This window comes from Fistularia commersonii, chromosome 10, assembly GCF_037954325.1.
Source record: "Fistularia commersonii isolate RoL2024-O1a breed Wild chromosome 10, RoL_Fcom_v1.0, whole genome shotgun sequence".
Classification (NCBI taxonomy): Eukaryota; Metazoa; Chordata; class Actinopteri; order Syngnathiformes; family Fistulariidae; genus Fistularia; species Fistularia commersonii.
Window position 1 is genome coordinate 9,112,498 of NC_141293.1, and position 143,420 is coordinate 9,255,917.

General features: G+C 41.9%; 8 protein-coding genes across 11 annotated transcripts; 3 read left to right on the plus strand and 5 right to left on the minus strand.

Annotated features, from left to right (window-relative positions):
- Positions 1-223: 223 nt before the first annotated feature.
- Positions 224-19,492, minus strand: xrcc1 (X-ray repair complementing 1). 2 transcript variants are annotated; one of them, XM_086153647.1, is made up of 17 exons: positions 19,063-19,492; positions 18,865-18,957; positions 18,252-18,359; positions 17,581-17,739; positions 17,152-17,226; positions 16,161-16,281; positions 15,912-16,015; positions 15,416-15,578; positions 15,082-15,319; positions 12,732-12,848; positions 7,834-7,915; positions 7,662-7,749; positions 6,624-6,669; positions 5,274-5,413; positions 4,996-5,086; positions 4,179-4,254; positions 224-1,557 (listed from the first exon to the last, which is right to left on the minus strand). In XM_086153647.1, exons 1-17 carry the CDS (start codon positions 19,111-19,113, stop codon positions 1,450-1,452), a joined length of 1,860 nt encoding a protein of 619 aa, XP_086009773.1. In that variant the 5' UTR covers positions 19,114-19,492; the 3' UTR covers positions 224-1,449. The 2 variants fall into 2 exon arrangements, with proteins under 2 accessions (XP_086009773.1, XP_086009772.1); XM_086153646.1 differs by having other exon boundaries at positions 16,161-16,284.
- A 553-nt stretch (positions 19,493-20,045) lies between these two features.
- LOC147230321 (sialic acid-binding Ig-like lectin 14) lies at positions 20,046-27,185 on the minus strand. The gene is made up of 8 exons (XM_086154423.1): positions 27,143-27,185; positions 26,118-26,519; positions 24,208-24,513; positions 23,533-23,796; positions 22,329-22,601; positions 22,119-22,221; positions 21,325-21,490; positions 20,046-21,245 (listed from the first exon to the last, which is right to left on the minus strand). The coding sequence occupies exons 1-8, from the start codon at positions 27,183-27,185 to the stop codon at positions 21,087-21,089; spliced, it is 1,716 nt and encodes a 571-aa protein (XP_086010549.1). The 3' UTR covers positions 20,046-21,086.
- Positions 27,186-35,266: 8,081 nt separating this feature from the next.
- Positions 35,267-39,907, minus strand: lim2.5 (lens intrinsic membrane protein 2.5). Its single transcript, XM_086153648.1, has 5 exons — positions 39,750-39,907; positions 37,910-38,122; positions 36,892-37,041; positions 36,631-36,765; positions 35,267-35,415 (listed from the first exon to the last, which is right to left on the minus strand). The coding sequence occupies exons 2-5, from the start codon at positions 38,085-38,087 to the stop codon at positions 35,354-35,356; spliced, it is 525 nt and encodes a 174-aa protein (XP_086009774.1). The 5' UTR covers positions 38,088-38,122; positions 39,750-39,907; the 3' UTR covers positions 35,267-35,353.
- Positions 39,908-40,176: 269 nt separating this feature from the next.
- vsig10l (V-set and immunoglobulin domain containing 10 like) lies at positions 40,177-49,216 on the minus strand. 2 transcript variants are annotated; one of them, XM_086154362.1, is made up of 12 exons: positions 49,049-49,216; positions 48,146-48,475; positions 46,134-46,319; positions 45,779-46,045; positions 45,348-45,587; positions 44,964-45,239; positions 44,383-44,475; positions 42,740-42,964; positions 42,546-42,662; positions 42,428-42,468; positions 41,923-42,009; positions 40,177-41,822 (listed from the first exon to the last, which is right to left on the minus strand). In XM_086154362.1, the coding sequence occupies exons 1-12, from the start codon at positions 49,110-49,112 to the stop codon at positions 41,742-41,744; spliced, it is 2,007 nt and encodes a 668-aa protein (XP_086010488.1). In that variant the 5' UTR covers positions 49,113-49,216; the 3' UTR covers positions 40,177-41,741. The 2 variants fall into 2 exon arrangements, with proteins under 2 accessions (XP_086010488.1, XP_086010487.1); XM_086154361.1 differs by having other exon boundaries at positions 46,134-46,406.
- Positions 49,217-49,895: 679 nt separating this feature from the next.
- etfb (electron transfer flavoprotein subunit beta) lies at positions 49,896-58,445 on the minus strand. Its single transcript, XM_086153649.1, has 7 exons — positions 58,304-58,445; positions 55,075-55,233; positions 54,348-54,506; positions 54,203-54,265; positions 52,382-52,540; positions 51,240-51,452; positions 49,896-50,317 (listed from the first exon to the last, which is right to left on the minus strand). The coding sequence occupies exons 1-6, from the start codon at positions 58,355-58,357 to the stop codon at positions 51,282-51,284; spliced, it is 765 nt and encodes a 254-aa protein (XP_086009775.1). The 5' UTR covers positions 58,358-58,445; the 3' UTR covers positions 49,896-50,317; positions 51,240-51,281.
- Positions 58,446-61,190: 2,745 nt separating this feature from the next.
- LOC147230325 (polyubiquitin-like) lies at positions 61,191-62,563 on the plus strand. Its single transcript, XM_086153650.1, is given in 2 exon segments — positions 61,191-62,303; positions 62,306-62,563. Coding segments are annotated over 2 exon segments (1,371 nt in total).
- A 1,934-nt stretch (positions 62,564-64,497) lies between these two features.
- usf2l (upstream transcription factor 2, c-fos interacting-like) lies at positions 64,498-81,028 on the plus strand. Of its 2 annotated transcripts, XM_086153651.1 has the most exons (11): positions 64,499-64,725; positions 65,183-65,223; positions 66,583-66,689; positions 68,129-68,248; positions 70,647-70,800; positions 72,871-72,958; positions 74,626-74,664; positions 77,298-77,356; positions 77,652-77,746; positions 77,822-77,950; positions 78,977-81,028. In XM_086153651.1, the coding sequence occupies exons 1-11, from the start codon at positions 64,691-64,693 to the stop codon at positions 79,064-79,066; spliced, it is 957 nt and encodes a 318-aa protein (XP_086009777.1). In that variant the 5' UTR covers positions 64,499-64,690; the 3' UTR covers positions 79,067-81,028. The 2 variants fall into 2 exon arrangements, with proteins under 2 accessions (XP_086009778.1, XP_086009777.1); XM_086153652.1 differs by lacking the exon at positions 74,626-74,664 and having other exon boundaries at positions 64,498-64,725.
- A 12,494-nt stretch (positions 81,029-93,522) lies between these two features.
- On the plus strand, positions 93,523-94,497 carry hamp (hepcidin antimicrobial peptide). The gene is made up of 3 exons (XM_086153653.1): positions 93,523-93,834; positions 93,937-94,014; positions 94,174-94,497. The coding sequence occupies exons 1-3, from the start codon at positions 93,748-93,750 to the stop codon at positions 94,276-94,278; spliced, it is 270 nt and encodes an 89-aa protein (XP_086009779.1). The 5' UTR covers positions 93,523-93,747; the 3' UTR covers positions 94,279-94,497.
- Positions 94,498-143,420: the final 48,923 nt, after the last annotated feature.

Here is a 143,420-nt window from a genome sequence, read left to right on the forward strand (position 1 = left end):
GGGGGGTCTCCACTCCACATTCCATCTTTCTAATCCCCTTGACTGAAGAGGTGGCGACCCGCTGGCTCCAGGGCACCGAACACGAGCACGGCGAAATTAGAATGGTGAGAGAGCTTGAGATGAGAGACGGAATGGAGGAAGGGCGAAGAGGCTCTCAAGCTTCGGAGAGGAAGACAGGAGAGCGGATGAGAACAGCTTGATGAATAAAAATGAGAAGAGCACCTTTATTGCAAAATCTATCCTTTTTTTTTATTTAGATAGAAATAATTAATTCATATAAGAAAGACAGACGTTCTGGATGACGCCCCGGAAGTCCACTCACTTCCCCGAACACCAACGACACAAATTTGAAACACGAGCCGATCGAATCAACGCGACTGACATCTGGGGAAACAGTCAATATCAATAAATTGCCCAATGCAGCTGTTCCAACTGCTGCTGAGCAACTTCGAAATGTGGCTCTGTCGGCCAGTAATAATTCAGTTCCACTTTGGCCACTGGTCAGTTTGAGTTGGTCAACTTTAACTGACAACTTATCGATTTAACACAAGAAATAATGTCATAATAGAAGGAAGACGGTCTAATGTCACGGGTCTACTTACCATCATAAAATAAAGTAAAATTTGTGCCAGAAACTTATTTAGCCAATTTAGTTGGAAATAAAATTCAAAAGCGAACGTAAAATCCAGTGTTTGAGCATAAAAACTACAGAAAATGAGATTTAAAAGTACTAGAATTTTTTTCTAAGTGTTCCAGTAACATCAGTGGAGATCAAATGGCTTCATGAGACATCTCAAGATCAAGATCACAACCGACACCCCGCCAAATATCAAGGTCTAAGCAAAGCTGGGAAAGTGGAAAGATCCAAATGATCTAACCCCGTAAATATCAAAACACTGTCATGGAAACATCAGCCGATGAACTGACAAACAGATGTCTGTCGGGCTCTAAGGATTTATCAAACATCAACAAAGTTAAGAAAAACTACATGAAAAACCTAAACTGCCCCCAGATTTGCATTTTATCCGGGAACACATTTGGATTTTGGGATTATTCGCGTCTGTGGCCGTCACTGGCTGCTGCTGTCACATGGCTTTGGGTTGCTCTCCTAACGGTCCACATGCTTCGCACCCGCAGGTTAGGCCTTCCTGATAGCACCTTCACCAGCCCCAGACAAGAGAGAGAACAAGGAGCTTCGCAAAAGTCGCCCAGCTGAAAAAAAACTAAACAAAACTTGAGCATCGAGCAGCTGAGAATGTCCGTGGTGAAAAGACAAAAAGTCATTTCACGTAAAGCATCGCAAGGCCTCGATGTGCGCAAATCTGCTTATTGCTTCTTTTCAGTAAAGTCGGATAAAAAAAATATATAAATTAATGAAAAAACAAAAAACAAAACTGGTTTTGTTTCCCCTGTGGCTTCTTCTTCTTCTTCTTAACATGCTTTTGTGGCTCAGGGGACAACTGAGTAAGGTTGGTAGGGCAGCATCTTCTGCCGATCATTAATGGCATAAATCCAAGTGGGTTTGACAAAGTTCAGATTGTTGTTCTCCATCAATGCCTGTTAGAGGTGGGGGGCGGGGGTTCAGGGATCGGTGTGAGAGAGAGAGAGAGAGCAAGAGAAATTAATTCTTAAATGAGAATTCATTCTCCCATGCAATTTTCAACATTCACTACAAACAACATATTTTCAATACAACAGCTTTTTCTATCGTCAAAAACATGGATGTACAGTAAACCCTTGTTTTTCGCGGGGGTAACGTTCCAAAAAGAACCCGTGATAGGCAAAATCCGTGAAGTAGAAACCTTTTTTTTTTTTTTTTTACTATTATTATACAATTAAATACTCTATTATACATTGCTGCTGTCGTCCATATGTTTTTTCTTCCTTCTTTATGGAACGAACGGAAGATTCATTAATTCCGTAATGCCGCCCTACAGCCGCATAGCTTTTACCTTCCCTTAGCATGTCCAGAAGTTTGACTTTATCTGCGATAGATAGCATCTTCCGCTGGCTTGTGGGCCCTGCCGCAGAGCGTTTTATTAACATTATGGGTTTTAGAGAAACTCAAAATTGCAAGAGAATTTGCACGTACGTAATGTCAATTTGGCAAGCTGTTTTACGTACGTGTACATATTAAACTGCAACGTTATTGACGCACAGGTAGAGAAGAAGCGGAGTGACTTTTTAGCCGATCAGAACGCAGAACACAATGCACGATGCAAATCCGTGAAAAGTAAAGCGTGTTATAGCGAGGGATCACTGTACCATGAGCTTGCCCGTACCCCCCACAGTAGGAAACTTATACATGGAGGAGTTTGAGAAGAAGGCCATCACCTCCTTCAGGGGCACACTGCTAAGCCATTGGTTCAGTTATGTGGATGACACGTGGGTAAAGATTACGAAGAAAGAGGTGGAAGCATTGATTACACAACTCAACATGATCCACACCCACATCAAATTCGCTTGGTAGGATGCCACTGATGACAAACTTCTCTCCTTGGACTCTTGTGTTCATATTGAACAGAACAAGAGCCTGGATATCAAGATATACTAGAAATTGACACATACTGATACATTTGCTCTTAGACACAGCCCTTATTTAGCCCTTAAGCCCTTAAATCCTGTGGCTATACGAATTGGGCCTTTGTCAAATCTGAAACCACCAGATGGCGGTTTCAGATTTCAGATTTCAGAAGGACATCATCATACCATATGTTGCAGGATTTCAGGAAAAACTCAAAAAGGTCTTTAACAAGCACCAAATACCAGTACATTTCAAACCCCTCAATACCCTGAGGCACCCCAGGGACAAAGTACCCAAGATCAAAATGCAGTCTATGCTGTCACCTGCACTGAGCATTGTCATGATGTATACATCGGGGAGAGAAGGTAACCTCTGCACAAACTGATTGCCCAACACAGGAGAGCAACTTCAGGACAGGTCTCTGACATCCATCTTGGGGTACACTAGTCTTTGAGGGAATCATGGGGTTTGAAGTGTACTGGTATTTGATGCTTGTTAAAGAAAGTGCTTATTTTTTCCTGAAAAGCCAGCAACATATGGTATGATGGCGTCCTTCTGTTTGCTACTGGTGTCCTTCTGTTCTGCTCTCTCACTTCTGGTTGCATATTTGGCTGTGGCCCAATTCGAGTAGCCACAGGATTCAAGGACTTTCCTAAAATATCAGCTTTTCTGCCTTTGCAGTTGATGGGATGTTTTGGGCCCAGCGGTGAAGAGTTCTTATTACCCCTAGTTTGTGATGGGGTGATGTGAGTCAAAGAGCAATTGTTGGTTGGTATGTGTCGGTTTCCGGTAAATTTTGATATCTATGCTCCTGTCCGAACAGAGGAGGGGGCCTTAGGCACAACCTTTCGCCCACATACAACACCTTCCTGGGAGCCATCCAAAGACAGATTAGCTCACACAAACCGGGCGTTTCTGCTCCCTAACCAGAAAGATCCACCAGCAGAACCGAACCCCCGGGAATTACCGCCAGAGCCTCGGTCCAACAGGTTTCTCTCCTTTGTTTCATATTCTGAAAATTTTGGCAACAGCTTTCAAATTTTAATCCAGATAAATCCCCCAAAGTTGCACCTTTGTTCCCGCCAAAAACACCCCCATTAATATAACAACACCCTTCAACCTAGTTTCTGCAAAAGAATTCTTCAAATTATGTAACAAGCAATTGCAACTTAAGACTGCCCCCTCAAACTTGGTGGATATATTCGGAAACTCCCTACAGTCCATGTGAACTGAAGAAGCCTCTCAGATGAGAGGTGAAATGTCTGCAAGGGAAGAGAATCAAGTCCAGTTGCTACATGAAGAAGACTTTGACAAGAATTAACCATGACCAGGATGACGGGGAACCCCTACAGACATGAAACAGCTAGTTTCTACATGTTCTCATTTGAAATGCAAACTGGATGGGGACTCTAATTTCTAATTTGCTTTTTCCCCTTAATTACACCTTGAAAAGTGTGAATGTGCATTTGGAACCGGAAAAAAAGGCCTGAAGCTTCTGGTAGTTACGCGAAGAATATGTTTGGATGTGTTTTGATTCAGTTGCTGTTCCTAAATAGCTGTGTGGCGCAGCGTTATTAGTGGATCCCATCCACTGACACGTAAGACTGTTTTTGGCCTTCTTAAGCTGTGACACCGAAAGGTAACTAAAACTCACGTCTTCAAAAGACTCGTGCCATCCCTCGCTGGTCACCACAAACTGCACCTTCTCCGTCATGTAGTCCTCCATTACCCTGCAGCACAGACACAAGTTAACATTTGTAAAAAAAAAAAAAAAAAATTCTTTGGACAGGAAAACCAAAACAATGCTAGAGATTTAGGTTTGACATCAATCTTTCCTCTCACTACAAAATGATGAGAAAGATGTCCCCAAAAATGCCCCATACACCATTCCGACATTAGCTTTCCTATCCTTATCGTAACTCTACACCACTCACCCCATTTTTCTTGAGTTTAGGTCATTTATTGCCAATTTTGAGATTATTATAATATGATTTGTTTCTAGTTAACATAATTTCCAACTTTAAAAACATTATCAATACTTTTCAGCTACTTTTCGGGTCACTGCTTGCAAAAGTAGCGCAGCTAGAAGGTCCCGGGTTTGATTCCCGGGCCTGACAGGGCCTTTCTGTGTAGAATTTGCATGTTCTCCCCGTGTCTGTATAGGTTTCCTCCGGTTACTCCGGTTTCCCCTTCCACTAAAAGCATGTACAATAGGTCAGGATGAATGAGAGTGTGTTTGTGAGCGCAACTGAGGGACGACGGATGCAAATTAGCCCATGGCTACAATCCGGAATGGTGTGTTTACATGCGTGTCTCATGTGTGTTCATTAACATGCACTGTTCCAACCAAATAAACAAATAAAAAAGAAAAAAAATTGATGTTCTAAAGCATTGTCCATCCTTTTTTGTACTCGGGCTATTCAGGATCCCAAATCTGAGTGTGGGGTATAGGAGTTATCAGTCTTTCTCACCCGTTGAAGGCGATAATGTAGCGCATCAAGAGCCGTTTTTCATTGTTGGGAAATTTTCCATACAGGAAGAAGTGTTTTCCGGTCAGGAAGTCTAGAAGACACAAGGACAGACGCAGAGAAAGGAGGTGGAATCGGCAACGGAAACATAAAATACCAAACTTGACAGAAAAACAGAGCTGACGGCAATCCAATTACTTTTCTGGGTGTTTGCGGTGTCGGACAAAAGAGAGAAGATCAGTTCCTGTGACAGGGACTTAGAGGGACAGAGAGAGATGTACCTGGAAGCTCGGGGATGGGATGATCCACTTCAGCCTCCGCGTCCGAGTTCTCATCCGTCGACCCCCCGTAAGGATCCTCCTCTTCTTCCACCTGACGCTCTGCAGCTGCTGCTTTCTTCTGCCTGCTCCCGCTCTCCACCCTGTGAAAATGATAGAACATAGCTTTTCTTCCTCATGTTGGATGCTTTTTCCACGCCCAGGTTACCTGTCCGGTGCTTCTTTTAGTGCCCGGCACAGAGCAATAAATATGCAATGGAACAGACTTGAATAAATTGACCTGAATCTTCAGCTAGGTCTGTAGACCAAATGAATATTTGTTGAATGATTATCTGCCGGGAGCTTCGTGCAAACCAAGATTCTTATCTGCTAAAAAAACGCCATTTTGAGTATTAGAAGGGGCTGAAGGCCGGTCGCTGCTCTCAGACAATTCAACAGCTTCACCTTGTTGTCGGTTGTGATTAAATCAGACACACAAGCTGATTGAAGGAAAAACATATAAACGAAAGGTACTGTATGAAAATGAGGCAAGGGTACTACGGACCGCAACAATCCAGATGAACTTACCGCCCCCCCTGTGACGTGTGTGTGTTTCAACGCACAACAGGATGGATATTTTCTACCTGCCCCTTTCCATCAGTGGAGGGAAAAGAGAGGCAACGTCATCCTCTCCAGCAGTGGGATGTGTGGGGACATAATGCCTTTCCACAGCTCTGGTGAGCTGATGGTCTGGCCGGCTCCGAGTGCGATGGTGTTACTCTAAGACTATAGTAGACTACACATTACTTTTCCAGCGCAAGCAACAAATAAATAAATTCCTTAATTATAATTAAAAATTCATGTCCTCATACATTTGACGAACTGGGAAAAAAAGGGATGACGTCTGGCAGGGTGCAAGGGCGAGATCTCTTTTAGTCACGCAGAAAGAAGTAAAAGACATGTGCCACTTATTGAAATTATGAAGTACATAAAAGGAAGAATTTTTAAATCTTCCAATTATAGAGAAAAAAAAAAGATATTGTTAGCTGCTAAATGTCGCTGTCTGTTCACCACCCGGTCTTCTTAAAAGGCCATTGAACTAAAGGCGAGAAGAGCCATGAGCAAGATGATTAAAAACAAAAAGGAAACTTTTTCTCACAGCTGAAAGAGTAGAAATATAAACCACATGTATTTTTGCTTTACTGAAAGCAATGTTTAATGCACGGCTCTTGCAAGAAGGTCGTAAAACAAGGGTCATGTTAATTTTATCAGTCTAGATGGAGTCTCTAGTAATAAAACAACAGAGAGGGAGTCAATCACCGTAGAGGACGCCAGATATGTTTCATTAAAATTAAAATGATCTGACGGGTTTACCTCTGCAGCTCGTCCTCTGTGTCCACCGCGGAATCATTGTCTCCTCCTGTGAAAGCAAGGTATTTTATTTCAAATAATTATCAACAAAAAAGGTCTTTCAAGACATTGAGGTGTTATGTGTATAGCTCATACATAGGTCGCTATTCTGTGGATATTAAAGAGTGAGTAGACAAACATCGGTTTTACCCAATCCCACTCTGAGCCTTACTGCACCTCTGCCCCGAATTGCGACACAATCTCTTCTGTCAAAACTATACTTGTTCATTTTCTAGTTAAACTGAGGTATTATAAGCAAGGACTCCACTTCATGACACACAGCAAAGCGCATTAAAAAGCATGGGAATCTGCATTTCAGAAACACATCGGCAGCTGCAAGCTCCGACCTCACTGGTACCATTTCATCCCTGGACCCTCTGTTGTGTAAGTGTGGGCTCTGGTGGGGGTCTACTGATTAAAACGTTGTCTATCTGTACGTGTCGACTATGTTCAGTGTTCGTAGCGTCCCCGCACTTTACTGCTGGCCTCGAATTAGCATAGAAATGAGAAACATGCACAAGTCTCTCCACAGTTATTACACCTCCATATTAAGTTTCTCTTGTTTTTTTGTATAATTTCTTCATTCTTCCAAGTCTGCATTATCAACTCATTCGTTAGACACATTGGTCCTTCCTCAATTCTTCAGGGTGCTCTCTAGCGGAGGTACCCCCCCCCCCACACACACACACAACTCTTCACCCCCTGCTCCAGTTATTTGAGACGATGACACTTAACTATATACTGAGCCATTAAGTATTCAGCTCTTGGCTGCTTTCTTGACACAGTTACACCATAGTTGAACAGAAAAAAGTCCCTTTTATTTATCCAAGTTACCAAAGTAAGTTGCTTTTAAATGTCTCATTTATCAGGCATATTTTGGTTCCTATTATGTCAAAACTACTGTCATACAATTGCCATATCTGCTGTGTACAGCCCCGAGACGGTGCAAAGTTTTATCAATTTCTTTCTATAAATTAGCAGTTCAGGCAGTTTAATACAAACCAGCTTCATCAGCATCTGTGGATCCACCGTACTCGTCTTCATCCTTCTTTTCTGGTGTTTTTTTAGGGGTGGCTTGTCGCTGTTGCTTCTGTGGGTCCGTTAGTAGAGATAATTAACTCTCATAAGTGGAATTAAAAAATATATATACAGTATTTCTTCCACATGGCGTTACCTTTGTTTTCACATCCTCGTCGCTGTGGTCGTCATCCTCCATTTCGCTCTCTGAGCTGGACTCTGCTCCATCCATCAAATAACTATTGAAAAGAGAAAATCGTTCGACATAACATATTAGGATGATTGAAGTTGAGATTCAAGATTCCTCATTGTTACATAAAAAGTGCTGAAATGTTAAATGACAATATTTCTGGCTGCAGATCAGCTGTACTCGTGCTGTTTAAACACCTGCTGGATTGTTCTCTGCTGGTTCCCAATCATCTGCTTCATTGATATTACACCAGTATTGTACATTTAGAACTGGATATCATAAGTGTGCATGGCATCAGAACACCATAGGATCAATAATCAGCCTTAAAGTCATATCATGGGATCTGCAGCTGCATGTCTCTGGGACTTGGGTGGAGACAGGAGCAAGAGTGGTCCACTGATCACCCCTTGGTGAGGAGTTGGATCAGGGGGTCAGGGACATTTGGTGGTAAAGCCAAACGGTTACTTCGGTTGAACTGGAAAAGTTTGGTGGAGGGCGATCTCTGCCCACCAGAGTAATTTCTCCAACATGCCAGGGAAGGCCAAGGACAAATGATCCAAATGGTCCATGATCAGGGCCTCCATTGGGTAAGTGGCTTCCTGGAGGTATGGTCAGATGGTCATTAGTGCCTGTCGAGGAAGCAACCTGAGAAACATTTGGTGGGCGCCAGCAGCAAAAGAGGCTGTCAAACAGGAGGAGGTCTTTAGGGTATGGCTGGGCTGTGTGTCTCCTAAAACTGTAGACAAACACCAGAGGCCTGTAGCCTCAATGATTTCCATGGCAATGTCACAGATATGGGAGGAGTTCAGGGAGGGGATGGGGAAGGTGTTCCGGTTAGCTCGAAGGACTTTTAGCAAACTACGCCAAGGGAATAAACCAAGGATAGGTTAAACAGGGACCAAAACAGTTTAAAAACTGAGAGGAAACCCATCGCCCTTGACAGAGGATATTGTGAGGTGGTGAAAAAGTACTTTAAGAAACTTCTTGACCCAAATGATATGCCCACTTTGGAGAAGACAAAGCTACAAGACTATGGCCCTCCCAGACGAGGTTACTGGGGTAGTCTAGAAGCCGTTTTAAAGCCTCACAACACTGTGGGACTAGCTTGACTTAGTTCTTTTCAGTGTTGCTTTTCAAAGTCAAATAGATCAGCAGTAATGCGTCATTTGCAATGTCTGCTGGACCTTCACTCCATTTTTTCTATTGGCAAGGTTTCACCTATGGTCATGTTCAGTTCATGTCCAACAGTGTAGCTTTCCTGCAACCAGGAAAGCACTCAGAAGAGACACCATCATATGATGAAACTTTTGCACTTAATGACTTTTACAGACGAAACAGTCGAGCTTTAATATTTTGATCAGACGGTATGAGCTGTTACACAGGAAATACATCCCAACGCCGCGCTGAGTTCACACCGCGTCCAAATAGACTTATGCTATACCTGAAACCACTTTCCTGGTGATCGTGTTAATGGAAACATTATCACAATCAAAGCTAAACAACTTGCGGGTTGTGCCAGGTTAAGAGAGGTTCAAAAATGAACAGGGGAAGCATAACAAAAAATCCATAAAAGGAAGTTCAAAGTGTACATTTTGCGAGGACGGTTTTTCAGCCAATGTTAAAAATGCAAAGGGAAAATAAAAAGGCAAAATGTCCTAATTAACTGTTGAGAAAAAATGAATAATGACCAGAAAATGGATGCAAGGCTGTAGAGAAGTAGACAAGTGGGAGCTGAAAGGCTGCACTCACACACCAGCAGCAAAGCAGGTACGGCCTGGAAGGTGACTGGCAGAGTGAGAAGGGTAATTTCATGGCTTAATCATTTCCACTCAATCCCCTGTAAGATATCTGACATAGGTTAATTGTTTCATATACATTATTTTGTTCAATTTCCCAAGAAATTTGAAAATGGAAAGAGACCAAAGTGTGTATGTAGCTTCTCCAGCTTAAAAAAAAGGATATCTATAATACATGTATATATTCTCCCCAAGAGCAATACTTTGGTTTCGTGGGCAGTAACAAAAAGATAATGTGATGGGTTACAGCAGGGTTTTGAATTTGAACAGCTGAACAAACTTAAAATGGCATTTAAAAATGTTATTTTAATTAAAAAAAAAAAAAAGAATGCACCAACTATTTTCATTTAGTTTTGTTCAGTCAGTACATTTTTAAGCATGCATCTAGTCAGGTCCAAAGTGTTTTTAACGCATACCTTATAAATGCTTCATAACTTTAAAGAACTTTAAATAGCGGTCATAGGATTGGAGCTGCCAGGCAGGAGGTCTTGAGGAAGACCAAAGAGAAGATAAATGGACTTGGTGAAGGTAGTTGGTGTGAGAGAGGAGAATACAGAGATTAAGGTTAGATGGAGAAGGTTGATTCGCTGTGGCGATCCCTGAAGGGAGAGGCTGAAAGGAGAATAGAATAAATGCTAAAAATCACTTAAAAGTGAAGCCGAGTCAAGAGTGACCTGTTCCAGCTACTTGCAGATATTTTTTAATGTGCACTTTTTTGTGGCTAAGTCATCAATGAAATCTCTGCATTATACACTCGCCAGTCCTTTTGGACATAGTACGGGCAAAAGCATCCCCCGGTGAATATTCAGCTGGCCTTGGCTGTTGGGTTTCCCTATATGATTGCACTTCATGTGCGTCAGTTAATTACTGTGCAATGGACCTGATATTATCTGAAGCCCCCTTGTGATACTGGAGCAGAGTGGTCTTTGTCTTTATTGATTCAGTCCTATTGCGATCGATGTGTAGTTGTTTTTGTGTTTCCTGGTCACCTCCTTTTCTCACTAGTTCGCCATTGATTGGACAATGGCAAATGCGAACAGCAATATCTGGTATTTAACTGGGATCACTATTTCATTAATATCTATAGTGCCTGAATGCCACATCTTCAATGATGCGCTTTTGGTGTATACGTGCATGACGCTGCAACGGTTTGAGTGTGTGAGTGTGCATATCTGTTTAGGCACTTGTCATCAAAGTAAGTGCTTGGTTTAATTACCCATTGCAGATGCAGCTTTTAAATAAAGGACACATCATCAAAGCTACGCACTCCAAGCCCTGCACAATGGCAGTGCTGCATGGGGGAACGGATTATTCTGACAACCAGACTGTGGGGGATATGACACGATCAGTTGTTGAAGGTGGACAACGGCACAGCTTGCACCAAAGTTCTCATTACAATGCAATCACTGCTCTCAACATTATTGGGAAGTATTTGATTTTTTTTTACGAGACCACGGTGCTGCTTTTCATACAGGACAGTTGCCTTTTTGCTCAATATTTCATAGAAAATTAGTGTAGACAGAAATACGTGAGTTCATTCAATTTTTTTGTCCCATGGAATGAATTTGAGCTGTCACAATCGAACAACAGAAAGTGTTTGAAAAGAAGAAATTGCCTTGAAATGAAAATGTAGTCAGGTTCCTCTCCCGTTTTGACAGAAACTACTCCTGTCTCTACTAGCCTGAAGTAGGTAAATCAAATCGGATCACTGATGAATGGATTAGTGACTGACACTTTGCCCAGTACCTTTAGCCTTTTATTTCTTGCCAAGTTTTCAGAAGTAGTCCTGCACTTGTGTAGTAATATCCTGTCCAGAGTCATGCTGAGTTTTATTGTAGTGCTTCTTGAGTCACAAGCATGTAATATAAATTTTAATCTGTGCTTCCTTATTGTTCCCATATCTGATCAAATTCAAATTTAAAAGTTTATTTGTCCCCTGGGGGCAATTATAAATAACTAGTAATAATAATGATGACTAATTACTTTTCGCCGTGTCTTCTACCTTTTCATGTTGGTTCGCCTCACAGTAAAGTTCACCTGAGCTTGCTTTGGTCTTGTTTTTTTATACTTTCAACTTCTCTGTGCTGTTTCAAAATCTGCAGAGCAGCTTGAATCTATGTATAAGACACAGAAACTTGTCTTTCCTTTTTCTTGAAATATATATACTCTTTCAAAAATTATATTAACGAAGACAAGGTCAGTCTGAACATTAAAAGTGTTAGAAATACTGATTCTGGTAAGGGTGAGAAGGGATTCGCACCTGACTGCCCGAGCTGTCTGATATGATTAAGGTTTTGGAGCAGGTACCACATCATTATAACCACATAACTGTTAAAAGTATCTGAATTCAATAGAAGGTCTGTAAAAAAAAAAAAAAAAGAAAAAGTTAGGCAGGGCTTGGATAACAGGGCCACGCGGGAGCTTGGTCATAAATTGATTCATCTCAAAGCTTGACACATTTATTATACAACAGCAAGTATGGAGAAATTCCAACCAAAAAAATCCTTAATAAAGTGAAGGCTCATAAGTGTAAAAACCCAAGTATAGTAGTATTTGGCTTCATGTGAATCCTTCGCTACATTATTTAGAGCACAGTGATCTTTGGTGGCGCTAACAGGAGACCTTGATGTTCCCAAAGCTATCCCTTTGATAAGGCATATAATGAGAGCGGCCGGGGTTGGATTTGTGATCGCAGCGGGCACCAGCTGCCCAAGGTTAGGGCACACTCTCCAGCGTGTGGGCACAGCAGCGGCGAGCGCCGTGCTTTTGGCCGCTTCAATCAGCCAGAGTACTGTGCACAGATTATGACGTGCCTGGGTGCAGATGTGGCAAAAAGATAAACTATTAATCAGACGTGGATTTATCTGAGTAATCCACTCCAAAAACGAGGCTGTTACCTCGCAAAGTGTCCTTTAACAAGACACTAAATCCCAGGGAAGCAGCTGCTCCAGCAATCAAGTTGGAGTTTACTGAAGGCTGAATTTTGTAAAGCTCTTTACCTCATTATCATTATTATGAAATAATAATTTACTTTTTTTTTTTCAAAGCCTACCATCCCAACTTCCTTACCGTTTATAGGAGAGCTTCTGTTTCCTCTTATGGCAGTCAATCACCCATTCCTTCCGCACGATGATGCCCCCTGCTGACTGCACCTGGCTGTACTTGGGGGTGTTTGCGAAGGCACAGCTGGAGATTTAATTGTGCAGCAACATGCGTGTGCACACACGCACACAGAAACACACAGGGAAAAAAAAAAAAAAAGCTTAGAGGACCAACGGCCAACTCTGATAGCTGACATCTTGTTGCAATCAAGCTGAGTTACTGTGAACCCGCAGGGCCGTTCACTCAATATAAAATTCATCAGGGGAGGGAACTCCCCAGAACAATTAGGAGATAACGGTTTCAGACACATTTGTTTCACTTTCAATTATATGGTTATTTATTGAGGCGATGCGGGCTGTTGTCGCCGACACTTCATATTGAGACAGAATACCTTCAATTTATATACTGCTTAGAACAGTGTGCCATTGAGTCCCCCGTTCCCCCCCAATAGGCTATAGCTGTTGATGGCTGACAAATCAAAATGAATTAAATTGTTGGAGAAACAAGTGGAACGCTCTGATCTTTCCAGTCAGCTGATCAATTAAACACCTGTGGAAGTATCAGGTAGACATGTTAGACATGCCTTTTTTTCAAATAACAGTGAAGCTGCTCCAGTGGATCCCCTGGGAGAAACTACATCCCGCACATGTCTTAAATTAAAAATTAAAATAGATATGGTTTAAAATGCAAAAACGTTTACACAAGGGAAATATTTCCACACATGTAGGAAACACTTCCACTTTTTCAGTTTAATGAGTATGTTGACAATCACCCACAATAAAAAAAATAAAATAAAAAATAAATAGACACCAAACATTTTTTTTTAATTTGAAGTTTGGCATATAGAAATTCAAGGCACAAGTTTACGGTCCTTGAAAGCACCACATTTGGTTTCCTTCTTTTTTGATACTTTATTAATTCCCTGCAGAAAATTGTTCATTCAACCCATAATGGATGAACCATGAGCACAGCCACTTGAGTGTCGCCCATTGTCTTGCTAAGCAACACTTCAGGCCAAAGCAACCTCCAGTTCATCCATCCTAAACTCTCTGAGGTATATTGGAGCTGAAAGAGCAGGGGGAGATCCCGGGGGGGGTCTACCCTCGAGAGACAAACACTAATGCAAAGTAGTATTTCTGTGATTGGCCTCTCTGGATAGAGTACACTGAACATGTACCGTATTTTCCGGACTATAAGTCGCATTTTTTTTCATAGTTTGGTGGGGGGTGCGACATATACTCTGGAGCGACTTATGTGTGAAATTTTTAACACATTATTACCGGTACTGGTATATAATTTCACATGTTATTTTCACATTGAACCGCAAGAGGGCGCTATAGGCCTGTAATAATAATTTCAACATTAGCGAAGAACTTAACAAAAACGGCACCGAAAAGGAAATCGTATTCTGCTGATTACAAGCTGCAAGTAGTAAAATATGCAGCCGAAAACAGTAATCGAGCTGCAGAGAGAAAGTTTGGAGTTAGCGAGAAGCTTGTAAGAGACTGGCGAAAAGCGGAGGTATCTCTAACTGAAATGAAGACAACAAAAAAAGCCAATCGCGGGCTAAAAGCTAGGTGGCCACAGCTAGGGAAACGAATGCGCGGTGCAACTTTCGTGGAAGTTATTGAATGGATTGAAAAAACATGGGCTTCGGTGACAACCGAAACCATTCTGGCAGGATTCAGAAAGGCTGGAATAGTTGGAACTGGAAGTGACGATGAGTCTGACGTAAGTGACGTAGAAGAGGAAGCGCCGCATCTTCTACCTCCGGAGTAAGCGGAGTTGATGAGAAGTGACACCGAGGATGAAGATTTCATGGGATTTTAGTTACCGGGTATTTGGAGTGACACGGATGGTTTTGGTAAACTTCTTATCATGTTATTTATGCTAGAGTTATCGGAATAACTGTTAGTATGTTATATTAACATACCACGCACTTTCTCAGTTGTGTCATGTAATGTAAGCATATCGTTCAGCCTGTTGTTGCCTCTATTCTATTTTTATTTTAAATTGTTCGTCATTAAAATTTTAAATGACATGTCTGTTCTTGTTGTATTTTATTAAATAAATCCCCCCCCCCAAAGTGCGACTTATACTCCAGTGCGACTTATGTATGTTTTTTTCGTTCTTTATTATGCATTTTTGGCTGGTGCGACGTATAATCCGGAGCGACGTATAGTCCGAAAAATACGGTATCATATATTTCCATTCAGTGTATTCTATGTAATTTGTGTTTTTGCCACTTTAATTGAAAAAATAATGGCAGCTGTTCTTCATCAACACGGACACAGACAAGAGGAGTCCAGCCACTTACATGAGGTGCGTCGAGTCTGGGGTCCAGTCGGGCCGGTACTTTGCCCCCATCTCCAGAGCCTTTTCTCTCAGCTCCCCTCTGAAGGGATTCTGGAAGCCGCTGAGGACAAAAACCACACCCTCCATGATCCGCTTGAAGGGAACCTCCTGTAAAGCCTGTGCTTTGGGTTTCTGCTGTTTGACTTTGGGCTCTGGTTTGGATGGTCTTTTCCGGTCAGCTGATGTTGGTGCTGGTGAGGCTGGAAGAAATCAAACGCAAAAGAGGGTCACGGATAGGAAATTACACAGGAACTACGATTAAGAATCGAAGATGAGCGCAAGTTTGTCATATTCACTTTTTGAGGTGCCAGGGCTTGACATGCTTGCCGGGCTGGGCTTGGTTTTGGGGGTCCGCGATTTGTTTTCAGGGGAGGTCCCTGGGCTGGTTTTCTTTGTCGGAGGAGCATTGGAGGATGACTGGCGGTCTTGGCTGAACTCAAACTTCCTTTTTGCTGGTGGCTTTGAAGAAAAATCCCAAGTCAGCAATTTAAAACTGCAGGTTTTCAAAGCTTAGCAACTAATATTGAAAAAAAAGCAGGATCTTAATGAAAACACAAAGCTTGGACAAGAAACAGTAAGTCAGTCTAATCACATTTCAAACTGGCTATTTTTTCCGGTGGAATTTTAGATTTTGGCCCAAATACAGCAACTCTGACAGCTTAGTGGTTGCATAATGTTCAAAAGACTTTAGCATTTAAAGGAAAAAACAACCAATTGGAGCTTCTCGAGCGAAATATGAAAATGAAAACAGGAATGCAACTGGTCACAGAGTCAGACAATGGTGTTCCGTACCTGTGGTGATGCTGAACTGGTGGGGGAGGCTTTTGCAGAGTTGGGGCCACCGCCAGCCTGCAGGGCCGCTGCCGCGTAACTCAGCTTCTCATTGGGAGGAGACACTAAAGAGCAATAATGTGGAGGTGGTTGACAACCATTCCAATAAAGTGCCTCCACAACAGCAAATTGCTCCCATTTATTATTAGTCTACTGCTACAGAGAATTCAAAGAACTGATTGGGCAGTAAACTGAATTCAAAGGACAAACCTTTAAGTGAAGCGCTGGATTTGGCTGCGGTGTCTCGGTTGAAAAACAGACTGCCGGGTTGGAGGCTGGAACCCAATGAAGGGGAGTCGTCTTTGACTCTGAACTGTCCTAGCTTGGTCAGCTTCTGAGGGGAAGGAGGAAGAAAAGGTGAACATTCTAGCTCTGGGCGAATAAATAGGTGAGGTTTTAAATTTACATAAACTGTTTTGGAGGACGGGTGGAAAGAATTTGGTCCTAAATTTAAGGGTAAATATGCTACTTCTACAAACACAGCTTTTATTTCATTTTAAGTCTGAATAATTATCTTGATGTGCTTAAACTCTTGTAAGATATGAAGGTAGTTGGTGTGAGAGAGGAGGGTACAGAGAATAGGGTTAGATGGAGAAAGTTGACTCGCTGTGGCGACCCCTGACGGGAAAAGCCAAAAGAAGAAGAAGAATGTGCTTAAACTCTTGTGGTCTGGTGTCAGATCAAAAATAAACAGCTTAATTATCTTGATGTGCAAATTTGATATAGCGGGGTGAAGAATTTGGTAACACGTAAAGAATTAAAAACTGGGAAAGTGTTTCATTTCATGGGCCTCTCACTCTATCTTTTAAAAAATCTTGCAAGAAACCTTGAGGGTTTTTTTTGGAAACGTTAGATAGTTTAGACTTCTATGTTTGCAAGAGAAGGATGTATCGGTAAAAAGCAAAATGATGATAGTGCGTTGGCTAGTAAGACGTTGCTCACACATGGATAGGGAAAATAATTATCTACTGAGATGGTAAATTTATATTATCTTGCAGGTAAGGTAGGGGGCTTTTGAGGAATTGGTTTTCATGTTTAATAAATGAGTAAGTAAAAGAAAAGGAGCAGTCTATGGACTGCTTCTGACTAAGAGCAATTTCTGTCAGAACAAACAACATCCTTGTGGTCTCATGGGGAAAGATTTTAGGGCAGGCAGAGAAAACAAAAATCCAATGCCACCAGGAGACAGTGAACTACTCACGGGGGAGGTTGCAGGAGGATCATTTTTGTCAGGGGGAGAGTGAAACTTGATGAAGGCCACTCCATACGCAATGTTCTAAATACAAACACACAGTGACGTCAAACCTCAAGATGTACTGTTGATTTTCCTCATCGATACTAACTGCCAAACACAATCTTCAGTGGAAAAATGCAAGAATTCGTTTTTATCTTACTTGCGGTCTCTATGCTCTCTATGTTCTCTATGCTACATCGAAGGAAAATCAATACTTTTATCAAAATCTGAAATTTTAAGCATATTCAACTGCATATTTACGGATTAAAATAAAAAAAAATTCAGCCCAGGATGTCCTAATGTGTTGAACAGAGGCTTGCACGTTTGCAGAGATGAAAAGCCAAAGGTAATGTCTACTTTAATTGCCCCCACCGATAAGAGGACAGCTGCCCTCACCTTGTTGTACGGTTGGCTGCACACAATTTTCACCCGGTCCCACTTCTCCTGCGCCGAGCTCTTCTGCAGCTGGCTCTGACTGAAGAAACGTACCCTGTTCATGTTGGTGCTGTTGCGGCTCTCAGTGGGCGACATGAAGGATGATGTGACCAGCAGTACCTGAAACACGGAGTAATAAATGAAATATCACTGCGTCTCTAAACCCATCACACTGAAGTTTTATTATACTGATAACTATGGGTCATAATTTTACTCTTAACAGAAAGAAAAAGATCCGTAAAAAATGGTCTTTTGAGGTAAGGGCAACTTAAGTAAGTCAATGTCTTCATAGTTTTTCCTCTATACTCAAATTCACATGATAATTTTCAAAATCATGGAAAAAAAGGCCGTAATAAGTAAGTGGTGATGTCTTGAAAATGATAGTTTATGAATTCGTTGTTTGTGAGAAAATGTGTTTTTATAATGTAGCTTATTGCTCAGCAATTTTCAAGGTTACAACATTTTGGAAAACAGGCCCAACTAATCAAGCAAAGTAATAGGAGATTATTAAGTAGCTACAGGTTATCAACTAATAAAATACCCGAAAGAAACTAATGAATAGATGCAGTGCCTGAGATGTTATATTTAAATTTAAGTCCTGGGAGGTTAAAGGGGATTCCTTCTAATAATACCTCATAGTCTTGGTCTCTGACAGCTGAGGAGTTTCCAACCAGCACCTCGATGAATGCAGAACCTTCATTACCAATATCAATGCTGTGAATCTGCTCCTCCTTCTCGAACTGAGAATGAGAAATGGGATAAATTATTTATTTTGTATTTAAAATGCAAAACCGCCAAAAAACATTGTTCCAGACAGAGTTCTAGACTATATATATATATATATATATATATATATATATATATATATGTATATATATACGCACGCACACATGCATGCCCACACACACACACACACACACACACACACACACACACACATATATATAAAGTGACATAACCCATAACAGTGACAATAACTGAAAGACAGGGGGCAGAGCTAGAGGTTGCAGAGATGAAGATGCTGAGGTTCTCTTTGGGAGTGGCCAGGATGGATAGAATCAGGAATTTCTGTCCCATATAACACAACTGAAAAAATAGCCCAGCATAAATCCTTTGTAAAATATCTGCGGTGAGAAAACTTAATTTTAGAGAAAAGCCGAAAGGCTGAAGGCGTGTCTGCTATGAAAGTTGGTGAATTAAGTCTGACTCGATCAGCGGAGGTTCGTCGTGGGGCGGCAGAAATACCTGGAGGATCACTGACGTCTGTTTCTCTCCGGGTCTCGCCGCTTTCCATTTCCTATAGGTGTCTGAGCTCACCAGGTTGTCCGCTTTATGAGTCTGACATTAGCAAACAGAGAAGGAGTCAATCCAGTTGAACTCCTTCATGTATTGAAAATCAAAACAGTCGAGCAAAACCTGACAGGTATTGACGAGTGAACTTACAGGGTCCTCGGTGGTGCAAGAAACAACGTGCAGGAGTTTGATTTCTGGCATTTTGATGGTAATTTACCACCTGAACAGTAAAAGGAACCGTCCAAGCTGCCACGTATACTCTTAACAAACTAGTAAGGCATATACGAGAGAAACAACTTTTACAACAGTGAAATACAGCAGTCTCCTGCTTGCCAACGTCTAACAAATGCCCGGCCAACGTGTTAGCACGCTAGCAAACAATGGAAATAGTGAACTTTTCCTGATTAGCTATTTAATTATAAATGAAAGCTACAAGTAAACTTAACAAAACATTCTACGGGAGTTCCGTTTCCGGTTACATTCCCTCTATCGTGAACATAAGACGTAATTCATGCTTTTCATTTTAGTATAATGATGTGTGGAGTAGAATTCATTTCCCACCGAAAACCTTTTTTGCAACGTTCCAGTTATGTCACTTCCGGTCGTTTCATCCAATGAGAGCCCACTTTATTCTTCTGTGATAATGTTATTACGAAGCCGGAGCGACACTGCCGCCCATTGTTCAATAGGTGGTATTGCGAGACGTAGTCCGTCCTAGAATACTGCGAGTCACGACTGTTTCTGTCATTCTGGGGTTGCTGGGAATTATGTGTGTGTGATTTAGGGTGCAATGATTTTTGTTTTTTGTTTTTGTTGACCTGGAATTGAGCGGGAACAGTTAGTTGTATTGCATGCTCGTACTGCGTGGCTGTGGCCCACAGTAGCTATTAGTCATTAAACATGTTTACCGTCACCTGGGTGTTTCCCTGACTAAAAAACGCTTCAAAAGAAAACGTTTTGAGTACTTTTTGATAAATGTTGAGATAAATACTTTCCTTCTTGGTCCACAGTGCAGATGTCAAATGCCAGATGATTTAATAATGGTAAAATTAACACACACACACACTGAGGGAGAGAGACAGAGGACAAAAAAACCCAAGCGCCAACAAGCAAAGAAAGAAAATCTTTATTCAAAATTAAGCTATATACAGTGGGATATTATTTATCTACAATAAATCCAAATCAGCAAATGTACAATAATCTTTGATATAAAGTTTCATCTGCTTTTTATAGCTTTCATTGACTCGTTTAACTAATGTACTTATTATTTTTTCAACAGTATTTTAGCGAGTCAGGGATGTTAGGGTTTATGTTGATACTTGTTTCCTTTGTGATTTTGGGGTTGCTGGGAATTATGTGGGTGTAGTTTGGGATGCAAGGAATTCTGTTTGTTTTCTTTTTTTACCTGATATTGAGGGGGAATAGTTTGTTGTATTGCAGGCTCTAAGGCGCAGCTGTGGCCAACAACAGCTATTGCTCATTAAACAGACGTTTACAGTATCATATGTACATATTGCTCGTAATCCTGGTATTTTTCTTCCACATTAATTCAAAGTTGTTACAGGAGGATGGGTGGAATATGGTCATTGTTTTTTTTATATAGATACATTAATTTTCTTTGAGCAAGTTTGCAAAAATGGCATGGCATCAGGTTGAATAAACTTCCTCACGACCAATTCCTTTCAAGAGACAAGGACTAATTTACAGCAACATCTTTCTACGTGTCATTATCGCAATTTACAGTCAAAGTGAATGCACATACACACAAGACTCATGGATATTTTTCTAATATTCGCACACATTCGGTCAGACTGGACTTGTCTGACGGGAGAGACCCTCAAAAATTGTAGCATCCAAGCTGAAGAAAAAGAATAACCTGGGAACTGTGAGAGAAACAACAGAAATATTTTTCCAAAAGACGTCTGTGGAGGTTCTCAGTCATCCAGGTCATGGTGAATTCTTGTCAAAATCTTCAGTTCAGAACTGAAGATGCCTCCCGGATGAGGGGTGAAATGTCATAAAGGGAAGAAATTCAAGTCGAATTGCCATGACAAGAAGATTTTGACAAGAACTTTCTGACAGATGGTTTAAAACACACTAATATGAATGTAAAACTGTTCATTCATTGTTAAATTGAGCGTTAGAGGTGATCATATGAATTCCAAGGGGTGAACTCAAAAGACCTCTAGGTAAATTCCTATCTCAGTCTCAGTTGCGGTCGTTTCTTGCACCTCCCTGATGCGTTGGACTTGTCTGTTTAAACCTCCACCCTCACCTCCTCTTCTTCTCCCCCGCAATCGTCTTTCACCACCTCGTCTGCCTACCGGACGAATCTGAAGGAGACATAAGAATGAGAGACCCGGAGATAGTTTTATGCACCGAAAAACATCCTTCCTCTTTGTGATTAAACACCTGTTTATGTCGAACAAAAAACGGAGTGCAGTTCTGGTAAACCAGCTGGTAGCTGCCGTTGGCATAAACGTGGGTCACTTCTGTGCAGTTGATGTAAAGCGGCATCCGTTCCTGGTAGATTCCCATTCTCTCGGGGTAAACAGCTGGACGTCTGGTCAGGACAAGTCTGTCAGGAGAGGACAAAAGCAAAGTATGAAGCAGAGTCACATCAAACCCAACGTGAGACGCTGGGTAATGAAGCCACACAATAAAAAGCAAATAATCACCATTATAGGTCATCAAATGGTCATTATCATCAAATTCATTGATTGTTTTCAAAGTCATTTAAAAAGTCCTCTAATGTCTGAAGTTCAGTAAGGCATCTTTAGAAATATTAATGATATTTAATATTTCCTGGAGGGAGAAATTAATGGGCAGCTAAAACTAGTTGATTTGAACAGTGTGCAGTCTTTTTGTGTTCCCAAGTTGGGCTAATTTGTTGGAAATAGCTACTATTGTGGTTGTGTTGTTGCATGTTATTACAACATATACCAAACAAAGATATTTCCAACACTAAGGAACCTGTAATGCTCAAGCTGCATGAAATCCAAAGAGCTTGTTCCATGGAACTGTAAAGTAGCACATATTAATGGGCAGCATGACTTACTGGACCCACAGTCCCAGAATCGTTGTCCTGAACCTATTCTGTGTGGATTTACAGTTGATTAAAATTGAACTCCACTATCTGCTTATGAGAACCATAGCAAACATGCATGCAATGATTTCAGTCTGGATAATTCATTTGTTTTACATACTTTTGGGATCTTTTTCGCCAGCAGCAGAAAATCATCGTGAAAAGGAGCAAAAGCACACAGATGATCAGACCCAGAGCCACCAACCACCACAGAAGTTCTGACTCTGTAATTGGACAAATTGATTGGGTTTAATTAAAAAGAAAAATGATCTATTCAAAAGGGCCTTTCCTTAATTAAAACTCTACAAACAGTTTATGCATTGAACATCACCTTCTCCCTCCAGGAACAGAGTAACTGAGTCGTTCCCCAGTGAGTTTGAAGCGAAACAGGTGACCGTCTCAGGTCGGTTCATGTGGCCCCTCAGAGAGATGATCAGGGTGCCGGCCTCTGACTCTACAGATGTGTTATAGCCATCTGGGAGGGCGGTCCCATTGATGTGCCAGCTGACGGAGGGGCTGGGGTTGGAGCTGACTAAACAACGGCAGAAAACCTCCATGTCTTTTAAAACGCACGTGGAGGCAGGCTGGAGGATAGTGGGTTTATCTGCAGGAGAGGAAGAAAAACTTCTGTTGTTTAACACTTTCATAACAGTTTAATATATATATTTTTTTTTTGTTATTTTTTTTTTCTTAAGTTGAGTTCCATACTAAGTACATACTTATACTTGGCAGCACTTCATAGGTAATTTGGTTTTCAGGAAATGCCTAGCAGCCTTACAGTGCGTTTATGAATGTTGATAACATGGCTGTAATATATTGTAGTAGGTCCCAAATGTTGAGCTTTATGTCGATGCTTGTTTTCTGTGTGATTTTGGGGTTGCCAGGAATTATGTGGATAGGGTTTGGGATGCAATGAATTCTGTTTCTTTTATTTTTTTACCTGGAATTGAGGGGGAATAGTTCGTTGTATTGGAGGTTCTAAGGCGCAGCTGTGGCCAACATCAGCTATTGCTCATTAAAGACATTAACCATCATCCGCATATTTCCCTGACTAAAATGTTACAATATGTTCTCACATGTCTAATTTCTGTATATTTGTGTATATTTCTGTATAAAATGTAATTTCAGTACATTTTCAATGTTCAACCTTTGCATCTATATATTCATCAATATTTGTTCATATTATTTACATTCTCCTTTGGTTGTTGTGTCAATTCTACTGAAGGATTATCTCATCTCATCTCATCTCATCTCATCTCATCTTATCTTATCTTATCTTATCTTATCTTATCTTATCTTATCTTATCTTATCTTATCTTATCTTATCTTATCTTATCACAACAGATGACAGTCTGAGAACGCATAGTTCAAATAAAAGGTGAGGATTTATAAAGGTGTAAATGTATTTTCTACATTGGACGAACATTATTGGGACATTAAAAAAAAAAAAAAAAGTTTTCTTCTCTAAAAGTCAACAAAAGTGAGAACCAAACAGGAGCAGTTGAAGGATCAAAACAATGTTAAGCACGTTTTACATTCAATGTTGAGGAGCATCGGCTGAGATTCCCCTCGCCCAATCTGGTTCTGAGCTGAGCAGGTGACACTCATGTCTCGGGTGATGTTGTGCAGCTGCACACTATACGTGCGCTGGTAGATGTGCACAATTTGGCCATGTTGGCTGTAGGACCAGCGGTACCCCATCACCGGTGGGTCAGCTTTGCAGGAGCAGACCAACAGAGCGGTGCCACCCTCCTGCATTGTCCGGGTCAGCACGTGAACCTTCACATCTCTGGGTGGAACTGAAGTTTGAAAAATCAACAGGAAAAGGTAAGAATGAAGACAAAGACAAAAAAAAGGACAGTCTCCAGCCAGTGTCACAACTGCTCTCAAATTCAACCAATCAATGAAGAAGAACACAACGCGCAATCACCAGTCATAATAATTAATAATTATACTTTATCCTTCATTAATCCCCGTTGGTTTAAATTCATTCTCTGCAATGAACCCATCGTGGTTGAACCATGAGCAGTAGGCTGCCGTCCACCAGCACCAGGGGATCAGTTACATTACATTGCCATTCAAGAAAAAGCCAACAGACATAAGATGTAAGGCAATGAGCTGTATGAGTGTTTTAATCAGTGAACTGTTGGACACTAGATATGTTTAGTATCCAGGTTACAAAGATAAATAAGAAACGTGATAAGACCTACATGTGACATGCAGATCCTTCAAGGCCACCACTGTCTCATCCCCAGGAAAAGTGGCCGCACATCTCAGGGTTGCTTTCACCTGCTGCAGCACCGTGAAGGTCAGAGAGGCCTGTAACACCAGTCTGTGGGCTTCGGGACGAAAAGTGTGTTCTTGCTGCGGACTACTCGGCCGAATGCTCCTGTCCCACATCCACTGCAGGACAGGGGGTTGGGAGGGGCAGCTGTAGCTGACACTGCAGTTCAGGGTGACGAGCTGCCCCTCTGTGGCCGATGACACTCCGCTGATTACGGGAGCCTCAGGGGTTTCTGTGAGTGAGGAAGATCTATGTTTTTAATCATTGGGACATGTTTATAGCGGGAAGACAGTCAGACACACAGGCTGAAGGGAATGTTTCAGTCAAATAAGGGAATCTGATCTTTATCTGCTCAACCTCCTGCTGATGTAGGGCCAGGTAAATGTCATTCAGCAATAGTGTAGCTGCTTCTCCCAGCAAACTAATACAGAGTATGGTGACTGTTTTCCATTAATTCAATATCTAAGCCACTTCCTCGCGCTCAGAGTTGCAGAGGCCGGAGCTTATCCCAGCTGTTATTGGGAAAGAGATGGGATTCCCCCTGGACAGATTGCTAGACAATCACAGGGCCATAAATACAGACCATTCGCTTCCTCATTCAGATACAACCATTCACTCTCTTAATCTCACATCATTAAGAGATAATCCACCATTTTCTCACTCATTCACACATCTGTGCAATTGGTCTTCAGTGAACCTATTGCATGTATTTGGGCTGTGGGAGGAAGCCGGAGAACCTGGAAGGAACCCACAGAGACACAGGGAGAAGATGCAAACTCCGAACAGAAAGTCCCCTGTTCTTCCTTCAGCTGCAGGGAATCTTCAAATCTTTGCACTTAAGATCTTGAAACACTTTATAGCCTTGACTTTGACACTTGATAGTTTTATTTGTATTCCCCCCCCCCCTTTTTTTTTTACTGTTCACACAATTTCCTACTATTATTTATTATTGTTATGTTTTACGTGAAACTCTGGCACAACAATTTCCTTCGGGATAAAAAAAGTTGTTCTTATTCTTATTCTTATTCTTTATAATTCTACATGCACTGTGGTGCATTCAGAATAAAAAGATTAACTGCTTTTCTGGTTGTGAATTGGCCTCGAAAGAATGGGTTTTAGCAGAAAGGTCCAACATAGCTGTTTAACATGAGACTTGTGCATACTTTCTCAGAAAATAGGTGACTGCCGTTTCTTGATAGAAACATGCAACCCTGTTTTGACTAGGTGAATTATTCCTCTCATGTAATGATGTGGACTGCATACGTGTTCTGGTGCATCGGTAATTCCTTCAAAATCTCAAAGCGTTGTTATAGCAATCACCAGGAATACACATGAAAATGTTGGAAAAAAAAGACAGAAATGTAAAAGGATTAAAAGATTGACCTGCGGTGGATTAATGGCTCAGAAGTTGAAGTGGCTGTTGAATGAATGATACGAATGATACGAATGATACGAACGCCGGAAAATTTGCCAGTGACAATGAGGGAAGGGTTCACCCGACAGTGGATGAATTCAAAAAACATTTTTTCATCAATGTGAAGCTGATGTGGACGTAACATGTGTAAATATTGTTCTACAGATGTTGCGGGCCGTGAATTTGGACTCAAAGTCAAAGTCTCAACTGAGTGATGAGCCATAAAGAAAAAATAACGCTCTTCATTTTGTCATACCCATGTATGAAGGAGTTGGAAGTTCATTTTGAAAAACACATCCTCTGTTATAACATGGTGATACATGGCTAGAATTTTAATGTTTATTCAAAGAGAAGATAGGGCTTCTCTTTACAAGTATCACCATGGCATAATTATCAGTAAACCTCCATTCTTTGCGACTCACCAACAACATCCAGAATGACAGACCTCGACGGCCCCCACGCAGATTGACCTTCAGTCTTCAGAGCAATGTCGAAAACTCGCTGGTCATCCAGAGTTATCATCTCCATCTTCAGAGAACAGTCTCCACTCTCGATTCCACCAATGAGAGACATTCGGCCTTGGAAGTCTCTGTTCACTTGGTCCATGTCCTCGCTGTTAAAAGCAACATGGCGCCAGGAGAACAAGTGCCTGTCTCCTCGAAACTTCACCCGCACGTCCACCCACTTGTTCCATCCCTTGAGCGATTGGGGAGTTGCAGGGGTGAAGGAGCAGGGAATGACCACGCATGAGCCCGCCAGAGCAAGAATGCGTCTGGGGACTGACGGCCGAAGAGGCGAAGAGAGGCTCTCCCTGAACAAGTTTGCTGTTGGGATGGAGAACACGATGTTTGGATAAACAACTGACAGGTTTAAATGAAAAAAAATCATTGCTTACATTAAAATAAAATGATTAAACACACAAGACTGAATTACTGCTAACACAAACAGAAAGAAGCCTTTATCACATGTATTTTACTTGTGAAAAAAATGTGAAGTAATTGTAGCAATAATCAAAGCTGAAATAAATGAAAGAAACGGAATTGTTGATGCTTTATTTTAATTTTTTTTGATCTTTTAAATTTAAATTTTATTTTTTAAATATAATTTAATGACCATCAAAAATGGCACAGGTGTCAAATGCTGTCATTGCAATTCAAGCGAAAAAAAAAAAACAAGATGATTTTTATATACCAGGTGGATTTCAGTATGCAGATTTAACTGCAAAAAAATAATCTCCAAACCGTTGAGTAAAGAAACACAACTCTTATTTTGGATTTTGCTGCAAAGGCATTGTTGCTATATTATTGCAGAAAACATTCACTCGGAAAATTAAAATTTTTACATTCTTACAATAACACAGTTATGATCATGTTAACGATGAAGTTGTGTCAATAAACAATATGTTTCTGGATAGTCGCTGTACAAACAGAAAAGTTATTTTACTCACCGAAAATCAAGGGATACACGAGGAAGGCTGTGCTCACATGCATGACTGCAGCCAAACTCTGCTCCAGATGGCTGGGAGGTGAGAGCAGAGGAAAGCAGAGGGGGAAGTTGGATTGCTGAACTTGACGTCTTAAAACTCCAAATTCATTTATCTTCGTAATGTCATTTTTCACCGTTTATTTCTCACTGAAAAGTCAGAAAATTCAAAAAAAGGAAACCGGCAGTCGTGCAAATGGAAATCGTTTTGTATGGAAAGACAAACCTCAGCAAGTAAGAGGCAACACATGACGGTGACATGAGTCACCGTCATGCTGTTGGCCATTTCCTCAGCGCCTCAGTCGCTTCTGGCCGCATCAAAACACACATGGGGGCTTCAAATGCTGTGGATTAAACTCAAAGAAAATGTTTAATAAATCAGACCTGAGCTTTATATCAAATAAAGTGTAATGCTATGTCTCTTTTGTGAAAAAAAAAGCAATAATCATTCCATTTGTTCATGAATAAATTAATGATATCACTTTATAATAGCTGTCTAATAGATCATTTATTAATCAAACCATATTCCCAGACAAGAAACAAGGTTAAATGGGATCCCAGCTGCACATATGAAAAATAATCCGTCGCTGAATTCTCAGAATCTACTGTCCTTGCCAATGTGTTCAGGTTCCAAATGAATGAAGACATATCATCCATATTCAACACTGATTTAATGTTTACAAATTCTGAAACAACCTTCTGCTGACATTATAGCTTTATATTATTAATCAAGAGGAGTTACCATCTAAAAAAAATGATTTGTGGTGATCCTGAATTGAGGAAAGAGAGTAATTCGGGATCACATTAATGCCACTCTCTACACTACAACATCAGGAAGATTTGCAGATTCCTCACGGTGGATGCAGCGCAGATACTCATCCAGGCTCTGGTCATCTGTGGTCTGGACTTCTGCAACTCCCTCCTTGCCATTGCCCAAGCGGCGACCATCAGGCCTCTGGAGCTCATTCAGAAAGCAGCAGCCCGCCTGGTGTTCAACCGCCCTAAATTCTCCCACACAACTTCCCTTCATACGTCCCAACACTGGTTCCCAGTAGCTGCCCGCATCAAGTTCAAGACCCTGGTGCTCGCTTACCAAGCAGTGAATGTGACAGCCCCGTCTTATCTCCAGGATATGGTCAAGCCACATGTCCCTAGCCGTCCCTTCCGATCTGCCACCTCTCGGCAACTGTCCACCCCATCACTCAGAGCCCCTGGCTGCCGATCGAACCGGTCTCGGTTCTTCTCAGTCTTGGCTCCTCAATGGTGGAAGGAACTCCCAAAAGGGGTCAGAACAGCGGGGTCGCTTCCCATCTTTCGCTATGAGCTGAAAAAACATACCTCTTCACCGAGCACTACCCCACTAATCGCACTTAGCCCCCAACCCCCCCCGGGAAAAAAAAAAAACGAAGAAATGAATCTATGTATGTATATGGTTCTGAGATGGCTATTTGGTAGAGTGGTCACTTCTTATTTCGGACTACTGGTGCTTCGGCTCTTCGGTGACTGAAATGCACTTTTTGTAAGTCGCTTTGGATAAAAGCGTTTGCCAAACATTCCACAACAATGACAGCAGCCGACATGAACACCTGGCAGCAGAGTTGTTTCACCTGCATCCTTGGTTGCTGAGCAACCAAGGATCAGGGTCAGCTGTGGGAGGAGAACATGCACCGCCTCACCAGAGAGCTCAGAATAACAGAGGGTTTCCTAAGCTTATTGAACTTTTGGGGGGAAAAAAAATGATTGTGGTGATTAAGAGCCGTCTGGTGGTTCTGGGCTTTGAGGAAAATCAGTTATTGAAAAACGACAATAAAAGTTGCAGAAAAGGTCTGTTAAAATTCTGGAGCGCCCTCTGTGTCACATGCCCGAAGACTTCACAGAAGAGAAGATAGAGGGGATTTCTTCTCGAACTAACCGTGCAGCAGTGCATCATTTAGCACAGTTTTCTTTACACGGGTTGCAGGAACAGAACTTTTGACATCGAGTGTTGTGCACATCATGAACCATATGTATTCATTTGCTCTCACTCTTCTGGAGAAGTGCCACTGTAAGGTTTTGCAAGAATCAATTGCACAATTATAACCCGGCTTTTAAAAATAGAAGCTATGACTCAAGAACTGTAATGGTGGCTCGGTTATATTGCAGTAATAAGCAGATTGACAGGTTTGTATTTTAAAAAGGGTCTTTATCTAAGAGGTTATCAGAGAGAGGAAGAGAAAATGCTCAACCTCAGCAAAAAAATTTGGTGCGAATGGTGACGGAATGTTACAACACTTCTGTAAATCCTCGCCAAAATAACACCAGTGTTCAGTGGGAAGAGGGTGAGGAGGAGGAGGAAGAGGAAAAAGAGGAGGAGCAATGTGGACCCGGGTTTGTGACAGACAATGGGAATAAGCTTCGGTAACATCCCTACCCACAATGTTCTCATATCTGGGATTTTTACTGGTTTACTCCATCCATTATCCCCTGCTAATCTGGAGTCAGGTCGCGGGGGCAGCAGACCTCCCTCTCCTCCGCCACATGGTCCAGCTCCTCTGGGGGGACCCCAAAGCCAGCCTGGAGACAAAGTCTCCTCTAGCACGTCCTGGGTCTTCCCCGTGGTCTTCTCCCAGATGGACATGCCCAGAATACCTCCCCAGGAGGCGTCCAGGAGGCATCCTGACCAGATGCGCAAGCCATCTCATCTGGCTCCCCTCTGTGCGGAGGAGTAGCAGCTCTATTCCGAGCTCCTCCCAGATGACCAAACCTCTCACCCTATGAGGAAACTCATTACGGCCGCTTTTATCCGCTATCTTTCGGTTACACCTCCTCCCCGACCTGGAGTGGGCTTTCCTCCCGTTTCCGGTTGAGCACCATGGTCTCGGATTTGGAGGTGCTGAATACAATTGGTGACAAAGGGCAGCCTCTCTCATCGGGAACGGGTTCAACAGCCCATATAACGGGGTTCGGTAGCCTATATGCTCGGAGCCCCCCCCCCCCCCCCCCCCCCCCCCCCGCACAGGCCGTTGGACACGGTCGAATGGCCTCTCCAGACCCACGAAACACTTGTTTTGATCCACTTGTTTCCACAAACTAGTAAAATACTCTAAACATGAGTTTTATCAACCTTGACCAGTGCCCCCCCCAACAAGCCCCAGCACTTTGAGACCCCCCCTCCCAAATAAAGGTCTGTGAGAAACACGAGAAATAAAACAGTCCAGTCGCCACGATGAGATTTGACTCCCCCAGACCTGACGCGGAGGACCGAGAGCCTTCACGGACACGTTTTATGAAATTGTTTGAACTGAAGTGGCATAAACTCTCCATCCTCATTCATCTGTGTTAACAAAAACAAAAAGTAAGGTTAGCAGTGTATTTACACATCAATAAAAACCTTCATCGTGTTGGAGAAATCAAGTAACAGATGGAGAAAAATTAAGTGGATTTTGTGTACGAATAGCTCACATGGCTGTCACAATCACAACCACAATCAGTGGCTCTTCTTATTTAATCTTTCATTTTTTTTTTGGCCTGAGATTTAACTCTAACTACTTGTTGAAAAATGTTTACGACAAATGAATATATGAATATTGAATTTTGTCACATGAGTGCATGGAGTGTGTATATACATATATATACTGTAGTCCTTTGCCATATTGAGATTCTCCTTTACAGGTCTCACTGAATGACAGGTTTTTAATTCTTACATATCTCATTTTATATTGCTGATTTGTCACTACACCACGGATTGTTGTAGTATAAATGTATTTCTATACATTTGTTATTTCAATTATTTTTATGGTAAAAACATTTTCTAAGGAAATGACCAAGCAGGGCATGGTGTTCTGTATCCTGAGCTCTTGAGGACCGTCACTGTAGCATCATTCGCTACATCTCCTGCGTACAGAATGCACTCAGCATCTTTTCTTGTCCATTTCACATCGACGTGCGACCAATCCTCATAGTGTTACTCTATGGCATTGCATTTGTCTAAATTAGACAGGAAGTGTTTATAAGGTTATGGGAAAAGTTAAAAAAGGGGTCATATTGCTTTAAAATATATATAATTAAAAAAAAAGTTGCTACTTTGTGGATAAACAAAGTAAAAGAAGGACTACCATACACTGTAAACACATATACATATGTTTAGATAAAGGCCAAAACACAAGTGTGCCTCAGTAACTCCTTGATGGATTTAAACCACAGTAAAACCTCTATAGGAAAGGCCAGAGCAGATTGCACCTGTTGAGGAGATTCAGGCTCTTTGGAGCGCAGAGGGCTATCCTGAGGACCTTCTTCGACACTTCTTTGGGGTGGATGATAACAAAGCTGTGAGCTGTGACTGACTCCCAACCCATGCAGAACATCAGAGCTGCTCCTTGAGCAAAAGAGTCCTTCATCCCAAGTGTGTGAAGAGATTTGGCAGGTCCTTCCAGTTGCTGTTCAGCTGTTTAACATCCAGCTCTGCTCCGAATAGACTTCATTTCATTCATTAATTCATTCATTTAAGCACTTACTTATCCATACACGTACTCATCTGCTTGTTTTTTTTCCAGTTATATATAATCCATATATATATGTATATTTATATCCATTTGTATTTTTCATTTTTTCCATTTTCTAGATTTCACTACAGTTTTAAACTTATGATATTTATAACTCAACTAACTCTACCGCACTGTCCACTTTCTGCTGTGAGAAGTCCCCCATTGTTGGACGATTAAAGCGCATTCTAAAACCTCAGGGGACATTGTCTCACAGATAAATAGGGGAAACACACTCTCAGTGCAAACATGCCGCTGTCTTGGTGTCAATTTCTCAACAATTTCACTTTGAAAATAAATTTTCTCACACATACCTCATAGAGTCTATAAGCCATACATTAAAAAAAAGTACAACATTTATACATCCATGCTAACCCAGTCAATGTGTACCAAGAGAATGCATGGCACTGGCTAAAATGTGTCTGTGATTCCCCTGTTTTTGAGCAAAGGAAATCCCCCAGTTGGGTTGGAGAGACAGGCACATAGAGATAACTGACGACAATGCAGAGCATCACAGACAGCGTGTTTCCCCCCGTGTCAAAACACAACTTCTTCTTTCTCTTTTGTGTCGGATGATGCAACACAGAACCCCTACCTCCCCACGGCGGTCTGCTTTAGAAAATTATCTAATCTGATAACTCAAGTTTGTCAGAGAACGGGCGAAAAACCCATAGGGAATGAAGAGGATTAGAAGAGTCAAATGCAACTTGAAGAAAATAGAACACTACAGGTACATCCCTCGGGATTAGCTTTTCCCAGTGGCTCTTCATCCAATCAGCTAGAGACTTCTATGGCCTTACTGGGTGTCTGTGTGTGTAAAAAAAAAAAAAAAACAACTATGAACTATTAGAGGTGCTTCATCTTCATCTTACTAATGTGCAGGATTCCTCCTTCACTTTAGAATTCACCACTGTTAAGAGGAAATAGTCAGCTTTCATGAATGATTTGAGAGAGAATGCAGAGAAATGGGTGTGCGGTTTAAAAGTCGGATCCAGGAGGAGCATCCCGGGAAAACTGTGAGAATGCAAATATGGCATTGGTTATCGGGCCGAGAGAGATGGAATTCTGAAGACTTAAGAGTTTAGGGAGCTGGCAACCAAAAAAAAGAGTGTGTCTAATCTAGACAAAAGAAAAAAAATACTTTTAATATTTTTCAAGCAGCTGTGTTTAAGCTCTCACAGAAGCCCAGTAGATGATCGAGGAGCGATTAAAGATTTTCCTTCCTTGCTTGTTTGTTAGTTTCTCCTGATTTAAGCTTCTTCCGAACTAATTCATTCACTGCAGAGGACAGCAACTCATTAATAACTCATGAATGCAGACTTCTTCAAAGCTTCAATCCCCTGCCTTCGAGGTATAAAGTTCCGAAATTCCTCAGAAAAGGCAGCAATGGAGTTGTGTTCAAATGCTTGGACCGGGAGACCAACAAGACCGTGGCCATTAAAATAACCATGTTTGGAGACCACGGGCGTGAGGTACGTCACTTTTGTATGTATAGTTTCAGGACAGAATGAATGAAAACTGCTCTCCTCTTTATGGAGATCCAGGGTATTTACAGGATACAGTGCCGTTAAACTGCACAGTTCATCTGCATATATCAGACATATGCACCAAAACATGCTCAAACATAAACTGTCACACATATATATATATATATATACTTAACATGAATATTTCAAAATGCCCTGCGATTGACTGGCAACCATTCCAGGTTGTGCCCCGCCTCTCACCCAATGACAGCTGAGATTTGCTCCAGCATCCTCAGCAACCCTGGGTGCAGGACAAGTGGCAGAAAATGGATGGATGGATAAATATTTCACAATTGTCCATGTACTCTTACTAACTAAAGGAGGTGTGAAAGAGTAGGATACTGAAAATAGGGTTAGATGAAGAAGGTTGATTTGCTGTGGCGACCCCTGAAAGGAAAAACCACAAGATGAAGAAGAGGAAGAAGAACTCTTAGTAACTAAGCCATCTCTTTCTGCAGATAAATATTATATCCATCTCATATTGTATTTATGAAGTTACATATCCATCTCATTCTGCATGTGTCTATATATATATATATATATATATATATATATATATATATATATATATATATAAAACTGTCAGCATTCTCTCATTCTCCTATATGTTTATAAATCCCGTTGTGGCTGAAATCTGGTCATCTGGCAAGTCGACATGTGTTTAACGCAAAGCTTTCTTCCAAACACCAAAGTAGTACAGTGGGATCATGGTCATTAACAAAAAATGATACAAAACCTGTTGGTTGGACAAACTGGTAGGTGGTCCAGTTGCTCGGTAGCCGTAAAAACCACCAACATAATTATTTTTAAATTTGACAGCTGATCCCATTTTATCTGCATTTTTTTAAATCTAAATTAGATGTGTCCGGAGAAAGAAAAGTGGAAGGAATGTATTGACCTGCTGAAGGAGATGCTCAAGTGGGACTGCTACGACAGAAAAACACCCACTCGGATTCTTAGCCATCCCTTTATCACCAAGAAGCATTGCAGCATCTCGGAGCTCAACTCCTGGTCATTGTCCAACAGTATTTGTGTTATTTCAGACTGGAGGTCATTGTAGCGCACATCTTTAGTATTTACTTTGTATTTTCTTTTTTTTTTTTAGCATTCACGAACCTGAAGATAGCTTGATTAGATCTGCGAAACTATAATCCAATATGGCATTCGAGCCCCGTGCACACCTTGCATCTGTGTTAAAGGTGGACGAGGCAACTGAAACCAACATTGTTCAGGCTGCAGAGATAGGAACAGCCCGGACCCAGATAACAGAGATAACTACAGTCAGGACCGTAGTAGATGACTGGTGAGAGCAAAACATCAGCGGGGCAGAAGAGGGTCAGTTTCAAAGTAGCTCACCTGTCTTCATGTATACAAACAGGATAGAAGAGAGTCATGACGATGGGACATTAACCAAGGGCTCCTACTGCATACTATCTCCTGAGCCCTGCAGCATGGTTGACTTTTGCGGAATTGACTCCAAGAACACAAGAAGGAGAAAGAGGAGGACTATTGTGAAACGGCTGTTTCCTTGACTTGAGATACCAAAAATACATAGGTGAAGAGTTTGAAGCTGATCGGCCAACCGTCTTTAGCCTGGTTCTGCTCCCGTGCTATGCTGTCACTCAAATGACAGGAAGCGAGGGCAGAGCAACAGGAGACGGAAAAGTGTGTTTTTGCTTTGCGGAGGATTCATCAGAGATTTTCAGTGCAGGTTTGAAACCCAGACAGAAAGTTAACAACATCATTTCCTGTTTTTCTCACCATCGAATATCATGGAATTGTGAATTTTATCACATACATGAGTGAGGTGAAAAACTAAATGTATCTACTGTCAGATACACAAACAGATTATAAATAGCCTTTTAAAAAAAGTGCTAATTATTTGTGAAACTGATAAGATCAGTAGTTCTCAGGAGGGGCAGAAATTTGATTTTGGACTTAATCTGGGTTTATTGGCCACTGCGCATCAGAATCAACACTATTCTAGTTACCGCAAACAAATGTAGACAAAACACCAGAAAGACGCTATGGCTGTGTCTGCAGTTCAAGATCTTTATTTCTTTAAACCTCTCTACTCCTGAATTACAATCTATACCTTTTGCAACTTTGGCCCATCACTTCCTGTCTATGTTAACGGGGGCCAGCCACTCTCCTGCACTCGTGCATTCTGTAGGCACACATGTAGAATATACCTGCGGGACAAGAATAAAAATAATGTAAAACTCTATGAGGACACCTTTGAATTAATGTTGATACATAGATAATTACACTACAATTACCATTACGTGTAATTAACAGTTACAGTTATGCATTTGAAATTTCACTGGAACGGTATCAAGGGAGATCAGCTTCAAGAACGACTTCGAGTAATAAATTAACTTTCTGATCTGACGGCGTCACACTTGATATGTTTACTGACAGTAAAAACCCTAGTCAGATGATGTTTTTCATATTTTCCTAATATGGTGTTAGCCGGGTGCCGCGTCCAATCAAGACACAGCATCCAGTGTTGATTCGCTACAAAGATGACAACTTCTTGAATTTTAAAAACATTATTTGAATGTTTTCGAGTTGCTGGACAGGCCCCTGACAAAGCCAGGCTAACACGTAGCTTGACTTAGCTTTCGGTGTTCATCTCATTAACTTTAACAGAGATTAGCTTTTGTTTTTTCTTTATTTAGGTTCGGTTCAACTAACGAATATTTTAGAGAAATATTTGTACATTTCGAGGGAGAAAAACTCTTTGTCTTTACAACAGGTCTATTGACTGGGTTATAAAAGCACAGATCCTAGATCAGGGGTGTCAAACTAATTTTAGCTCAGGGGCCACATGGAAGAAAATCTATTCTCAAATGGGTCGGACTGGTAAAATCATGGAATATTAACTACTGTTAATATAACTATTGTTCATTTCACCCCTGAAACCTGGTATCTTTTAGCTTTGCAAGCCAGATTAAACCCATTTGTTGACCTGATCCGGCCCCCCGGGCCTTGAGTTTGACACCCCTGGCCTAGATGTTCACCCATGAGCAGTATATTATGAGAATATCATTATATGTAAAACGTAAAAAAATTGGTGGGGGTTTTGTGTCTTGTGCCATTTGGGATCAGAATCTGCTTGAAGAATCTTCACAGCTTGAACAATTTCTTTTGCAACCACAGACAGGCACAGAAAGTCTAGACACAAATAGGTCATATTTAAATGCAATTCAATATGTTGTCCTCGCCTGAGGACTCCGGCTCTCAGAAGCATAGAAAATAAATTAGAAAATTCATCGCAAATTAACATTGAGTGTGTTTAATAACGGCGCTACATCAAGGATGTAATTTGGGTTTTCTGACATGGACCTTTTACCTGAGTCTAAATTTCAAGAAAATTTAACAGTTTGCAAAAAAAAGGAACCAACCTGCAAAGAAAGTCATGAGCAGCGCAACCCAGCCAAGTATGTAGGACCAGGAGAAGCGCCAGTCACCAAAGCGCTTGCCCAGGAAGTTGACGGTCACACCGGTGTAGATGGCCATTGCAAGAAGAACAAAGAGAGCTGGTGAGGAAGAGATTTACATTTTGCACTTAGAATTAGTTCTCCTGGACTTTTCCCCAACAATTACACTCGTAATGCTTAATCGACGAACAGAAGATTATTATTTTTTTTTCATATCATCCTCACTTGAAACAAAGAACATGATGCCGGCAGCGAATGAGCGGTTGAACCTCTCGAAGGCAGAGAAATGGGCGAACGAGAGAATTCCTGCGATGATGCCGGCGAAGCATGACATGGCGGAGAGGATCATGAAAGCCCGGGTGGCATTCCAGTAGGCTGAGGGCCAGAGATTGTGAAGATAGAAAGAATCAATTCCAACTGAATTCAAACTTTCATCACTTATTCAAAATCTTTGAGAGAATGTCTGCCGGTCGCTCAAATGTGAGATCAGATGACCTTTGACACGACACATTTAAATTGCAAACAATGGCAAATATTGATGATTTAAGAATGAATGTGTCTACAAAGACTTCGAACGTGGTCACATTAAGTGTGTTTATTCAAAGCACACCGAGGTATATATTTTTGGAATTCTTACATTTTGGCTTATTTAACCAAAGTAAAAGTACACCAATGAAGAGTCCTTGCCTTAAACATTACAGATAAAAACTAGATAGATCGACTGATGATTTAAATGACCAAACATATTCATCCAAACATGTTTGTAGGCCTGGAAGACTTAAGAGCATCTCTGATCCGACCAAAACATGTATTTATTTTTTGTTTGATTATGGGGTCGATTGTTGGAATTCATACAGATTTTGATTTGTTCACGGCCTGATACTGCACAATCAGTCTCACATTTGAATTTACACTAGTAATTGAATGAATTACTGTTTGTGTGTTTGTGTGTGTGTGTGTGTGTACGTATAAACATAGGAGGGCGCTGTGGGTTTCTCAGTTGTTCTTACAAAGTTCTTACAAAATGCATGAACACGTGATTAAGTGTGACTGAATTAAACCTAATATCCTCAACAGTAAAACCAAAAATAATAAGTGTCATTTTAAATAGCACAAACCCATTGTGTGCCTCTGCAATAAGAAGCCGTTAATATTCATAGTTTAACTACATTGCATTCTGTCACTCAGTTGGAAATTCATGCTTTTTTTAAATATCTTTGCCCTGTGTTGTTTCCCCTCTTACCGATGCTGTCGGTCTGCATGTAGCACTTTCCAGACATGCAATACCTCCACAGGCCCTGGTGGGCGAAGCTGCCAGACAGACGGTACTGCATCCAGTAGTCGGTTGCTGTGGAGACCACCAACAGGATGTTCCCCACAATGGCACAAAACAGCCCCCCTCCCATGAAGCTGTACATCATGAGTGACCCTATGACAGCGGTTAAGTCTTCAGGCACTGAGAAAAGAGAAAGAAGATGGCAGGAGTCAGAAGAACATGTTAGGATAGCTTCATCATTTCTTGCATAAATCATGGTTATTAATGGAGGAAATTAATGAAGGGAGGGGAGGAGCTGATCAGTGTTTGCAATACTAATATTGATGATTGTCGGAAAAAAATCAATCATCTGCTTTGTCTCAATCTTGCTGAAAAGAAAAATTTTCTTGTGGAGTTTCGTACTGGGATGACATTTATTGTTGATTTTGAAGCAATTATTTCTAATTTTGAGAGCCAGTTTTGGCTTAATTCTCAATCATATTCTCCAACATATAAGTCACTACTTTTTAAGAAAATAGGCTTTTTGTTAGCATTTCAAGGAAATCGGTTTCCTTGATTTTTTATTTTTAATCTCCAATTAATAGACAGATGTAAGAACATACATTAATTTATTTTTTTCAATTTATTTTTTTCCTTATATTTGTTCCATAAGAGGCATCAACTACCTCTTGATATTGAGCATTTAGATAAAATTCTATATTGCCATTACACATGTACAAGTACAATGCAACCAAATGCAGTTTCGCATCCAACCAGAAGCGCAAAACACAGTAAGTGCAGGATGTATACAGGATGAATGATATATAAGACTGTCTACTTACTAGATGGATTGCTATATGCAAATATATGTGTATAATGTATATGATGTTGGTGGAGAGCAAATTTGCAGTGGATAAATAGATAGACAGACAAATTACTTTATTTATCCCCAAGGGGAAATTGCAATGTTACAACAACAATTTAAAAACCAGACAATAATCACACCAGATACATTGTAGTACGAGTAGTAGTAGTAGTAGTACAAGTATGAGGTGTGATGATTGGCTATAGAGTAAAAGGGGTAAAGTTCGACCTCCAACTAGTAGGTCAGTGGGACACATTCATGAGAGCAAATTATAATTTCAGTTTAGAGAGATTTACTAAACAATTTCTGAAACAACCTTTTCCTTTTGTCTCAAGAAGTTTGATTTCCAGCACTAGACCAATACTTTGACCGCATGATCGGACAAAAAAATATTACATGATGTGACCCAGACAGAAGGACAGCTAAGAAATGCATTCAAAAATTAAAAATTTCGATTGTTAAATATGATTGCAATGACAGATACCTGCATGTTGATGGAGAATGATGGATTTTTCACTTTACACAGAAAATGAAGTACTAGCATTAGTAATGTGTATTACCATAGGCATTATCATGCTATCACGCTATGTGAAACTGTATTAGTGGATTTCCTTCTTTCAAAATTATATAACAAACTGACATGTAATGGCCAAAGCACACAATTTTTGCACTGTAAGACAAAACAACACGACGTGATGAAATAAAATTATAATTTTTTAAAATCCAAGGTTTTACACTGGTAATCACATTATTGAATTTATCCGTGAATAATTATTATGACATATGATGGGTTTTAACAAACTGAATAATTTTAGAACAGTGAGAAGCCATCACATGACAACAGCTCACATGGTCCACCTATATGCCACGCAGTCGTAGTGTCCCGCACCCTGAAAAGCATCACATTATGTCATCCTCCTCCTCCTCCTCCTCTTCATTCAGGCAGCGCAAAAGATTTCTTACCTTAATTCCTCAGGATAAAACCAACCCTCTTAAGTATGAGCGTTTCCTCGGGGAATGAGTGAGAGAGGGAGTTCAAGCCGCGAGCGAGCAAAACGTCAGAGAGGAAGCCCAAGGCCAAATTCCAAAAAGTTATCCCCTGCACTTTTCTGTCGATGGAGGCAAAATCCTTTAAAACAATTGGCGCCGAACAAACACACTTCAGCTGATGGGCCAAAACCCACGTGACTCTTTCACTGTGCACTACATGGGTGTATTTTAGGGGGTCAGGGCCACAGGGAGGGGTGACGGTGTTGAGGTTTGGGGGAGGGTCCGGACTATAAGGCTAGTGCAGCACGGTCCTTGTCTGTTGTTCTGGTAGGTATTCTGGAACTGTGGATGTGCAAAGGCTTGCAGTACTGCAGTGGTCAATGGAACATGCTGAAATGCACATTTTCTTTCAGTTTGGCTGGGGAGGGGTCACACATACACACTTAGAACAGACACATTACTAATGAGTTACTTAAATGAAATACATATATATATATATATATATATATATATATAAAAAACTGAATATATATAACACACTGTATGCAGTGGCATACATATTCAGTTTTAATATGTAACAACACTCCTGAAACATAACATTTACTGTCATTTCCACTCAGATCCTCTTCCCCTGACACCCCTGATTTTTATTTTGACAGCCATTTTAATAAGAATCTATACCTAAACAGGGATAAAGAAAAAAAAGGAATCTGTAAAAATAGTATGCAAATTTGATGTCCATATTCAAAGTATAAAAACAGTTTTTGTTTACTGCATAATGATTATACCAAACTATCAATGTGACCACCTCTGACTTCCCGCAAACATACGATGCTCAATAAAACGCAGTCACTTCCTAATTAAAAATGTTGCAACTTCTTAAAATTGCAGTTTGAATTTTAAAATGTTCACACATATAAAACTGTAAGTTAATGTATGGACAATGGTAAACCATAAAGTCACCCACTACTCTCTCCACTTTTAAGAATTGGCTTAAAAAAAAACTCTCTTTTTGAGAAAGCATATTGTCAGGGCTAGGCTAGACCCTAGTTATGCTGCCGTAGGCTGACTGCTGGGATATGCCATGATGCACTTTTCTCATTCCGCTCTCTCCCATCCAGTCTGTACTCACGTCCCTTCATCAATGCATGATGAAAACCTCAAATCTTCGCCCGAGTCCCTGGTCTCTCTAATTTCTAAGGTTCCAAGGGAGCATGTGTTCATCTACTCCAGCCGTCTCGATGGACGTCCTCCATTGTTACTTAATTTACAGATATTAAAGGTATGATTGTATCATGTCAGCTATTTCCATGTAAAGGTCCGTTCTACTGTTCCTCCCAAATCTTATAACCCACTCTATCTCTATTACACTTGCTTTCTATCCCTCTATCGTTCTCTCTCACTCTCTCTCTTTCTAACCCAAATGGTCGAGACAGAAGGCCGTCCAACTTGAGCTCAGATCTACCTGGTAAAAAGCCATGTTTTCTTGCCATGGTCGCCATGCGACAAGAATGTCGGGTTTCTGTAAATGATTTTAAAGATTGTGACTTGCTCTACATTGGAAGTGTCATTAGAAAACTGTGTTGGGATTTGGTGCCATAAGAAAAATTAAAAATTAAAAACACTTAAATCCTAAATTCCTGTTTGTAAAAGCACAAAAGCCTACCCACAAATTCACTTTACTACTAATTTGTTGCTTTTGGGATATTGGATATTGTGTGCAAATATTAAGATTATTAAAATGATCTCTGTAGAAAAATATGAAATGTTTAGGGCCCCCAGGAGGTGGTGGACGTACATCAAATAGTGACAGCGCTGATACCCATTATACAGAAAGTGACTACATGTCTTAGAATCTGATTTAATTGACAGAAATCACGATGACTTATTGCTTGATAGAAATATAGAATGCGATATATTAAAAACACAGCCCATTGAAACGTATGCTTTTCTTTTTAAAGGAGTCTAGACAGTTGTGGCAACTCTGACCGGCTGTGGGGGCGGAGGGACAAACGTGGGGAGGGTCACTGATCTTTCAGAGGGAGCCTGGAGAGAAAAATCACAAACAAATCCATTAGTTTGCTGTTTACTCTGTTGATCAATAACTATATTTCTCCCGGTTACATATTAAAAGCATTAAGTAGACCTGATGCAGTCGATTGTAATCGGGGGGCGTCTTCAGACCCCCCGTCAGCAAATGATGAGGTGTCGTTTCTGCCTGGGTTGTCACTGCCTGTCCGTAATAGGAAAAGAAACATTTTAGGATTCATTGAGTAATTTAGCCATTCTCAGACTCTCATCAATACATCAATAAATAGTCTTTCATAATGAAGATAGAACTGATCGGTATTTTTCATTCAAGGAGATCTGATCAGTAGGTTTTTAGCTGCGGTCTCAAATGAACAGCGGCACAGTCTAAATTGAACTTGCTGATCAACTTTTTTAGATACAGTGGACACTTCCTGCTGTATTTCTAATAAAACCATAAATCCATTAATATCCAAACATCCTTCAGTAATTTTCATTTTAGATGTTCAGTTGACGTGCAGTACGTTGCAGATACTCAACACAATCACTGGTACAAGCTGACCCCTGCAAGAGATGCTCGTTCAATAACATCCTGAAATGTTAGAAAATGGAGTGTTGCCGACCTTCTCCACAGCTCGGGACACCGGGTATCTCGTCTGCCGACCTTCAAAGCCCAGAAAACACTGTTTACGTGACTGTTTACAAGCCCCATGCGTGGTGATTGTCGTAAAAGAGACATACTTCTGTTCTTAGAGCAGAAGACGCAAAGGTAGATGAGGCCGCACAGTAGCAGCAGGAAGAGGAGGCTGCAGGGGATGCCGGCCGCGATGCCTGCGATCGCAGGGCCACTCAGTCCCCCTGTCGCCACAACACACCTAGTCACCTTCCACATCAGGATGATATCTTACACTCCAACGAAGACATTTTAACAGCACCTGGGCCGATTCTGAGGGCCCCGGTTGGCTGGCCCTCGGTCATAAGAGCCTTTGGGATGACTCGGAAGCGGTACGTTGATTTGGGATCGAGGACACTGATGTCAGCGCTGCGGGCCGAGCCAGGTTTCTGCTGGATGGTGCGGTACGCTTTGGAGGCCACTTTGGTTTGGGTGCCAAGGCGACTTTCACTCAGGAGGTCCGGTCCTTTCATTTGGATGTCAAACCCTGGAAAACGTCACACTGATATTAAGTGTTGATAAAGGGAGAGAGATGTCACATTCAGTAGAATATTCCTCATTGTTTAGGTTTGGTAGTCATTTATCCATTTATCCTTCGCCAACTGTCATTAGACTTTATGTGAGTTCCTTCTGTATTTTGATTAAGTGTTGCTAGGCCTTAATAAAGAAAACATACCTCTACTAATCGCACTTAGCCTCCACCCCCCCACCCCACCCCCAGAAAAAAAAAAAAAAAAAAGAACACGATGAAATGAATGCACGTATGAATATTGTTCTGAGGTGGCTATTTGGTTGTGGGGTCACTTCTGACTTCCGACTACTGGTACTTCGGATCTTCAGACACTGAATTGCACTTTTTTTAGTTGCTTTGGATAAAAGCGTCTGCCAAATGACTGTAACGTAATGTAATTTCTTCCCAACTTCAGCCAAAAATACCACAAAAAATTTTGCCTAATTTAGCAGGAATGTCACAGTTTTAGGGTAGATAATTTCCTGTTGGTCTTGAAATAGACTTTAAGGATATTCTAACAATAATAAGAATGATGATGATGGTGGTAATAACAGTAACAATAATAGAAATGATTATATTCATGAAGTATTTCTGTCAAAATGCTGGACAGGTGAGAAGGATGAAGAGTGGGACGCAAATTAACACAGACGCTCATTCAATCAATTCAATCTGCTTGTCCTGCAGTGAGGAGCTCGAGTGGATTAGAAGCTTACATGTCAACATAAATGCTACTGCATGTTTTTGGATTGTGGGAGGAAACCAAATAACCTGAAGCCATTTCAGGAAGTCACAGGAAGAACGTGCAACATGCAAAACATCTTGTAATGTTTGCAGACCTTGAACACTCGTCTCAAGCGGCAATTATCGAGTTGCGATGTCACAGGTGCATGAAATAAAGCCGCTGCATCCTTCAAGTCAAGGCAGGTCTGATCTTACCAATGTTTATAAGATGGAAGTTGACACTGAAGAAGCTGACCTCTTCAAGTAAATTCTATTTTATTTTATTCTAGGTTTATTTCTTCTTAGCCTCATTTCAATATTCATCATTTCAATTTGAGGAAAAAATTGAGAGAACCCACTTTGGATTTCGAAATTAGCAAAACATTTTTCCTCCCAAAACCTGAGATAGTTTTACAAATGTAAATAGTGCCTAGCAACATAATGTAGAGCTCTATGCTGCACATGACTTAAAAAATGCCTTTCTGCTGATGTTTTGTCCAAAACTGCCTTAGCATTCGCAATATTTACACCCCTATCCTTAAAGGAGTGTTTCTGCTGTAAACATGGCGTCAACATTCCTTTCGATGACTTTTGCTGATCCGTCCAAACAAGAACGAGAAGGTCGGGTTGGTGTTTGTGAGAGATCCCCGTGAGAAGAAGAATCACAGCTCTACCTGTCACGATAGAGGTGGGCGGGACCTCCCAAGTCAATGTGACCACGGTTCCGTCAGGATTTGGGAACAAACCAGAGTCGGAGATCGTCGGTCCTGGAAAGATATGCGCGGTCAGTGGTGGGGTGTGTGTTGGGGGGAAGTGGAGGGGGGGAATCCCAAGACTGGAGAGCTTTGTTTAAAGTGAAGTAGCAATATCTGGTGCTACTTAGCTCCCTGACTGAGGCTCCATTGTTACCTTTCATTCAGGTAATGACAGCAACCCAATGCAGCCCAAATACTCACTGCCTTGTGCTCTAATATGGTGCAGTCAGTCTTGACAATCTACAGGAAGTATCTTTAACCAAGTACTTTCAAGTTGCACGAAAGACTTCCATGAATTTTCTGAAACTTACACTTATTTGTAACTAATTTCTAAGAAGGTAAACTTTGTCAAAACAGGTGGACAAGCTGAGTTGCAGTTGAGCTGCTTTGATGGTCTTCAATTCCAACGAGTTCGAATATGGTGGGGCAGCAACAAATATCTTTACTCCTACAATTTTAAAAAGGCCATGCGAACTGGTAGCAAGAAGGCGATGCTTCACCTTGTAGCTGAACCTGCCTGCTCTGGCTGCCCAGCGGGTTGCGGCAGGTGCAGGTGTAGTTTTGCTGGAGGGCGCTGACGTTGTGATCGCGAATCTCGAACTCTGTGGTGTCGCTGCTGATGTGGTACATCGCTCCGCTGCTGACTGCATCGCCGCTGACAAGCCAAGACACCACGGCCCCAGGCAAGGCTTCACTAACGCAGCGGATGCTGACCACTATTTTGCCCTCAGAATCAACCGTGGTTCTCACAATTGGGAGGAACTTCATGGGACTCCCTGCGGGGAAGACAAGGCTTTTATTGGCAATGCCGATTTTTATTCTGACCAACCGAGGAGCATCCGAAAAAAACTCCTAAAGATGCTAAATTTAAAGATGATTCTTACCGGCAGTGATATTGCACTCCCTCTGCAAGAGAGGATGCTCTGCCATACAGGTGACGGTTTTGCTGTTCAGCTCCTCTGAGGCGGCGACAGTCAGGCTGAAGTGCTCTCTTCCGCTACTGGAACTATTTAAGGCGGGGAAGGACAGCACGGCCGTTGGCTTTCCTCCTGGCCACCAACAGAGATACTGCAGGCTGGTGTTTTCTGACTGCACAGAGCAGCTCAGAGCTCCTGATGGCCTCTCTGTCCGACAAAGACAGAATCTTTTAAATGTTCAGCAGGCAGCATTGAGAGTATCATTACCATCAAGCCACATGTACATCAACAACTCCAAATACGACGTTCTTTTATCTGGAGAAGGTTTAGCTAGATTTTACATTAAAACACGACTATTGTCTTTTTCAGGAATATCCCAGGCTCACGTGTCCACTTACCATAAATATCTAAAGTCAAATAATTTTGCTGCCTGACTCCAGTTAGCTCGTTGCGCAAAGTGCAGACATAAATGCCCCCTTGACTGGTCTGCACATTAGTCAGTGTGAGGAGCCCCTCATGGGCCTCGGGGAGGGTCCGGCCTTCAAAGGTCCACTCAGCAGTGGGCCGTGGGAATCCGTCACCCTGGCAGGACAGGTTGAGAGACTCGCCAGAGGCGTAAAACTCCTTGGCTGGACTGACTTTCAGTTGGGGCTCATCTGGTCCGTCTGTGATAAGAGGATGACAGCTGAGCAGACCGACCACACAAGTAGACAGACACACACGCACACACACACACACACCTGTGTGTCTTACAAAGCACGGTGATGTTCTTGTAAGCTGCTACGCTGCCGAAGGGGTTGGTCAGTGAAACCCTGTATTGTCCTGAGTCTCTTCGGGTCGGACGCAGTACCACAAGGCTGTCTTGCTTGACTGAGTAGTGGGAGTCAGTCTCTACCTCTGTGCCGCTGAAGAACCACCACTGCCGCTCCACCGTTCCTTCTAAGATGCTGTATTGCAAGGTGAACTGCTCGGCTCCCTCGATTACAGACACGGGCCGTGACCATAGAGTTACATTCTGTAGGATTTCTGATGAAGACAAGATGAATAAGTGCTCCGTTGCCATTCTTTTCAAATAGTATGCTGTATTTTGTTATCATGCTTTTTTGTTTGTATACAATACAAGCGCTTTTGCCTGCCGGACAATGATTTAAAGCATTAGAACAATCACATCATCAACAAACAGCCAACCCCCCGAGCCTTTGAATCATATGTGCTCAGTGTCTCTGAGATATTTGGGATTTAATCGAATGATTGAAAACAAAGTATTGTCTTTGAGGGTATCGAGGGCAAATAAAGCTAAGATTGTGATAGATTTTACAGTTCCACTGATAAGCCACCGGTGTGTAACAAAATATAGTATAGCAGTAAATATTGCAGCTGTGGATCTAGAAAAGGAATATAACAGAGTGCTGAGAGAGGAGCTGTGTCAGAATATGTGTGTGAATGAGAAGGAACCAAGCTGAACGCTGAGAGGAGATAAAGGATTAACAACAGTCCAGAGCGATGGCGAGGGAGGAAACACGGTTAAGAAACATGTGCAAGCAGGACCAGCTGGAACGGGTGGAGAAAAGTGACAGGTACGATGACTGAAAAAAGAGGATCGGCCTAAATGAAAGGAAAGGTGCAGAAGACGGTGGTGAGACCAGTGATGTTGTCTGGTTTAGAGACAGTGGGATTGAGGAGACGACAGCAAGCAGACCTGCAGGTAGCAAACGAGGAGAAATGATGGGATCAGGAATGAGTCCAACAGAGAGGAAGCACATGTTAGCTGTTTTAGAGATAATGTGAGATGGCGGGGGGTGTTCACGGGCATCCATTGGACGGGGCATTCAATCAGAGAAGGAAATGAGATGTCATTTTAAAAAATTTCACTAGTTAAGTTAGCTTCAAAAGTGAAACGAATTAAAACATATCTGAGGTCTTCTATGTCGCAGGAGTGACTGGGCAACCTGGCTTTTCATAGGCATCGAAAAAGAACTTCTCATCGCTGATGAGAAAGACCTTAATAAATGTGATTGATCTATATTAAAATCAAATAATCTATTTCATGTTTCACCTGTGTTTATATATTCAAAATATTTACATTTCTCATTTGATTCCCCAATATTTCTAAACTGTGAGACGATTAAAGGTCAATTCGATTGACAATTCTCACTATGTTAGGCCTTTTTCTTGAATCTTTGGGGCATACAATGAAGATTTACCATGGGCATCACCAGACCTCTGCACTCCACTGGTTGGAACTACCAGGCAGGAGGCCCAGAGGAAGACAGAAGATGAGATTTATGAATAAAGGGAAAAAGGACACGAAGTTAGTTGGTGTGAGAGAAGAGGTTGCAGAGGAGAGGGATGGATGGAGGAAGATGAAAGGAAAAGAAGAAAGTAAAAGTGAAGATGACAGCTAATGTTCTCAAAAGAACCCCTGCTGATTGGCAGCATCGCAGACCCTTTAATTAATAATTTAGTTTTGAAGGCATTAGCATAACAAACAAACAAACGGTCAAAAACAAATTAAACCAATTACATCCATGAAAGTTGACGAGTTGTGCACTTTGGAAACAACCAGTAGGATGACCAGGCAGGTGGGATGACCCGCCTGTCATCCTGCCTAAGGAGCTACAACTAAAGTTAAAAATAATACATTGTGAGGAGCAAACTCTCCCATCCAAACATGCAGAATATTATTATTCCTGGCATGTATTGGAAACACTGATGATAAAAAAAGATTTCTGAATCAATTTCATCACCCATATTTGATACCTTACCAAACACTCTGAGAGTGAAATTGAGAGAGGTGGTGTCGAGTCCGGATTTGGTCAGAACCACCCTGTAGCTGCCACTGTAGTCGGGAGAGACATCCACAAAGGTCAGAGTCCCATTTAACTCCACCTTCAGCACATCTCTCTTGTCCTCAGGTACGTCGGCGACGCTGCTGGAGCCAATGGTCCAAGTGGCGACAGGTAAATCTCCCATAAACCAGGTAATGGTTGGGTCAGCAGCTCCCCTGAACACGAAGTCCAGAGTCACGGTGCTGCCCGCCGACTTAGTGACCTGAGTCGGACCGGCGGCTTGAATGAGCAGTTCACAGCGGGAACCTGTCGGTGTGGAGCCGGGGGAATGAGGGGGTAACAGGAAACGCATTGTGCACTGTAAATAACAGCACAAGAGCCATGACACTGGACATCCTGTCGCTTCTGGGCCAATTCTATAATTCCATTTATCAAACTTGCAAAATGGCCTTAAAGAACTTAAGGTGTTTTAATTGGCTTCACTTGCTTCGACGCCCCACCACGACTCATCGTTGTCTTTTGAGGATAGATTGAATTGAGAGTGGGAAGTAACTAGAATGGACACGGTTGGCAAACTCACTTACAGATAAGACTTTTTGCCATTTCCTTTCAAACCACAACACATTTAACAGAAAGCTTCAAAGCTGTCCTATACATAAAATTACGATGAATTATAAATATTATGTTCACATTTCATCATTCTAATTTTAAATGTAGGGGTCTGGCATTTAATCAATAATTCACAAATGAGTCTTTTGAAACTTTGAAAAGGTCACATTGAATTATCATTGATTCCGGTGCCATTTTGAGGTTGCAGCTAAAACAAAAAATAAATGCAATTAATCATTCTTGTACAATGAGAAGAAAAACATTAGTTACCTTGCAGGGTGAGGATGAGGAGGGTGAGGAAGTGAAGAGGAGGTCCGCCGGACAATCGTTCCATTGTAGAGGTAAAAACAGACTCCCGGAGGAACCTCGGGTTCCCTTAACTTACGAATTCCAGTCTGCAGAAAATCCGCGACATGTGCGCGCGCAAGACACGCACACGTCCTTGGCCGCCGGTCAGCGGACACTGACTGCACCTGCGCGCCGCCACGGGAACGAGCGCGTCAACTCACCTGTGGTCCTTGCGCATGCGTGGCCGCGCCCCTCATCTCGAACTGTTTTGAGATGCGAGTATTTTCTGCCGAATTTCGGCGGAATAAACTACTCGAAACGACAGGATTTCTTTCGGTAGTGTGACAATGTAGGGGGTGTCTCGGAATAGGAGGAAGAAAACCTGCTGCTCAGAACATACTCTTTCATTCTCATAGAAAAACAAAAAATAACTTAATACATTCATTTGTCTTGTTCGGTTTTTAGGGATACACCCAGAGCCTGCTAGTCTAATAAATACAAATTACAAATGAGACAGCACTTGTATAGTTTTATCTAATTTCACCGTCATGCTTCACAGATGTGAAGTCTATGTGAAGTCTATGTGATGTGAAGTCTTTTTAACAATGGTTTATTTTTCTTATTCCCTGATCATTTCAAACATATCATCACTAATTTAACCTTTAAGTGTGTTTTCAATAAACAAAATCTGCCTATGACCTGCTGAGAAAACAGTTATTGAAATAGGTTCCGGTTGAAGCTCACCTGAAGTCCCATCTGGATCAGTTACACTTCGGACAAGAACCGCATCCAAACAACCAAAAAAAAGCCCCCCACGTGGAGGAGGATATGTAAAACAAAATGGGTACTTTTATTTTCATGTTACTGCTCTGTACAATCAACAGAGAATTGAGGCGCTTGCGGTCAAAGAATGAGACACCCCACCCACCCACCCCGAGAGACGGCTACCCTTGGAGGCAGCCCTGGGACCAGATGTTCAGGCAGTACAAGATGACAATGGGTGTGATAGTGGTGAAGGATTTAAACAGTAGCTCCGTATTTACAAATATCATTTACAAAAGCTGCAGATTTGCAGGATATGAACTGCTGAATCAGAGAACAATGGAGGGATTAGTTGCATGGGTCCTCCAATTCAGGGGGGGGGGTTTCTACTGGGGGCCGAAGGGGGGCTGATACATAGGTGAGATGTCTGTGTGGGGTCTGCTGAAGGACAGCGTTTCTCAGCTCCTCTCTTCTCCAAGCAGAGCACCCCTGTTAAAAGTTAAATGCAAGGATTAGACAGATGAAGTCAAGTCATTTCTTCAGAGGGGCTGTAAGTAAAACTAATGCGGGTCCTGCTCCCATCATTGGGGGGACCGTGAGACTCCTCATAGTCATGCAGTTATTTATAAAAAGACTTAATTAAAAATGTATTAAAAATATTCCAATCAAACAATGTTACTCATCACTGAATTGGCGCACACACACAAGTTGAAACACCGTCATAGAAATCTCGCTAATTTCCAGCGAAAACAGTTTATTTTTTGAAAATTCATATTGTGATATAAAAGACAGTTTGGAGATATATTTCTGTTCATTGCCGGTTACAGTAAAGCATTAAAACATTTTATCTGCTCTCGATTTTTAAGTTTGGAATGATTAGACAAGGACTGGATGAAAACTGACAGTGTCATGGAGCATTCCAACATTTTGTGCAAAGATATATAAAATCAGAATAAGAACAAAATAAAAATAAAAACCACAATAGTTTCAATTAAATTCTGAAGTTATTATCAGTGAATATCTTTCACTTTTCAGGGAGATTTTTGATTTTTCAACTAATTATGGAATTTTGCATTTTTTACTCAACATTATGCAAGTTCTGTTCATATAACTTGGTAAATTTCGTAGGTACTGTTTTTTTTCACATGCAATACTTGATCATTGCAAGTGAATGAAAATCCCTTTTCTGACTATTTCCTGTTAATTCAGAGGAAATTATATGAAAACATATATTCATATCTATACGTCTTTAGATATACTACTTAAATATATAGTGTATATTCAATTTACTATTTGATATAGTGTGTGTATATACATATTTATATGTACATATACATACATAAATTCATCAGTTTGGCGCTAAATATCAAACACCTTTTGGACTTCGTGAACTATTGACTCCGATACTCACACTTGTGAAGAGTTCCGTGCCGGTGCTTCATGCCCCGAGCCTCTATATCCTCCCTGCCTCCTTCAGTTTGCCCACCAGGTCGTCCACGGTCTCCACTTTCACCCCCGCCTCCCTCTGTGGCGGCTCGTCCACTCTCACCACCTCCAGCCGTGAGGTCAGGTCCACTCCCAGGTCTGCGGGCTTCACATTTGCTATTTTCTTCTTCTTGGCTTTCTGATGGTGAGACCCACACAGAAGAGGGCAAAATATTAGTTCTGCCTTTTCTTTTAAAAACAGAGGGGTTTTCCTTTTGGGTATGTGAAGAATTAAACAGATACAACTTCAGTAGCATGAGGCAGATGTTTTTTTTCCTTGAAATCCTGTCATCACCATGAACAATGCAGTTATAGAGCCACCTAGTGTACATGGACAGTACTACAGTGTCATTATGTTAATTTAGAAAATACCCTGCTAGTATGAAAGAGATTTTTCGTTCACTTATAGCTCATTCTAAGATAAATTTCTTAGTACAAATTTTTGGAAGTTTCTTGTCATTTTCAGATATTTTTACACATATTTTCAACAGATATTTTGCAAATGTATTCACCTAAAATGTTGAAACTGATTCCCAATCAGTTTAACTGCACATTAAGCAATGGATTATTTAACTCTCAGTATATTTAAATTTGTCATTTACAACTTCAATATTATCTGGCAAATCCTAATTTATTTGAAAGACATTTCTAATTTATCTGATAATTTTGCCATACTTTCAAATGAAAAGTTTACACTACATGACAATTAAACATTTCTTGGCATTTTTTCCCTATATGTGATTTTGATGAGAGGGAGTTCTGGCAGGTTTGTGTCCTGGCAACGACTCACCCTCAGAAAGAATTTATAGAGCAAGAATGGAAGTACATGTTGACACACGTCCATCACTGCCAAAATCCTTTTCATTGCGTTGTCGAACAGTAAGGGATTAACCTGAGTTTATCTTAAATCAATTCCAATTAACCCAGTAAAATCAATTAAACCACTGAATTCTTCTGTGGAATAATATGAGGATTAAGTTTACTGATGGCTAAAACCAGGCAAATTTAAAAAAAATTCTTTGTGCTTTACAATAATTTGGAGCCCTGCGTCTTTTGTCTATTACCTACCATAATGTTCGGCAGTGTTGCATATCTGGGTGTGTTGAGTCGAAGGTCTGCAGTGACCACTGCGGGTGTGCTGATCCTGATGGTCTCAAGGCCGCCATCAATTTCTCTCACAACTTTGAGCTTGTCTCCCTCCATGGCTACCTCCGATGCAAAGGTACCCTGCAGTTAAAGAGATAGGCCTTTGTGAGATAAACTGTCAAGATCAAGGTTTTAAACCTGAGACTCTTTCGTTTCAACACTTCAGTGTAAGCTGTGAGTGCTATTGGAGCATTTCCAATCATGAGGGAGTCAAAAGTTACTGGTGTAACCATAGAATAATCCAGGGTTTAATACAGAACAGAACGTTGGAAACAAATAAACTTAGCAAAGAAATAACATTACAATCTATACAAGTCAAACTAAACAACGCAGAATGACCTTCTGCCATCTACTAGTTGTCAGAGGTACTACACTCACTGTGCATACACCTTTGACCTGCTTTCACTGAGTCTTTTTGACTTACAGTATAACTTCAACAAGATTGTTATTAGCATTGTTCTCACACACATTAGATCCTTGGAAAGAACACATACAAGCTGAATTTACACAACACTTCCAAGCTGGGATGGGAGGGTAGAAATAAAACCCTATACTGCAGCTGTCTCGGATTTTACATTACAAGTCACAACAAGTTCTATTTCTCCTTCTTTTCCTTTTGGCGTTTCTCTTACGGGGTCGCCACAGCAAATCAACCTTCTCCGTCTAACCATCTTCTCTGTATCCTCCTCTCCCACACCAACTAACTTCATATCTGCTCTCACTACATCCATAAATCTTCTCTTTGGTCTTCCTCTGATAAATAATAAAAGAAGATGCTAAGGTTCTCTTTGTGAGTGACAAGGATGGATAGGATCAGGAATGACAGAGGAACAGCAACTGTAAGATGTTTTGGAGAGAAGGGTAGAGAAGCCAGACTGAGATGTTTCGGTCATATACAGAGGAGGGATAGTGAATACTGTATATTGGTAGACGGATGCTGGAATTGCAGTTGCCAGGCAGGAGGTCGCGAGGAAGACCAAAGAGAAGATTTATGGACGTAGTGAGAGGATATAAAGGTAGTTGGTGTGAGAGAGGAGGAAAGAGAGAATAAGGTTAGATGGAGAAGGTTGATTTGCTGTGGCGACCACTGAAGGGAAAAGCTGAGAGGAGGAGGAAGAGGAAGAGGAGGAGAAGAAAGGCAGAAAAAAACACCTAAAACTAAAAAAAACACTAAAAGAAATTGTCACTGTTAAATAAAAACATAATAATAGTAAATTAGCCATTTAGTTCAGCCACCAGTATCAGAACCTTTACACACATAACAGTATCTGGGGTGCATCCGCAAATGACCTCAGGGGAACCAAAGGTCCAATATCTGTTTAAACAAACAAAATGCTGCCCAGCTTACGATAAGCATCATAATTAGGTGCTCTTTTAGTGGCTGCACTTCACATCTAGGCTCTTTGTATAATTTGATACACTTGGCACCATCTTTTACTCTTTTTCCCCTAATGTAATTCTTTTCCTAAGTTTTTTTTGTATTCGGCACACCACACATGTTTTTTTTTTTTTTTTCCATCACCCCCTTTGCTGGTGGCAACACAACTTTGTGACTTCAGTGTAACTTGCCGCGACTTTACTTGACCTGTATTTAAAACCGTTCAATTCTTTATTGATACTTAACCAAATAATGGAGCATTAAACACAATCTTGTATTTGTAGAAGACAACAGGGATGCTTCAATTGGTTGCTTACTAAGTTGCTAATATATCCTCATTAATTTAGAATTGTGTTGGATCTCACCTGAGGCCAGTCCAGTAAGGCTGCTGTCATCTGTCCAGTCTGATTACAGTCATCATCAATGGCCTGGAGAAAAAACAGATATGTTACCAGAAGAGGATCAGAAGACCTGGTCATGTCAGGAATAGTGATTTGAACATTAACAAACCTGTTTGCCAAGAATGACAAGCTGAGCATCCTCCTTTTTGGCCAGAGCAGCCATGATCTTGGAAACCTGAAGGGGTCCCAGGGTGTCGTAGTCCTTCCCAACCACTTCAACATGGATTCCACGGTCTGCCCCCATGGCCAGGGCAGTGCGAATTGTCTCCTGAGTGAAAGAGATATAAAACAATGAGATAGTCCACACAAAAAATACTTCGATTTTGGCTGGTTTTCATACCCGCTGAAAGGAGTTTGGTCAACACCCTGACAGTGAAAAATATAAATAACTAAACATCAGTCAGAATCATTGTGAAAAAGAAAACGTTTGTCAAAGGGAGTTAGATGTGTATGTATACACACGCATGCACACACGCACACTTCATATCCCTCCTTGACCACATGCTGATAATTTCTAACTTTTTCTGAGTCGCTTTGGATAAAAGCGTCTGTCGAATGACTGTAGTGTAATTTCATTGAAAAAAAAAAAGGCATAAGAAAAAAAAAAGATAAAGTTTAGAGACAAAGAACCAGCAATTGTACAATTATATAATATAACCTAAAATTGTTCCATTTAAACGTAATGGGGTTTTGTTGGTATTCTCACCATTATAATACATCTTGTAGCAGCGGGATTACAATAAACAATAATACAATAATAATAATACTTCAGATGCAAGTACAGGATTAACTGGTAATTGAGTCAGGGGTCCATAGGCTGACAACTCCACACCCACCTGTGCCTGCTGAGGCCCACAGCTGACAGCCACCACTTCTTTAATGAGCTTCTTCTCCTTCAGCTTCACCGCTTCTTCCACAGCGATCTCACAGAAGGGATTCATAGAATGCTTCACGCCATCCGTCACTACGCCGCTGTTGTCAGGCTTCACGCGGATCTAAGGAGAGACAAGATGGCAGAACAGAGGTAATGGAGTGGTGCCAGATAATCAGGTCAAAGACCTTTGATTCCCCAGTAATGTGCGTGATGATTTGGCTGAAAGAGAGGAAGGAGATTAAAGTTGACGGTTGTACCCGTATACTGCTAATAATAAATAACACAACAAATAATCTGCCATGCAATTTAATTGTTGTCTTTTTAACCACTGATATTTTGACTTTTTTTGCAATTAAATATCTTAAAATGAAACCCAAAACCCTGTCTAATCAATAATTTCCTGCAGACTTCAAAATTGTCATCTCACACACACACACACACACACACACATACACACACACACACACACACACACACACACACACACACACACACACACACACACACACACACACACACACACAGTGGGGAGAACAAGTATTTGATGCACTGCTGATTTTTCATCTTTTCCCACTTATAAGGCAGATGTCTCTAATTTTTGGCAAAGGTACTTTTTAACTGTGAGTGACAGAATCTAAAACCAAAATCCAGAAAATCACATTGTATGATTTTTAAGTAATTAATTTGCATTTTATTGCATGACAGAAGTATTTGATACTTCAGAAAAACAGAATTTAATATTTGGTACAGTAACCTTTGTTGGCATGGCAATTACAGAGATCAGATGTTTCCTGTAGCTCTTGACCACCTTTGCACTCACTGCTGCAGGGATTTTGGCCCATTCCTCCATACAGATCTTCTCCAAATCTTTCAGGTTTCAGGGCAGTTGCCAGGCAACATGGACTTTCAGCTCCCTCCAAAGATTTTCCATTGGGTCCAGGTCTGGAGACTGGCTAGGCCACTCCAGGACCTTGAGATGCTTCTTATGGAGCCACTTCTTCGTTGCTCGGCTGTGTGTTTCGGGTTGTAGTCATGCTGGAAAACCCAGCCACAAACCATCTTCAATGCTCTTGAGGTTGTTGGCCAAGATCTTCCTGACATGGTCCCATCCGCCCTCCCCTCAATATGGTGCAGTCCTCCTGTCCTCTTTGCAGAAAAGCGTCCCCAAAGAATCATGTTTCTACCTCCGTACTTCACGGTTGGGATGGTGTTCTTGGGTGGTACTCATCCTTCTTCTCCCTCCAAATATTGCAAGTGGAGTTTAGACCAAAAAGCTCTATTTTTGTTCCATCAGACAACATGCCCTTTGTCCATTCCTACTCTGGATCATCCAGAGAGCTATTTACAAATGTCAGACGGGCCTGGACATGTGCTGGATTGAGCAGGGGGACCTTGCGTGCGCTGCAGGATTTTAATCCAAGATGGCGTAGTATTTTACAAATGGTTTTCTTTGAGACTGTGGTCCCAGCTCTCTTCAGGTCATTGACCAGGTCCAGCCATGTAGTTCTAGGCTGATCCTCATCTTCTTCATGATCATTGATGCTGCGCAATGTGAGATCTTGCATGGAGCCCCAGACCGTCATCTTGAACTTCTTCCATTTTCTAATTGTGCCAACAGTTGTTGCCTTGTCACCAAGCTGCTTGCCTGCTGTCGTCTACCCCATCCCTGCCTTGTGCAGGTCTACAATTTTATCCCTGATGTCTTTACACATCTCTCTGGTCTTGGACATTGTGGAGAGGTTGTAGTTGGCTTGATTGAGTGTGATGACAGGTGTCTTTTCTACAGGTAAGGAGTTCAAACTGGTAATGAGTGGAGAACAGGACAATTTCTTAAAGAAGAAATAATAGGTCTGTATGACCTGAAATTCTTATTTTTTTGTAGGGGATCAAATACTTGTCATGCAATAAAAAGCAAATTAATTATTTGAAAATCAAACAATGTGATTTTCTGGATTTTGGGTTTAGATTTTTGTCACTCACAGTTGAAAAGTACCTATGATAATAAATTACAGACCTCTACATACTTTGTAAGTATGTAGAGAAGAAAAATCAGCAGTGTATCAAATACTTGTTCTCCCCCATATATATATATATATATATATATATATATATATATATGTATTGTACAACCTCTCCTTTCGGCTTTTCACTTCAAGGGTCGCCACAGCTTAACAATCTTCTCCATCTAACCTTAACCCAGACCTCCTATCTGCCAGCTCCAATTCTAGCATCCGTCTCTACCAATACATTCACTATTCCTCCTCTGTACTTGACCGCACCATCTCAGCCTGGCTTCTCTGATCTTCTCTCAAAATCATATGTTACATGTACATTTCTTGCAGCCTGCAAGAAATACTTAATAAGTGCTTCATACACCCTTATTCACAATGGTTGACATTTAACCTTTTTATCATGAGAACCATTGAAGAATGTAGATTTTTGATAAGCATAGACAACAATAGAATATATACCATGTTTCAACTTAACAAAAAAAGACAGGTCCTGAGGCCTTTGAATAATTTTCCATTTCCACTGCAATCACAATTGTATTCTAATATCTATTATTACCCATTGCATGTCCATTTTTTCATTGAAAATGATGCAAGAAAAAACTTTTTGGGATTGTTGACAGTTTAGCAGAGTCATGGAAAGCCTCCATCTATTTATGACTTCAGACAGATAAGAGCAACGCCAGTTTGAAGGGAGAGGGACGGTGTATGTCCTGTTGAGGTCAGCTGAGGCTGGACTGTTTCTGCCGCCGCATGAAACAGCTGGAATCCGATCCCGATTACAGAGTTGGACTTCGGTTTTTTGGGGAAATCCTAAAATCTGCTTAGTATGTAACCCGTGGAACTTACAAGGACTGCATGGCGGCAAGGCAGATTTACGAGCTGAGGACAGGAGGGGGAAATGTCCCTGGACAGTTCATTTAAATTACATACAACTTTAAAACAGCATATAAACCTGAATTATATTCAAGTGACATAAGAAATGAGAGTTTAGCTGATAGAAAAAGGTACCTATTTATCATTAACTAATTCACACGAGATAAACAGTGTGACAGGTTACCTGCCACATACCACACAGCGGGCGATAGCAGGCTTAGGCTAGCTCCGTGTTAGCAAAAGTCAAATGAGTGAAAGTGGCAAACGTTCTTTAAAAGAACACTTGCACCGGTAAAACGCCGTTACCTTCACGGCGTAGTCAATGACTCGCTTTACTCCAACTAGAACACGGCCAGACATTATTGCTGAAATGTTGTGTCAGTGGACGGCAGCCGTAACCCAGTCACCGCGATGAACCTTCAAACCGGGAGAAGCCGGAATTGTTTTAGAGCGATACCAGAGGAGGAAGTCGAGAGTACTCGCCTACCATCCCACCCAATGACAAGCCGCGAAGGTGGCTCCGTTGAAGGATGATTGGCTAACGGCTAACAACCACGTTGTTCAATTAAAATAAAAATATTTAATTGAGGAAAAAAAAAATGTTTGTGACAGTAACATCGTCCCAGCTAAATGCCGTCTCGGTCGTCCTTATGGTCAACTCCTTACAAGAACAGTTACACAGCAAGTACTTGGTAAATGATTGTGGTGTCTCTTTAATTAGTGTCCTACAAAAATCACACGAAGAAAGGTTCCACTTATGTAGGGCAAAGTTCACGACAAGTGAAGGGTGACATAATCAGGGTCATTTTACTTGAGTTTCAAGTATAAAGTCAGGTTGGTGTTCTGTGCATAGCCATGCACTCAGAAATTTTTGTTCCACAAACATTACAATCATCTGTGTTGTATGTTATGAAAACAAACATATTGGGAAAACAGGCCACAAGTATATAGAAGCTCATCAGGCTTGAATTATTTGAGACTTTCAAATAAATTCTCAAATAATTGAATTCCCAGGAGCCTTTATAGAGTGACAACACTATTCACTAATATCATTTACCCATCATTTATGTGTGGCTGTTCACTGAAGAAAATTGTTACCAATAAGATAAAAATAAACAAGCATCATTCTCTTGAATGTTTTGTTTATGCCTGCACCAAATATGTTACATATGGCTGCAATAGGTCCTTCCATCTTTCATATGTATATGAACAACACGATTGTTATTAAACCACAATTGCTATTAAAGCAAAAACATGATACACGCAAGGGAGGATGGAGTGCTTTGAATTCAAAGAAATCTGTTTGTGCATATTTCAGTCGATGTAGCACAGAGGACACGGGAAAAACATAGCTGATATAGTCACACACCACTGAGGGTACAAGGGTTCTGCAAGTAGCCGTCAGGCACAGCCCTTAGCGATGAGACACCTCGTGGACATGTGACGCTACAAGAGAAATAAGTTCCCATGTATACTTTAATGAGACCCTGTAATCAAGTCTGTTGTTCCTACTATTCATGTGGAAAATGACTTTCCCTCCAAATTCCTCTGAATCATTACATATACTTCGCAAAGCCCCTAATTTTCTTTGGCCTCTAATGCTGTGAGGCTTTATTAAAGTCTCCTTCCACAAATTGTACACACACCTACAAATCCTATCCTCTTGTGTTCAATTGTCAAAATGACCTATTGAGTCCAGTTGGTTCTGTTACTCCCACCTTTCCTGTTCTTTCCAAGTCCTTATTGCTTCCAAACCCACTTGTCAAGTCATGGTGTCTTCACTAAGAAAAACAAGTTTCTCACAGCACTGTGACCATACTCTTACCTACCTTTGTTATATGTTGCACATATTATTGCATCTACCTGTTTCATCATGTTTCTCACATACAATTTACATCATGTTTAGGGGATGAATGTGTCCGTTTTCCCACCTTGGTGCAACGATCACAAAGGCTTGATTGTTGCTGCTATTAAAATATGAAAGACGAGGCTGTGATGACTCAAAGGGGAACACAGTATCTGTGATGTCACAGGTAATTTGAAATCAACATGCTTTACTGGGCTTTGCAGGTATGCTATAATTCCTCTTAAACCAAAGCTTTAATATGCTTTTAGGCACTACAATTATGCAACTACCACACATCATCATCTGTATGAAAGGTCATAGATGAATGATGGAACAGATATTTCTACATCTTAGCAAGGGTCAAGTGAAGCAACATAGCTGAACAGCTGTGTGAGTGACAAAAGAAACAACATTATAACAGTTGACTGATGAGTGACACTGTCTTATTTATACATCGTGGTTGTGTGGCAGAAGACTGTAATAGCTGTATTTATTTCCACATTGGGATGGGAATTCACTGGCCTTATGTACTGTAGTTCTAAGTATGTAGAAATAGCGTCAATGAAGGGGGGAGATGTACCTGCGCTGTCACTGAATATCCATGTAACAGGGGCTTTAAGCTACCAACACAATCACAGTTTCCTCTGGATGTGCATTTCTCTAGAGCTATCTTAACATTGATATTTGGCTAGACATCGACAGCAGAAATCAGTGGGATGGTAAATTATCTCCACACGAAGTAAGGACTGCATTCTGAAGACTTACATCTCTTTAAGATAATCACTCTCAGGCCAGCCCACTCTAGTGTGAAGGTGAAAGTTGGAATACCAACAAATGACATTATCTGTGATGTTACTTTGAAAAGGATCTTAGTAAATATAGAAAAATCCCTCAATGTGAGTGTGTGTGTGTGCGTGTGTTTGCGTGCTTAGGATGTATACATACTTTGGAGGGGGATAACATGCTTGTTCACATCCATTCAGTAGTTGGGAGACCTTAGGATGTATACATACTGTGGAAGGGGATCAAATGGTTGTTCCCATCATCTATTCAGGAGTTAGGGGACCTGTGATATAATTGGAGGAGCAGTAATGTAGTATTACATAGTTCAAGGCAGAGCAATGGTTCGTTGGGTATTTTATTTTGAAATGGGATTTGAAACATCACAGTGCATTATCGGTTGCACTATGCCTCGTGCAATTACGTGACATCATCACTCCAATGACATATTAGGGTGCTTGTGTAACTTCTGGTTTAAGTGTGTTAGTTCTCTAACGCAAACTTTGAGCTTTGAGTAGCACAGTCATTCCAACGGGGTAGAAGTAACCTTTCTTCACCCGTGTCCAGATGCAGATCTTTGTGAAGACCCTGACTGGAAAGACCATCACCCTTGAGCTTGAGTCAACTGACACTGTTGAGAATGTTAAGGCTAAGATTCAGGACAAAGAAGGCATCCCCCCTGACCAGCAGCGTCTAATCTTTGCTGGCAAACAGCTGGAAGATGGTCACACAATGTCAGACTACAACATCCAGAAGGAGTCCACACTTCATCTTGTCCTCCGTCTCAGAGGAGGTATGCAGATCTTTGTGAAGACTCTCACTGGAAAGACCATCACCCTAAATGTTGAGCCAAGTGACTCCATTGAAAATGTTAAAACCAAGATCCAGGACATGGAGGGCATCCCTACTGACCAGCAGCGTCTAATCTTTGCGGGTAAACAGCTGGAGGACGGCCACATAATATCGGATTACAACGTCCAGAAAGAGTCCACACTTCATCTTGTTCTACGTCTAACAGGAGGCATGCAGATCTTTGTGAAGACCCTGACAGGCAAAACAATAACAGTCGGACTTGAGCCAAGTGACACTATTGAGAACCTCAAAACAAAGATCCAGGATAAGGAGGGTATCCCTCGAGACCAGCAGAGGTTGATTTTTGCTGGCAAACAGCTTGAAGATGGACGCACATTGTCAGACTACAATATCCAGAAGGAGTCCACGCTTCATTTGGTTTTGCGTTTGAGGGGAGGCATGCAGATTTCTTGGAGGACTCTCACTGGAAAAACCATCACCCTTGAGGTTGATCCAGAAGACACCATTGAAAATGTGAAAGCCAAAATTCAGGATAAGGAAGGAATCCCCCCTGACCAGCAGCGTCTGATCTTTGCTGGTAAACAGCTGAAAGATAGCCAAACATTGGCTGACTATAACATTCAGAAAGAGTCCACACTCCATCTTGTTCTCAATCTGCGAGGAGGCATGCAAATCTTTGTCAAGAACCTGACGGGAAAGACTGTCACACTGGAAGTTGAACCAAGGGATACTATCCAGAATGTCAAAACTAAAATCCAGGATAAGGAGGGCATCCCTCCTGATCAGCAGCGTCTGATCTTTGCTGGCAAACAGCTGGAAGATGGCCACACTATGTCAGACTACAACATTCAGAAGGAGTCAACACTTTTCATCTTGTTCTCTGTCTGAGAGGAGGCGAGCAGATCTTTGTGAAGACCCTAACTGGAAAGACCATTACGCTGGAGGTGGAGGCGAGTGACACTATTAACAATGTCAAGGCCAAGATCCAGGACAAGGACGGCATCCTTCCTGACCACCAGCGTCTGATACTCACTGCTGGTAAACAGCTAGAAGATAGATGTTCGATGTTGGACTACAATATCCAGTCCACACTTCATCTTGTCCTCAGTCTTCGCAGAGGACACTGAGCTGCTTCTGTTTTTAAATACCACCTCCTTGTGGCTTGTGTTGGAAATACTCTCGCAACCTTTCATTCCTTTTTTTAACTTAAAAAAAATGTTATTGTTTCCACTTGTTTGCTTTTGTTTTAGGGTGCCCTTGAAATATGTCCCCTTCATAGAGGCAACAAGGGATATGGAACTAAAAAAATGGGATGCCACATGTTACATCATCCATAGATAAAAATGGCACATATCAGGGGCAGTAGTTTAATAAGCATTCCCAGTTTGGACTGATCTCCACATTAACTCCGGATGTGTATTCTAGTTTTCTCTGCAAACTAGTTCCATCACAAGCTAATCTTTAATTGCAATCTCCAGCCAGATCATTCAAATCAAATTCAGTGAACAATGATTGGATGTTGGCCTATAACATTAGAGCAGGGCAAAAATTATAGGGCCATCCCTTCACAGCCAGCTTAATGACGGTTCAGTTAAATGTTTTGCCATGTGAATAATACCAAAAATTAAGTTTTTCACAACAAAGTCTCAACATTTGCAAATGCAAGATATTGCAATTTTAAGAAAGAGGCTGGGGAGGTGCTTCTAAATCAAAACTCAATCCAAGAACAGTTTCAGAGTTTCCTTCCTCAAGACTGATGTTCTAGTGGTTCAAAATTCCACAGCGTTGTACCATTTGTAGCTCCTGATTTAGTGCATTGTTCTCACGAAAACTAGTTGATTGACGCTTATGAGTAGTCCTACCTCCAAAACCTCACCCTATTACGCTTCAGATGTCTTCAATTATAAATGCCACTGAGACATACAGTGACAGGCAATGGCATAGACTGCCGCAGCGCTGTAACCTCTCACCAATATTGGTATATTACATAGATTTAAATTTAAAAGCAAACATTACAGCTGTAGCAACATAACTTCTCGACATGACTTATGACTATGGCATATTGACATTGGAAACATTTAGAGGATTGAAAAAGTTAATTTACTAGCTTCAAAAGTATTTGGTCAAAGACAAACCCTCACTGCTGCACCTATTTAGATTTTAATTTAGCATTAGATATTCTTTACCGCTGATATATTTTGTGCTTTGTTCCTTAAATTATTAACCAGTTCAAGTTTTTATCTTATTTCTGTTAAGATAATGCCATTGACAAATTTCCAGTCAATGTTCTCTTCAGTGTATCACTGCTTTTCTCCACTTCATGAAATACAAACATGAAAAATAAGTCACTATTATAATGTAAGAGGATATTTTTAATTATGCTCTCCATTGGTGGGTCAATGTGGGCAAAGTTCTAGCCGCACCACTTTATTATGACTGTTACTTCCTCATCTGGACCATTTTTGACCTATATAAAGACAGATTAGCCACATGACAATCAAGATTGGGCCTTAACAATCTAAAATATTCAGGTAAACGAACATCAGATGAAGTCTAGGTTGACAACATCGCTCCCTAAGTGTTCTGACATTGAGTAAACGTCAGAAAAAAAACAAAACTAAACAGGTCTTTTACCCTCACTACGGAAGCTCGCATTGTATTTCCTGGAATTTGACTCTAAAATGTAGAGCAATTTGGACTGAATAAAGACAATCGAAGAAAAGGAGACACCAAACATCAAAACAAGCGCGTTTTAAATTAGGAATCGGATCTTTCTGTGTATATATATATATATAAGAAAAGATACAATAACGTTGCTAATCGCGCTATATTCGATGGAACATTAATGCCCCTATTGCATCAAACAACCGAGTTGTGCGGTTTATCTGACACAACCGGTCTTGTTGCAACCGATCGAATCCTACCCATAAACTCCAAAATCGCAGTATTCCACACACCGGTATACTATAGCCGAAGTCGTAACGGCAGAAGCGTTTTTTTTGTTTTGGAAACGGCGACTTAGCAAGTGTTGCAAGCATCGCGGGGGAGCCGCAAATCCTCCGACGCGACAGCTGATCGAGCGGAGTCACCTCGGATCACCCAGCGGCACCAGCGGCCTCCATTTTAACTCCGGCGCCGAGCTGCACCTCACGTGTCCTGGGCTGTCTCTCTCACATGACCCGAGTGTTTGTTCCCGTGATCAGCACTTCCATCTCCGTCTGTGACACCGAATATCACTTTTTATTTTAACCCTGATGGATATGCTCGAACAGAGTCTGGATAGCGCAAGGTAACTGGGATCGGTCAAAATGGCTAACTGAGACATGCTATTAGCAAGGTGCTATACGGTAGCCGGATTCCAACGCTAACAAAGGGCCTGATCTAAAATGTCAAAAGCAATTTAGTCGAAAGATTCAAAGTGTGTCGGCGAGAAAGGTGAACGACTTTGCAAGTGACATTTTTGTTTATTTATGTTGTCCGAGGCCTGTCCGTTTGTCAAAACAACACGATAACTGCTGGTAAACTTACCTTAAGCTAGCCATAAATTCAAAATAACTGTGTTGTGACCAGAAAACCCGAGTACAAGAACGTTACGATCTTTTTTTTTGCTTATTAATATTTAATAAGTATATTTTCCCTGCATAGTGATGTTATCAATGTTTAGTGGTCTCTTTTACTTTCTCACGATTTACATTTTTAAACAACTTTCGCAGGCGACGTGAAATATGTTTGTTTTTCGTTCGCAGCCAAGAAAAGCAAGAAGAAGAGGTTGTCCAGGCGTCTGACGGTAAGTGTTTTTTACATTTATCAGCCGCTCCTTCTCGCCACGTACTACTCGGGAAACGTCTTTAATAACAGTTATATAATATATCTTGACCTCAATACAATTGACAAGTTAAGTGGCTTTAAACACAACGTTAGCGTTTCGATTCCGACCGCTGTTCTACGTGCAAATCCGTAACAACAACCATCATGTCACGTCTATACAGATCCCTCACGCTAATACACACCAATTCCTATGTCATATGGCCGATCATGTTGAAACTATTGCAATAAAAAATATAGACGAAAACGAAACACTCGATCGTTTTAAACTGCCGGATCTGTTACCCATTGTGCAGACCTGCAGTTCCAGTTTCCGATGTAACCCTGCTAATACACCGAGGAAACAGCAATGAAATCCAAGTTACAGAGTACAATACTTGTGCATTTAGACCTTCTCCAAGTCTGGTGGACTGCCTTTTTAAACTTGCAAATATTGTGAGATATACACAATATTTGGTAGAAGAGATAGTACATAAAATTTCAACACATAAACACACATTTATATTTTAGTTTGCATCACAAACATACACCTTTCACACTGTGTCCCACAGAATTCAAGAAAACATTAGTTTGATCATTTGCCTGCATGGAACACCACAAAATAATCATGTCAATTATCTCCTATAAATAACTGTGAATTCATAATTTAAGAAACAAATTCCATTATATTTTCATTATTGGTAAAAAAAATTGTGTCAAGGGGTTTTTTTCCCCTCAGTGATGCCACACAAATTGAAAGTTAGTGAATTTATATTCACATAAATCATCTCATACGGTGAACTGCACCGTGACCCAACACTACAGGAGAAAATGGCCTGATTCCATTTGGAATTTTCAAATTGACTAGTGCACTTGGAATACTGTATGCATTATGTTATGTTTTAACTAGAGAGGAAAGACGGTGTGTGTCTTTAGTCTTTTTTTCCTGAATGTGAGAGGTGGTAATATTTCTGTGTCCCGTCAATTACAAGATGAAACACTAACATTATAGATGTGATCATGTATACTAAATCATACATTTTACACTGGACTATTTTATAATGATAATTGGCTGCCATCGGAATGTAATTAAACTTGAATTTGACTTGAGTTGACTGGGTGACCATTCATGGCGGCCCAGCCCAACTCGCCATTAGATCTGTATGTGTGTGTGTGTGTTTGTGTGTTTGTGTTTCCTGTCAGGGATGTCCATCTGTGATCATATTACTAAGGACTTGTATTAAAACCAGGTTTTTGTATGAGATTTACTTTGTTTCCTTCACTATGTAACTTTCAGTTTGTGTTTCTTTTTTTTTTTTTTTTTTTGTCAATTTATTTTGAGACGGAACCGGTGACGAGCAGACGGCTGTTACAATAGCCAGTGTTCAGCAGGCTGCAGCATTTGGGGATCATAACATACAGTACCAGTTCCGCACCGAGGGTGGCCAAGTAAGTATGGCCGGAATGTCGACACTATGTATGATACTTGCATTTTACTGGCAAATCACAAAGGCTTAAGTTGTCTGGAACTGCAGGAAAGAGTCAATGCTGTATTTCATTATGAATCATCTAAAAACTAGCAAAACAACTACCAACTGCTTAAGTTCATGTGTGTTTCTCAAAACCGCGAGGGATCATGGTAAGCCCCCCCACGCATTAATAAGATACCTGAACCCCAGCTTGAGTACTGGGTTGATAACATTATTTAAAAAGTGTTATTCCTGTTGCTGTAAATCAAATATTCAGGTCACATGACTGGTACTGAAGCCGTAGCTGCATAGAAACCAATGTGGAAAAGAAAGACTTAGAACAGTGGAATAACTGGATTAAAGTAAACTAACGTTCCTTAATATTCAGGAAGAATGTGATCGCCCTCTTTTCTCTCTCACTAAAAGCCTTGATCCTGTCAATCATCCTGTTTTTTTTCTTTTCAACATACTCTTGTGTGTGCTGCAGCTTTTGCCCCAGTGCTGACTATTTTTTTTCTTTGCTTGTAACAGATTTTAAAAAGTAGGCTATGGACCCTGAGGATGCATATTTTCCACAACAGCCCAGCAATCTTGAATTATTTTAGTTCTCATGTAGAATAAATGACCCAGGTGTGTTGGTCGAAAGACATGTTTAGGAAATGATGGCATCTCATATTGCATATTGCTCGAGTCACATGCTCCATTCAATTGCAGCACGTACGTAATTTTTCAGTGTTAACGTTGTCGTCTTAAATCAGGGAAATAAACAGAGACTGCATGTTATTGTCAGGCTTTTCTCAGGATGCCCTCACTTTCTGCTCTTTCAAAATATGTCCTGAAGGTATGAATGGCTGTTCCTTTTTTTTCAGTCCCATGATTCACTGTTTACATTTGTGAAGCGTGTGCTTGCTGCAACGGTGGTCATTGGTGAACAATAGGCTGGTCACAACAATCAAGTAATGAAGAAAAGTGTCAGAGATTTGACTTCATTTGGATGATTTGCATTGGGTGGCTAATAAGTCAGAGAGCCACATGGCTCATTTGGCGTAAACAGGGAGAGCGTGCGCTTATCATGTGATTCTGGTCTGGTCTGGGATTGGCATGAGGCCGCTGTCACATGTCAGTCAGGAGGGGCGTCACATGATGCGGGGATACAAATACACATTCTTGGAACAAACAAGCTCATTTTCTTGACTTGTTTTCAAAATCGAATCAGGCACATTCTGCAGCGTAAGTGTTTTGTGTGGGATGGTCAGATCAATTCACGACTGCTAGTGTGTTACATACAGGGCTGAAGAAGAAGAAGTAGATATGATAAACAAATCTACGAGTCAGGTAAGGGTTTTAGTTGCAGGGTTTTGATAGCAAGTTTCTTAGGTTGATTTTCCCTCATCTTCTTTTTTCCTCTTCAACCTGCAGGTGACCTATCGCGTTGTTCAGGTGACTGACCAGAACCTTGAGGGTCGAGATGACGGAGGAGGAGCAGTAAGCGTTGTTTCCACGGCTGCTTTCACTGGAGCTCCTCAGGCTGTAGCCCAGGTACCAGAGTGTCTTATCTATTTTTGTAAATTAATTGAAACAAATTGCACTATGCTAAAATAAGGCATGTTGTTTTTTCACCATTTTCTTTTGAAAAAACTTACCCAAAAGTTGCTGTATCCTGCTAACAAGCATAGACTTGAGACGGTGCTGACACTTTTAAACGTTGATGTTGTCCAAGTGCTATTAAAAGCATGTGAAACAGATAGCGCCGTCTGCTTCACGACCATTGCTCTGATCAATGGTCCAGAAGCAGATGACTTCCATTTTGTCATCTCAGCCCGCAGTAACATGACGGTCTCTTAATTATTACAACTGTGAATACACTAACAAACAGCATGGATGGAAACAAACAGATGGTGGGGCATGCAGCACTGCTATAACCTCTAATACATCCCTGTGTGACTGACCCATAGGTTCAACACTGTTACAGAAAAGACGTTTTTAATGACCAGAAGATACACCTTTTGTTTCTTTTTGTTCAGAAATCTGAATCATTTTATGTGAAATTCAAAGAACACCGAAGGGGTTAAAAAACAAACTACAAAGGGCAAAGAGTGTGACTAATATCTCCCATAATTACAGGTGCATTGAAAAAAAACAATAGAATTGCCTTCCTGGTTTGATAAACAGATTGCTGAACTGAGCGGGGTTCTGCCATAGAAAGATACGCTCCCCTGTAATAATCAATTAAACTGCGTCATTCTCTCCATGTAGCAAAGCTGCATGGACAGTGGTGCATATTTGTGAGCCTCTGATTTTCTTTTGTTACTTGTTTGAAATACAGTCGGTGCAGAATTAAGTCCATGTGCTGTGTTGTACGGGCCTTTATCAGCAGAGATTACCATGGCCAACATTTAAACATGTCTTTTTATAATTAGACATCAGTGAGCTTAACAATAACTTAAATATCACCTGCAATGATTAATAAATGAATTTTCAGTTTGAGAAAAACAAACCGTTATGACGAGCAGCTTCAAATCATTTCTTGTATTTTCTCAACTTTAGGCTGTTTTCAGGCTGATCGTAGTAACTCACTCTTAACTTGTCCGTGTGTATGCCTGTGTGTCTTTGCGTGCCCCGATCATACTGGTAGGTGACTCATTTTCTCAATATTACAAAGTGGCACTATTGAAATGTGTATCACACTTTAGAGTCAGTGAAGCTGCTTCCTGTAATTCAACTGCAATAATCAACTATGTTGTCGAAAAAGAAATCCACTTTTGCAGGTCACTGGTAAAATATTGGAATGTGTAGAAGTGAATGCATTAGTTTCACAGTATACTTTCTACATTTCCATGCTGACTGTTAGCTCTTGTTTTGCATTCTAAATATAAAACAAATGATAGCAGGTTGCTGCTACAGCTCCTCACTTAAATGCTTCTCATAAAAAAAGTCTGTGCCTGTAGTTTCCAAGCTTGGAAATGGTTAGGAGTTTTCATATGCATATCACTGATTTAAAATCAAAAAGGGGAAGAACTTGACCAGTGAGAAATCTGAATAAAATACAATGCATAAAATAAAATACAATACATCCAAAAATCAACTTGTGTCTCTTCAAGTTTTGGGTGTGGGAGGGTTGCAGGGACATCAATGATGCGGAAAATGTATGAGACCCTGCATATGGAGAGACATACAACATCAGGGCCCCCCTGACCCGAGGAATAATGTAATACTGTGCTAATATAAACTAATAAAATGTTTGCACTGCCCCTTTTGCTCGCTTTCCTGGTAATTTTCGAATTGGTCGACTGTTCCAACGCGCCACTTCAGCCGGTGTCAGACATTAACAAGACCATATTAAATTCCCGTCCCTAAAGCCTGATTGCATTTCTGCAGCATGCCAAAAGCAAAATTATTGATAGTATTTTTTTCCCCTCAGTCACCCACATTTGATGCTCAAAACAAATCTATCTTACAAATTTGTAAGGAATGTTGCATATGTTTATGATTTCTCTGAAATTTAAAAAATGCAAAAAGACTTTTTGTTGTTTATGGCAATACCTTTTTATCAATATTCTCAGAAATTACCTGACATCCTCCCTGACCCTACCTTCACCAGCTCTTGGACCTTTGGGCTTCCTTAATGTCAAAATATAAATGGACTTGGATTATAAAACAAAAATTTTCCTCACTGCGGCAACAAAATAAATTGTTGAATTTATCAAACACTAAACAGCCCTGCAGGTCTCAGTATAATCTCCACCTGCAAGATCACCACCGCTTTCTTTTCCCTCTCTTCATCCCGGCCATCACACTGCACTGTGGCTTGCTCGGGGGTCCAAGGGGGATAGGTGTATTGAGTGTTGACAGAGACTGAGGTGTGCTTCTACCTGCTGTGACTGCCTCTGCTGCAACTTTCTCAAGCTCTCCTTTGTCTCTTTCTTATCTGTCGCAGGCTGTGATCCAAAACCCTTTCAGTAATGGTGGAAGCCCAGCGGGCGAGGCAGTGGGAGGGGAGACGCGCTTCGCTTACTTCCCCGCCACGGCGGTGAGTGACGGCACTGTGTCTGTGCAGGCCGCCGCGGACCCCACGCTCACACAAGCGGGAGGTGAGCCAGTTCTCACATTTAATTTGTGTAGAAGCTTACCGCAGGCCCGCAGAGGTAATTTAGACATTATTTTCCATGACAAACAAAAAAACACACGCAGAGGAGGCAGACAATGGCTCTTTTTCTGCAGCTTAAATTCAACTGTGATCACCACAAGGTTAGCTGACGTCAGTAGGGAGGAAAAAATAAGAAGTCTTCAGTCATATACTTTACACCGCACAGTGTTTTCAGTTCATGTATATCAAAATTGAATAACGCGTCTTTGAAAGTGACACAAGACAAATTGTGTGTTATCAGAGGCCAAGTGAAAATAACTGCACTTATTATATTTATTTTCTTCATGTCACATGTCCTTTGGCTCGCCACATGCTGTGTGGCTGTCCTCCCTGACCTACGGTTTTATGCCGCTGATCCAGAAGAGGGAAGTCAGAATGTCGAGGATCCAAATGCAACACGTAGTGGTGACCTGACGGAAGTGGCCGCAGCCTCAAGCCCGTCTCAGTCCCAATCGGACATATTTTCTAATTTAGTTTCTCCCTTCCCTTTGCGGAGGTTCTCCCGAAACTTTGCCCGCCAGCAACCGTAAAAACAAATTATCTAAAGAGAATAAAGCACTTCTACCCGTAAAACGAATGTAGCTTATAAGACCTAATAGAGCATTTCACTTTTAATTTCCTCAATGGCAGGACATTCTGCACATTTCAAGCTGGAGCCAGCACATCGCCTTACAGTCCCGCTGCCATTTTTCCACATAATTCGCCATTCTATATTCAAACAAAACAAACAGGCTTTTAAAACCCGTTTCTCTCGTCACCAAAGTTTGCTACTTTTTTAGAAAATAATCACTCGTGGTAGCATAAAAGGTTCAGTGTGGGTCGGCGTGAGGGAGACTGTTTCTGACTGATCCTATTTGCCTCTCACGACACTCAGTGCCACCAACCGCGCTGAGCAGCCGATCCAACTGCATCATTCATCTCTTGTACTGTGAACAAATGACAAATCTTGTGACCCACAGCGGCTGAAAACGATGATGTCTGATCTGGTTAATTTGGCATCAAACACTCGACGAGAAGGCTCAGCGTTTCTCTGCATTTCCCCCCGTGTTTGCCATTGTTTTTTCTTCTAGTGCTGCAGCAGCCGCCGAAGGGAAAACGTTCTTTGGCCATGGTTACTGAAATTCCTCTTAGAATCCCCTGTGCTCTTGGACACGCTGTCTGGAAGCTTGTTGGAGTAGTGGAGCAGTTGCAAGTGGTCCGTGGATGCAGCTTTGTTTTTTTGTTAGGTGTATTCCTTTTTTTACACCGCTTCTGCTGAGAGCGTGTCTGCAAACCAGCCCGTCAGCCAAACAAAGCAGCCAAAAATCTATCCAAGCCCTCAAGAGTGTACTCAGTACACAATTTAATTTCATACAGATCAGGGTAACCAGGATAACAATCATTGCATCAAATATTACCATGTATTACAGACCTGCATTGCACGATAACAAATAATCAATGAAGCTTTCTGAGGTGTTTCTGGCCGGTGGAGATTGAGACTGATTATAATATTCCACCGGAGACGCATTTGACCAAACCAAGCATCGCGTTGACCAGATGTGTTTTAACGTAGACTTGCTGCCATTTCAATATTCGGGTTGTTCTGAGTGAAGGGCCCCTAACTTTTAGCACGGTACAGGATGGAGAGACCTTGTTTTACTTTACCGTTAGTGTAAAGAGTGTAAAGCAAGGCCGTGCAAGAGGGAGATAGCTTCCATCTCCCTCTCATGTTCACCCGGGGGCTATGTAAACCAGCATGACAAGCCAGTTAAGGAGAGCTCTCCAGGGTTTAGGCGGAGCAAGCCTCTCACACCGCCCTCCCCTCGCGATCAAAGGACTGTGTACGTGGCTGCGGTCAGCCTCATCATTTTCATTTTTCATATTTATCATTAGGATTCCTCCATTTTTGAGGCTCCCTTTTTTTTAAAAAATGAAATGTTGTGGATGTCCGTAAGAAATCGACTAGAGGTTAAAAAATATGTGACAAATTGTCCCGAGAAGTGATGACCCAAGACCGCTTGCCCTGCTTCCACAGGTCAGTTCTACGTGATGATGACCCCGCCTGATGTCATCCAAACAGGAACACAGCGGACCATCGCCCCCCGCACACAGTCCTACCCAGCGTGAGTACTATCTCTATCAGATAACCCCCCCTCCCCCTCCCCCAGAGCAGCAACAACAAGTAGAGGTTGGTATTTCTGCTCAGGCGTCATGAGTTACACAAGATTTAATATGAGTGAGCGAAAGGTGGTTAATTTCACTGAAGGACGGAGGAGGCAGGAAGTGAAATATCAGGGATCTTTCGGTTTGTATGGAGAAAATCAGACCAAAACTAATAATATGCTTTACTTTTTTTTGTCCCTTTTCTTTCTCTGATTTTATTTTTTTGTCAGGAGAAGACTGTCTTCTCCTGACATTCTAGTCGGTGGTTTATTCCCTCTGCTCCAATATTTCCCTGTCTTGTTTATCTGCAAAAGTCACCACACACATCATTATAAACTCTGCTTCAAAAGGGATCCATTTTCAACTCTTCTCCAACTAGTAGCCACATGCTGGCTACTGCCGACATTAACATAATCAGCAGGCTCAGCTAAGCAAAGACAGACTGACTTATCATTTTAATTGCAAAATGCTGTCCTGGTTGTGGCCCACAGAGGATATTTATTCTAGAAACTAATGTGGGCACATTCTTGGAGTCTGTTTTTGTACCAGAAACTCCTGTTTGTTTTTTTTTAATTTTCTGTATTTTAAATGTCAAGTAGCAATGTTTTTTTTTTTTTTTCACTTGTTTAGCAAAGCCACAGTCATTTGCTTTTGCTTGTGCAGTTTTCCGAGCACATGACCAGTGGTCAAATTGAATTAGCGCTGTCTTTCTTTTTTCCCCTCTTGAAACCAGGCCTCCACTTCACTCTCCCAACTTGTGAAACCTCCTGCATTACAATTATTGGGCCTCTGGGACTACCAGCTGTTTCTTCTGCTTTGCGGGGTTTTCCTCTTTTCATCCTCCATATGATAAAATTAACAGGAAAGACGCCAGGGTCGTAATTAGACCTCCAGTCCCAAGCAAGCAAACAGTATCATTAAATTTATTAATGTAGACGGTAGACCGTATTATTAATGTATAAAGCCCCGGGGTACAGACTTCCAGAAATTATTTTTCCAAGATCACATCTATATTTCTGTTGAAAAAAAAAAAAACATCAGTAAAAATAATTGAAATAATTTACAGTACAGTATGTACATTTTAAAATAATGTCATTGTCCCTTTTCTCCAAGCATATTAAGTCCAAAATACCAATCTTAATTAAAAGGAATAAAAGGTTACCGGATAATCACCCAAGCAATCACCACAGCAATGAAATGAAATTCTAAATGAATATTGAGAAAGTTTCTGGTGTAAGTTTTGCGGTGTATTTAGGTGCCTGTCACTGCCATCTCTATATTGTGATACACAGCTACTCTTTTAAATAAATATTTACCATGACTGGCCGGTTTCAAGATCCCCTGATTTCTCAAAGGTCTTCGATTCTTGATGACCAGATAGGATTCAAGAACAAACTGTGCTGCAGTATTTGTGTTTGTTGAAATATTGCCTGTTTTGTCTCTTTCTATCTGCAGTGTGTGTTTGTGTATGTGTAAGTGTATGTATGTGTGTGCGCGCGCGTGTGTGTGTGCACGCGCGTGTGTGTGTGTCTGTGTGTGTGTGTGTGCTGTGATGCCCCGCTAGGCGTTGAGTGTGTAACTTATATCCCTGACATGTGAATGAATCAAAACTATTTGCCGTCCGCAGAGATGAAAACCAGGTGCTGCAACATGAAGGTTTAAACTGGTGAGGAACGGCTTCCACATTTTCCCACATTTTGTTTTTTTTTCTTTTGCAGCAAATGAACTAATCAAATTAGATCACAAGAAAGGAAAAGAAAAAAAGCAGCACTCAAACCTCTGCCTTCCTCTCCACTCCTCCCTTCCCGTAACTCCCCTTCGCTGATTCTCCCCCCTTTTGATGTGGGAGGCGCAGATTTAAGGATCCTCCAGCGCCAGCCCCGATCTGCTGTACTTTAGTTGTGCTTGTAACCAAACTGTGTCCGTTAGAATGTAGATGTGGAGTCACCATGGAAACGCATCCTGCGTCTGTGGTTTTGCTCAGACTATTTTTTTTTTCCTTCTCCACAGACTGACATTAGTTTCATTTTAAAAGGCTTCATAATAGGGCTGGGCGATACGTAAAGGAAAACGAGTATCACAATATTCAGCTCAGTTTGACTTATCAGGACGCTGAGGTGGGGAAATGCATGTTCCAATACAAAGGAATTTTTCTTAAAACACATTGTGGCAAAATTTGATCTGACAATCCTCTTTAGGCAGCTACCCACTGATTGTGATCCCATAGCTGATTTTCACCTAATGCCTTGTTTTTCTGTATTTCTGATCGATTTTTTAAACAAAAGAATCCCTTGATGGGTTTTTCTGTAATTTCATGCTTATTTTTGGGTAACTTCCTTCAGCTAGCCCTTTCTTGAGGTGCTATTCCAGCTAATTACTTGCTAACTTTATTAAGGTGATACTGACATTTTAGATAATGTTCTTGATTTCTCCCAGTGGTTAGTCTTTTGATAAATCACTCATGCCTTTTTTTTTTTGTTTAATTATTTAAATTATTTAGTGATGTAGATGAGGAGATGGGAAAATTTGCTAATAGAAAAAAAAAGATTACAGTCACCACCTCAAAACCTAAAACAAATAAAAAATCACAGATCTTGGGTTTCAAAAAAAAAAAAAAAACACCCTCAAAGCTGTAGTATCGCAGAATCATCATTCATATATATATATATATATATATATATATATATATATATATATATATATATATATATATATATATATTTCCCAGCTCTATTGGTCAATGTAGTATGACAGAAATATTTATAGCCAGTGAGAACTGTTGCCAGAGAGATCCACCGTCGTCGATGGTACTCATCCAGAGGAGGAGCAGCTCTTTTTATGTGCTATCTCCATCTATATCGGTCGCTATAAACCTGTGATACCCACATTTGAAATGTTTGGGATAAATCACTTAAGTTGGGGGGTAAGCAACCGGCCAGCTCTCCGGATCCCTCCCCACAAATAACCGGGATGATTTGAGCCGGGGGAAGTTGTGAAAAGGCTTAAACATGTCCCTCAAAAGACTGCACTTTTACTTATTTTACGGTACCTAAGAGCAGCGCCAAAGCCATTATACTGTTTAAATCCCATTAAGATGTGTTGAGATACAAAAGCTACTGCAGCTCGAGTCAAACCAACTTGTCAGCAGGCAGAGTCGTGTTGCCGGGTCACACACAGCGCTGTGGAATTACGATGTGTTGTAGGGACAGACGGGAAGGAACGCAGTTTTTTTCATGTAACTGCTTAACAGTAGCCACGAGTGATGCCCAAATACAAATTCCATTGATCTTTTGAAAGCGAAATTGTTTTACCTTTAAGTATTGTCCATCTCAGGGGGTTGGCGGTATGCGAATTAATATTTGACTGATATTAGATCATCGAATGTCAGCAATTCAAAAATTTGGATTCGCTGATGGAACTGGACTTGAAATCAAACTTAATATGACAGAAAAATGTAAAATAAATGACCTGATATAGACCTCTTTTTAAAAAGTTGACTTTAAACGAATAAAATTAGCAAGTGTAATATTTGTTTTGATTTTGCGCGTGAAAAGGCTTCAGTTGTGTTCAGGACCCTCACACAACCAATCAGGAATCAAAGTAATCGCCCTCTTGAGAGAAACATTGTTAGTTACCATAAGTTTTTATGTCAATGTGCCGTTAATCCTAGTATTGGTAATTGAGATGCTGATTCTCCCCTTCATCAGTCTGAATGGAGACTAGCTGAAATTTAGGCCATTTAATATATGCGAGTGTGTTCATGCAATGGTGGGTGGTTGAGTAATTCTCCCTGCCATGTCTGAGGGACTTAATTAACTGAATACCTCAGGGAAGACACGGGGACAAGAGGCGGTTGTCGCATTAGCCGAAAGCCCAGACTCGAATAGACAGCATCTGCTTTTCCACAGTGCTGTAATTTTTACAGAATAATAATAAGAAGAAGAATTGGTGTGCTCCCCCGGGGGCTACACCTTGTATGGGAAGTACCAAGAAAGGCCAGAATTGGATCTTGGTATTCCTGTCTCGGGGCCGACTGAACTACAGATGTGCGTCCACACAACTTTAGGCTTCTTTTTCTTTTAAAGAAAGAAAAAAAGAAAGAAAGGAAAAAAAAAAAGCAGGCGGCATCCGCTGTCGCCCCACATGCCGCCAATGTAAAGATAGCAACGAAGAGCAGTGTATAATAGGCCCCGGGATTATATGGATTCAGGGACTTGTATTGGATTGGTGCCTGATTGTGTCACAGATGGGAGATGTCGCCACTGCGCATTGAAAACACTTTCCTTTTCTCGTCTGAAGGAAAATGGACGGACCCCGAACACCACGAGATGAAAGGAGGAGAGCGCAGCACAATGAAGGTTTGTAATTAGCCATGATTTTAGGATTCGATTTTTGTCAGCGCAACACAATACGGCGTGGTGCCTAGACATAGTCAGTTTTTGTTGCTTTTGAAAGGACATTCTTCCAGCCTATTGTCAAAAAGGGCCACTAGAGGCTGCTGTTTAGCTGTTAAAGTTGGGCAGAAAGTAGAGGCTGCTTAATTGTAAAGACAAGATATGCTGAAGCAAAACCAGAAGAATCAAAATCCTGGTCTCAGTCGATAGACAATAGGTTTTTGAACTGTCTCATATATATATTTTTTTTTTTTTTTAGTCGAGAGGCGGCGAAGAGACAAAATCAACAACTGGATTGTGACCCTCTCCAAAATCATCCCCGACTGCAGTATGGACAGCACCAAGACCGGAGCAGTAAGCTGACGCTTGTGGACATATCCCCCGACGGTGGCGATTGGCCAGTCTTGACTGAAAAATCTGTCCTTCCAGAGCAAAGGGGGAATCCTGTCCAAGGCGTGCGACTACATTCGCGAGCTGCGGCAAAGCAACCAGCGGCTGCAGGAGAGTCTGAAGGAAGTCGAGAGGATACAGGTGGACAATGAGCTGTGCAGGCAGCAGGTGGGACTATCAGGCAAACATTCCAGCTGACTTATTTCTTTATTTCTACAAAAGTGAAGTTTCCAGAAAAAGCTCACGGACAAAAAAAAAAAGTGCATTATATAGATAAAAGTTTGCTCTCAGAATGCGCCGCGGCATCCTTTTCATTCGAGCGTTAAAATCCAGCCCCCGCTTCGTATGTATCTTCGTTTCTCCAAAACAAATCCGGAGGGATACCCGTCTGCATCGCCCCTCATCACAGCCTGACAAAGAGGATCAAAGGGTTCAGTTACCTGAAATCGACGCTTCGCGAGACTGTGGGAATAAAGATACTCAAGAACAAACTGCATACTAATGGACCCAAAAGTATTGTGAAATCCGGCAGCTCCAAGGCCGCCGTGGCGCCACGTCGAATCTCAAGCCTTCCAGGCATTCGGCGGCATATTCATATTCAGATGTTTGAAAAAGCTCAGTATCGTCATCCCTGGGAGGGCGGCGGGTTTCAGTCACCCACCGGGGAAGTTGAACACCTCAGGATTTGACTATCCCGTTGGCGTTGGAGACTTTGTGAATATCTCTTTAATGCCCCAAGGGACGCCCATTGAGGTTCAACCAGACGTCAATCAATTTAAGGCGCAAGTTTGACCCTGCTGTTTTAACCAACCACTGCTACATATTTGGCAGACATATTCCACGATGTGATGGCTTATGCTACTTTCAAATTATAATTGTTGCCCTCTTCCTGTCTGGTAAAAACCATACATGTCCAGAATCAAGGGCGATCAGTAGAGAGCAATGTAATAGTCATATTGTTTTAAAAGTAACGACTTGAATCGTTTATACAGTCAAAATAACAAACAAAGCATTTGCCCCACTTGAGGATTTCTTTTCCTTAGAAATACTTCATGCTATTAATTTACATTGTTTTTGAACGCAGAGATTTCCACAGTGCTCGGTAACACTGTGCTGACACAACTGGTTTGAGTACGTCTTCAGTGCCGATGTCTTGCCCGATAATTAGTTTGCCTCGTTACTCCTGCTTCCCAGATCGAGGAGCTGAAGAACGAGAACGCCCTGCTCCGAGCGCAGCTACAGCAGCATGGCATCGAGATGGTCGGAGAGACGCCGCCTCAGTGACAGAGAGGGGAGAAAGACGGGCTTGGATGAACGATACTCCAAGACACAGAAGCAACACTGTGGGGGAACGGAGGCGGGGCGAGAGGGCGGCGGCGGAGGCAAACTTGCGAAGAATCAGTCTCTTTACTGAACGTGTCCTTCTCCGGGTTCCAGGAGACAAACCCTTCACCGGCCTACTGCGGCTGCACCTGACTGTTTAATTCCCAATGATAAACTCCCAGTACAACCAAGTAGACACACGGCAGAGAAAAGGTGCTCCTCGGCATCAGCGTGCCCGACCAGTACCGACCTCCACTGAACTCCACCCTTCTTCCGTACACATGTAGCCTCGCTCAAAGACTGTTTTTTTTTTTTTTTTCCCCTCCCCCCTCATTTCATTTTATTTCTGTATGTCTTATATTATTATTTTTTTGTGTGGTTTATTTTTTTCCCTCCCCACAAACCACCACCAACACCTACTTCCCTGATAATTCGTTTTGACTTAGCTCATGCTTTTTGGATTTTGTAATATTATTTTTAGCTGCTTTTAATTTATTAGTCCGCCCGCTGACAGGAACCGCGAAGACCGGTTACACAAGAACCCCTCCACCCCAAGGAGGGTCTGTTGTAAGTGACAAAAAATAAAACAGAATGCACAGGAAGGAAAACGAGGTGACCTGGCTTACGTACATCCAAAGACAAACAAGGAGCTACGCTGTCTGTTGCTCTGGCTTGATTTATGTAACTCTGTCTTTTAATCCAAATGTTACAGAATGTTAGAGCAGATTATCTTAAGGAGTAAAACGATCAATAACTCATTAACTTTAACGCTGGCCTTATTTTGTTTGTTTTGTTTTTTTTTGTCATAACAACTGCTATGAAGTGTGTGCAATCTTTCAGGGTGGTTTGGACTAAACGGTGGATAAGTTGAACTGTTGGGCATTGGCTTAACCAGGAGGATGACTGACGAAGAAAACCAGTTCTTCGAAGCGCAACAGGAGTGCATTGCCAATTGAAACTTTTTGTCAGTCCGTGTATAAAAAAAAACAGGGGTATTTTATTTAAATCTTTTTTTGTCTTCTTTTCGTGGGATTTTAACCGCTGGTGGGGGCAGGGGGAGGGGGGGTGACGGGGAGCAGCATCTCCAAAGACTTCCTGTTCGCCATGTGGGGCAGTCCTCACACTCACGTCCCTCAGACGGATGGCGGGAAACATGCAAACGATCCTGCGTTCCTCAGCCCGCTCAGGCGGATGAGACTTAATTTAAAAAAAAAAAAAAACAAGAAAAGTGGGAAAAAATATTCTCCAAAAAAATAACACTGACACTGCTGTGTTTTTTTGTGAATGAATATACATGATGTACGTTGGTTTTCACTCGGGGGTTGGTGGGCATGATGCAAAAGAGGTTTTAAAAAAAACAAAAACACACAAAAAAAAAAAAATGTCATGCTTCAAAGCTGGGTATTGGAGCGATTGCCTCTCCTTGTGTCAGCACCTCAGGATCCCAGCAAAGCAAAAGTAACTCCTTCGACCCCCCACTGGAGAATCGGGGCCAGACCCTCACGGTTTAATATCTGACTCTGGAGTGCTCTGGAACAGCTCTTGCTTTGAAAGTGCTGATGCTGTTACACTCAACCCTGATATGCAGAGCAAAAGTGTCTGATCTATCAAACCAGGGCTCTGCACCCATAGATGTTTTGCTGTAGGATTTTCTTTTTTTTTTTTTTTTACACCTCAGTGGGAGGAGAGCAGAGAATGTGAAGACACAAATAATGCCTTTGGAAAATAGATGTTCACAATCGAAAGGTCATTCACAGCTAGTTCTTTCCTCAAATTTCTCTTTTTTTGAAATGGCAAAAAGAAGAAACAGATTTCCTTTTTTTTTTCCTTTCCTCTCTGTAGCGGCCTCACTGTTCTCAGGTTAGATTGTAAGACATCTTTTTCTAAGTAAAAATGGTGGAAAATAAAAATTTCAATAGGTAATAGCCCTAATGCTTCTGCTTGTGGCTCATTGTCCCTCCACTTGTCTGGGACGTAAGGAGAAACCCGTGCTTCATTTCCCCCAGCGAGGCGGGGCTGAATGCTGCTCGCTTGTCTTTCCAGATATATCGGGTCCTCGGGGGTCAAGACTATTACCTTTTTCGTCCACTTTGAAATTCATCGCTCCATTTTTAAGCCGAATGAGGAAACACTTGGCATCAGTAACAGCGGGCAGCTGTGAAACTGTAATTACAATCTGATCCGAGTATCCATCCATTAATATGTAGGGCTCATGAAAAGTAATGGTGTCACTTTCAGCTTGGATTTATTTGTAATGGACATTTGAGCAGATTAATTCCCCCCCCCCGAAAAATCCTCGATCCACGTAAAATAGAGCTGGACCGATTCTCAGCTGATAACTGCTTACGGGGAATAAAACAGTTAAGATTTAGTATTCAAGAAATGTGCGAGTGGATGAGTCAGATGTTTTCACACCAGAGCTCATTGGTGCAGTTTCAAAAAATTCAAACATAAAAAAACAAAACAAATAATTTACAAATAATTATTTTATCATCCAAAGCAACAAACACAATGACTAATTTTGTCCACGTTAATATTTGGGAGATGTTATAACACGGTTAGTCAGTAACAACAGCTCTAAATCAAATGGCCACCACTGGACTTCACAACCCACATTTAACCAAATAGCAAATTGTAAACAATGGTGGTGTCTAAATGGGAATATAAATAAAACAGACGGATCAGATCTTTTCATATAAAACAATTGATCTGCCACGGTCTGATTGAGAAATCGATCAGAAGGTTCTACCAATGCGCAGTTCGGCGCTTTCACAGGAGAACGAAACCCCATTGCTCTGCACAAAATCTAATCTGTACTGTTTCTAAAATATCACATCTAAAAGGTGAGTGTCCTTGATGAGATGACCCTTTGCGTGCGCCCAATGATCATGAAATCAATTGATTATCACGCCGGTCAAATTGAAACCGGTAAGCGATGAAAACAACGTAGAGGGCACCTTTGGCGAGGGAGATCAGCGGTGGATAAAAAAGCGCATCTAAGCCCCGGCGGAGATTGAGTCTGACACTGCGGCTCCGAGGCCTTCAGCCATCGCTGAGGGGAAATTCATGGGTTAATGCCGTTCTACGGGAGAGACCTGATGAAGCACGCCGGTAAATGAGTTGTTTCTCGGCCGGCTCTCCAACAGACAGGCGGGCAAGCCGACGGGGAGGTAGACAGACAGGCGTCACTGTGTCCTCTCCTCTGTTTGAGGTGTCTGATCTCTGATCCTTTGTCGTCCCCCTGGTGAGGGCAGACGTACATTCTGTCTGTCTCCATTCCGTCTGCCTCCTGTCGCAACCCACCTGGAAAAGGCCATGGGTAGGAGAACAACACCAACTTTTACTAATTTTGACATGCTTTTGCAGGAGGGTTGAAAAATCAAATGATTGTTTTTTTTGGACAAGGATACAGGATGAGAACCCTAACCCTAACCCTATTAATTCACCACATAAAAACCAATAACCATAACCAATATACACTGCTCAAAAAAATAAAGGGAACACTTAAAAAACACATCCTAGATCTAAATGAATGAAATATTCTTATGAAATACTTTGCTCTTTATACAGTTGAATGTGCTGACAACAAAATTACACAAAAATGATCAATGGAAATCAATTGTACCAACCCATGGAGGTCTGATTAGGAATCACACTCAAAATTAAAGTGTAAAAACAAACTCCAGGCTGATCCAACTTTGATGTAATGTCCTTAAAACAAGTCAAAATGAATCTGTGTTGCTTCCTGAGTGGACACTATGATTTCACAGAAGTGTGATTGACTTGGAGTTACATTGTGTTGTTCAAGTGTTCCCTTTATTTTTTTGAGCGGTATATATTCAACTTATCAATAGGCCGGATGTGTGCGGGAATGCAGCCTCAGGGCGGCACAGGCCAGTGTCTCACTGAACCGGTCCCAAGCCCGCATAAATACTGTGGAGGGACATGACAGTGGTGAGACCAGCGATGCTGTGTGGCCTAGAAGCAGTTCCAGTGACAAAAAGACAGGAGGCAGGGCTAGAGGTCGCAGAGATGAAGATGCTGAGGTTCTCTTTGGGAGTGACCAGGATGGATAGGATCAGGAATGAGTCTATCAGAGGAACAGCACATGTTAGATGTTTTGGAGAGACGGTCAGAGAAGCCAGACTGAGATGGTTCAGTCATGTACAGAGGAGGGATAGTGAATATATTGATAGACGGATGCTGGAATTGGAGCTGCCACGCAGGAGGTCTGGAGGAAGACCAAAGAGAAGATTTATGGATGGAATGAGAGATGATATGAAGGTAGTTGGTGTGAGTGAGGAGGATACAACGATTACAGTTACATGGAGAAGGTCGATTCGCTTTGGTGACCCCTGAAGGGAAAAGCCGAAAGGAGATGTAGAAGAAGAGGAAGACGTCAGAAAGACAGCAGAGTTAGGGCATGGTATGTGAATGGGATAAGGTAGTTAGATTATGGAAGCAGCGCAGGTGCACTTCAGGTCAGTCCGAGTTGTGTGGCGTCCAGAGAGTCCGTTGCACAGTCTGATGGCCGTGGGCACAAAAGGAGCTTCGGAAGCGTTCAGTTCTGCCCAGGGGTGGGATGAACCGTTGGCTGAAGGAGCTGCACATCACCCACAGCTTGTCGTGCAGGGAGTGGGAAGGATTGGCCAGGATAGCGCCCTTATCCATATAATTACTGTGTAAGATCTTTGTTGTAATATTTATTTACTATTTACTAATTATTTGATTAACAGGAGAGTAGAAATATGTTGATTTTTGAATTTAATCTTGTGGCTCAAATTGTGGTCGACCCAATGCTTGATCAGAACAATAAATGGTAATGAAACCATTTATTATTAGTACTAAGTGCCATGTTCAATTACATTAGAGTTATAATGAATGAACTTGAAAAAGAGAATATTTTTCCTTTTTTAAGGAGTAAATATTTATCGGTGAAATGATATTTAATCATTGGGATTTGGTTCATGGCTGTTTGGCTTCGGGGTTGCACAAATCCTCCCCGTGGTGAAATCCTTTTAGTAATTTTCCTCAATAGTCTCCAAAAAAAAACAACAAAAAACAACAAAAAAAAACACCCTGACTGATTTTCATTGAACACACCAGATTGCCTCGCCGTTGTGTCTAGCGAGTGGTGGGATGCCTGTTGGGCGCATGTATTGTCCACATTCCACACTCCCTCTTTCTCTCAAATTGTTATTCCCTGAAAATGGCTGACAGATTCTTATTCCATCTGACGTGCAATGCTCCTTAAACCTGTTGTATAGCGGCAACTCCCATCGTTCCCAGGGCTGGATTAATAACCGCACCGCTCACCTCGCACCTGGTTTGATCAGCACCATCAGGTTTTTCTGCTGCTGTCAAGAAATGGCGGCAGCGGCGGGCAGAGAAGAGTAAAGCGTTTTTATTTCTCAAGTCTTTTTTTTTTCCTGTTTCTGAGCAGCTGTCCTGCGGTATCTCTGGGTCTTATCTAACAGACAGGAAGATTCCTGTTTGTGTGTGTTGACAGACGTGTTTCACTCTGTGTTAAAGCTCCGGGGTGGGATTGCAACCGGGAAATATGAAGAACAAGTGGATGAAGCGGGGAGGGGGTGCGTGGAGGGTGGTGGTTAGTTGTGGTGTCAGTCTGAGTGTCCAATGTGACACTCCAGAAAAGCTTTGAAAATGTCACCTTAAATCGTTTTGCTTTTTTTTGGTGAAAGCGGAACAAAGAATGAACATGAGGTTTGTAATACAAGAATTTCAGGTGCGCACAAGCAAATAATACACCAGTTACCGGTCGATAAAGCCGTCACCCAAGAGTAGAACTACGAACCTGACACTGACAGGGTTGACACACCCACTTGGTGTGGGACATCAGTCAAGACATCGACTCCAGGATCCACAGCCACCAATGCCATCGGACCAATGATAATATCTGAATGTCATTCAAGGACACTTTCAGGGTCATATCTGCAACCTCTCGGCTCTGCAATTATCAAAACTGAGGGAAGGTTGAACAATGACATCTACAAATATGTCGGGATCCAGCAAACAGATGAACGCCATTAGGAGACAGCAAGGAAATCAGCCGCCTCCGTGGACCTCCGGAACGAGGCCAGTGTCCTTGCCATTCAGGGTTCCGAGGCAACAAGAAGGGCAAGAAGTACATCCAGGTGATAAACACATTTTCCCTGTTCGATGTCAGATCAGAGCTGCAAGCCTGGGACTCGGACACTGACTCTGCCAGGTTCCAGGCAGAACATCCGAGATCTCAAAGAAACATGGCTCAAGAAAATCTCTAAACCCAGTCGAGATATGATTCTGCAAGGTCACATACAAACACATGTAAAAATAAATGGCTTAAAATGGCGGCAAGAAATTATGTGATTTTTTTTCTTGACAAAATCTAGTGGTCAGATGCCTGGCAGTCCTGATCCTCATTCTAGATGCATCTGCTTCACATCCCGGGGCCAGTGCTGTATTAGCTTCCGAATTCTGGTACCAAAACAAGATCAACTTTTCATGCTTGTCATGCTAATTGTGAGACAAAATCTAAATGATAGTGATACTTTCACATTTATGAAGGAGGGTATTTGATGCTTAATTTGTTGGAGAAATTGCTTTTTAAGTAAAGCCTATAATCACAATTTAGGTTTTACTTTCAAATGAAGTACAGAGAAGGCGAGGGAGCTGCGTTGTGTTTTTGTAGACCTCGAAAAAGCATATGACAAGCTGCCACGAGAGGTGCTCTGGTATTGTATTAGGAAATCTGGAGTGGCAGAGAAGTATGTTAGACTGGTGCAGGACATGTATGCTAGCTGTGAGACAGTGGTGCGGTGTGCTGTAGGGATAACAGGGAAGTTCAAGGTGGAAGTCTGACTCCATCAGGGATCAGCTCTGAGCCCCTTCTTGTTTGCAGTGGTGATGGACAGACTGACAGATGAGGTTAGACAGGAATCTCCATGGACCATGATGTTTGCAGATGACATTGTAATCTGTAGTGAGACCAGAGAACAGGTTGAAGGAAACCAAGAGGTGGAGGTATGCTCTGGAAAGGAGAAGAATGAAGGTTAGTCACAGCAAGACAGAATATATGTGTGTAAATAAGAGGAGCCGAGGTGGAACGATGAGGCTATAGTGAGTGGAGGATTTCGGGTACTTGGGTTCAACAGTCTGGAGCAGCGGAGAGTCTGCAAAAGAGGTGAAGAGACGGGTTTAAGCAGGCTGGAATGGGTGCAGAAAAGTGTCAGGGGTACTATGAGATAGGAGACTATCAGCCAGAATGAAAATGAAAGTTGTACAAGACAGTGGTGACACCAGCGATGCTGTATGGCCTGGAAAACAGTTCCAGTGACGAAGAGACAGGAGGCAGAGCTAGAGGTTGCAGAGATGAAGATGTTGAGGTTCTCTGGGAGTGACCAGGATGGATAGGATCAGGAATGAGTCTATCAGAGGAACAGCACATGTTAGATGTTTTGGAGAGAAGGTCAGCGAAGGTCATATACAAAGGAGGAATAGAGAATATATTGGTAGACGGATGCTGGAACTGGAGCTGCCAGGCAGGAGGTCTAGAAGAAAACCAAAGAGAAGATTTATGGATGGAATGACTTCAAATTAAACATGAAAGTATTCAAGACCACTGAGAGAGAATCTTTTCATCCAAACAGAATGCACTGCTGTCACATCAGTTTCACTTGATCATTATGAGAATACTTTTCTGTACATTGAACAGGAATGTCAGAAGAAAAGCATTCTGTTTTTCCTTTTTTGAAAAATTCAATTTGAAAAGTGCACAGTTACATTTCTGCTATTTCCTGTACATTTTTGCAGGCTCTCATGCTCATGCGACTTTTAGGTACAATATAGTAATAATAATAATTCCAACATTAATACTTGTCATTGTTATCAACATTATGATTTATCTTAACATTTATTAATTTTAAATTAATTTACCTTTGGGAATACTATTTTTTCCTACTAGTAATGCCATCAACATGGTTTATCCGAACATACTGAAATTTAAAGGCCATTTTTTCCCAAGCTTTTGCTCTTTTTTTCTGATTTTTAGATCAATTTTCACTGTTATTTAGTTAGTTTAAAATATACCTTAATTCTTGGTTACCTTTTTGTTTTTTATCATTTCTTTTTAAGACAAGGAATTTACCTAATTAGAGAAAAACCATGAGCCAGTGGAGCCATGGTGGAAATCCAAGCAGCAAGCTTTTAATAAAGCGAAATGTCTGATAAGCAATTTCATTTTGTTGTGAGGTTCACTACTTCATGCCCTGCCCCCATCCCAACACTATAATATAACCCACGTTTGAACTTTACGTCCGGGTTTTCATAAAAGAATCTCCAGAGACAGGGAAATAATAAAACGCTCGACTATTTCCTTGACAAAAGCAGGGAGCGTTCAAAGACCCTTTTACTGAAAGGCTGAACATAGAAAACTGAAATTAATATTTCCTTGGTTGATTTCCCGCTCATATTATTTGGAATTTAAGGTCACACAAAGGTCGTTTTTTTGTTGTTTGTATTTTAGGGGTCTGAGGGTGGGATGAATAAATCAGGTAATTTTGGGATGGGGTCTTTTAAAAGGTACTTGTCAAGTCACACATTGAGAAAGTTGTTTTTCTGAAGCCTATTGGTGTGTTTTACCCACAGAGGAAAAAAAAAACAGTTATTTTCAATCAACAACCAATCACTCTCTTACACAGTTGGGTGATTTAAGGTTTTCCAGTGAGACTGTTGGAGCAAGCCAGAGAGCCCGAAGGAAATCCACGTAGACACCGGGAGAACTTGCAAACTCCACCCAGAAAGGCCCCCTGTAGGAATCAAACCAGATGTGAGGCAGAAGCACTGCAGTGCCGCCCTTCAGTTGAAAATTGAAAACAGTTTGGTAGCAGTGTTGCTAGGCCAATCTATTAGAGTAAATAGTAAACAAGACCAGGCCCACGTTGGATCCTTGTGGTACCCCCTAAGAAAACCCCCTAGACTCCAGACTGCCACCACCCACCTAATGTGCAGCACCCCAAGTCCAACCAAAAAAAAAAGCAGCAAACAAATAACAAAACCTGCCTGGCGACCCTGAGACTGTGAAATTCTTTTCCAAGCATTGATGTCTGATTTTGACAAACAGCCATTAACTCCCTCATTCAAGTGTCTGGGGAATTTAGGGTCTCCAAAGAACTTGCTGCATGTTTGAGACCCGGAAAACCTGTAGGAAACCCATTCAGATACAGGGAGAACTTGCAAAGTCCTTGCAGAAAGGCCCCCTTTCGGAATCCAACCGCCATCATTGTTTTACTTTAATTTATTTTCACACTCTTCTTCCTTCCTTCAAGCTATGACATGACAAATGCAAGTTCTGCAGCCACAGTCCACGGCACTGACCTTCTAGGAGGTTAATTAGTATGCTAACTGGACCTGGGGCGCTGCAGAGAAAGACAGAAAGTTGTACTTCATTTTTCACCTGCAGATTTTGCTTATGACAATGAAGAATGACACCCTGGCCATCTTTTAGTATTCGAATAGTTCTCTTTACAAACAGGCGGGAAGATTCGGAATGCCAACACCAAGCAAAGCATGGAGTCAAACTACAAATACAGTAGAACTTTGCCTTACTAATTTAATTTGTTCTTTGACTCCATTTGCCATCCGGACTGTTTGTGAACAGAATCAATATGTCCTATTGAAATTAATTCGTTCCCCAGCACCAAAAAACGTATTGCACTCATTAGAAACCTTTTCCTGGGTTTATTTGTGGCAAATATACAGAAAGGAATCAAGTATAACCTTAATTATTGCTGTGTGTCTGGTGTTCTTTCTCTTCTGGCCAGCACTTGTGCTCTGTATTTCCTTCGCCATTCAGCATGCGAACATAAAACCTTTCACATATGAAACCCTCGCTAGTGCTATCTCTAGCAAGATGTCTTTCATTCATCCAAACCACGTTGCGTTGTTTACGTATTTATCCACATCAGCCGTCGACAGCGCATCTTTGGTCTTCAGGATTGTACGGATTGTCTTGGCCATATGATACTACTTGGCAAGATCTGTTATGCAAACACAACTTTCTAGTTTTGCTATGATTTTCTTGTTCAGATTGACTGAAATTCATAACTTTTTCTTCACACCACTATCGCTAGCAATTTTACCCTTTTTGGCAGCCATAACGAGGGCTAGCTTACTGAAAAAAGCACAAAAAGTGTTATAACAGTCAAACGCAATGATTAATGATGTAAACTTGCCGCTATGCTACAATGAAACAATGCAGAAGCCCTTCAGTTTGTTTATGTGTTCGTTCATAGCTCAATTCAAAATGTGATCAAAAGCTTTATTCGTAGGCCAATTTTTTTGTAACTTGGAGTGCACATAAGCCAAAGTTCGACTGAATAGTGAAGGAAGTCGAGGCGACAAAAGTCAACAGGCAAACTTCTAGGGGGTTCATGGAAGGGGCGCCTCAGAATATTAAAGTGTAACTTTGGCAGGGAAAAGACTTTTTGGAGTAAAGCTACTGATTTACTGGAAGTTTTTTCTCAGGAAGACCCTTTAGAGTGCAGTTAGAAATTGTGAACAAGGAAGGGAAGCATCGAACGGCCCGGTGAAGGACCTGTGCTTCCGCAGGATGTGAACATTTTTTTCATTTGACTTTTAATTAAAACTAAAGGTTTGATTTTTTTTTCCTAAATCGAGCTGCTGACATGCAGACCTCCAGCTTTTCCCTCTCGTTCCGATATTTTGCCAGTTACCCATGACACCAATCAATAAATGTTTATATTTCACTTTTGCCAGCTGTCTCCCTTGTCTTCTTCCAATTTTAAATACACACAACTTTGTCCATCATTGCACAAAATGTTTACATGAAATGCTGGTGTAGAAAAGAGGAGGAGACATCAAAACACTAATCTAAACTAGAAATCAAGTGGAGACCATCTACACACACCCACCCACACACACACACACACAGTTTTATACTCATTCCAGTTTGACAAACGTCTGCACTCCAAAATCAACCTGAAGATCATTTCCTAACTGAGGAAGTGAAAAATTAAATCTGCCAAGACTCTGGGAGCATCAGGTGTGACATTAATATTCATTGATTAAAGCTTTTAATATTTTAGATATAACTGTTTTTTGGGGGTCAAAATTTGTTCAGAATAATGTCAATGCACCTTTTTCAAGGTGTCTCAGAGAAAGAGGGATGCCGTGATGATTCAAGACAAGCAGAAGTCTTTTTTTTAAACATTTTCACCTGCTGAGAGCTTGGGAGTGTTTTTCCCAGAAATCTTAATTTGTGTTATTTTGAAAGTTCCAACTTCTGTCTGCAAGGGGCCACGGGGAATTCCCGAGTTTCAATCCTCCGAGTGCAACCCATTAACCTGTGCTCACCACTGCCCCCTCAGGCTGAAATGTGACACTGTATTTGCTGCCAGCCTGAGGCTGCAAAAAAATTTTTTGTCAATAAAATTTCCTTTTGGGTTACAGTGAGTCTGTCTGATGCCTTGTTGTTTCATGTAAAAGCTGAAAAGAATGTAAGCGGGTAAGAAAGTGGACGGAAGCAGGGAGTGATGATGAAACAGGGGCAGATGGGATCAACGTCCTCAACCACGGTGGCGCCTGCAGAGGTGAACCTGTCTGCCACGCTGGTGCCTGGCTTTGTTTGGCTTGAAACATCACGCTGATAGCTTCTGAAAACACAGGATCTCCCACTACGTACCCATCACATTTCTTCACTTCCTTTCTGTGTCATCTTTCCTTCTCCTCATTCACAATCATTATTTCGCGTTATGCCTTTGTGACTCACACTTAGCGCAAGAAACGGGGGTCAGGATGTGCTGATTCAAGTAAAAAAAAAAAAGGACAATGACCGCATACACACACACACACACAAGCACACACTCGTGTTTACGTGATTGCATATGCTTTTAAATATGTAGAAATATACTGCTCAAAAAAATAAAGGGAACACTTGAACAACACAATGTAACACCAAGTCAATCACACTTCTGTGAAATCATCGTGTCCACTCAGGAAGCAACACAGATTCATTTTGACTTGTTTTAAGGACATTACATCAAAGTTGGATCAGCCTGGAGTGTGTTTTTACACTTTAATTTTGAGTGTGATTCCTAATCCAGACCTCCATGGGTTAATACGTTTGCTTTCCATTGATCATTTTTGTGTGATTTTGTTGTCAGCACATTCAAGTGTTTAAAGAGCAAAGTATTTCACAAGAATATTTCATTCATTTAGATCTAGGATGTGTTTTTTAAGTGCTCCCTTTATTTTTTTGAGCAGTGCACATAGCTTATGCACAATCAAACACAATCAAAATATTATTGTGAATTACAATAAGAATTTAAAAGTAGGCATGCTGTCATTTTTACTGACCCCTTCCCTATCTGTGTTATTTTTTTTGTTCCTGGCTATATTTGAATTTTCTACCATTTGTTTATGCGGCCGGCCTCCGGGCGGATCAGCTAAGGGGAACCCTAATAAACCAAACCAAGTATATAGTGTGACCAAAAAAAAAAAACAAACCAAAAAAAAAGGGTTCCAACAGGTTTATCTCATGTTGTGTTTGTCCACGGTGACGTGGCAGTCACCCAGAGCAAGCAGGCGGGCCAGTGGGGTTATCGGCGAACGAGACAGGCCGGCGCAGTGGCATGTTGTTTCACTAATTGAGTCAGCAGAGGCAATTTGGAAAGACTTTGAAGGTATAATGAGAATTCAAATGGCCTCTTGATTCTATCAGGATGCACAGACCCGTTTATCACTTCACCTTTATTTTTCTACACCTTTTTATTCTTTTTTGGTTTTTGTGTTGTTATTTTATGCTTCCTCTGTTTTTGATTTTGGCATTTGTCCCGCCGAATTTTTCTAAAAATAATTTTCTTACTTTGACAGGTTAATTAATCTTCAGCTGTTTATCACTCTTTCAGAAAGAGAAGAGAAAAGAATGAAAACAATTGGTTTGCTTTCAGAGCCGGGTTCGCCCGCAACTTCTCATTGAGGTTTGTTATCAGCCTCTGTCTTTAAACCCATTCCGCTGAAAAAGTAGAATATTCATACATCTATTACAAAATGTTTTCTGTTTAAAGTTTTAGAAACTATTACTTTCCTCTTTTTTTTTTTTAATCAGAGGCAATAACCTTGCATTTGTTCATTAGAACAAAATCACATTTTGTTATTTTAACAATATTGAAATTCTGTTGTATTATTCCAGATTTGTTTTTTTTTTTTTTTTACCCCCTTTCAGTTTTTTGACACCTATCACAGTATAACATTACTTTCTATTTGTCAGTTAATATACCTATAAATTGTACGAGGATATATATTCATACACAAACACAACTTTGAATATCGTTTTCATTATCCTAAACAAAAGAAACCAATTTGGGACATTTTAATCTACAATATACATCAAACTAAACGTAATATTCTTCCTTTTGTTTTGCTCAAGGAAGCACATTCAGTCGCACTTTGCGTATGAGAAGCATCGTTTAATCATTTTAAAAATTCAACAATTGGCGTCATTATTAATTCATTGTAATTACAGCGATGAAAATGATAACCAGCCTCACCTCTTAGCGTTAATATGATCTAAACGTCTTCATGCATTTTACCGTAGCGAGTAACCGACTCACTTCTTTTTTTTTGTTCTCATATTCATCCTAATCAGACTGCAGTCTATTAATCTGGAACCGCTGCATTGTGAAAACACCTTGACTCCTGGGGGTTTTAATCCTGCTCCTCTCATAGGGATTTAATGTGGTTCAACTGCAGGTTCCTATGTATTATGCAAAAACCCAGTGTGTTGAAAATGAGGGTCTAATTATTCCGTTTGAAAGGTTGTAATTACATCCTTTAGACTGAGTAAAGGATATTCCAGTGTGACTCTCTTTCTCCTTAGTAAAGGATTTTGTGGGTCGAAACAAGTGCGGCTCATTCAGTTGTACAACATATTGACCCGTGCTCGCTGGTCTGTTTGCAGTTGGAATCTCCCAGACACATTTTAGATTAATCTCTTTTTTTTCTTTTTTCTCGCAAAGTGACAATTCAGCATACGTATTGGTTTCGTATAATGTAAAACCGATGGTCCCGAGCAGCCGGGGTTACTTGTTCATGTGCGGAATTACGTGCTCTGTCTGTGGAAAGTAATTTAATTTAAAACTTCATATCGGATTTGATATATTTCCTTCATCCCCCTCCCACCCCCCCTTTTTTTTCTTGTTGGACAGACAATCAAAAATAGATTAGGAGAATTTCCCCCTCTCTGTGTTGCAGAACTATGAAGAGGAATGAGGAGGTCAGAAACTTCCCCGGTGGAGTTAGATAACCGTTGCCAGGAACGGGCCGGCCCCCACCTCAGGGAGATGAGGCAACAAGGGGGGCCCCCGGTGTGTATAAATGCCACTACGCTCTGCATCCTCCTCCAGCACACAGCAGAGGGACACAGCTGATAAGGGTCACCGGAAGATCTGGAGAAAACCCACTTTCCCAGACAATCATCATCCATCACTGGCGCTGAGGAACCTGCAGAAGATATTGTTGTGCTCTTCAGCGGGTGCCTCTTTTGAGAGCGAGGACCCATCAGGTGTAATCATCAGAAACAAGATTTAATTGATAGACCGTTTAACCCATTTAAAAAAAAAAAAATGAAGGCGTTCAGCATTGCGGTTGCAGTGACACTCGTGCTTGCCTTCATTTGCATTCTGGAGAGCTCGGCAGCTCCGTCCCCATGGGTAAGGGTGACTTTTTTTTTTTTTTTTTTTTTTTTAGTCCCGCAAATGTTTTGTCAGGATGCTAAGGCATGGTGCCACCAAATGTGCATAATTCATTAACAGGTGCACGAGCCGGAAGAGGCAGGGAGCAACGACACTCCAGTTGCGGCGCATCAAGAGGCGGCGGTGGAATCATGGCTGGTATGTTCGACTGACTGAACGGATTCAGCCAATTAGCCGGAGCAAATTAACATTTAAGTGGATGCGTTGACCCCGGGGGGGCTGGATGCCCCTTGTGCTCAGCTGAGAAAACAAACAAACAAAAGTACAAGTTTCTAACGTGTCTTATCGTTGACGCAGATGCCCAGCCGCGTCAGGGAGAAGCGTTGGAGCAACATCCCCATGTGCCGCTACTGCTGCAACTGCTGCAAAATCAACGACTGCGGCTTCTGCTGCAAGTTCTGACGATTCCCCGCCGCCCACAGCGCATGTTAATTTATTGCATCCCTTTGTACCGTTCACCACTTCACTTTAACATCGCTGTGTTTAGAGATAATTCACTGAATATCACGCAAGTGTTTTTGTATTTATTTTGTATGTTTTTAATATTCTCAAGATATATTGTTTGTCTCCATCAGATAAGTTTCTGTCAAAATCAATAAATGATCAATGTTTAACCCCCGAGACACCGGCTCCTGTTTGTTGTATGTTATCTTTGCTGGAGCTTCCGCAGAGTTTTCTAAAACAAGCGTTGTCATATGCCAGAGAGATTTATTAAACATTGAATACGTACCAAAAATTAGCGTTTTGGCCAAATGTCCTGAAATGCATAAAAACTACATGTAAGCATTGTACCTTTTTGCTTATTTGAATTGGGACTTACATTAATTTCAATATGTAAATATTTAAAAACAAATATTTAAAAAAATCATGCTTAAATCGTACAAGTACATAAAGTTTCGGATCTAGTCCGCTTTGGTGTCAAGATCTAGCTACTGTTTCTCCGATGATTACTGTTAGTTGCTTTCACAACCACTCGAGGGGGCTGAAGAGCTATGCAAACATGCTTTTGAATAAAAAAAAAATCAGTCTGGTCAACAACGACGCATTTACTAGGGTTAACTAATCCTTTCACAGCAAATATGACTGTCCAGCTCAGAAGAATTAGCATGGAGAATTAGCATTTTGGCTCACAGCGAGGGTTTCCCCGGTTGGATTCCGGCCTGTGTGGAGTCTCCATGTTCTCCGCAAGTCTGCGTGGGTTTGCTCGAGGTTCTCCGGTTTCCTCTAACTGTCTAAAAACACTAGTAGGGTCAGTTGGAGACCCTGAATTACCCAGATGTGTAAGTGAGAGGGTGAATGTCTCAATGTGACCTGGTGACCTGTCTGAGGTTAAACCCTCGCCTCTCAATGACAGCTGGGCTCGGCTCCAGCCGCCCTACAATCCTGAGTAAAAGATAAACAGTGCAAAAAATGAATGAATGAAGGAATGAGATTGCTTTCAAGTGTTTCAAGTGTTTGCAACCTTGCTCCAAAAAAACATAAATCCCTTCCATGGAGCACCAGGTTTAAGTGCAAAGTTGTGCTGACAGTGCATGAATAATCAGCAGGCCGTCTCAATATGACGACTTTCTCCTGATTATCACTAGCCTTTGTTTTGAACAGTGTGTTTGTTGGGGGTAAATTAGTAGGAGCATCACACACACACACACAGAGACACACACAGTTGCATGTTTCATAGAATGGTGATGTTTGAAACTCACTGCTAAAAATCATCTTGGCGCCAGGATGTAGACTCCTCATGGTGCTCGAACCCCAACGGTAGAAACAGGACAGGAAGACGCAGCATCTCTTCCAGGCTTGATATTCCCTCTGTTATATTTTCAAAGGGAAATACATGAGTCTCCTTCCAAAGTTTTCCATCAGAGCGTTAAAGAAATGAACAGGAGTTGATTTGAACGACTGTAATTACATAAAATGTGACTGGAAAAGATTGTTTGTCGAATACATTTATTTGTTTGGGACTCTCAGCTAAATGATTCTGGGTACAAATTCCCAGGGTGAGTTTTTCCAAAAATGACAAGAGAATTATTCTGCGCCTGCAAATCTGAACGGATCCACAAAAAATGAGATTTTTTGAGGCAATGTTTTTCTTGCGTCATTCATTCATTCATCCATTCATTCAGTCATTCATTCATTCAGTGCTGTGAGTCGTGGGGGGGCAGAGCCTATCGTCTATTGTCATAGGCTGAGACATACAACTCTAATTCTGAGGTCTCTATGTCAATTGCCAAGATGTGTGAATGGGAGTGAATGGTTGGATGTCTATATGGCGTGTGAGAATGGATGTAAGTCTAAATGGCATGTTGAAAGAGTGAATGGTTGTACAAATATGATGTGTAAATGTGTGGGCGACCGGTTGTATGTCTATATGTGGCCCTGTGACTGCCTGTTAACCGGTCAAGGACGATCGCTGCCTTTCACCCAGCTGGGATTGACTCCAGCACCTCCCAGTGGCTCTGAGTGCAGGATAACACTCAGATAATCAATGACTTAATTTTTTTCTCAATATCATGGTTTTTTTTTTTTTTATTCATTATTTTTAGCACAAGGTTCTTGACAGGTTATTTTTGGTTTCCCTACAGATTTTCCTCATCATCCCCACAGTTTAAATGTCATCACTTGTGTCTCAGCAGGTTGTCTTGATTTTCAGTCCAGATCTGTGTGTTTCCTTGTGACTGATTTCATTTTACGTGCTTTTAATCACCATCTTACTTTACTCTTACTAAACTTTTTCATTCTGGTGGGTCATTTCTCCTTTCCAAACAGATTTTGCTGACTTTTCCGTCTTTGTCAACTATGGAGAAAAATATATCTCAACAAGCAAACAATGTAATTATCAATAAAAAACAAAAACAAAACTATTATTATAATATTTATTATATATTTCATATTTTCTATTTCTATTTGTTTGAACAGGTGAATCAATCCTTCCCTCTTGCCAAGTTCATCTCCGGGACACACAGAGTGTTGCCGCAGCAACAGGTTCCATCACGTCAAACCTCAATAAACAAGCTCATAATCTGAGATGAACTGAGACTGGCAACACACACACACACACACACACACACACACACACACAGCTGTCAGTATTAACACAAAACAGTACCCTACAATCAATCACTTTTGACAATCAACCATTTTCATTATAATCAATGCCTAATTATGGGTAATCATTTACAGAGCTGTCGTGTATTTAAGTTGACTGACAGGTCGCCATTGTTGTTGCTCATGTCTGGGGACAGATTACACTCTTATTTATTTCTGCTCTTTTCACACATGCAAGGAATTAGAATGTTAAAATACTGTCCATGTATTTCTTGCCTTTTCAATTTGCACCCAGTGATTTTAAATCATTATTTTAGTGCTAATTTGATTGATTTCTTTTTTCTTTTTCAAAGCTGTTGAAATTTGGTGACCAACCACTGGGGTTTCATTTTACAGAAAAGTGCAAATGCAAAAACTATTTTTTAAACAGTTTTACCAGCTAGTTGATAAATGAGGATCCGAGTTGTCGGGCAAATCGAAGAGGAACCTGGAAAAAAACAAACTCCACTTATTCCACTTCTATCCCTCGTCCAGTTTTTTAACACAGTAAAAATATGGACTGAAATCCTATTTAACCTTTGAAATTCCTTGTCCTTCCACAATTTAAACACCAAAACAAATTGATCACACATTGACACCTGACAACATTTTGCCTTTTGATAATAGTGTTTAATTGAAAAATTATCATCCTATCTTCTTTGGCTAATAATTTTCCAGGGTTATTTGTTTTTTTGTAATTTGAAGAAAAAAAAACTCTAATTTTTTTTTAGAGATATTTGTTTTCATTATCAAATGAAATCCAGCACATTTGTCCACGATGCTCAGCGGTGGATATTTTTTCATGTTGTTTCTATTGTAGAGAAACAGGAACATGGAAAACAAATGAATGAGGTGATATTATTTTGTGTGGAAGAAGAAGAAGCAGCAGCTCAGATCAGACTTTGGAGGAACCATGTCAAAGTGCACCAGCCAAGCAGCTGGATAAAGCCACCACCTCAGGCTGAGCTGCGACCCCAGGGTCCACCTTCAAGGACCGCCGGCACTCCCCCTGGTGAGACCTCACACCATCACACTCTTTGCCTCTCAGAAAGGTTTCTTCTCAGATCAACATACATTTCAACATGCTTAAAAAAAAAAACAAGGAAAATGTCTTGATTTGGGAGTGAGACGAGAGGAGATCAGTTTTATATCCTCTCAATTTAAAGGAGAAAAAGATTGCTAAAACTCAAGATTTCACCTTACAAGAATCACCGAATAAAGAAATACACCTTGAATTTTCAACATAAATTTGTGTATGCTGATCAAATCCAAAGGAGTCTGTGACTTGTTTCCCTTGAGGCCCCGTGCATTTAAATTAAAGTTACCGAATCAAGTGTGACAGTACACGAGGCTCTCTGGGCGGAACCAGTCAACAGTCAAATCAGTCAACGGGTTCGGAGACGGTTGGGTTTTTATATTCTTCGGTAAATTGAGGCACAGACGGAGAAGTGCATTAGAAAGTAAAACCAAATAACAGAAAAAAAAACAATCTCAGGCTACAGATGCACGCGCACATTCGCGGCTTGATAAAATGACGTGATGATCTGGAGGGAAAATTCTTCCTCATAATATTTTCAGGAGTTAATGGGGAAATGGGAAGCAGCTGTTCAGGCAGGTGGTCCATCACTTAGCCCGAGCAGGTGACCAAACCGCAAGGACCTCACTGACAGCCTCTAGTGGACAGAAATGATGCGGCATATGTAATGTAATTAATATATATAAAAGACCTAAAGAAGATGTGCAAAACTTAAGGGTTTGTGTGAATGCTGCCTCATGTTGTCAGATGATGAGATTATTGTCATTTCTGTGCACCGTGTTTTCCTATCCTGCAGCGCATGGAGCTCCCTGGGGGTCCCTGTACTCATTGCCAATTAAAATCTAAACTTTGAATCATCATTTACATACATCAAAATAAATTTCCCAAGATCTAAACCGGCACTTCGCTTCTCGTCTTTCTTTTTCTCACCGATAACCAGCTCATTTTTGTGCTTTTTTTGCCCCATTGCAGCTCTTTCCTTCACCCTCGTGCATTAAGTTGAACCAGCAGAAATCACAAACGTGTGTCAAACGAGCCAAAATCCTCGCGTCCTCCACCAGGACGGCGAAATACAAACATGCGCACATTTTGTCGGAATAGGTTTGTGTGTGTGTGGACACTTGCGCTTGTTCTAAATCCCAATCATTGTTACTTGTTCACATGTGCATCCACGTCCACAAACAGCAGGCCGACAACCCCCTGGTGACCTAATTTCCATATAAATCGTTGACGCTATTCACTCATTCTGAGGGACATGATGACGCGGAGGAAGCCAAAGGAGAGCGAGAGAGAGAGAGAAAGAAAGAGAGAGAGAGGGGAAAAAAAAAGCAATTTCAAGGTGTGTGAAATATGGCTGAGGTGGTCTGGAGGATGAGTCTTATTCATGAGGTGTCTCAGTGGTGGGACCACCACCGCTGTGAAATACGCAGAGTGTAAAAAGGGGAAAAAAAAGAAAGAAAAACCGTCACTTCACTTCGATCCAAGCTCCGACCTCAGGTGTGGCCTTCAACTGTGAGGCCGACTATAGAAATCTGAGAGGCTCAACTGTCTAAATAGATGAGAGCACAGCTGCTTTGTAGGGAAGATCACAAAGACGAAGCCGCCGAATCAACCCGCCTTTGTTTTCTGATGGCCTTGCCAATACCGTTGCCCATTTAGGGTAAAATAGGAAATGGTCATAACTCAAAGTGCTCAAATGACATTTCCACAACTTTCTCTCCGCCCCTCCATCAAACCTATATTTGTCTTCTGAGTTAGCAGATTCAATCTGGGCTCTGGAGCGCGTATGTCCCGCGACACTGTGTGATGCTAATTTTGCCCGAGCATATGCGCTCCTGCTTTACTTATCTGTTAAATTATCTGAGAGGAATGAGCTCCTAACAAGAACAAATGTTTGGGTCCAAATTGGAGGGGAGAAACAAATTCTGTCCATGGTATTTACACAGGAACACCGCCTAATGTATAGGAGAATTTTTACATTTATATACTCTCTTGTGAACGGGTGAACATAACATCATTTATCATGACAAACAGTGAACAATAATTTGAAAAGCAAAAAATATCATTCACCATTCACTAAATGATCATACTTGTTTTTCTCGCGGAAGATGGATGCCACCCCACTCCAACATTGTAGCGCAGAATCCATCATCCAACCGAATATGCTAATTCATTTCTTTATTTTCAAAAAAAAAAAAAAAAAGAGCTGCAAGCTGGTATGTTGTGAAATTACAAAACATTATAGTGGCTAAACTCTGCTTGTGCCAGAAGCGTTAACATTTTTTTTACCACAAGTTTGTAACCACAAATATAAAGCTTGTAAAGCATTTCATCATCAAAAAAAAACAAAAACATCTCAAAAAGCAGCAGTAGAGCAAGGAAGTTATTAATATGCCAACACTGATACAGACTGACTTGATATCTCTGAGAGAAAAAGAAGGTGTGGTGGGTAAATGGATGCTGAAAATTCATGAGCCAATAAATGTCAGGGTTTCAAAGAGCTGGAAAATAAGTGTCAGTATTCAGACATCCTTATGCTGTTGATTTGGTTGCAACATTACATGTTTATTATATTTTATTTTGCATCCACATTTTGTTTTAATTGGTTTCTGTATTACCCTGTGCTGCTTTTATAACAATTTCATTTTATCTTGATGTGTTGTGACAGTACTGGGAGCCTCAACAAGAAGAGTTGTTGTAGTATGTTCCGAATTTAAAACCTCTCGTTCGTGCAACGACACAGCCAGAAACAGGGGAAAAAAAAAGTGGAAGTTCATTCGAGACAGCTGGAGGACGAGGGGGTTATTTCTTGGACCTAAAGATCCTCTTCGCACAACATGTTTTTTGAACGGTTACATGGGCAAAAAATGTCTGACATCGAAGAAAAGGCTCACATCTGTGCGGTGTTTCCTGCCGCATCTTCCTGAAAGCTGACCTTTTTGTGTGTTATGCAACTTTGGCTCACAGCTCTTTGGGCTCTGCAGGCTGGAAATAAGAGAAGGCAGTGCTCCCTCTCTGTCCGAGAACACGATGAAGATCAGAGACTTTGGAAATTTGATTCTGCAAATAAATTCTTATGTGAATGAATTATAATGTGCAATGGACTTAAACTGTGGTGTCCACACATGAGGACAGAACGAAGCAGGTAAATAAGTACCACTACCACAGACTCAAGGGAAAACTGCAGCGTTGGCTTGGAGGGGAAATTAAAAGTCAGCTGAATTTATCCTGGTTGGGCCAAGTTCACAAGTACAAAATCTCCTCTCATTCCAAAATCTGTCTGCTGTGTTGTTAGGAGGTGAGCAGCCAGTATGTGAACACAGCCTGACTGCAGCGGCATGGAAAAAAATAGCATCTTTAATTTTCTATGGAAACAGGTGAATCCTTCATGTGCAGCAACCATGTCTCTCCTTAATGGGTTCGGGCCAAGCGGTTTCCGCATCCCGTTTGTGCTGATGGGCGGCAGGAAGGACAGATTGGCTTCCGATTGTAAGAATTATTTGCCTTTTCGCAAAAATGTTGATATTTAATTGTTGACACTGTCGTTAATCTAAAAAAAAAACCTCCTGCATTGAACAAGTTGAAAGGCTGGTATTCAGGAAAGATAATTTGTGGTATTTTCCTGGTGAATGCAAAAATGAGAAGCTGACTATAATAACATGATAATAATTCACTCCTTTGTGGGCTCTCGGTTATTCCACTATCTTTTGACCATGCAAATACATTTCTCTTGGCGGATTTTGGTCGAAAACAGCATTTTACCAACTTCACAAGCTACTTCTATTGTAGCCTCTTCATTTCTGCCTCCATGTGTCTTCCAGCCACAGTCATCACAACTACAACTGGCGAATGTGCTAATAAGTTCTGGGAACAGATTCATTTGTCATTATGCAGCACGCCGAACGAAAAGGGTGTTTCGCTCTGTTGTGTGCATGTGAGATAGAAACAGCCTGATTTATCAGGCAAAGTGCAGCTGTTGCATGTGTGGATGTCAAACAAGGTGATCTGCCAATCTGGCCGTGAGAGGAAGCAGACGGACTTATAATACTGTACATTTTCATTCCCCCCCGGCATTAATTTCTAGGACGGCATTCTGATTGCGACTGCTCTGCTGCAAAGTTGTTCTGTGATATCTGGCGCCACAACATTAGCAGCTGGAAGCAGCGAGATGGGGGCGTCATGGACCGGAAATTGTTTGTCCACCACGTTCCTTAGTGCTCCAGTGGACTGAGATCTGGGGGAATTTAAACGCCAACAACTTGAATGCCTCATTATATCTGCAGTTGCCCCAACCTACCCATCAATACACCACAGTTTGGCGCTGGAAAGTTACTGACATCCTTGCGCTTGGCCATTTTCAAAGTCCAGCACATCTAATTATGGATAAAAAAAAGCCCACTGGGTCCCATATAGATTTCTCCCTCTGGCTTGCGAGTGGTCAAAATGTTAGTGGTGATTGGTGCACATTCAATCACAGAAAGAACACATGATGTGGCATCGGGTCCCTGATAACAACATAATCTCTTCCGATATACGTTCCCAAACTTTAATAAAAAGCAACAACATCTTTTATAGAAAGATGTTCTCCAGAAAACTTGATAACTTTGGGTGAATGGAAAGGGAAACTCGAGCAGAACAAATTTTTTGAGCATTTCTCAAGTCTTGAGTTTTTCATATGTGTATAAAACATGTTGATTCAACTGGGAAAGTGTGTTAAATCATTGCCAAATGGTCCTTATTTTGGTGAAAACTTCAAACACTCACTTGCGGAATTTGTATGTGCAGCATATTCTATAGTTATGTGGTAAATGGTTCCCCACTTGCTTTCCTAGCATGTGCTTTCAAAGCGTCGGAAGCTAAATTGCATTCACCTATTCACAAACACGGATGGCGGTAGAACTGCCATGCAAGGGGCTAACCAGACTGTTCGGAAAAACTGGGAATTCAGTATCTTGCCCAAGGACACTTTTGGTACGCAGACAGGGGGAGCTGGGGATAATTATACTTTGAAAAGCTTCGTAGGCCATGTTAGGAGTAGAAAGAGTCACCACATGTTAATTCATTAAAGGGATGATAATGTGGTTATAATGTGATGATTCTAAGCTAAAAGCACCTGAGCACATTTCACTATTGCTAAATAACATTGAAAAATGTAACATACACAGCAAGGTACTCCAGCTTCAGAATCTTTACTAATAATTAAATGGTTTCTTTTCTTCTCTTTCTTGCCATGGCCAGAAGTTGTTTTTTTTCCCCTTGTTACTTAACCCCCCCTTTGTGTTTGACAAAGGGAGTCTCTAGAACAGGCATTGGCAAACTACGGCCTGTGGGCCTTATACTACCCATTGAGCATTTAAATCGGCCACGCTGAGCTTGAAATTTTATTAAACCTCATGTATTTTAACTTTTCCCTAATTTTTTTTTTCAAGATGGCGCTGGAAGATGGCAGCCTGTCGCAGCAGCTCCAACTGTCTTTACCTCTATCTCTTTACTTTCTTATTTATTTACCTGTCCACTCTTCTTTCGTGGGTGGAACTATATACTGTTTCTCCGGTGCACTGTCTTGTTTACCACAGTGTACCCCCTCCCAAAACTAAGGAAAATTATACAATACACCTGGGAGGAACTTCTCCAACAAAGAAAAGGAGCTGGACCCCCCTCTGCATGCATCCCAAAGGAGCTATGGTGGAGGACCCGCCGGGGTAGGAAAGCCAGTGTGAAGGGGACAGACCAACTCGCTTGCCAACAAATCCGACGAACTGGCAACCCTCGTCGACAGCCAGCATGTCTACAGGGAATGTAGCATGCTGTGCTTCACAGAGAACTGGCTAGAGGTGAACATACTGGACAGCGCCATCGATCTGCCTGGCTTCATGCTGATACCCGCGGACTGGGAGACACAGATTTGCAAGAAGAGAGGAGGAGGGCTTGCTGTCTACGTTAACAAGAAATGGTGCAACCCCGGTCATATCACCCTGAAGGTCTCTGTGTGCGCCCCCGATGTGGAGCTCATGGCGGTAGGACTTCGCCCCCATTAACTGTCGCGTGAGTTTTCACACTATATCCTTGTGCTTGTGTACGTTCCTCTGTCTGCAGCTGCTGATGTCATCTAAACAGGGATTGTGGACCTGCAGACGCACCGACCCGGCGCTCTCATCCTGATCAGATCCTGTTCTCCTCAACTTCACCCATTACCTTGACTGTGCAATGACAGGAATTAAAACCCTGGACCTCCTGTATGCCAACATGAGGGATACATCCAACTGTTCCCCTCTCCCCATTCTGGGCAACTCAGACCACAGCCTGGTACTCCTGGTCACTGCCTACACACTGGTGGAGAAGCAGCAGGTGGCCAGCACCAGGTCTGTGAAGATCTGGTCCAAAGCCATAGAGGAGGCATTGCAGGAGTGCTTCGATGATACGAACTGGAACCTTTTTGAAAAGGAATTTGGCGACGACATCGAGGGCCTCTCCCGTTGGAACAACATCAAATTCTGTGAGGACAGCATAGTCCCATCCAAAAAGGTCAGTTGTTTCAATGACAACAAGCCATGAATCATCAAGGACATCAACGGCCTTCTGAACAGGAAGAAGAGAGCCTTCATGGCCAAGGACCGCTAGACCCTCAGGGCTTACCAGAAGGAGTTGAGGAGGAAACTGAAGGAGGCAAAACTCAATTATAAGGATAAAGTAAGTCCAAGAAGGAGTAGAGCAAAACAGGAGAAGTTTGGAGGGAGGTGAGGAAGATGACAGGCTGTGGGAAAACCATGCCTGGAGCCAAATGTGGTCTTGAGTTTTCTGTGGAACTAAACCTTTCCCTTAACAGATTTGACACCCCAGTGAGCTTTGGGCTTCCACCCCCCTCCTCCTCACCTCACCATCTCCCCAAACCCGGTGTCAGGATCTCACACGGCTGGGTCCAATTGGGAATCAGCGCCAGATGCCGCTAATTACCCGTCTCAATAAAGAGCAGCGGCACGCTCTGCCCGGGGCCGGGGAATTCGAGAGAGCTCGAGAGGGCTCGAAGGAAGGAGCGACAGGAGGTCCCAGGGCTGGAGGATTGTGAGACCCTTCCTGTGACTTTGCCTGAGACCCTGCCTGTGTGTGACCCTTGACCTTACCCTGTAGCTCAGCCCACCATGTCCCCCTCGTCTTGCCCTGCTTAAATAAAGAGTTCCGACCTGATTTCAGCCGTGGTGGTGTGGTTCCCTGTCCGAGTCCGCCCCCCACCCCGTGACACCCGGATGCAACCACTACCTGTCCCCCCTTCCCCAACCCACCTGCAGATGCCACAGACACCCCCCCTCCTCCACTACACCACACCATCCCTTGAGCAAAGACATGGCCACTATCAGATCTGCACCCCCAGGAACTTACACACAAAGCCCCCCTCCCCATCACCCTCCTCTTGCCGACCAGGTTTTTCACCTTCTAAGGACTGCCCCCCCTCACCCTGCCTCCCAATCTCCTCAAATCCCGGACGCAACCACCACCTGCCCCCCCCCCTTCCCCCTGTCCACCGGACGTTTCCACAGACAGCGCCCCCAGCCCCCTACTACATCCATGGGAACATTAACAAACACACAACCGTGACCCCCCCCCCCCCCCCACACACACAGTACCTTAGGGTCCACATCAGCAACAAACTGGACTGATCACACAACACTGATGAACTCTACAAGAAGGGTCAGAGCAGGATGTTCTTCCTGAGGAGACTGAGGTCGTCTAGCATCTGTAGCGGGCTCCTCATCACCTTTTACCATCCTATGGTAGCCAGCGCACTCTCCTTCACATAGTGTGCTTGTGGGGCAGTGCCAGGACTGGGGAGGTCAATAGACTCAACAAGCTAGTTAGGAAAGCCCGCTCGATGGTGGAACTGAACCTGGACCATCTTTGGTGGCAGTTGGGAGGGTTAAGGACAAACCGGGAGCTATCCTAGACAATCCTTCCTTCCGCCTGCATGACAAGATGTGGCTGATGGGCAGCTCATTCAGCCAACAGTTCATCCCACTCTGGTGCAGAACTGAATGCTTTAAATGGTCCTTTATGCCCACGGCCATCAGACTGTAAATCAACAATCTGAATGGCCTGAAGTGCATCTGTGCTACCGCAACCTCACTACATGCCCTAACTCTGCTGTCTTTTTTTATTCTTGTTGGTCCCAGCCTGCATGCATCCTACCTATTCTTATTTATTTATTTTATTCTTGTTATTGCTATTTTCACTCTAGTTATATTGTCATTTAGTTTAGGTTGTTTATGTTTCACCCTTACTGTTCCATTCTGTTGTCCATTCTTATCCCCAATGGTGTTGCTGTTGTTCTCCCTGCTGTCTATCTATTCGTGGATGTCTTTGCTATCTTCTGTCTTCTAACTGTCTATTTATATTTATATTCTTAGTTATTTTTGACACTATACACACTTGCGGTTTTCAAAGAATACAATATCATCATTAACTATGCTTGTGAGCAGTCAATGTAAAAATGGAGGGCTGCGGCACAGAGGTTGATGGATAATTTACAGAGTATGCAATTTTTTCCCCCACAGACAAACCACAATTCAAGAGTCAACTACAAATGTAATGGTGGGTGTAGAGACTGATTATAACACCACGACTCCGCACCAACAGAGAAAGACTCCAAAGACTTTACTGACGCTCTGATAATTCATAATAGCAGAATGCAGTTGAAGTAAGGAAATCAGAGACAGGCAAGGTCGGTACCAGGAAGACGGGCAAGTGAGCCTCAGGTCCCTGAAGCTCAGCGGGAAGCGCAAAGCCTAGGAGGTCTCCCTCAGCAAACAAGGCAACCTGTCCACAAGGAAGGGAAAGAAGACAACCAGGCAACTAGTGTGACTGGAAGCGATGTTTTTAGGTTTGCACTGATTGCCTGCTGTGGGTGGCAGCTTTTCTGGTGGACAAAATCAAGTGACGCAGCGGAAACCACCGGAAAAAGCACAGAGAGCCATGGCAACCAAAACCAGTTTTATGCCTCCTGAGGATGGCACATAGGATGCTGAACTTGTTTGCCTCAACCTAAATATGTGGGCAGACATTCAGTGTAATGAACACCAACAAAGCCAGTCACAGATCCAAGTTAACGGATCCATCCTGAGAATTGCCACAACACAACTCCAGATATTGATGCATTGGCAATCAAAGAAGATCAACAACACTTTTCCTGCTAAAACCGAATGTGATTTTCTCTACGGTGTTGAGAAATCAATGCATTTGGAAAACAACTCGTACAATGAGCCTTGCATATTCATGATTTGCCAAAAGGCCAAATCATTTCATGTATGTAATAGCTTTTACATTTACTTCTATTTATCTATGTTATTCATATTAGTTCACACAACAACTCCATCCATCTGTTCCTGGTCGGGCCCCTCTGTTACACTGATCTGCAGATTCGACAACAACTTTGAAAATAGCTTAATAATGAACAACAGCACGCCTGAAGCATTTCCTGTAAAATCAGATGTCTGTCAAGGCTGTGTAATGTCCCCATAGTACTCCTACACGCGACTGGCTGGTTAATGAGGTCTACAAAAGCATCCAAGCAAAGAGACAGATGACAATTAGTAGACCTTGATTTTGCAGATTTGGGGCCTGGTGTCACAAAACCAACATAACCTACAGAACAAGAATGGACTAGGGCAGATATGCCAAAATGACTGGCCTATACATCACTTCTACTGAGATTAATGTCATGTTTACCAAGCCTCCAAAACAGATCAAGGTTAGCAGTCAACAGTTTGATGAAGTGGATTACATTGTCTGCCTGGGTAACACCATACGCAAAGGCCAGGGTACCAAGAAACACATTAGAACTAGACTGTCCAACAACCAGGACACCTTTTACAATCTCAAGAGCATTTGGAAGTCCGAACAGAACTCGAAGAGAACTAAGTAGAAGGTCTGCAATTGTAATGTCAAGACCGTGTTGCTGTTTGGTTATAGGGACAAGCAGATAGTTGGTACATTTCCCAACAACTTCCCTGCAAAGGAGCTGACAAATCTTTAGGCCAAACAAGATCACAAATGACGTGATGGACAAAAAGACCAAATGTAACTATTTCGTCTGGACCATGAGGAGCTGGACCATGTGGTGGGGGAGAGGGAGGTCTGGGCCTCAGTGCTCCAGCTGCTGCCCCCACGACCCGACTTTGGATAAGCGGGGGAAGATGGATGGATGGATGGACTTGAGGAATAGTCTTCCCAGCAGCTTTTACTTCAGCAGTCAGAACTTTGCTAGCTTCCTATAGTTTAATGCTTGAAAGTGCAAGTGTCCGACACAGGTACACATGTGATGAGTACAAACCCTTTCTGTGCTTTAGCATGACAGGAGGACAGAATTTGGAGGCACCATGAATGAGTGTTGTTGATAACCACCTGAGGTTTTTCTGTTTTTTTTCATGGTTTCTAAGCTACGTATTTATTCAAGGGCATAATCCTTGGAAAAACCCAGGCTTGCATACAGACACAGATACATACAGAATGTACCCCATCGTAAAGTATTTTCCCCCACACTTTCAATGACACACTGAGTCACTGTAAGCAGAGATTTTATGTTCTTGTAATCAGTCTGGGGAAATGAATAGCCCCTCTGTAGTGATTATTGGTAAAATAAATTGCAATATATTGGCAAAACAGATTAAATTACTTTCATTAAACATGAAAAGTATCTTAGGTATTCAAGTCATGGAAGGAAAAGCAGAGAGAAAGTGAAATTTGCGGCTGTGCGAGGCATCACAGTGATTCCTGGGTAGAAAGGCGCCGCACAAATCTTTACTTCACACGTCTGAAAACTCCCATGGAATAGCTGGAATAGCGGTTGTTTTGTCCAGATAAAAGAACAACTGTGTCTAGCGGTTTGTTCATACCTAGTATTGGCAGTTACTATATTGCTGAAGGTGCTGAAGGTCAAACCTTTAAAAACACACACACACACACACACACACACACACACACACACACACCTGTGATTCACAGTTAATAAAAGTACATCTATACATGTCTACATTTGTAACTCCAAATGAAGTTGATGTACTTTGCCTTATGTGTTGCCAGAAGGTGTTAACTGCATTTGGCTGAGAAAAGCAACTTTTTTTTTTTCTCTATTTAACAGTTTTTTTTCTGAACTCCTCTGACAAATTGGATGTCAATCATGGCGCGTATCTGTGATAACGTGAGGAAAGGCAATACAGTGGAGCTGTGAACAACAGCGTTGTGGAAGTAAACATACGCCAACTCGAAAAAATAAACGGGCTGTAAATGAGTTGCCAATTAAGCGAGGAAACTGCAATATAAAGCAAATTTTGATGAATCGCTGGTTAGACTGACAGAGAGAAGATATTAATTACACTTTGGGGGATTTTTTTTTTGTCCCTGAAGTAGAAATAGAAACGGCGACATCACAGGTTTAATTGTACCTTATTGTTTTGTTCACGTGAAAGTGGAGAAAATGTTAAGAACAAATTAATCACCAATGAATTTGATATTTATCGATGCTTTAATACCTGCTTTTACTTTGATTTATATATAAAATGTAAAAAAAAAATGTTAATATTTAAAATTGACTGTTTGCATCACTAAATCAAATCATTTTAAAATGATGCAGAGGCTGCGCGAGTGTTAACAAGAGAACTAACATGCTGGAACCATGATCTGCTGGTATTTTGACATTTTTTAAATTGGTTTAAATTTTAATAAATTATAAACCCCAACTGAACCAATGTTATGGATTTGCTTTGGGATTTCTGATGACCTGTGACAGAGACGGGCACACATTGAAAGAGCCACCCGCCATCCTGTGAGAACAAGCTTTAGTCATTTCAACATTCACTTAGAGGATCTAGTTTAAAGTGAAATCAAGATTTTGCAACATTTTACACTTGCGATGTCTCATATTGTGTAAAACAGGAATAAACATTCCAATGAGAAATCTTTGTATTTGACACATATGTCTTCCGGTATTATTTACTCATTAAAGTTGCGCTTTCGCATTTTTTGAGTCATATATATATATATATTCTGTGAAATGTGTGTCTCATGTAAAGATATATGTTTGAATTCCAAAATTATTTTCATTACATTTTAATCAATTTTTTTTTTTTTTACTTCTTACAAGTAGAAAAAAAAAAAAAATTTTTAGTCAAATAACTCAAAAATAACATTTCTTTTCCCCATATGGGATGACCGGCGGTATGGAGAATGTAAGTATTTGTCATAATTACGGATCGGTTCAATGCAGCCGTCTGTTTCGAGCGGTGTGTGAGCAAGAGAGGGGATGACCTGTGGACCCCCGAGACCCGGCATGATTAAAATAGACAGGGGTTGGAATAGACATAGCCTGTGAGGAAAGCGGTGATCAATGCAAGACGAGAAAGCCGGTGAGCGAGTAGCCGGGGAAGGAACGTATTAATCGACTCAACCGCTCCAGCTTTTTGGTGGGGGACATTTAGAAGCCTGATACCAGTATTGACCAGCGGCCGTCATTGAGATTCCAACACATTCATGAGAAGAAAGGATCACCTTCTTGCCCGTCCATATCGCTTTACCTCACCCGTCGCGTAATGCATCACGCGGCAACATTTGCATTTAGATCACACCTTTTTTTTTTTTTCTCCCCCCGCGAAGCACATTGTGTGTTGGGATTGTGAGTCAATACTGCGGTGGGGCCCTAAGGAAAATGGATGGGGCCTGTAATGAAGGCGAACCACCAACACAAACACGCCGCCCAGCCGTTCCTCCACCCGGCGCCGTGCAGCACCTGGAGTCGTTAGTTTTAATTAATGTGGGGGGAGTAATAAGAGCTCCTGGCCCCTTCCCACCCGACCGGTTCCCCGGAGAGCCGCAGAATGGTGACGCTCCCTCGTCCCGCTGCTGATTCTTGCTCTTTTTTTTTTTTCTCCTCCATTATTGGTGCTTCGTTTGGAGAAACAGATCCACAATGACTCATTCTGCCACAACTAGTATACCAGCCAAAAGGGATTGTTTGTTGGATGAACAAATAAATAATCAGGTCACCATACTGAGGAGCTCAATTGGATTGGTTAATTAAAATGTGTAAAGCTTCCCGCTGCTGTTTGGCAGCCAGTATTTCTTTGACACAGTTATAGAATATTCACTTAAAAGATACACTGCTAGAAGCCAAATACACCTAAGAGGATTTAAAAGTGTGAGTGTGAAAAACACAAACAGGCCTGAACAACTTCCAATCTCAATTTTTCTGGGGGTCACTTTCTGGGAATATTTAGGTCGTTTCTGGACTATTTTTTAGGCAATATTTGCAGATTTTTTAAAAAGGGACTAACTGACTACCTCCTTTTGATGATTCGAATTATTTTGAAATTCTATCAGAAACCCTACATTTTGTATTGTAATTACAAAATGATACAGGATTTATTTTTCTATAAATTCTAGCATATCTCTCAATATTACATCTTCCTCCAGATTATCACTAGCCTTTGTTTTGAACGGTGTGTTTGTCAGGGTTAATTAGGAGAACCACACACACACACACACACACACACACACACACACACACACACACACACACACACACACATGCATACATATAGTCACACAACTCCAAATATACACACTACAGAATATATCTATATGAGAGCCAGATTGAAATACATAAGCGATTTTGCTTTCACAAGATTATTCTTAAAATGCTTTATACCTGAGAAAGGACATGTACGCAATATATATTATAATGAAGGAGAGAAGAAAAGAAACAAACCTGACATTACTGGTTAAATGCAATATTCATAAGAAAGTACAGGAATATCTAATCTACTCAACTTTTCCACTCTTTTTCAGTAATTGAGCTTTAAAGTTGGCGCAAGACATTTACAAAAGCTGACTCAGCCATTTTTTCCACAATATATTTCTAGCCGTCTTCCGATCACCCAACCAACTTCCTGTTTTAAGGTTATCACAGAAAAGAAAGTTGTAACTTCATGACAATATGATGATATGATGATTATCATCATATTATGATAAACTACTTCGCCTTGGAGGTCCAGGTGATGCCCTGGAAACTAGCGGACTAGTGGACACCCCTTTTACAGGGGTGACAGGCTGGTCAGTGTGAAGTCCACCGTGATGCGGGTGTGGCGTCAGTCAGCGGGGAAGCAAAAAGCTCTCAATTTAACATCCTTTTATGTTCCAACTCCCGCCGAAGGTCATGAATTTCCCTCTGCGGGCCGGCTGAGCTTACTCAAAGAGACGGGATGAGGGAGGGGCACAGACACAGACGTCCGGGAGGGTCCTTGTCACAGAGCCGGTCCTTTTGAGTCAGATGAGGTGGTTTGGTCACCTGATAAGCAGCCTCCTCGCCACATGCCATCAGCGGTGTGCCCGAGCACATCCGCCCACTCGGAGAACGCATGGTTGACCCAGAACATCCTTGAGGGATTATATTTCAGGCCAGCCTGAGAAGCCCTCGGGGTCTCTTTGGAAGAGCCGGAGCATGCCAACTGGGCTGACCTTCTCCGTTCGCTGCCACTGCGACCCGGCCCCGGATAAGCAGTAGGACAAAGATGATGAATGATGTGCCTGTTTGTTTGTTTTTTCTACCCTCCGATGCTCTAACGCGTTCTCAACAGTTTAAGGAATCAAAACTGGTAAGTTGAACGAGGCGTCTTGTCAGACGGGTTCACCTACTGTCAGTCTCTCCCTCTTTCATGTTTCCTGTCTCTGCATTCACGTCTCACAAAGTCAGAGTTAAATTAAAAGGCGTGAGAGGTCAGAAATAGTTTGCAACTCAGTCTGATGATTAACTTTTGAATCTAAGAAAATGAATAACTTCATTTAACCTGGGGGCGAATTCCCAGCTGTGTCTATAGGGACGCCGACATCCTCCAACTTTGAAAACCTCTGCCTTAGTCAAAATCTTCTTTCGCTTGTTGAAGTGGAAAGGAAATGTCGATTGAGAGGGAGAGAGAGTAGCTCGCGGTTTATCAAGCGAGCAGTTCTCCACAGACATTTCATGGAATTAACCTCCTGACAGTTACAGAAAGTGAGCAGCGGGAGGAGTTATATCCTTAAAGATCAGCTCCCCCCTACCCTGTAACCTCCTGCTCAATGGTGAGATGACCTTCGGTCACCGATGCCAGTCTGACACTCCGCCAACACCAGAACATTGTTTGCTAAAGTTTGGTAAATTGAGAAAAATAATAGATTAACCAGCGGGCACTGATGTCCGTGATTAAAAAAAAAAAAAAGAGCTGCACGCCTCCTGTTTGTCTATTATTAGGCTTCCAGTGATGGCTCCTCCAAGCTTTATCTATTTCATTCTTATTCAAAGCTGCATTTAGAGGATTTGGTCCCAGATACAATCGTCTCTCCTCAACCCCGCCCCACCCTTTCCTCCTCGCAGTGACACATTCCACGTCTCATATTCGCTTTGAAATCTCCCCCATTCCTTGTTGTCGAAACTATTGAGGTTCTGACTCTTCCTCGAAAACCGGTGTGCCAAAAGGGCGGAAGGGGGAAGGTTCTCTGCAGGTCTGCCTCTGCAAAATAAGTCCTGCCGTTGTAAAGATATTTTCTGACAGTCCCATTGGCACAGGGTGAAGTCTTTGGTCTACTTCTTCAGTTTTTATGTAAAGAGTTCTTGAGTAGCAACCAAACACTGCAGTGGATCAATTGATGTGTCACTGGTCTCACATACAGTCTTAAATACCCGCAGTGGTCTGATCACTTAAATTAATTTTTTTTTTTAAAAAGTCAAAAAATACCAAGTCAGTAGGTTTATATTTAACTATATCCACTAGTAACTGTTTGAGTTCATTTTCACTAGAAAACCCCCATGTAATTCACAGAGGTATACAGGTCTTACCTTATGTCCTCACATGGTATATCCTTGCCAAAGTGCTTTTGTCATGAATTTACATGCCGATTAAAGTACAAACATTAACACTTATGTAAACAGGTTTTCGTATTTGGCCCATGTTATTCATTCATAATTTTACCACCTAACCTCCATATAGTATAGAGGGAGTGCTGTCATTGGGTGAGAGGCAGGGTTCACCCTGGACTGGTCACAGGGCCACATACAGAGATACAACCGTTCACTTACTCATTCACTCGTCATATAGAGTCGGGGTTTCCAATGTGAATGTTTTCTGACTGTGGGAGGTAACTGGAGAACACGAACAGAACACATGCAGGTCTCAACTATTCTATCACAATTTCAAACCCATTGACTTTTTTTTTGCCACCACTAGTAGGTGCCAAAACACAGTACAGTGGAACCTCAGCTTATGGATTTAATTTGTTCTTTCACTCTGTTTACAAATTGGAATATTTGCTAACCAAATGTTTTTTTTCCCATTGAAATCAATGTAAGTCCAGTTGATCAGCTCCCCTGCCCCATCCCCCGAAAAACATACTGCAGTCTTTTGAAATTTTTATAAAGGTATGAGTATGAAGGATTTATGTTGTCATGAGAATTTTGGTATTGCCAAGGCATTAAGTATGCCAGACTGTATTTTTGTGGTAAATTTAATTATTTACAAATTTAAATTATTCTTATGCTTGTGTTTGTTGAGCTAATTTTGTTTATGTTGTATATGTTAACCGTAAGATGGGTCATAATATAATTAAGTATCAACTGCACTTTTGACAAAAAAAATATCACACTATCCTCAAAACCGGGGAACTGAATAACTGAAATGCCTCTGACATGTAGCAAAAAATGCACTAAGTGGTATCAGATGTAAATATTCAGAACATCCCTTGAGTAAACCTGCTTTGTATTGCTGCCGGGCCAGATTCTCGCTTTTCTCTTGGAAGAATATACACTTTGTATACTTAAAAATGCACACACACTCTTTAAAAGTCAATGCTCAAATCATGCTTGGTTAGTCAGACCAGACTTCCACCTCTCTTGGGCAAGCTGTGTGTCTGCCTGCTGTGCCCCTCCCAACCCCCCACCCCAATCCTCCACCCGGTCCGGGTTGATTATATCAGACAATATGCAGCACGAGTGGAATACATAAGGAGAGCGGGCTCATCCCTCCCCCTGTGGCTGAATGGTGCAAGAATCCGCTTTATCTCAGGGCTCAGTTTAATACGGCAGACTTGGAAGGAGCCACCCCGGGGTGGATAGATAGGGCTTGTCATTGTTTTACTGGCTCACATTCCACCATGCAGCTGTGCAGGCTCCCCTGTGTGCCGCTAGTCACTGTTTCAGTGCCACAAAATCACACAGCGTGGATTTGTCATCCTGGCTTTTACGCACGATCCATCGCTTTCCAGTCAAAGTGCAGCAAAGTGGATGTAGTTTAGTGTCGCTGCATAAACGGAACAGAATCGGATCACTGTGAAACATAAAAAAATGAAGAAAAAAAACACATAATGAGGTTTTTTTATGTCCTACTGCAGAGAGATTGTTTGTCATCTGTTGCCTGTTTTCAAGAAAGCCCCACGGAATCACATGCTAATTCTTCTTTATCTCAGCATCTGGATTGTTCTTTTCTTATTTCTGGTTTGGCTGACTCCTTTATATGCTCCGTTTGAACAATCACCTTATTTTTAAAATGTACACAATATTTAACGTCACTGCAGCCTCAGGGCGGCACAAGCCAGTGTCTCCCTGAGCCGGTCCCAAGCCTGGATAAATGCAGAGGGTTGTGTCAGGAGGGGCATCCGGTGTAAAACTTTTGCCAAAACCAAATATGCAAATCAAACCAAACAATCTCATACAATCTCAAGGCCTGGGTTAACAATGACCACCATTGGTTCTGATGACCTAAAGGGTCAACTGTGTCGAAGAAGGAGAGGAGGAAGTTGTGTTCAGAAGCAGAGAGAGAAGAGGAAAGGCAAGAGTCTGGGACTGAGAATAGGGATTTTGAATATCGGGATGATGACAGGAAAATGCAGAGACCTGGTTGACATGATGCAGAGAAGGAAGGTGGATATACTGGGTCTCCAGGAGACCTGGTGGAAAGGTAGTAAGGCTAGAAGCTTAGGAGCAGGTTTTAAAATGTACTATCATGGTACTGACAGGAAGAGAAATGGAGTAGGAGTTATCTTGAAGGAGGAGTTTGTTAGGAACGTTCTGGAGGTGAAAAGAATGTCAGATAGACTTATGAGTCTGAAACTGGAAATTAAAGGTGTGATGCTCAATGTTGTTAGTGGCTATGCCCCGCAGGTGGGATGTGAGTTTGAGGACAAGACAAAGATAGACTTATGAGTCTGAAACTGAAAATTAATAATAATTTATCAATAATAATAATTTAAACATTCATCCTTTATTAATCCCTGAGGGGAAATTCGTTCTCTGCAATTAACCCATCATGGCTGAACCAGGAGCAGTCGGCTGCCACCCACCAGCGCCAGGGGAGCTGTGTCTTGCTCAACAACACTTCAACATACTAGGAGGAGCCAGGAGTTGAACGAGGAATGACTGCTCTACCTCCTGTGCCGTGCCGCCCCCAAAATTGAAGGTGTGATGCTCCATATTGTTAGTGGCTATGCCCCGAAGGAGGGATGGGAGATAAAGGTGAAGTAGTAGTTCTGGAATGAGTTAGCTGAAGTGATGCAGAATATATCCAGAGATAAGAAGGGATTGGTGCAGACTTCATTGGACATGTTGGTGCAGGCAATAGAGATGATGAAGTGATGGGCAGATTTCATATCCAGCATAGGAACGCAGAAGGACAGATGGTGGACTTTTTTTCAGAAAGGAAAGGACATAAGGTAACTTACATGAGCAGAGGCAGGAGCACACAGGTAGACTACACCTTGTGTAGACAAGGTAATGGTAGCTGAGAGTGTAGTCAGACAGCTTAGGATGTTGATTTTTAGGATGACTGGTGACAAGGAAGATCAAGGGGACAAAGGCAGACTAAAGGACAATGTGTTGGAAGCTGAAAAGGGAGGAGCATTGTATAGAGCGTCCAGATGACTGGACAACTACAGCTAATGTGATCAGGGAGACAGGTGGGAGAGTACTTGGTGTACCATCTGGAAGGAAAATAAATAAGGAGACTTGGTGGTGGAATGAGGATGTATAGGAGTATATACAGAGGAAGCGGTGAGCAAAGAAGAAATGGGATACTGAGGGGACTGAAGAGCACAGACAGGTGTATGACTTGTATGCTTGGTTGGACAGTGAGGAGGGAGAGAATGATTTAGGTTGGCAAAACAGAGAGATAGACGGTGTACAGCAGGTCCTGTTGATAAAGGATAGAGAGGGTACTGTATTGACAGATGTTACAAGAGTGATGGGAAGATGGAAAGAGTATTTTTAAGAGCTGATGAATGAGCAAAATGAAAGAACGGGAACGGTAGAAGAGGTGACTATTGTAGACCACAAAGTAGCAGAGGTTATTACAAGTGAGGTGAAGAAGGCTATGAAGAGGATGAAGAGTGGTAAAGCAGTTGGTCCTGATGATATACCCGTGGAGGTACGGAAGTGTCTAGGAGAGGCGGCAGTACAGTACAGTTTCTGGCTAGATTATTCAACAGGATCTTAGAGAAAAAAAGTTGATGAGCGGTACAATGAAGTTATGGGAAAGAGTACTGGAAACTAGACTGAGAGCAGAAGACAGCATTAGAAAGAGCACTACAGATGCAGTATTTGCATTGAGAATGCTAATAGAGAAGTACAGAGAGGGTCAGAGGAAGCTGCATTGCGCTTTTGTAGACCTCAAAAAAGCATATGACAAGGTGCCAAGAGAGGAACTCTGGTATGAGGAAGTGTGGAGTGGCAGAGACGTATGTTAGACTGGTGCAGGACATGTATGCTAGCTGTGAGACAGTGGTGCGGTGTGTTGTAGGGGTAACAGAGAAGTCCTAGGTGTAGGTGGGACATCATCAGGGATCACCTCTGAGCCCCTTCTTGTTTGCAGTTGTGATGGAAAGACTGACAGATGAGGTTGGACCAGGATCTCCATGGACCTTGATGTTTGCGTATGACATTGTGATCTGTGGTGAGAACAGAGAACAGGTTGAGGGAAATCTAGGGGTGGAGGTATTCTGTGGAAAGGAGAGGAATGAAAGTTAGTCACAGTAAGACAGAATATATGTGTGTAAATAAGAGGAGCTAGGGTGGAATGATGAGGCTACAGGGAGTGGAGATCAAGAGGTTGGAGGATTTCAGGTGCTTAGGGTCAACAGCTCAGAGCAAGGGAGAGTGTGGAAAAGAGGTAGGGAAAGGGTTCAAGTAGGTTGGAATGGCCAGAGAAAAGTGTCAAGGGTACTATGTGATAGAAGGCTATCAGCCAGAAAGAAAGGAAAGTTGTTCAAGACAGTGGTGAGATCAGCGATGCCGTATGGCCTCGGAACTGTGACAATAATGAAAAGACAGGAGGCAGAGCTGGAGGTCGCAGAGACAAAGATGCTGAGGTTCTCTTTGGGAGTGACTGGGATGGATAGGATCAGGAATGAGTCTATCAGAGGATGTTAGATGTTTTGGAGAGAAGGTCAGAGAAGCCAGACTGAGATTGTTTGGTCATGTACGGAAGGAGGATAGTGAATATATTGGTAGACGGATGCTGGAATTGGAGCTGCCAGGCAGGAGGTTTACAGGAAGACCAAAGAGAAGATTTATGGACGTAGTGAGAGGATACGAAGGCAGTTGGTGTGAGAAACGGGGATAAAGAGAATAGGGTTAGATGGAGAAGGTTGATTCGCTGAGATGACCCCTGAAGGGAAAAGCCGAAAGGAGAACAAGAAGACATTTAAACAATTTACATCGTCCACTCTTCCATTTAAAGATCTCATTGAGTAATTTATATTTCCAATTCTATTTGCTTTAATACACGCACACACAGCTGATGATTCAAGGTTTTCACGTTTTGTTTTCTGCACTTTCCGACATCAGCAATCAGGTCCAATTATCCAACAATGTTCAGTGTAAATACTTCGCTCGCCAAATAAAAGAAGAAATTTTCAGATCGTTTTTCCTCCAATTCCCAGATCCCCCCTTCTTTCATCCAGCACTTCCCCATAAGATCACCATTGGTGTCATACATTTGTTTCTAGTATTTTGAGTTTTCCACCCACACGGCTGTATTTGGCAGCTGATCCATGAGGAAATCAGACCAGATAGAAAACCCCGATACACTGAACATTCTACAGTGGATATCCGCATTGAACTATAAACAGTGGATGAACTATAAACAGTGGATAATTCACTGAATTTTTCTCACCCTCCTCAGGTGCATCTCTCCTGTGACCCCCTCAGCCTTCACTTACATCCATCACCACGAGCAGCCAGCAGCTTTGCAACAAGCCCGCCCTCTTATAATAGATGGTTCCGATTTGCAGCCCGTGTACATGCTCAACGGAGGGACGGGCCGGTGGAGCGCTGCAAGGCTGGTGATTTGTAAAGTCACGTGACTTTATTGGACATTAGCTGTATGTCCGTGGTCCCGGGGCCCCCTTGGGTGGGTGGGTGGGTGGGTGGGGGTTCATTGCTTACATTAGCACACTAATGTATGCTTTTATCAATAGGGATCCAACAGCAACTTCCAAAACCCGAAAGGAGCTTTGGGTTGTAGCATCAATGCATTGACTGAAGTCTTTCTGCTCCCACCGACTTTGAAAGTCTGCTTCTCCATTACATAAACTGTTCTCATTTATTTTTTCCCTCTGCAAAAAATTCTATTTCAATGTTTGACAGAAATCAGGTCAAGAAGACATCTAGGGATATATTTTGGCAAAACAGTAGCATTTGCTGCCAGTGGAAAAATCCATGTGACCAGAGCTGTTATAACTCACTATAATCACAGCAAATTCAATCACAGCTCAACTTGTTACCTGTTAAAAGCAGAGATTGAAAAAAAAAAAAAAAGATTTTCATGAGCTCTTAATTTATGTATATTTTATTTTTAGGCTGTTCATTTCTGCTGAGCGGTGGTAGAGGTATCATAGTCTTTAATATTTGAAAGCACATTTATGTTTAAATATAGTTATACTTGTAGGATGACTGCCCTGCAGGCCTCTGGCTTATCAAAAACATTTCGTCTCAGAATGTCTTTGAGCTGTTATTTTCCACTTACCTCGCCGCTGGATTTTGTGTAATTACATTATTAACCTCTTTTGACCCCGATTCCCTGCGTGATGACATCACATTTCGGGTGCCAGCCACCATACTGAGCTTTTTACTTGTTGCCTACTAGTGGCCGCACGTGATAGGAAATATTAATCTATATTTTTATTTTGATTTATAACATGGAACAATGGCAACTGTAACAATCTATTAAACGGCACATCAGACAGAACTCCTTTGAGGATATTAATTTTTATCGACATATATTCAACCCCCTCCCCTAGGGGGTGCAACAAAACAAAACAAACAAAAAACTCGTTCTACTCCAGTGTTCAAGCCATATCTTTTTTTTCAAATCACTTTTTGTTCAAATAAGATAATTAGTCTTTGTACTTATTTAGGTGCAGCCCATCTCAAACACATTTAGGAAACGAAACCTGAAAACAAAAGGAACCCGTCCCCAGAGGTCAAATCTCTGCCTTTGCCTTTTTTTTTTCTTTTTGGTGAAGAAAGGGAGTCGCACAAAGCGTAGTTAGGGTGTATAATGAGTTATTAGGTAAAAGTAAAACCTACCTTTTCTAGGGGTAATGACCCCCGGAATTGTAAATAATAGGTCTTGCAGAGCAGAACAAAGTGGAAAATCTCTCTCATTAGGAAAACACGTCTGGTTCTCTTTGCTTGAGTTCTGCTCGTCCTGTCTTACATAATGCCACACTAATACCTTAGAGGAGGATCTTGGAGGATTTTTTTCCCTGAGGACCTCTTGAAAGAGACACGTTAACAATAACGCAACGGCATTGTTTTTTTTTTTATCCACTCTGTCACCGCAGGGGGATTTCGAGGAAGCCCCCCCCCCCCCCGACAACACACCCTGAGAGGCCTCCGTGGCTTAACACCAGTTTAGCCTCGTGCAATCGGTAAGCGTCATGACTCAGCGCTCCCATGACAACTGATATGATCAATAAAAGTGCAAGAGATGAGAGGAACCATCCCCAAGAGAATGGTTCTTTCAGACAAGGTGGAGAGTGTGGGGGGTCTCTAAACAATAACCCCCCCCCCCCGCCCTGTTCTCTCGTCTGGGCGGAAATAGGGTACAGACGCCATCTAGAAGAGTTATTTATTAGATACATCCAGGACCTCGCTGTCCTGCTGATTCAGCTCCATCTTTTGGCACTCCAGAGAATAAATCAACAAAACCAGGCTTTGCCCCACCCCCTCGAGCCCCACACCAACATCCATCTAACTGTCCCTGCTAGGTGGTGCAGTGTCAACCAAGAGTCCCCACCCATCAAAACACACAAACACACACACATATACAAAAACTCACTGATTTTCCCCAATCCTGAGAAAGGATAATTACGTTTCACGAGCCAAATGGCGGCCATGCGAGCGGCACAGCTGGGCGGGGGGGGTTCTCAAGTGTGTCCCCCTCCCTTCCTCTCCCTCTTCCACCCGCCATGAAAACCATTCCTTCTGTGCTCGCCGCTGCACGACAAGCTAAATGGAGAGGAACTGAGATTTTGAAAACGGGAGCGGCGGTGCCTGCCGCTGATTTTCACCCCTTGTTGGGAAAATCTGCGGCGGTCCTGGAGTCTAGTTAGTGCCAAGTTCAAGGCCCGCCATCGAAGGCCACCTGTCCTGTCGAATACCCACCCGTCCCAGGGAAGCTGGAAACCAGGGGCTTGTTGAGTACACCTGATGTAACTCCAAGATTTATTTCATTTTCTACCGCAAAGAACTCTAAGCCGGTTCCTGAAAATTGCTTTAGAAATACATTAAAAAACAGACAAGACAATTTCAAATTAAATAACTGGTCATTTAACCCTTTATATTTCAATATCTAGCATTGAAGAAATACAATTTATCACTTCATAATTATCAATTGATAATTTTGTCAATACTAATCATTTTGTATTTGCATAATTGTTGTGTGGAAATTATAACATTTCAATACTAATTCACAGTGAGTTTGTCATTACTCTTTTCTAATTACAGTTATTGAAACATTTTCTTGAGAGAAAGACATTTTTGGTTCCTCGCCTTTGTATCACATTAATCGGATTGCATTGTTGCATTAATCAAAAACAAAACAGAGCCAACTGTTCTGTTCCTTCAGACCTTGCACATTTTCGTGAAACATCAAAGAACACAACATAGATGGTTGTTAAAAATGTGGTTATACTCAATATTGAATCAATTCCAGGGTGTGTTTTATTGATTATATTGAAAGTGTTGATGTGATGTAATACCTGACTTTTGACTCATCTTGATCAAATTAGAACTAATCATTTATCATAAAGAAATTCATGATTTGATTGAGTATTATATAGGGATTATTTATATTTAAAATGTGTTCGTATCATTTTGTTTTTCCCTTTCCTCTGCTCCTTTCAGGGGTCGCCACAGCGAATCTTCTTCCTCCATCTCACCCAGGGGTGGGCAATTATTCTGGCTGCCGGGACACATTTCTTATTTAATTTTTATGCGCAGGCCAACTGGTGTCATCTAAATTGAACAAATGAAAATTTGCAATTTAAACATTTACATTTTTTAGCATTTTCTTTCAACTTCCAAATCATTAATGATCATATGTAATCATCCATACAAAATCAAACAAAAGGAAAAAAATAAGGTGTTTCTAAATTCAATATCGATTGATAATACATATTAAAATATTCAAAGAAAATAGTTTGGCGGGCCGGATAAAAAAGAAAAACGGGGCGGATGTGGCTTGGGGACCATAAAATACCATGCCTGATCCAACCCTGAACTCTCAAACCAGCTAACTTCATGTCCTCTTTCACTGCATCCATAAATCTTCCTCTGGGCCTCCTGCCTGGCAGTGCCCATCTAAGCATCCATCTACCATTTTATTCACCATTCTCCTCATCTCCTCAAACATCTTAGTCTGGGCTCTGCAATCATCTCAAATTAAATATCATATATATGGCTTCAATTTATCAATTGTCTTGATGTTTTGTCATTGTTATGAGACCTTAGTATTTTGTGACACCTTAAACTCCAGTAGCCTGGTTAAAAGGAGTTGTGGAAAATGAAATAAAAACGGATACATCGACATATTCGACTGTCGACGTTGGCGTTTATCCCTCCGTCTGCGCCGACAAAAGCACCCGCTGGTGTTTTTTCCCCCAAACACTCTCCTCTCTTTGTCTTCCCACCTTGTCTTGGAGCACTTTGTGCTCGGACGAGTTCCCCGAGGGGAACTTTCATAAAACACATTCTGTCTCCTTTAGTTTTGTTTTACCAGGCCAGGAAAAAATGCAAGTCTCATCTTGTAGACTAATATGACCTTTAGATTTGTTTTTTTTTTTTCTTTTTTTTTTTAAACCACCCTGGAGCCCATCAAGCTTCTGACAATCCACAGCTACTTTCTCCAAATGATCCTGAATTTAGGTGTCAAACTCAAATGCTTCAAAAGTGAAACAAAGAAATAAATCCTGAGAAATCTACCAGCAACTGATCAAACTTTAGAACAGATTCCCGATCATCCAGCCAGCTGTGTTTGAAATACAATCAATCAGTCTCTTATGAAGTACAATATCATGACTTAGCCTCTTTATTCTGTCCCATCCCCGGTGCGCTTTTTTTTATTTATTAATAGAACTCTTCATTTCTCAAACAATCTCTCACTACGCCGACTTCCGAGCCTGCCTCAAAACATAAATCCACTCTAGACTCGTGTGCTCTGCAGTCCGCAATGATTACGCCGTCTCGCAGATTAAGGCGGAGTGATCCAAACAACTTGGCAGCGTTCTCCCTGACACTGCACTGATTTGCAAACTGATTACCATGTAAGATGGGGAAAAAAAAAGAAACAGCGGCGGATCTGAGGAGGTGTCAGGGTTTTTTTTTTTTTTTCCCCTTAAAAGTGAAGGAAAAAAAAGCAACAACAAAGAAGCAGATGCCAGCAGATGGGAGGAGGAGAGGGTGGAGGAACAAAAAAAAAAAATTCACAGGGTAAGGTAGGAAGGAAAACAGACGGTAAAAGACGGGGATAATTATTGGGACGATCGGGCTGCATGATGGCCAGACAGAAGACGGCGGGGTGAGAGACAAAACAGGGGTGTTCTGGGTAATTGGGCATCCTTTCATACAGCAGGCATGAGTAACAGCAGCGGGCTGATAGTTTCCTTTAAAAGCTAATAATTCTTGCGATGAAACATCAAATTATTACAAAATACTAAGCGCCTCCATGTCACCGCCAGATTTTATGTTATTGTCCGCTTGGACATTTTCATCTGCAAAGTGAGGGTGATAAAACTTCCCGTGGGTTCACTCCTCCTAATAAAGAAATTCAAGAAACCTGGGGAAAACTGCGATTTTTATTCCAAGCCTCGGCAAAGCAAATAACCATTAAAATGATCTAAAATGGGCTACATTTGTAAAAATGAATCTCAGTTAACGCTGAGCTGCGGTGGAATTGTCAACTTCAATTTCTCCCATTTGTGCAGCTGATCCTGGACTCATTGTCTGTCACTGACTGTCTAGATCTAATCGTTCTTTGCTGAATCCTAAATTTAGCCCCTTTTGCACTAAAGGAACTTCTTGAAGTTTCTGGAACATCTCCGGGAACTAGACAATTTCTTCTTGCTTTCAGAGAGCATTGGGATCATGGACGTCCCATCTCTGAGGCAGGCTCTTTCTATGGTTCCATAGGAACTATGGTCCATAGGAACTTCTATGGTTCTATGGTTCCAAAGGAACACCATAGTGCACCATTTTTTAAAAACTTTTGTGGTCACAAAAACATTTTGACAAGGATTAAGCATGACCTGGATGACTGAGAACCTCCAGAGACACTTCAAACCACCTGGTAATCCATGGTTATTATTCCTGCCACGCATAACATGAATGTTGCGCACCTTCACTCTCCATGTCGTCCTCTTCTTCATGCTGGTTTGATTTTGAGTGTTGCGCTTAACGTGCATGTTGCAGATGGTTGCTTCACACCCGTCCTGACTGAGGTCCTTTACTGCGCGTGAGAATGCAAAACTAAAAAGGTTCCCCCGGAGGAGGGGAGCTCCCGTAACCAAATAGGAGCTGGACATTTCTTTGAACTTTCCAATCCGAAAGCTGCTGATACTTAGTCGTGTCTCCCACTTAATTCCTTGTGTTACAAAAGCAGTCAGTTCAGCTTTAAATCGCCGATAAAACCAACAAAGCGCAGTCACATGTTTGTGTAGTCATTTACGGAATTAAGTTGATCACATTCAAAACACACCGGCCAAATACGAAATATGCAATTCAATCTTTTCAACTTGGATCTTCCTGACTAAAGATTGGGCAACCCAGGAGACAAGGTCAGCAGCGTGAAGGCGTCAAAACAGAGGACTGCCAAAAGAAGATCTATCCGATAAAACCGTAAGCCCGTGTCACAATAGGTGTGTGTGTGTGTATGTGTGTGTTTCCATGTATAGGGCTGGGCCACTGTCCAGAGAGCTTGGGTAATTTGACGGATCACGCTGCTGCTGGAGATTGTTTCCCTGAGCTTGTTTGGCCAGACTGGCACACTGACACAAGATGAATAAGTGGCTCCTTCTCCCGGCCTGTCTGTCTGCGATCTGTCCTCACCGTTCCAAGGTCGGCCAGCTAGCTATGTGGGGAGGGGTGGCGTGGGTTTTGGGAGGGCTGGTTGGCGGCAGGGGGAGGGGGATGGAGCGGCTCGACAAGGGCAGAAGCAGAGGTGGGAGAAAGTGTGTGTGTCGGGGAGAGAAGACAGATGTCAGGGCGTCGACTTGGGCCTAAGCAGGTCTGTGTGTGTTTTTATACATGCGCGTGTGTGTGTGTGTGTGTGTGTGTGTGTTTGTCCTCTGAGCGTCCTGTGTTTTGTGTGTTTACCTGGGAAGTAAGAAATAGCTCAAATGCAATCGCTATTCTCCAGGATCATCCTGGAGCCTACCGCTGAAGACATGCCTTTTCTTTTACAACAACACGGAGAATTGATAAAATTAAAAACATCTTGTGCAGGGCATGGCTCGGTGCTACTGCGACTATTCTTCTTTTGGCTTCTCCCTAATTATGGCTCAGCACAGTGGATCATCTGTTGCCATCTTGCCCTGTCCTCTACATCTTCTTCTGTCAAAACAACTAACTGCATGTCCTCCTCCACTGCATCCACCGATCTCCTCTTTGGTCTTCTCCTGCCTGGCTGCTCCACCTTCATCATCCTTCAATCTGTGTACTTTCCTCTCCTTCCCTCTCCCCTTTATGTGCCCAAAACATCTCAGTCTGTCTGAGGTGGTTCTTAGTCATCCAGGTCATGGTGAATTCTTGTCGAAATCTTCTTGTCTGGGCAACTGTACATGCAGGTGGACCCACCTACACCTAAAGGACAAGGGACATTCGTTCAAAGAAAGCAACGTCTGTATCCTGACCAAAGAAGAGAGATGGTTCGAGAGAGGAATCTAAGAGGCCATCTTTGTCAAAACAGAAAAAAAAAAAACATCCCTGAACAGAGGAGGGGGCGGCAGACATAACCTTTCACAAAAGTACAAAACTGTACTTGGAGCTGCCAGGCAAGAGGTCTCGAGGAAGACCAAAGAGAAGATTTATGGACGTAGTGAGAGAGGATATGAAGGCAGTTGGTGTGAGAGAGGAGGATACAGAGAATAGGGTTAGATGGAGAAAGTTGACTCGCTGTGGCGACCCCTGACGGGAAAAGCCGAAAGAAAAAGAAGAAGAAGAAGAAGAAGAAATGTACAAAACTGTTCTGGGATCAATACCAAGGCAGATTTGCACACACGGACCAGGCCCAGGCCCTGAACCCTCCAAACAACCAGGAAAGACCAACCACCGGAACCAGCCCCCGGCGACATTCACGAGCCTCAGTTCATGTGATCCAACAGGTTTCCAACTCTTTTGTTTAACTTTTCATCTTCAAATCCAGGTAATGTGATTGCCACTAAGTTGCTCTTTTGCTCCAATGAACAACATCTCAGATCAACTCTTCCACTGACACAAGTCACCATAACCTTGGCCTGCCCCCAAACCTGGCAGTTATATTCAGAAACTGTCCATAGGTCATTAGAGCTAAAGAGGCCTCTCGGACAAGGGGTGAAATGTCTTCAAGTTAACAAATTCAAGTTCAGTTGCCAAGACAAGATTTCGACAAAAATTCATCTCAGTCTGGCCTCTCTGACTTCGTCTCCAAGAAGTCGATTGTCCTCATAAATCCAGAGGAAAGTGTTTTGCTTTGCCTCCTGTCTTTTGTCTCCAAGCCGTATGCGGCCTATCTAACCACCATCTTGTAAACCTTCCCCTTCACTCTTTCTGCTATTCTTCCATCACCTCTGACACTCCTCTCCATCCCCTCCACCTTGCTGGCCCCTGCTTCTTGCCCTCTTTTCCACACTACCCATTGCTTTGAATGATTGACCCCAAATCTTGAAACTCCTGCACCTCCCTCCCCTCTTCTCCTTGCATACTTTCTGTTCCACCTGTTTCCTTCTTATTTGCTAACATGTACTCTGTCTTGATTTCATTCCTCTTTGCTCCAGAGCAGATCTTCACCACTCCAGGTGGTCCTCTATATGCTCCCTGCTCTCACTACAGATCACAATGTCATCTGCAAACATCATAATCCATGAAGATTCCTGTCTAACCTCATCCATCAATCTGTCCATCACCAAAGCAAAGAAGGGGCACAGAGCTGATCCTCCACCTCGTTGTACCTACCGGGGACTCCTCTGTCGTGTTACCCCAATACATACTTCTGTGCCACTCCAGACTTCATATTTTACCACAATTCCTCCGTTGACACGGTTGCATGCTGTCCCTAAATCCACAAAGACCCAATGCAGCTCCATCTGACCTTCTCCATCAACAAAGTAAACAACGCAACATATTGCTCTTCCCCTGGCATGAAGCCGGGAAGCTGCTCCTAAATTGAAAGCTCTCTTATTAACCTATCTTCCATTACTCTTTCTCACAACTTTGTTGTGTGGCTCAGCAGCTTTTTACCCCTGCGCTTGAAAATTGGCACTAAAGCACTTTTCCTCCTTTCCTTGGGCATCATCTCACTCTCCAGGATAAAGCAATCTAGTCAAACACTTCCATACCTCCACCGGTATGTCATCAGGCCCAACTGCCTTTCCATCCGTCATTCTCTTCAAAGCTGCTCTGACTTCAGCCTTACTGATCCTGTGGACTTCCTGTTTTAACCTCTTCAACCTTCTCTCCCTCTCTTCATTCATCGGTTCTTCAAAGTACTCTTTCCATCTTGCCCTCACATTCTCCTCATTTGCAAGCACATTTCCATCGCTACCCTTAATCACCCTAACCTTCTGCACATCCTTCCCAGCTCAATCTCTAAGTATCCAGCCTCTCACATAACTTATCATAGGCCCCTCATTTGGCCTTTGCCACCTCCTCATTCACCTTACCATGCATCTCGTCGTACTCCTTCCTACTATCTTCATTTCTCTTGCATTTTGTTGTTGCTAACTTCTTCCTATTCATGCTCTGCTGAACCTCCTCATTCCACCACCCAGCCTCCTTTTCTTTTGCTGTGGTTGCCCGGTCATCTGGTAGCTCCTCACTACGGCCAACTCACTCATGAAGTTTCCATGGACATCTTCCTTTCTCAACTTCCACCATTTGGTCTCATCTCTTACCTTTACTCCTTTCGCCTTTTATACCAACAAAGTCATCCGACATGCCACCATTCCATATTGTGTCGATTGAAACTTGTATTTCTAAACTGTAATTATTATTGTTTTGTCCCTTCTGATGTTATGTAATAAGCCCTGCTGTTAATATGGCAGAGACAAAACATCAGCTCATCCATCTATTATTTGCAGGTTTATTAGTTTCCTTTTTCTCATATGAATTTACAAACAGTGTTTACTATCTTTCTGATTCACCGCTCAGATTACTTTTTCTTTGTTATATTCTACCACAGACTGCTTTTCTATAGCATCAAACTTGGCACATTTGAATCCTTTGCTAAAATCTCTCATTTCATAGGGTTAAATCTAATGTCCATTTTATGGCTTTTTAGCATCCTAGGGATCAGATACCCTAGTTTCACACTCGAGCAGCTCATTGAGAGTCGGGTTCATAATTACATTGGCTATAGAGGAAATGAATTTTTACTTGACTGCAAGTCAAAGACTCCGCAGGCCTCGTACAAGACACGAGAGCAGGAATATCGATACGGTACTGTCGAGTATTGTAATGTGACACTGCATTGAGAACTTCGCAAAGCACAAGTATCAGCTTTTTGGAAAATGCCAAACACGGAACACAAATCTTGCATCCTTGAGCAACAGAGAGACAAACTGTCAGAAAACGTGACCGCAGACTGGCTCAGTTAACTCCAGCGTTCAAATGTTTTCGCAGGGAGCGTGGTGTTTGCGTAGTGTTTGTAGGCAGACGGGATAGCGACTCCGGAGAACAGAGCTCTTTTCGTGCTGGTTGGAGTTCAGGTTTGACAATAAAAGCTCTTCTCCCGCAGCCCGTCTGACTTTTCCCCCAAATGTTATGTGTAAACAAATTTCTCTGAAAAACCTCAGTCAGCACAGGAACGTATTTCAGAGGAAAAACAAACACGAGGCTCCTGCAGATGAAATGTTGTCTGCATCGTCCGTGACTCGCCGCATTGTGGCTATGGCTTAATATTCTAAAAGGAAGGTGGAGGATGAGATGTGACTCACAGTTTGAGCAACCCGGGAGGGATGTTTGACCCCTGCAAGGTTTTTGTCCTGAATCAAAGACCATGAGCCTCTTTTTAAGCATAAAACTGAAATATGTAGTAGTTAGAGCAGCAACCATATCACAAAAACAGAATGTGGTTATTCTATTCAAGATCACACTTAGTTCTGCTCATAATTTTCTTTTGAAGATAGGAAAAAAAAAAAGGTAATCTTCAAGTATATCAGCATTTTAATTGGAACTCAGTTCTCTTGAAAACCACATCACTAAATTCCAGAACTTAATGGAGATGGGGTGCTCTCCTTGAATTCAAGACAAAACTGTCTTCTTATGTAATTTTTTTCTTTTTTATATCCCAGAATAAGTTCCTCTCTTCAGTGGTGTTTAGATACTGTTGATTTCTTAAACGGTATAAATAAACTGTGGCTTTAATTGATGCAAATATTTCACAAATATATAGAAAAACTAAACTTTAAATAATGCAATTCTAAACAATCATTGGACATCAGTTTTAAGTTTATATATATATAGACAAACACACATGTACAGTGGGCAGACAAAGTATTTGATACACTGCAAATTTTTCAGCTTTTTCCACTTGCAAAGAATGTAGATTTTTAGAATTTTTTATCATAGGTACTCTAACTGAGTGATGGAATCAAACAAAAATCCAGAAAAAACACATTGCATGATTTTTAAGTAATTGAGTTGCTTTTTATTGAATGACAAGTATTTGATACATCAGAAAAACAGAACGATATTTTGTACAGAAACCTTTGTTTGCAATAACAGAGATGGCTGTATGTTTCCGATCGTTGTCATGCTGGAAGACCCGGCCACGACCCATCTTCAAGGCTCTTACTGAGGGAAGGAGGTTGTTGGCCGAGATCTTGCAATCCATGGCCCCATTCATCCTCCCCGTCAATTAGGTGCAGTTGTCCTGCCGAAAAGCATCCCCAAAGAATAATGTTTCCACCTCCATGCTTCACAATTGGGATGGTGTTCTTGGGGTGGTACTCATCCTTCTTCTCCCTCCAAACACAGAGAGTGCAGTTTATACTAAAAAGCTCTATTTTTGTCTCATCAGACCACATGACTTTCTTCCATTCCTCCCCTGGATCATCCAGATGGTCACTGGCAAATTTCAGACGGGCCTGGACATGTGCTGGCTTGAGCAGGGGGACCATGTGTGTGCTGCAGGATTTGAATCCATGATGGTGTAGTGCGTTACTAATGCTAGTGGTCGCAGCTCTCTTCAGGTTATTGACCAGGTCCAGCCATGTAGTTCTGGGCTGATCCTCATGATCACTGATGCCTGGCGATGGGAGATCTTCCATGGAGCCCCAGGCTAAGGGAGATTGACCGTCATCTTGAACTTCTTCCATTTTCTAATAATTGTAGCAACAATTGTTGCCTTCTCACCAAGCTGCTCGCCTGTTGTCCTGTAGCCCATCCCAGCCTTGTGCAAGTCAACGGTTTTATTCCTGATCTTTACACAGCTCTCTGGTCTTGGCCATTGTAGAGAGGTTGGAATTTGTTTGAGTGCGAGGACAGGTGTTTTTATACAAGTAAAGATTTCAATCTAGTGCAGTGAATACAGGCAATGCGTGGATAACAAGAGGGTTTCTTAAAAACAGAACTAATTGGTCTGTAAGAGCCGCAATCCTTACTGGTTGTCAATACATCATGCCATAAAATACGAATTAATTATTTAAAAATCATACAATGCATTTTCTGGACTTCTGTTTTAGATTCCATTACTCACAGTTAAAGAGTATCTATGATAAAAATTACAGACCTCTATATGCTTTGCAAGCAGGAAAAGCTGAAAAATTAGCAGTGTATCAAATACTTGGCCTACACACACACACACACACACACACACACACACACACACACACACACACACACACACACACACACACACACACACACACACACACACACACACACACACACACACACACACACACACACACACACACACACACACACACACACACACACACACACACACACACACACACACACACACACACACACACACACACACACACACACACACACACACACACACACCAGCTTTTTGCCCTTCTACATTTACTGTAATTTGCAGTTACTGGTGTTGAATGCAGTTTATCATAGTTCCCTGAGTTCTGGGGGCAGTAAAACAAAACAGTGGTTTCAAGAAATGCATCAATAACTGGCCTTTTTCAAGGGTTCTGTGTGTCTGAGATCTGATCTCATCCCGATCGCAGCCTTGGATGTCAAGATCACACACACAAAAAAAAACCAAGAACAAAAAACAGGTTACCTCCTGAGAAAGTGAGGTTGCAGGCCCGTCTCTCACCATGGCCGCTCTGTCTCGTTTTATTACTCCTTGCAATCTTTCAATTTACCTGCCGGTAAAACAAACAAAGAGCCGGAAAATATATATTAGCGTTTTTTGGTATATATCTGATTAGAGCTAGAACAAGCCAAATTTGTAGGGTAAATCATTGCTACTAATCATTGATTGAAAAGAACAAGAGTATATAAACTTTCTTCAGAGTAAGGTGAATTTATCGATTAGACTCCATTTGTGTGGGATCTGCTTTCCTTGAATATAAAGAACTGGGACAAATGCAATTATCCTGTAGAATTTATAAATTTGAATGTCAGCTAAAAAGCCAATACTGGAAATCAAAACAACACAATATAGATCCAAACCACAAATGAATGTAATTAAACTAACAGAATCTTGGTCACAATATACATTATGTGCTGGAAATTGACTGATGTGAAAGAACTGTAATAAAGAAATATTCTGAGCTGCTTTCTGTCAAGTGAAAATATGCAACCGTGTGTTTTAGTTAATGCTTTTAATGTGAAATTGGCAAGAACTTACTGCTGTTGGATTCAAGGGCAAAAGCAAGTATATATTAGCCTCCTTGAAAAATAAAAACCAGGACATTTGAAAAAGAAAACCAAACGAATTAACCGGATGGCACGGCGATCAACCACATCGACAATTTAGAAAACACACAGATGCCTTGGAAGTTCACAGGAGACAGGAATTGAAATACTAACCCGACTAATCACACCATACAGGACAGATGTGCTCTGGAGGACGGGCAGGGAGCTGATTGGTTGAGACATTTGGGGGACTTGGGGATCTGATGAGGCCAGATTAAGTGACACAGGTGAAAGACATCCGGAGCGGGCTGGTAATCACCTGGGAAGGAGAACAAACAAAGACAGGAAGTAAACTAGAGCTGGACTCAGTTAAGAAATACACCATCAAAGGGGAAATAGAATTCACTGAACATGAACTGTGTGAAAGAATGAATATACTATGGTTTAGATAAAAAAAAAAACAAAAAAAAAACAGAAAATTTACAAATCATAAATTCATAAATGTTTGAAAGTCAAAATTCCTACACAAAATGAACGTTGCAACTTAAGCCCATTTAACGATGATGCAAAGTTGAATTTTAATAATGTCGCATCCTCTTGAAGGGTATTTGGCAGCCATCACACCTATATCACCCTTTGTGACTCAGCCTTTCTTAATCTATCGATATTTGTTATTATTTCATATAAGTTCTCTGCTGTACGATGCAAATTTAACACCTCCTGTTGTTTTTCTACCTGGCTGTTGTAGAGCCTGACATTGTTTGAGTGAAATGTAATGTATATTATTGTTTTTAGTGGACAGCAGGTTTTAGAAGCTGTATATGAAACAGAGTTTTCATTTCAAGGGTGTGAAATAGGGTCTTGGCTTGGGGTGCTACCCCCATTGTGAAAAATTAGATCTGAATTCCTTTTGGCCTGTGAAACTTTACAACACCATGATCTGGTATTCATGGTCCTGCTGAAATGGAAACGGGCAAACAGACTCCGGTGTAAACGCGACCTCTTCGCTGAAGGGAATTACATTATTCTATTTTTTCATCCATATGTGCAGCCAAATTGGGACCTATTAGGAGCAGCCGGCGATGCGTCCTTGTTGCATTGCTGGTCTTTTCCAGAGCGTGGGTGATGGGTTCAACACTCATTCATTTGCATAATGTTGACCCAGGGCAACTTTATTCAAATTATGGGCTACTGGTTGCCTGACAACTAGACCGTTCCTCCGATTCCTTTCAAAAATGTAGTTTCAAACCGGGCTCAGTCCTGTTTATTACAATTTCCAAGACCAATCACAAGGTGATGATATGAGAACCAGTCAGGTGTTACTGAGAAATGGATGCATATCCAACACCGCTGGTGGGACCCCTGAGGAACTAATCTTCACAAAGCCCTCCGGGAGGCCGAGGAGGAAATAAGAACAATCTAGAAGGTGTTGTCTCACGCACCTAACATGCTGTTATTGACACAAATTAAAGACGGTTTTCAACTCCTTGGATTCATGTTTGTCTTCAAAAGCACACGGTGACGCAGCGCTGTTTTTTGCACGTCATTCAGGGGGACTGAAGAAATCGTTTTCTGGTGTTGGGGTGGATATTTACCTTCACTCACACAGTCCAATTCACTCCCGCTGTTAACTTACATCCTGTGTCTCACAAAAAGCCTCCCCTCACAACCCCCCCACTCCCGGCTCCCCTTTACTTCAATCTTTGTACTGTCAGTTTGCGGACTCTCGCTTCTCCTTTAGTCATTGATCACGGTGGCAACAGCGCGGTGTTTGCCAGTCTGGAGATGTGTGTCTCAACGGGGAGGGAAAGGAGATCAAACACTTTAATTACTGCAGACTTGTAGGTGGTGCCAGCCACAGGCAGCAGCCATGTAACAAGGTCAGGTAGAAAAGGAAGGCTTGGGCAAACACAGATGCATCAGAGCAGAAACACCCTGAATCCAGATGCCGCTCGCTCTTACACTTATAGACATACATCCAAGAAACATAAATACCTTGTCATCCTGGCATCCTCGTTCATTTTGTTGACATGTTCCGAATGCATGCGCGATGGAGGGAAAAAAAAATTGAAATGACGTGTACGAGACATCAGGGATTCTGTTTTCGAACACGACGAATGCATTAGAATACGTAAACAGTCCGGTTGGCCATATGTATGGGAACACAAATATACATTATATTCATGAATCACACTGTTTGGGTACAGGGCTTGAAAAAACATCAAGTTAATCTGAAGGGCTAGGATGTGTTCCTGGGAGAAATAAGAAAACCAAGGTTCTGTGTTTATGCAACCAGCATCATAAGCGAGTCCTGTTGACGTGCTGTGTGACTTATTGGGCCTTGATTCTGTGATCTATCACATCAGTCCCCGAAGTCCGGCATATTCCTCCGTAGGACCCTCCGTAGGAACCTAGTTGCGAGGAGGAAAAGGCTGACGCAGGTTATCGCTGTGATTGATGGCCTGTTTCCGTCGTTCGGCTGCTGATTCAGTGTTTTATAGACATCGCGGGGGACAGATTTCCAACTCCGCCAGTTTTTGTTTTAGGTAAAGCCCTCCTGTCACTCATGCCAACTCATGTCATTTTGCAAATATGACAAGATATCCTAAAGGGGTCCACATTGTCTACTTCTGCAAGAGGCGGAATGACAGATATTTTTTGAATCAAAATCATGGGTCACACCCATGCAGCTGGAGGTGTCTGGATTTTTCCTCCACTGCCTACATCAGGTTTTGCTTCGCGTGAATAGGAAAATATTATATGTTGGCAACAAAATTGCTTTGACACCGTTACGATGCCGGTGCTCAGCCGGGGGAAAGTAAATAACTTGGAGCAAATTCTCTGCAGGCCTTGTTGTCCTTTGGAAGTGTCTTAAGACTAATTTCAGTCAATTACACCTGATTCCAGGAAAATAAGCATCTGCATTACGGTTGCACTTGAGTGTAGACACTCAAAACCTTGCATGGTTTTCTGTTCACCCTGGGAAGACATGACTCTTTCTGACCCCTGGGACTAGAAAATCAGGTGATTAAAATCATGACAAAGTCCAAATTACTAGAACAGCTTGCGCAAGGCCGTCTGTGCGTTTCTTTTTACATCGCCGGGGGAAACTGAGAAACCGAGCCAGGGAGAGAGAATCGCCGATTTGTCAAGAGATGGAAATGCGCAACACAAATGACAGAGATTGCATGCATAAAGTTAGCATGCTAGTAGAGATGGCAAGACAATATCACACTACATAAAATTTGCATTGTCACCAACTGACCAAAAGTTAAGCATGTGTGAAACTGCTTTTCTTGATGTATTTATTGCTAGGCATTGGTGGAATAACTTTAATTTATTCTTTATCTATACTGCTTATCCTGTATTCAGGGTCGCCGATGGGTGGGTTGGAGCCGATCCCAGCTTTTATCAGATGAAACGTAGGGTTCACGCCGGACCAGTCGCCAGTCAGTCACAGCGCCACGTGTAGAGACATGCAACCATTCACCGTCTTATTCGTTCATTGGTCTGTGGACCCACTGCATGACTTTGGACTGCAGAAGGATAACCAGGGAACTTGCAGAGACATGGTAAGAATATGCAAACTCCCAACAGAAAGTCAGAAGTGAACCAGGAACCTCCTCGGTGTGTAAATACGAATCTGTCTTTATAAGCCGAGTCCACAAACGGTCTTTGGGCCGAGACAGGTTTTGCAGGTGACAGAAAGGAACAGTGGTATCGGGCCCCTTGAGCTTTCAATTTGTTGTCGGCTTACAGCCTGAGGCGTTTGGACCAATCACATTTGGAGCCCATTGGTTTGAATAATGTGTGAATGATTTTTTTCGTTTGCAAGCCAGACACTGAGGGATGGGGAGAGAGGGAAGAAAAAACAAGGAAACCAATAAGGGAGAACTGGATTGGCTTATGTTGTCAGGGCTGTGAAGTCTACTGTGCTGTGGATCAATAGAGACTGGACACCAACGTCCCGGTCAACCCCTAGAAAAAAATTTGCAGCTCTTATAGCACCATAGAAATCCTATTAATGCAGTTAAAAGATTCATATTTGAGGCACTTTGACCTCCAAAGAAGAATGCAAGTACTGTTTTAAATTACAAATCTTTCCAAATCCGAATCTGTTAGTCGCGTGCCCTTGGCTCGGCAACCGGTTTATCACCATCCAGCTGTTTACAAAGGCTAATAATCATCAGACAGAAAAAAAGCGCACAGCTGAAAAGGCATCGCGTTCTGCTCCATCTGAATCCCCCCGGCCTCGCCGTGACCCCAGCTTTCATCGCTGGCCAACGGCATAATTGAGAGTTAGGTGGGAGACTCTCAGAGTACAGCAGATAGGATCCAAGAACAGGTGAATCGTAGAAAGTCAATTATTTTAACGTTAATACAAAGAGAACAAGATAAAGCTTGAGCATTCTAATTACAGCGGCTACACAAAGCCGTTCGCTGGCTGAACCGTTATAATTGTTCAGGCTGCTTTGTTTGTGGATTCGGGGCTTAATGAGCAAATTATCTCAGAATTGAATTTTTAGCTTTCTGCGATGAAGTGTTTTCATTTGTCCCTGGGAAAAAAAAAAAAAAATTGGAGCAAATGTAATCCAGGAGCGGCATTTGGTCTTAGCTGTTTGTCAACATCGTGTTTTATGTTGGCGGAGATACGGAGCAGGGGGGTGGTGTCCCCCTGAAGGCGAGGAGGAAACAGACAAGCTGATTGGAGAGATTTCAGAAATAATTCATGTAACCGGGTGATAAGATTCTCGCTGTTCATCTCTTTTTTATTCTATTTTATTTTATTTATTTTATTTTTTTTCCACACCTGCAGTAGTTTAAAATCTGCTTAAATGTGCTGTCTCAAGCAATCCCTCGGCATCCACCAAATTCATATCAGCTTTACGGTTGTTTGGTCTGGCTTGCACCACAGAAATTGATTTACCCCCACCCCCCCTCCACACACACACACACACACACACATTCTGAGGCAAGGTCTTTGATATGGTGGATCAATTTTTCAGAAGTGTTTTTCTTTGATAAACAAGGGCCTTTTCCTCAAAAGGGGCGAACACAGTCGCGGGCTTGGATCTAATCCAGCACAGGTTGGAACGAGAGCAGTCAGAGAAATTATAGGGAAAATAACAGGAGGGAGAGGAGGGAAAAGGGGGTCTCGGGGAGGTACATGTAAAGATGGAGGCAGCGGCGATGAGGAAAGAATAAATATTTATGCCCCTTGATTTTTGTGTATGAGCGGCTCAATATTACATTTGTGGTGTGATGAGTGTGGTGCTATAACTCAGTCATGAAGAATGTTTGTCGATGAATAAAGCACTTTTGGGGGGGATCTGGGAAAACGAGGGAAAAGTGAAGGAAAGGAGAAGAACGGTAATAGGGAAGCAGGAAAGTATGGGATATGAATGAATGAATGGATGGATGAATGAATAAATGAATGAATGACCCTGATCCCTGACATCACACCCAACCTGCGGCCAAGTTTCCTTTGTGTACCGTTTCGCAAATCAACCAAATCAAATCAAAATTGACATTTTCCCTGTTTCATGGCGCGCCAGTGTCATGTGGCGGTTGGATATGGCGTCCCTTGACGGATAGAAAGAGATTTGGTTGAGGGGGGTGTCGGTGACTCATCGCGACGGAAGTGCTATATTTATATCTCAGCACGGAGTGCGTCACGGGAACGACATCGACAAGTGAACTAATTTCAAGTAGAATATTTACATCACATCTTATTTTCTGTGTTTATGTATAAGAGCGTAACCCAGATTTGCAGTCACAGAAATTCCCAGGCCACAGATTTCCTCTCGCTTCTTCCACCATTTAATGTTTGTATTCTTGTCATTCACGGGGACACAGTTTACAGAGATAAGCAATTGGGGAAGCGTGTCCAGATTTGATTCTAATGGATGTTTTTTATGAACCACTGTTTAAAGATTTTTTTTTTGCCCCATGTTCTCATCAGACTCTTTCCTCCTGTTGGCATACAGTTAATCTGAGTGAAGGAGTTTCCCTATTTGGGGAAGCGGGGGGTGGGGGGGTAATTTCCTTGTCAAGGGTAAGATGGTGTATAAGTTAAAGTTGCTGATTGGAGCAGCCTCAGAAGAAATGGGTGTGAAGTATCAATCTGTTGTGGTGGAGAGGGAGCAGAGCCGAAATTGGATTTCCCTCAGTGGCAATGAGCTCCTGATAGAGGGGTCATTAGGAGTATCTGTCCTTGTACTTTTTCACCACTTTGTGTTGAAAGCAACAAGATATCAATAAATGCAAAGAAAAAGGACAGATGTATATTAAAACGGATCAGCAATCAGATTTTCAATGCAAAGAGGAAGGATGGAAGAGAGAGGGCATGGGGTTTACCTGTCACCTGTCAATCATAGGGCAACATATGGAGGCGATCAGCCAGTCACTCTTTCATACACACCTACAAAAAGGTTGAGAGTACGCAATTAACCCGCTGCCTCTGGGAGAAAGATGGAGAGAAGCCTTTGCAAGCACCGGGGAGAACATGGAGACTCCAGACAGAGAGAACTCAGTCATCCATAATGTTTGATTGACAGGTCAAAAATATTTGGTGAGGAAATCATACAAAAATCAGATGGAAAGGGGCTATTTTTAAAAAGGAAAAATCCATCACGCAATGATATCACCCAAATCAACTGCAAATCTGCTGCCATGTCTTCGATACTGATCATTTTCATCCATTCATTCATTATCCATCCATCCATTAGCTACCACTTTTTCATGCTCTTTGGGCTGCAGGGCGGCCAGGTGTACCAGGTGTCATTGGGCAATACAAGGTTTACCCTGGACCGGTCGCCCCCAAATCACAGGGCCCAAATAAATCACACACACCACATACTCCAGACGTACCCCAATTCCCCCTCTCATTTGGGTCATATAGAGACATTCAACCATTCATCCTTTCATTCAGACTTAAGAGAGACGTTCAACTATTTACTCACTCATCCACCTATCATATAGTGACGTGCAACCATTCACACATCTGGGGTATTTCAGCCAATGTACTTACTGCATGTTTTTAGACTGTGGGAGGAAACTGGAGGAAACCCATGCACATGTAAGGAGAACATGCAAACTCCACAGAAAGGCAGACCTTTTTACTTTGCACGACCCAGAAATTCGGTTTACAGCAAAAAGACTGACTGTAAACCAGTGTCGGTCTGTTGCCATCCACTGCGTCTGAGGATAAGCCAGATTTCACTCCTGCAAGGCGGACATCGCTCAGATTTTCTTGTTGTTTACTAAATTGGGGTGATATTTCATTCCTTTGTCTCTTGCTCATCTGGATAGGTGATTTTTAAACCCAGCCATTGTGGACATCAAATAATTTCCTCGGGAGGACAGGAGTTAATGTGAAAAGAGGAGCGGAGGGAGGAGATAGAAACAAAGCGGACACAGATAGAAATGGACATCCCGGGCACGGAAAATAGAACGGCGTGCACCAAGCACATCGAGATAGTGTACACAAGGAGAGGTGACAAAAGGATGAAAGAGAGAGATTTGTGGTCTACAGAGTGAAGGGCATGAAATGAATAGAGCCGGGGGGCCCACTGGAGTGTGTCCTGCATGGGGATGAGAATGACTGGGTCAGCAGGAGGAGTGGGCCGTGAGAACAGAGATGAATGCCGCCAGGGTCTATAGAGACAGCTAAAGGAAACGAGAGGAGAAGGACAAGGCCCATTAACCCAGGGATGGTAGCTAACCAGGATCACCCGGGAGGGGTTGCACTTTGGATCCGTGCTGATGGGACCGTGGAAAGAGAACGCTTTAAGTGCTTATCTGCAAAATCCTTTTATTTACAAGGAGACGCCTACAGTGGTCCCAGGTGTTTTATCCTGTTGGTCACTTAGAGGAGCCCTGGTTGTCAACGCTGGATGTTTTGATAACACTAACCTACCTTTCACTTTGCAGAGAAAAAACACGTATGGCGACAAAAAAGAAGTTCAGCTCCCGTTCCATCAAAATGCCATATCATTGATAGAACTTAAAATCAAAATGGATTGAAACTTATGATAATGATGAATGAACGCGCTATTGTTTTGTCGTTCTTAAAGAAGTCCGACTGTGTCCGTACAAAACAAATCTTTTCACGGAGGCCTAGCGCTGGATCTCTTTATCCCCATACTGTTCTGCTTTGTCGGACAAGATGGAAGGGAGGGACTCTGACTGATTGCCCGGAGGATGATTAATCCTCTTAGAGTTTGCCAATATTGTTTTGGACATTTGATCAAAGAGTTGAGGGTTGCGTGCATAACTCAGACCTCTGTGTAATGAAACGTTCTGCATGTTTTTGCAGGATGATGATGACGATGGAGAGAAAATAAACAAGGAACAGAATGGATAACCTAAAATCAAGGGATTACGCGCCAGACTTTTAGAATATTTATTAATTCACTATCAATACCTCTAATCCTAGAGTCAGGATCACAGGGATTTGGAGCCAATCACACAACTACATATAGAGACACAGAATCATTCATTCTGTTATTTACACCAGTGCCGATTTAGGGTCTCCAATGAACCCAATGCAGGTTTTTTGGCTGGAGAACCTACACAAACACAAGGAGAACATGCAAACTCCAATTGAACTAAGGACCGTCTTGCAATGTATAAGAATAAGAATAAGAACAACTTTATTAATCCCGAAGGAAATTGCAGTGCCAGAGTTACAGAATATAAAACAGTAATAAATAATAAAAGAAAGGCAGAATTAGAAATAAAAATAAACTATAAACTATAAAGTGTTTCAGTGAAACTATAAAGTGTCTTAGTTAGCAGTGATAAACCTAAGACACTTTATAGTTTCACTGAAACACTTTATAGTTTATAATGTGACCAATGTGGCGGATAAGCTAACCAGGTTGGCACTGTGCTGACCCTTTTGGGTAAATAATAATAATAAATAATTATCGTTCACTCATTCACGCATATTCAATTGTCTACACATTGTCCCTCCCAAGCCTCCCAAGCCTCACATACTTACACATTTGACGCCCCTTCTGACGTTTTTCGACGAATCTAGAGAAGCATCTATTTTCTGCTGCAGTGTCAGTGGATTTTTCATTTCAAACAGGAAGATGTGGAAAATACGAACTGCTTTTATTTTGGTTCGGTTTAGATATAGATACTGATGTTGACGTAGACACGACGCTCCATGCTTCCTTGCGTCGATCCTTCGGGAACATTCTCCATTAGTCATGCTGTTGATGCATTTGGATGAGAAGTGTGTCCCAATTGTCGCGGAGCTGGCATGCAAGGTGATTAACCAGTGGGGTTCAGTGACTTGCCCAAGGACACTCGGCATATAGAGCCAAATATTCAGGTAGGATTTGTTTTGTTATTCTTGATATCCACAAAGAACCACAAAGAAACAAATAGAAAAGAAAAACTAAGGGGAATTACTGGGTTGTGGAATCGGCCCATGGGTGTGTATGATCATCCGTCTCCGTCGACCCTGCAGACGGGGTCAAACACTGGACGGTCAATGAAAGGATGATTATATAAATTGCACTTTTACTCGATTTTGCAGAATAATCATTAAAATAATCTTAAGTAACAGAATACTTTATTTGATAAAATAATCTCACCTTGTAACTCGATCCCCTGGTGATGGTTTCTTCTGTGTCACAAATTGTTGCTTTGAGTCACCTTGGTCTCAAATAATGTGTGTCTCACACACACAAATGTGTGTCTCACACACACACGCACACACACACACGCACACACACACACGAAGGCGGACATGACTCGGTCAGGGGGGCATGATTGAAATCGTTCCTGGCGTCGTTGCAGCTTGTAGTTCACGGGGATTCGTTGGTTTCCGTGGTTCTAATCTTCCTCGCGCTGAGAAAAATGGCGGTGCACGGCACTGGGATCAATGGAGGGGGGCGTTTTGCTTTGTTGAATTTTGTAGTGACGTCAGTTATAGTCTAACAATGCTTTAATACCACAGTAATAGGTGGGGGGTTGTCTGACTGTTGCACTTTCCAGGGAAATCAACTGCAAATGTGAATCTCTGATTCCTGTAATTTAAAAAAAATAAAAAAAATGGCATACTTGCATACTAATTCACGCTGCTTCTAACACCCTGCCCGTCCCACCCCCACCCACAATTCTTGTTCTCATGCACGCACACAGGCCCACTGTCGGCTTCCTGCCCGGCTCGGAATGGTGGCGAGCCAAAGTACCCGAATGGCTGCCGAACACAGCTGAACATCCAGGAAGCCGGAGAGAGCCAGATGTTTTTCTCAGGAGTTAGCCGACTGAGCCAAGGAGAAAGAGCCAGTGAGTATTGGACTTAATTTAACAGGTGGCGAGAAAAGCAGACTCTAAATGAACACCGGCGCCTCTGTGCTTCTCCTGGACCTGTAAATAATGGCTGACATTCGTTTACTGACAAGAAACCCTGTGATAGATGGGGGGTTTACCGCGGAATTTCATTTTGCAGTTTGGAAAGGATAAAGGGAGGTATCCGGGTCGCTGCTCACGTCATAATATCGATTTAATGGATTCACACACAAATAAAACAGGTGGTATTTTGGATCATTTGTGCCTATCTTGACTTTGTTTGTGGGTCCTGAGACATCCATTAAAAACCTAATAAAAAAAAAAGTTTTCAAATTATATTTTGGTATGATTTCATGTAAATGGGCTCCTATTGAGCTCAAGACCTTTAGCTCTTTTAGTAGCACATCATAGCTGAAGTCCTCCATGCTCCCTTGCTGTCAATATACATCAGGTTTTTGTGCCCTCTAGTGGGAACTTTCATTCATTCATCCATGAATGAATGAAGTCGCAGTGAATGCCGGAGCCTTTCCCAGC

What these genes read in the sequence shown, in the direction of transcription:
- etfb (XM_086153649.1), bottom strand. Translation starts at nt 58,357, where the DNA reads ATGTCTGGCCGTGTTCTAGTTGGAGTAAAGCGAGTCATTGACTACGCC. An exon ending in CCTTACTGGACTGGCCTCAG is followed by an intron (nt 52,541 to 54,202) that starts GTGAGATCCAAC and finishes CTTTAACTGCAG; the next exon opens with GGTACCTTTGCATCGGAGGT. An exon ending in CAACACTGCCGAACATTATG is followed by an intron (nt 51,453 to 52,381) that starts GTAGGTAATAGA and finishes TCTCACCATCAG; the next exon opens with AAAGCCAAGAAGAAGAAAAT.
- vsig10l (XM_086154361.1), bottom strand. Translation starts at nt 49,112, where the DNA reads ATGGAACGATTGTCCGGCGGACCTCCTCTTCACTTCCTCACCCTCCTC. An exon ending in CCTCATCCTCACCCTGCAAG is followed by an intron (nt 48,476 to 49,048) that starts GTAACTAATGTT and finishes CCACACCGACAG; the next exon opens with GTTCCCGCTGTGAACTGCTC. An exon ending in TGTCCCGAGCTGTGGAGAAG is followed by an intron (nt 42,010 to 42,427) that starts GTCGGCAACACT and finishes TATTACGGACAG; the next exon opens with GCAGTGACAACCCAGGCAGA.
- xrcc1 (XM_086153646.1), bottom strand. Translation starts at nt 19,113, where the DNA reads ATGCCAGAAATCAAACTCCTGCACGTTGTTTCTTGCACCACCGAGGAC. An exon ending in ATCCTCCTGCAACCTCCCCC is followed by an intron (nt 16,285 to 17,151) that starts GTGAGTAGTTCA and finishes CCTTCCCCTCAG; the next exon opens with AAGCTGACCAAGCTAGGACA. An exon ending in CCAGTTCAGCATCACCACAG is followed by an intron (nt 15,579 to 15,911) that starts GTACGGAACACC and finishes TTTTCTTCAAAG; the next exon opens with CCACCAGCAAAAAGGAAGTT.
- lim2.5 (XM_086153648.1), bottom strand. Translation starts at nt 38,087, where the DNA reads ATGATGTACAGCTTCATGGGAGGGGGGCTGTTTTGTGCCATTGTGGGG. An exon ending in CATGCAGACCGACAGCATCG is followed by an intron (nt 37,042 to 37,909) that starts GTAAGAGGGGAA and finishes TCTGGCCCTCAG; the next exon opens with CCTACTGGAATGCCACCCGG. An exon ending in CATCATGTTCTTTGTTTCAA is followed by an intron (nt 36,766 to 36,891) that starts GTGAGGATGATA and finishes CTTCCTCACCAG; the next exon opens with CTCTCTTTGTTCTTCTTGCA.
- hamp (XM_086153653.1), top strand. Translation starts at nt 93,748, where the DNA reads ATGAAGGCGTTCAGCATTGCGGTTGCAGTGACACTCGTGCTTGCCTTC. An exon ending in CGGCAGCTCCGTCCCCATGG is followed by an intron (nt 93,835 to 93,936) that starts GTAAGGGTGACT and finishes ATTCATTAACAG; the next exon opens with GTGCACGAGCCGGAAGAGGC. An exon ending in CGGCGGTGGAATCATGGCTG is followed by an intron (nt 94,015 to 94,173) that starts GTATGTTCGACT and finishes TCGTTGACGCAG; the next exon opens with ATGCCCAGCCGCGTCAGGGA.
- usf2l (XM_086153651.1), top strand. Translation starts at nt 64,691, where the DNA reads ATGGATATGCTCGAACAGAGTCTGGATAGCGCAAG. An exon ending in CAGAGTCTGGATAGCGCAAG is followed by an intron (nt 64,726 to 65,182) that starts GTAACTGGGATC and finishes TTTCGTTCGCAG; the next exon opens with CCAAGAAAAGCAAGAAGAAG. An exon ending in CGCACACAGTCCTACCCAGC is followed by an intron (nt 72,959 to 74,625) that starts GTGAGTACTATC and finishes TGCCGTCCGCAG; the next exon opens with AGATGAAAACCAGGTGCTGC.
- LOC147230321 (XM_086154423.1), bottom strand. Translation starts at nt 27,185, where the DNA reads ATGCATGTGAGCACAGCCTTCCTCGTGTATCCCTTGATTTTCG. An exon ending in TGTCATTCTGGATGTTGTTG is followed by an intron (nt 24,514 to 26,117) that starts GTGAGTCGCAAA and finishes CCTCACTCACAG; the next exon opens with AAACCCCTGAGGCTCCCGTA. An exon ending in GATGCTCCTCAACATTGAAT is followed by an intron (nt 22,602 to 23,532) that starts GTAAAACGTGCT and finishes CCTCTCCTGCAG; the next exon opens with ATAAACCCACTATCCTCCAG.